The following is a 102,166-nucleotide window of genomic DNA, read 5'->3' as shown; positions in this document are numbered from 1 at the left end:
ATGAGGAACACTTGTCTTCAAGAAAACACAAGATCATCTTTCTGACCACCAACCTGACCCTCCAAACTACAGCCCAGGGCACATGACCTTTCCATGACATTTGCTATGGTGTGGACAGTTGCTGCATACTTTGGTAACACAAGCAAATGTCAACCAAACAAAAAATGTCAATCAGATGGACACAGCTATTCACAAACTGTTAAGATCTGAGGTACAGAAATAGATAAAATGGATTTAACTTCTATTACATTTGTGCTATGCAATTAATGGAGGACAAGAACAATATACTCAAACTAGTCACATGGGTTGGGTATGAAGACAAAAAAAAAAAAAACATGCCCCACGGAAATGACTGTATTTATTTCAGGCCTATAAAGGGAGACACAGGTCCCGTAGAGGACTTTTAAGTAGTACAGACGTCTATTGCTATAAATAGTGACTGTAAGTCAAAGACCTGGTCTCAGAGAGGGAAAATTGGCAACAGATGAGGACAGCTCAAACTGGGACAGCGTTGGGCCAAAAAGTGACAGGCTTCATCTAGGTTAAAAAAGTTTGAACAAGAGTTTACTGAGGTATAGGACTAAAAGGACTGAGTCCTAAATTCAGTTCATGAATTTATATATTGATTGCCTGTGTGACAGTTCGGCTTTTTTTTTTATAGATATTTCACGCTTTTTTTTCTTTCAGTTTCAAGGTCTTGTTTTCTGTATTGAGGGCCCAGCCTCCGTCAAGCTGAGAGCTTTGCACAAGACAAAATAATTTATCAAGAACAAAATAACCCCAGAGTGAGTTTTCATTGAACAGAGTGAATAAAAGAGTAATTTGGTACAGAGTGGTTAAGTGCTTGAGATGGTTGTCCACAGGTGAAACAACAGTGATTTGCCATTATAGGAGGGTTAGTTTGATGTTAGATGTAATTTTATCTGCTGTTGGAAGTTATGCTGACACCTATTGGTGTAGATAGGAATTCTGTGTTTGTTTATTAAATTCAGCTTCTTCAAACCAAAGATGCATCTCAATGCTGCTTCGTCACACAATTTATCTAAAACAACAATTTCACTATTCTCTTTTTTAAAAACATTGTGATATATAGGAGATGGAGATTGTAAGATGTCAAAATGATTAACAAAAAATACACAGTTGGTATACTGACCAATAACGTGTGTTTTAAAAAGATGAAAGCATATTTGTCAAAGCAGGTTAGGCTACTACTTCAAAATACGTCAAAGGCATTTTATTGGCCTTTTTTGGGATTCTTTTTCAATTGTATACTGGAAAACACACATGGACAACATAATATTTCTAGAGCAAGAGATAAACAGCAGAATTGCAGACACAGGCAGACCTGGTAAACATTCGTGTGGAAAATAATAATACATATTGAGTCGGGTGCCCATAGTCTTGATTTGCATTGTATCTACGAATGTGCTCAGTGTTTATTGATGTTCCAGGCAATATAAAGCCATTTTATTTTAAAAATAAATCCAATTAAGCTTTTGAATCCTTTGTCTTGTGAGAAAGCGAAAACCAAAGAGCAGATTTCCACACAGAAAAAGCCTTCATCAATAAATCCGGGAAACCAAAAAAGTTCCTGTTTCATGTCCACGACCGCCATCTAGCTGAGAAAATTGGCATTTTAAAAACGCATTTTATTTCCGCCATTTTGGACCGCATCGCCTGCCTTACTGAGAGCGTCCATAGCAGCCAGTGGATGTTGACACCGGGAATCCTTTCATTTACATCTGAACTGCGATTTCAGAGCAGCGAGGGTGGTTTGGTGTGATTTAAATGTTTTCCAGGTTGTTAATGGTGTGGAAATGACCTCAAACAATCCAGCAGTTTTTCTACTCATGGTTAATGGGCAAATCGAAGCAGCCGATGTAAGTTAACATAGATTTTAGAGGATGTGTTTGATGCAGTAAACTGTGTGCAAAGCCTGCTCTTAATATGGATCAACTGAATTGCTAACATGTCTTATTATGTCTGTAGTTCCCAGAATATGATGATCTTTACTGCAAGTATTGCTTTGTTTATGGACACGACTGGGCGCCCACATCAGTGAGTCACAACCTGCTCTACTCCCTTTTGGTTTACAGTTTGGAAATCAGGACTACTTTACGTATGACAGAATAACGTGAATAATAATATTAATATTATCTTTAATTACTATTAGAGTTTATTTGCCCCATCTCGATGTAATATAGGCTGTACCTTTTTGTATTCTCATATATTCCACAGTAGTAAGTTTGTGTCTTTTTTCCCCACAATCTGAAGGGCTTGGAAGAGGGAATTTCTCAAATAACATCAAAAGGTGGAGGATCTCAGAGTCTGGTGTGGAATTTCCCATTGGACATCACATTCAAAAGCACGAACCCATTTGGCTGTAAGTGAACGAGTTTTGGTCGAGTCAGAATCAGTTGTAATGGAGCAGGCTTTTCATGGCTCTTAAAGGTGTAATAAACTAAAACTTCTCTAAAGGTCTCAATTCATCCATATATATACACAGGTCCTTCTCAAAAGAATTAGCATATTGTGATAAAGTTCATTATTTTCCATAATGTAATGATAAAAATTTAACTTTCATATATATTTTATATATATATATATATATATATATAAAAAGTATGATTATATCAAGATACATTTAGTTGAGATGCAAAATGAAAATATGAAGTCTTATTTTGTGAGAAACTGAACAAAATGAAGTGTGTTTATGATTTAATAAGAATAAATATCTGTCAGTGGAACGTGAAATCTTGTTCTCCCTTTTAATTAAGATGTTTCTGAGTCCACTGGCCGATAATTGTTCTTGTTTTAAATATTAAACTCCCTTCACTTTCTTTTCTTTAGAGACTGTGGCTATGCACTGGATAACAAGACGAAAATATTTCATGTGTAACATCAAAAACATTTAAGTAGTGTGATCAGTAGGTTCAGTTATTTCCATGTTGTAGTGGTTAGGCACAGAGTCATTTGAGCCTTTTTTGTCAAATGAATTAAAAAAGTAATGGAGATCTGCTGGAAGTTGTATTTACAAACTTTGAAGTGTTGATAATTATTCTAAGTAATAATGTCATGTATTGTAATACATCTTTATAATTGTGACCACAATATATATTTTTAAGGATCCATCCTTTTTTTCTTTCTTTCTTCAGGGCCCCAGATTGTGGTTAGTGTGTATGGCCCCGACACTTTTGGAAATGATGTTGTGAGAGGTTATGGAGCCGTACACATCCCGTTTACACCTGGAAAGTGAGTCACTTTAAGATTGTTGTCATAGCGTGATAAAAACAGCCAGCATGTTCAAAATCTGTCTGACATGCACACTTAAATATGAATGCTCTCTGTGCAGACACACCAAGACCATTCCTATGTTTGTTCCCGAATCTACATCAAGACTTCAGAGGTTCACAAGGTTAAAACTGATTTCTCCCAAATATTCCACATTCACCTCGGCTGGTGTTTTCATTCACATGGAAACATGAGAAGAATTAAAAAATTATCCAATCAATTATGTATGCAGTATTTTAGGGTTGTAATCTGAATTTAATTTTTCTGCTGCTGTTCCCTTTTGCACTCAAGACTTAACTTGAACTTAGTTTTAGTCAATGTGCAGCTTGTATGAACGTTTCAAATGTGAAGGTACATTGTAACTTAAACATTTTCATTTGACACTGTATTGAACATGTTATATCTTGTACGCAGCTGGCTGATGGGACGGCATCCAGAGTACACAGATCCCAAGGTTGTTGCCCAAGGAGAGGGAAGAGAAGGTAAGCTTTTATTTAACCCTTGCCTTCGGATGAAATATGATATTTGAGTGGATGTTTTCCATTTCAAGCCAAGGTGTAGGTCCTCAGAAACTGTTCTAGTGCAATAAAGTGCATTTACAAGACATAACTGATGTGATTTTTTCTTTTTGCAGTTACGAGGGTGCGCTCACAAGGTTTTGTTACACTACAGTTCAACATTGTGACTAAAGACATGAAGAAACTGGGTTATGAAACTACATCAGAGCATTCAGCTGCTACAGGACTGCCAAGAACATCACAACAGCTTTAATAACCACTTTCAGGATATAGTTTTTAAAATCCCAGCTTTCATAGTTGCTTTATAACTATACATGTGATATTATCAGCTTTGTATGTTTTTAAATAAACTGATCTTGTGCATTTTAGATAACAGTTTCTGACCGAAATAATTTGGCTTTTTGATTTGCTTAATCTAAAGTCTAATTCTGATCTACAGATTCCATCTTTGGAAATTTTTAACCCTAAACACCAAATATGATTAATCTTCGACCAGGGTTATTAGTTAACTAAAACTATAAAAAAAAAACATGGAAATATACATAACTGAGTGAAATATAAAAGCAAGCATATTTTATTTCAGGTAACTGCCAAAGCAACATCTCTCACTTTAATGTAAAACTAGATAAATTGTCAAGAGAAACTTGAGGTTGGCTTGAGAAAGCCTAGCCTAAAATTTTAAAGCAGTTGTAAAAGCCTGAATTTGAAAATGTATGATAGATATTAATAACATGTTTCTAGCATGATTAGCATGTTTTTTTTACATTATTGACCCGTGACTGGCATATTGCTGGCATGATTAGCATGTTTCTAGCATAACATGTCGCTAGGATAGATGGGGGAGTCTGAATGAGTTTAAATGGATCAGAAATGGTACATAGAAGAGAAGCTTAATGAAGTCTAATGGACTTCAGTGTTTACATTTGAATTTTGAAATTTGGAGTTTAAATAGTCTTTGGCTCACCTGAACACTCTGTTAATGCAAGTCTATAGGATTTTAAAGATTTTTAGTCTTCAGTTTTATAAAAACTATTACACTGTGTCTACACTGGATGCGACAAAGCAACCATTGAATATCATTATGAAATTTGTGTCAACACATCATAAATAGAACGCAGCAGCAGTTTTCTGTCGGGGATTTGTTGTGTCGTGCTGCATCCAGTGTAGACAGCATCACTGATTATAATCAGATCTATAGTGTTTTGTCATGCTTCGCTGCTCGCATCCGGTGTAGACCCGGTGCAAGTCGAATCAGTCTGAAAAGATAAAGCACACTAAGTCAGATCAGTGGTTTTAGCTTGAAAGCTGTAGGAGAAGTAGAATATAGAAATTTGTCTCATAAGAATAAGCAGCAGCTTAAACAGCAGATCTCAAGCCAACCTAATTAAATATTTTACACAAATAAAAACTAATGCAAATCATAAAACTACAACAAAATGACTGAAAGAAACTGTGGTGCCAGATGTGGCACCTGTGGTCCCTGACAGCATGAATAGACCGATCAAAAAGTCATTGATACAATTTATTTTTTTACCACTGCAGCTACAGGTCCTTTATCAATTGCTGCTGTTTAGATAGCAATGAAACATCTCACTCCTCCTCTGACTTTCCTACAAAACCATTACCCCGAAATAAGGTACACAATAATATGTTACAATAGAACAGATGATAAATTATATTATACAGTTATAATGCCAACAATTTGAGCACATATCCATAAAAGCAGCCTGCTCCCAGTAATATGATAGTTTTGTAAATACACAGACAATAACATGGGAAAATAAAATGTTACACATGTTCACAAGGTTAGTCCTCCACAATAAATGCATAATGAGCACATAACAGAAAAAACAGGTAACAGCAAAACAAGATGGTCGAGACTGAATGAGCTAGATATCATATGGATTCAAGAGTAAAACTAGTCTGCATAATCGAGTACTTTACAGTGATGTTCACTAGCAGGGAGTCTTCTTTTAGGATCAGTGCCAGCTTAAACCATCACGGCCATCAAAGGCATGACATACATCTTAAAGCTGTCTTTATAGCCATCCCCAACCCCCAAAATGCCTGAGTATGGCTGTAGATTGTTGACCTTAACACACCCAGGCTCTGCTACAAGACTGCACAAGGGCAGTATTACAATATTTCCAGCAGAGGTCACTAGATCACAAATGAGAGACACTTATGTAGCCATAATAATAATAAAACAAAGAAAGAGAGCAGGAATAATGATAATCATAATTATAACTGGGGAACAACTGAAGAGAGATAGATGTCAGTTAGAAAATAACTAGCTCTGCATTTAAAAAGGACAAGCAATGTCACTTTGGTAACTACTGTTGGCGACAGATGTTGCCTTCTTGTGCTTAACTGCTTGAAATAAAAGTGTAGACACAGCAAGCCATAGGAAACACCAAAGTCAAAGGTGTTCTCGCTTAAAATGGATAAAGTCTAGATTAAGTCTCATTTAATGGTAAAACTGTGGCCAAAATAAACTTGAATACACAACAATGCAAATCAACCACAGGTTTCTAACTGCAGAAAGATGCATATGAACCCGAACATACATTTATACCACAAATACAACAAAGAAAAATCAAATCAATCATACAATCTATTACAGGACCTCTCCCACATTATAACCGGTCTTAGCTTGTCCACTTATTCTTGTTAGACTATAATAAGCAAGTTAGCTTTGGATACAGAACTGAAGATTTTCTTAACAGCAAGCTCTGATATACGCTTGGCCTTTTTTTCCCCGACGTATATGAACAGATTGAATTAGGAAGCAGTGATTAGTGATTCAGCTGTCGGTTATAACAGTAAGATGCATTAGGACCTGATGAAGATATACGAACACAAATTTCCTCCCGTTTCCCTTTGCTCCTTCCATACGCACACATACATAAATTACAAAATAAAAGGTTACTGAAATGATCACATTTCAGACTGTTGGATACTCGCAGAGAAGCTAAGCGGATGAATTAGTATGGATTAGCTGTTGGTTATGGAGCTGTGCAAATAGTGAGCAGTACTGAATTGAAAGAACCCATTCACCCAATAAACAACGTCTCGGAATTGTAAAGCAGTAAAAAAAAAAAAAAAACAGGCTTCGGTATAAAAATTGAGCTGTATTATGATATGCAAACCAACTACCCGTCATGCATTAAAAAAAGAAACGGCAGAAAGAACTACTCTTCAGTAAGAAGTTCATCTTTCAATGCATCAGGTTTGAAACCATTCACACATGCAGTTCACAGACTCCCTCCTGGTCCTCGGCTTTGCTCGTATCTTAGTGAACGGTTTCCCATCTCTTCTCGTGCTAAGGACTAATGGTGGGTCAACAGTCAAAAGAAGATATATCAGAGCATGTGCAAAATCCCTGCTTAGAAAGTCAAAATCATTTCCATGTAAACTGATAGAGAGTCCTCTAAACCGTCCTCTCAAGCGTACTGTAAATACACATGGTGTATAAGCACTGGTGTAGAACTTACAGGCTGCTTTGATTAAAAGGGTTAGCTTTATCTAGCACACGGTTTCAAGGACTAGAAATTAGAAAAATTAAGACAAACCAGTACTCCTAGTTTCAAACCTCTGATAAGAAAAGCAAGCCATCAAAAAAAAGAAGTTAAAAACAGGATCCCCTTGAAACGAGAGGTTGCTCCCCAGGAAGAAAAAAATCCTAGACGCTGTATCGTTGAGGTTTTTTTTTTCTGAGAAAATTTAGAAAAAGAATACCAAATCGTTGTATGGTACCAATCTCTGACAGGAGAGGAGGGGAATTGCCTGCCAGTGTAAAATCTGTGAACACCACTGTTACTCCCAAAAGTCTCAAAAAAAGCACACAGGTTTGGGGGAACAAAACGGAGCACGTTGTCTATACCATAGGAAAGGAGATGGGAGAGAGATTTGTGTGGGTTTCGGGGAGGCAAATGTTGTTCCTCACAATAAGAAGGGGTTGGTTGTGCCGCCGGCTTGTGCCGCTGCACCTGTGTGCGGTAGCCCTCCGCTCATGAGCGGCTGGGGCATGGACATGGAGCCTGGGATCCCCATATTTGGCATCTGGCCCATGGGCCCGAGAGGAGCCATGCCGGCTATGGGTACCATAGAGACGGGGCCAGCTGGGGGCATTGAGGACAGAGGCAAGGGCTCGTTGCTCCTCTGGGCCACACTGAAGCCCTGTCCGCTCAGGCCCATCATGGGACTGACTCTCATCTGGTTGAGGGTGGGTGGCTGTGGCTGGTTCACCTGGAAGGGGTTAACCTGAGCTGCAGGAGCTGAAGCTGCTCCCGGGGCTGAAATGAGACCAATGTGAGGTACAGGTGAGCACATTGCTTAATAAGAAAAATCTGGGCATCCACAAAGTTTTTAAAATCAAATTCAAGGCTTTTTACATCTTCTGACTTTGAAATGTGCTGTGCTTACATTTAATTAATAACTTTAATTAAAATTAAAAATGTAATCATAACTTTCTCAAGTTTACAAATTACGCTGTTTTGAGATAACTGCTTTCTGTCCCCAAATGTAAGACTTTTTAAAAGGATAAATTAAGACTTTCTAACCTTGAATTTTATAAAATTTAATGAATTTAAAGACCCCTGTAAATGTGCACGAGATCTCCTAGACGTATGTAATAGGTGAAGAGTACCTCCAGCTAGGAAAGGGTTGGAGACTGGAGCCTGCTGGGGAAGCTTGCCGACCAGAGAGTCTAGGTTGACAAGAGCGGCGTTGGGACCCAGAAAGGACTCGGGAGTTTTTCTGGTTGAGCTGCTTGGCATGTCAAACAGATCAGAGCCTACAGACAAGCTGGTATGCGATGGCAAGGCAGAGCTTCCTCTACCATCACCTGTCAAAAACATCACATGCTCATTTTATTCCCATCAACAGACGACATTTCTTTTAACTAGTAAACTGCTGTGACAGCAGCCAGCATTTACCGGTCAATGCTGAGGAGCGAAGACTGTCAAACTCGGAGAGGTCCTCCCTGGAAGTACCATTTGGTGTGGAGAAAAGATCAAAGCTGCCGACTGAGGGAAATAAGAAAGATATTTGGGATTAAAAATTAAGATGAAAATACATTTTAAAAGTGAAACACATTTTTTAACATGCTCACCTGTGGCAGGGGCTTTGGGGCGGGTGGCAGGCATTGGGCTCCAGGGATCAGCAGCTGCAGGAGCCGGGGTAGACCCCCAGGGGTCACTGCTTTTCAGAGGAGCAACTGAGGAAGAGGCACTGGGGAGACCCCAGGGATCCACAGGGGCAGCTGGTTTAGGGGCTGCACCTGGAAGAGACACACAGATGTGTTAAACCACCACCAATTCCTAACTCTGACTCTTGTTTATCAATAACTGAAGAAAGGCCTTTTTTTTTTAGAGCTCATGTTTTTTAAATAAAATCAAACCCTAATGAGTTGCAATATAACAGAAGTAGCAGCAGATATTTTCTTCCATATTGTGATGAGTGAGTGAAATGGATTATTGAAAAAAAGAAGAAAAAAAAACCTAATGCCGGACCTTGGTTCTATCCATTAGCTGTTGATTGAATGGAGGCAGATCTAAATTAAAGCCTGCAGGTTATTATAAGAAATAGCCAGGATTTCAGGGGCCTAGATGATTGGAGAAGTCTACTATGTTTCACCAGTACGAAGTTTGCCATTTCACCAGAAGATTATGACATTTTGAATAAAAAATGTCACAGAAATTAAACGAGACAGAAAAAGAAATAGCACAGATTAACCATCCACAAGATGCATTTATGAAGTCATTTGAAAGCACAACACAATAATGAGCATATTGATGTAAATAAGACCACAGAATTATCACCACGTCAAAAATAAATAATATTTTGCATTTAACTTTCTTAGAACAGGAACCTAATGAGTTAAACCTGAACAAACTAAAATATATCAGGAAAGAAGGAAAAAATAATAATTTGGAGACGAGGCTCAAATTCCAAGTTTAAGATTAATCACATATACTTCAAAAAGATGACATTAATCAATTATTTAAAATCTGATGGCTATACTTAAATTAATTTCAAAACAGCAGGAGCAACAAAAGAAATTATATTTTACAAATGAGTGTGACAGGCAATGCAAGTAAAATGGGAGTAGAAGTTGTAATTTTAGAGGTTATTCAGTTTCATGCAGTTAAAATTGGTGGTTCTTGGTGCGGTTTCCACTTCAAGAGGACATGCACATTTTCCTCAGTGGTTCTCTCCATGCACTTCATGACTGTAGTCTGGCTTGAACTTAAAAGAACTAGGCTGCTGGAAGAGGAACCCTCTACAGACTCAGCACTCTCTCAACCGGTGCAGATCTGAATACTGAGTCTCTTTGTTTTGTTCACACTGGAATGCACTACTACCAGCCTAGCTACATTACTGAGCTGCCACGAACAGCTACAGGACCAAACTACAGTATGAAATAGAGCCTTGGGTGGGGTGGGTGCTTTTGATAAACAGGTGGTCCTCACGTTGTGACCACTAACTTTTTTTTGTTTGTAAAATTAGATTCAAATATGCCTTAAATTTAAACAAAAAGCTAGTATCTATTATGCAAAAGGTGATGGGATAAATGCACTTTTGTTAGTATAAAGCCTAAAGTGATCAGCATAGCAGGAAGCGGATGCAAACTTGTCAATGTGCTATTATTAACTAGTCAAATGCGATCTTGTGTGTGAAGGGTGTTTACTAGTGGTTGAGCATGTCTGCTAATAAAATTAAAAATAGTGTCTGTTTTCAGATACATTTTCCTCATGCATTTGACAATTTATCACAATATATATGCATTTTCTCCAAAATGGTTTAAAAGGGTGATTTAATCCCTCCAGAGGAAAGATTCAATCCATTTTACCGCTGCTAAACAGATGTTTAAATGTTAAGATTTAAATGGTCACCAGACTTGGAAGAACACACACTTTAGGATACATAATGGCCAACCAAAAGTGTTTAAATCATCATGATATGTAGAGTCTAATTTCTATTGTCCAGCACTAGTCTGTGCGTCTGTGTTTACCGTAGGACTGCCAGGGGTCTGAGGCAGGGCCTGCTGCTGCTGCAGCTGCAGCTCCTGCTCCTGCTCCCCAAGGGTCCGATGCTTGATTGGCAGGGCCCTCGGGAACCGCGTCCATCAGATCCATCAGAGATGACTGTGGAGGCTGCACACACAACATACGAGATCAGTGCCCACAGACAGATCTCACTAATCACATCTGCTTTAGTCAATAAGAATTCGGCAGCTGATCTGAATATAAATACTCACATTACGAGTAAACAGGTCCGCAAACAAAGAAAGGGAAAAAAAGTTAATTGAAGAGATTAATGAAATTGTTTTCTGGTGACATGATTTAGCTTATAGTAGTAAAAACAGAAGTCTAGCATTATAGTTTAGGATTACACAGTAATCAGTAATTAGGTAACTGAACATTTTCAGTTCATATACATTGAGCTTGACATCTTGTGGAACTGCCAATTCTTTGATAATTATGCAGCAGCTTTTATGAGCTCATTTGAGACATAAAATATTTGAACTAAATGTAATTGTCACACCACACAACCATTTAAAAAGAACTAAAAAAAAAAAAAAAAAAAAACTAAAAACTAAAGAAGGCAAAAAAGCTGACAATTTGACAGCCTCCAAGTATACACTTATAAAAGTATACAGTCTAAAAAATATGGGGTCGTAGTTATACTCTTTAAAGAACTGAATAGTTTTATTCAACAAGGAAACACTGAATTGATCAAATGTGACAGTAAAGATATTGATCTTAGAAAAAAAATTTTAATGCAAAAAATAATTAAAAAAATTAAATAAATGCTGTTTTAAACTTTATATTCAAGTATCCACAATAATCTTGAGCAGCACTGCAACTGTTTTCAACATTGATATTAATAAATGTGTCTAAATCATCAAATTATATTAGAATGATTTTTGACGGAATGATCATGTGACACTGAAGACTAGAGTAATAATGCTGAAAGTGCATCACTGGAATAAATTACACTTTACAGTATATTTAAATTAATTATATATATTTTTTCATAATATGATTGTTCTTGCTGTTTTACTGATCAAATAAATGCTGAGCAAAAGAGAAAAATCTTACTGACCCCAAATGTTTGAGCAGTGGCGCATGCATACATTTTAAAATAAAAGATACATTTTTGACTGAATAAAAAAAAAAAGCAGAATTCTGCTCTACTGTTATGTTAGCTAGCATCATGAAATTAGCCACTTGGATTTCGAGGACTTTGAATATGATGCATAAGTACAGTTGTTATACAGTACTTTATTAAAGTTTTAAAACTTGACAGCCCCTGATCAATATATGCTTTAATATATATGGAATAGAGCAGAATGAACATTCAGGTAAAATGTCTTTGTTCTACTGAAGAAAGAATGCCAATCCATATTTGGAACGACAAGGCTGAGCAATTGACTGAAAATTTGAATTGCTGGGTGAACGGTTCCTTTAATAAATGAACATGCAGGAGGTCAGGGACGTGTAAACCTTCTGCAGAGTTTTGTGTGGCCACAGATTCAGTTCAGGCCTACTGATGAGCTGAAGCGGTCAGAGGCTTCACCTACCTCTTTCTTCTTCTTGGACACTTTCCCTGTGCTGGAGTCTTTGCGGCTTTCTTCCAGAGCCATCTGGAGCCGCAGGTCATCCCCACGACGCATCCTCTCCTCCTGAACAACCACACAGACACATACAAAATAAATCATGTTATATCACACACACACACATTATGGAGTGCAAGCAGTCTGCTGAATCACAGTGTGAACCTGCCACCCTTTGTCCTATGACGATGAAGCCCTGTTGTTGTGATTCACGGTGATTCAGTTACTGAGACAAGTAAAAATCTGCAGATTGCACAATTACACATTGAAGCCAAGACTCAATTGTGTTAGCATTACTTCGCAAACCAAGAAACACACCCAGCCCTTTTGTTTCCTCATCAGGTCAGTTTCAAAAGGCAGAGGAGACAGGAAGGAAACATGTAAAAGGAATGTAGCAAGGAATGCAAAACATGTCAGTGGGAAGCAACCGAGAAAAATCTGGTCCCTATGTCAATTTTGTGGCTATATACAGTATTGTTCAAAATAATAGCAGTACAATGTGACTAACCAGAATGATCAAGGTTTTTAGTATATTTTTTATTGCTACGTGGCAAACAAGTTACCAGTAGGTTCAGTAGATTCTCAGAAAACAAATGAGACCCAGCATTCATGATATGCACGCTCTTAAGGCTGTGCAATTGGGTAATTAGTTGAAAGGGGTGTGTTCAAAAAAATAGCAGTGTCTACCTTTGTACAAACTCAAAACTATTTTGTACAAACATTTTTTTTCTGGGATTTAGCAATCCTGTGAATCACTAAACTAATATTTAGTTGTATGACCACAGTTTATTAAAACTGCTTGACATCTGTGTGGCATGGAGTCAACCAACTTGTGGCACCTCTCAGCTGTTATTCCACTCCATAATTCTTTAACAACATTCCACAATTCATTCACATTTCTTGGTTTTGCTTCAGAAACAGCATTTTTGATATCACCCCACAAGTTCTCAATTGGATTAAGGTCTGGAGATTGGGCTGGCCACTCCATAACATTAATTTTGTTGGTTTGGAACCAAGACTTTGCCCGTTTACTAGTGTGTTTTGGGTCATTGTCTTGTTGAAACAACCATTTCAAGGGCATGTCCTCTTCAGCATAGGGCAACATGACCTCTTCAAGTATTTTAACATATGCAAACTGATCCATGATCCCTGGTATGCGATAAATAGGCCCAACACCATAGTAGGAGAAACATGCCCATATCATGATGCTTGCACCTCCATGCTTCACTGTCTTCACTGTGTACTGTGGCTTGAATTCAGAGTTTGGGGGTCGTCTCACAAACTGCCTGTGGCCCTTGGACCCAAAAAGAACAATTTTACTCTCATCAGTCCACAAAATGTTCCTCCATTTCTCTTTAGGCCAGTTGATGTGTTCTTTGGCAAATTGTAACCTCTTCTGCACATGCCTTTTTTTTAACAGAGGGACTTTGCGGGGGATTCTTGAAAATAGATTAGCTTCACACAGACGTCTTCTAACTGTCACAGTACTTACAGGTAACTCCAGACTGTCTTTGATCATCCTGGAGGTGATCATTGGCTGAGCCTTTGCCATTCTGGTTATTCTTCTATCCATTTTGATGGTTGTCTTCCGTTTTCTTCCACGTCTCTCTGGTTTTGCTCTCCATTTTAAGGCATTGGAGATCATTTTAGCTGAACAGCCTATCATTTTTTGCACCTCTTTATAGGTTTTCCCCTCTCTAATCAACTTTTTAATCAAAGTACGCTGTTCTTCTGAACAATGTCTTGAACGACCCATTTTCCTCAGCTTTCAAATGCATGTTCAACAAGTGTTGGCTTCATCCTTAAATAGGGGCCACCTGATTCACACCTGTTTCTTCACAAAATTGATGACCTCAGTGATTGAATGCCACACTGCTATTTTTTTGAACACACCCCTTTCAACTAATTGCCCAATTGCACAGCCTTAAGAGCGTGCATATCATGAATGCTGGGTCTCATTTGTTTTCTGAGAATCTACTGAACCTACTGGTAACTTGTTTGCCACGTAGCAATAAAAAAATATACGAAAAACCTTGATTATTCTGGTTAGTCACATTGTACTGCTATTATTTTGAACAATACTGTATATATATATAACCTTGTATTTGGTAAATAATATTCATGACAATTAAAGCTTCAAAGCTGAAGGGTAGTGAGAACAGATCTTCTGTAGGGTTTGACCTACAGTACAAATCAACACATCTAAACAATTATTTTAATAAGATGTTTCAAAACTGGAAAATATCAGCAATCAAACATGGTTAAATGAGGCTGTAGTGCAAGCAAAGCTCCTTTAAAAGAAAGATATTTCACATAGCCAAAAAAGATTTCTAATGTTTCTACATACAATACATTTTAGTGCAAAGCTAAAACATGAATGATTTACACTGGAGACAAAGATAAAAGATAAGTGATGCTCTATTTCACTGTTTCACCATAAGCCTCAATATTTCAGCGTAACCTCGGACTCTCTCATATAATTATGACCCCTAGTTTACATCAGGATCTGACAGGGAAGAATGAATCACTATCCCCATTATTGACACCCAACAGCTAACACTGAGAGGCAGGTTTAAGATGGCCAACAGTGACACACAAACGTAGGAAGTACTGTACACCTCTCTTTCAGACAAGCCCCTCTCTTTTTTCATTTATAAATTCATCCCAGATGTCCAAGAGCACACACAATTCCTTTGAATTATTCATTGAGCAGTGAGCCCCAAGCATAATCAGAGGTTTCAGGAACATTATACTTCCCATTGTATCAGCTGCCTCACTTCATCACTTTTAGAAGATGTGGTTTTAAATCCCAGCGAGACAGTTGTGTGGTTGTATGGCTTCCACACTTATTTGTAAGCTTCCTAAATAATATCCTCTTGCTGGTCTGGCCCCACTTTGCAAGAAAAGGACAACTAGGTTTATTTGTGTAACGTAATTGGGAAGAAAATGAGCCGGCATGAGGTCATACTTCTATTTCAAATTGACACATCATCAAGAAATTAAAGTACAGTGAAAGTGGCTTATATGTGACGCAAATACCCCTGAGCTTGCAATTGGAAATTAAACATTTCCCCAGAAATAGAGTAACTGTGTCTCTATCTCCTAGGGGTGAGCGATATCATGATTTTTGCTTGTGGATGATTAAAATGTCCCCATGATCTGTTTTTGAGGAAATATAGTATCGTGCTACAGTGCACATTCTTTCAGTTGCAGTTCCAGCGCCACATACATTTACATCAAATGTTAACTCAACGGTAGAGCTACACTCATGGGACCCTGCGCTTCACAAACACAAAAGTACATTATCTGCATGTGCTTCAAAACCTTGCCAGTTAAACATTATTCAAACATTTAGTTCTGACATGTGCTTTTTCTGAGCACGTACACCTGAAGCCCGCACACACACTAAAAAACCTGTTTGCTGGACTAAGATATTTCACATCTGATTATGCTAACACTGTCAAAAACACACAAGGTTTACATATAAACACAGTTGGTGAAAGTAAACAGCTCTTAAAGCGACAGTACTAAACATGATACAGCTCTTCATTAAAGGGATAGTTCACCCAAAAATGTAAATTCGGTCATAGTTTACTCACTTGTCCCAAACCTGCATTAATTTCTTTCTTCTGCTCAAAGAAGATATTTTGAAGAATGTGGGTAACCAAACAGTTGCCGGTCCCCACTGACTTTGATAGTAGAAAAAAAAAAAACATAGAAGTCCCTGGGGACTGAAACCTGTTTGGTTCAAAATAACTTCAATGTTAAAAGAAACTAGAATCAGGTTTAAAACATCTTGAGAGTGGGTAAATTCATATTTAATATTTAATAAATTAATATTTATTTCAATTAAAATTTCCACTTCTGTGTCAAATATTTTTATATATATTTGATGCAGTAAATTACTATTTGATTATTCACTGTGGCTACATATTTGCTAATGGGGAACCATTAGAGCAAGACATTCTCTGAAATTGCTTGCTGATTTGTCTGGGTGGTGGAACAACACGGTTTTAACTATGGAATGTTATTCAAGCCTATTAGGGCAAATGAAAAGCAAGGAGAGAAAATAACCAGAATTAATATCTGAAATAAGTCTGCAGTCAATCTGACACCGCAAGGGGAATCTACGGCTATTCGGCAAAAAATAAAGTCACAAGCGAAGTTAAGACTTAGAAACTAATGGAAACTAATTACGTCATCAAAAAGTCAATGTGTTACTTGAATTGGGTTTTGGTTTAATGCCAGATATAAGTTCTGTGGTTAACACAAGCTCAAGATATTTTCGAGTTTTATTTTACATATATTATTTAATATATGCAAGTACTACCTCTTGTGATTCTTTTGGTTCTTTCATATGCCTTGAAAAAGGCTGTTGCAATTAGGGGCTAAATTGGACTAAATTGTCAGAGACTTTAAACATCATGTCATCAAACAGGTAAAGTAGTCCGCTTTTGCAGCCTCATTGTGTTTATAACCATGCGTAAACTTTCAGGGAATTTTTTCTTTCTTTTTTTAAATAAAGCCTGAAATAGCACTCTATAAAAGCTCTTTTAAATGTACACCTGTGCTTCTGGGTAGCCCCGCCAATCATGAAAACTCATTGATCCAAAATCCTTCTCATAATTGTACATTTTAAATCGTAAATTGTAAGCATCACAAATCATATAAGCTGTCGGTGTGTCACATCAGGCAGCAGTTTTAGGGTGGTATTGAGTGACATGATGTACCTGCTCAGCGGCCTCTCGGCTCATGGCAAGAGCCAGTTGCAACTGTAGCTCCTCTTCCCCACTCGTCTGAGGTCTAGCTTGCTCCAACTCTGAAGATGCATTGGGAGATGTGGCTAAAACCAAACAAAACACATACAATGACATTATCATTCAAGCACTGCACTGCTACCACACCCGACTGGGTTATCTTAAAGTGCCCCATTATGCCATTTTTAAGGTTCCTAATATTGTTTTGGGAGTCTCCTACAATAGGATTGCATGCATGCAATGTCAAGAAACGCTTTTGTTTTTTCAAAATTAATGCATTTAATATCACCTCATTTTTTTTGTGATTCTCAAACGATTCGTTTGAAGCAGTTCAAAGATTCAGTCTCTCTAAACCCCTTGAGCATGCACTGATTGGTCAGATGGCCCAGTCTGTTGTGATTGGTCTACAGGGTACAGCGGTGCCGGAAAGGAATACGCCCATTTCAATAGTACTGTAGTTTGAATGCACTATAGAAAATATAAACCTCTATTATTTATCATACAGGTTGTGATTCAGTGGAGCAGCTGTACCAAATAAACAGCGTATTAATTCATCTTTCAACAGCAAGAGTTTTGTGAATCCTGTGTTGAACTCCCCAAGATTAGAGGAGCAGTTATCAGTAGAATGACGTGTTTGTGGGTGGGGTGAAACTGTTCACGGTCAGCCAAAGTAGAACATAGGCGCGCATCATGCAAATGTGGGATTCACATGACTAACGACTCGTTTTAGTTGTTCAGAGTCGATTCTTTATTTTGGGAGACAACTTTATTTATAGTGCCCTTTCAGCATTACGACTTTGTAGATTGTTTACATTCACATACATTACACACTGCATGAAAGGCAATTTTTGACATGGCATAATAGGGGCACGTTAAGGCTGGGCTTGCGTGAGCCAACAAGCACACATTACAATTACTGTTGAGCGGGTTTTATCAGTTACTCAAATGCCACAACACAAGAGCAACTTAAAATGTTCTTGCAAATGCTCTTTTCAGTCATTTTATGTCTGTCACTCAATGAATAAGGGGATATTTAAAGAGGCAATGGTGAATATCAAATAAACAAATGAGTGTTGCACATGCCAGGCAATAATGAAGTCAAGCTTCAGAGTACAAGGATCAGTCACGGGCCATTGAGAGCCCAACACCTAACAATGCACAAGGTCACAAGGCCAGCATTAACGATACACTCAAAGCAACCACAACTGCTCAAACCATAAGCACATGACACGCCGGACAAAAAGAGCTGGACATTTGTGTTAAGGCTCTGATGTTTTAAGTTGCCACCATTAGTCTTGGTGGTTTTTTGTAAGCAGCATCAATCAATAGACTGCTTGTCTGTTATCTATAAGATCTCCGACAGCCATTAAGCCTAGTGTTGATGTATCGCTTCAGTAACGGTCAGAAACATTGGATCTGGAGAATCTCAGTGCCTTTTGAAACAAGCTTCCCGGTCTCTATACCCCAAGGGACTAGAAATTACGACCAAAGGGCTTGAGTCTGTGGGAAAAGCAGTAGAGGCGAACGGAGAAATGAGGTAGTGTGGGCGTGGAGCTTTGGTGAGATCACAGATGACATCACAAGTGCTTCCAGTCCACACCAGTCTTGCTGGGCTAAAATGGAAATATGACTCATATGCCTGCTGCATGTTTCAAAGTCAATTTCTCAGAATCATAATTTAAAAGGCAAGGTAGTTTTTTTCCATTCATAGACCATTTCATTCCATTCATTATTAATAGCATGATGATTTGATTTTTAAGCTTATTTTGGCCAATAACCACAATTATAGACCGTTGCCTGGACGACATGTTAACCGTCTTATATGTAAAGCAACCAATGTGATTACAGCCAGCCAGACAATCAGGACTGTCTCAGTAAATAGCCTCAGCTGGCACAAGAAATGGCCTTTTTGTCCAATACCATTTTATTTTTACTTGCCACACCAGCATCTATGGTTATTTTCGTTATCAGTTGAAACCAGTTAAGTGTTTAACTTCGTAGTCCAATGGTTATATTCTGAACTAGGTTTCATAATGTGGCCAAAATTCTGTAAAAAAAAAAAAAAAAAAAATTTGAATGATGTTTAATTAAAATAAAAGTTAAAAATAAGCACCAGTGTTTTTGAAGTGTGGAGGCATGAGCAGAGTTTGGTTGCATTATGTTGGCCGATATAAAGGCATCCAGAATCTATTTTAAACAAGGTCAAAATTTCCTTGGCCATTGGTTTAATTTGCTGTGTCCTTTAGCCAAGAGGGTGTCATGCACTGCTCCAGGCAAAACTTAGTCTTTAACAAAAATAGTAAGTAGCTTGACATCTCACTGTTACACAGCTTTAAATACTTTCTCCTGGTTATGTGCACCTATGTGATTTCTTACACACAGTTCACCAAGTGAAGAGTGTGTTTTTATGTGCATGAAACTTATAATGAGGGTGTTTTCAGTGTAAGCAAAAGCAAGAAAACATGTCCCGGACACCTTCAAATGACAATTCCGATACAATAACAAAAACCATACAGAAAGGGGAAAAAATGCTTGTTTTGACATCTGATAATGACTTAAAGAGCTTTCTAATTCAGAAACTAAAAAGGTTTTAGTGGTTTTCCATCAGCTGTTTCATAAGCAGTACAGTCACATTTCAATTCACTCGGCTAGAAGAGGAATACACTTGCTGACAGCAACGTGTTATTACCAACAACCCTCTACATTGAGAGTAAATCACTAGCATATGCAACTAAATCTACATTCTGGTGACTAAATGATGTCTTATATTAGCCAACGGCTAATAAATTATCAGATTTTAATCGCTAGTGTGTGAGTTAGAGGCGAAGAGTAAGTTTAGCTCAGATATACACACTCCGAAAACTCTGAGTGCTTCAGAGTTTCACCCTCCGTCAAACAATCTGTGCTTTTTTTTTTCCGTTCAACTAAATGGATGCACAACGCACCTGTACTTGATGTACCATAAACTCTAGTGTGAAGGCGCATATCTGGCTGTTGCTTTCTCTCACATGCAGAGCAATGAGAGAGCATTGACGCGTTACATGTAATTCATATTCTTTGTTTTAGCCTCCTGTCAAAATGAGAGTTTCTTTAGAATTCTTCAGCTTTTAAGAACTGCCGGGTTTTCCGGAAGTGGGTGGAACTAATGTACAAATGGCAATCTCATTGGCTGGCGCTCACCAATTATCATCCTTATTTTGATTTGAATTCTAAATACTAAAGTTCTATCATTAAATAATATTTAATTATCATATAATAATGCTTGACGGACTGATGTTAAGAGTGTACTTCCAGATATGGGGGGGGGGGGCATTTTAAAAACATATAGGCCTATATATTGGTTGACTAAATAGAATGGTCGCTGATTTTTTCATCAAGTTTTTAAGACTAAACTGATATATATAAAAAAAAAAAATTAAAGGTGCAATAACATATTCCAGTTAACCTATTATTCCTCTAATAAACAAAGCTTTTATACCACACTTGTCATAATCAGAGTTGATAATTTGTAAATAAATAATTGCTGGATTAATTTCAATTCAATTGCTCAATTAATAGGCGCTCTCTCTCTCTCTGTCTGTCTGTCTCTCTCGGTCTCTCTCGCGCACGCTCTCTCTCTGCCCTATTAAACTTGCATGTTTTTTTCAGTCCTGTCAATGATAAACTTTCACTCTATGATGGTTAAGATGTGCAATTAATCCGCGAATCACATTCGTCAAGGGCCGAGGAGCAGCTGGCATGTACAGCTAATGAATAACAGATCAACTACGACAGCCCACATCGCACATCCTGCGATGTGACTATCGTGGAATCGTACATAGCGATATCGATGCTTAAACAACACATCGTGCAGCCCTAATTCATAGTGCTCTCTCACTGCAGTCAGTGTAGTGATCTTTAGACGCCAGATACTGTGTATGTGAGTTGATGGTTATATACAAATAAAAGCGTACATGAAATCTACTCATATAAACCGACAGTGTCTCTTCATTGCACTAGGCAATATTTGAAAAACACTTCCGACCACAGAGTCCCAAAACACACTTGCTGCCAATCAGCAGCAAGGGGCAAGTCTAGTAATAAAAGGGAGAAGATTGCACAGAGCGCACAGGACGGATATTAGCGAGGCAAGGTCCTGTTGGGGTATGGGAATGTTTGTTTTGGTGATTTGAAATATCAACATTGTTTGGCAAAATTTGCTTAATGCACCTTTAAGACTTGAAAATAGTGATTAATAGACTTTCAAATGGATGAAAGAAAATTAATTAATATCACAAATATCAATCTTTATGACTATTCCTTCAGCACGATCCCTGAATACCAAACCATAGGTTTGTATATCAGGAAAACTGAATGACAGAAAATTTTTATAAATCAAAAGCTTGTCGTCATACAACTAAATTTCACAAACCAACAAAATAACATCTTAAGGTTTAGAACTATATCCTACTTTTCTTCCATCTGATGAAGTGTGAATTACATCTTCTGACAGAGAGCCCATTTACATTTTCTGGTGAAACCAGGAAAGTAGCAGAGGAATGAAAAACACTCCTGCTAACAATACAGCTTTTCTTTTTTGTTAGTTTTTCATGCTATCAAGCTTCCCATACACTTTTCATATTTGACATCTAATCCTAAATCCAACATATTAATGCAATTGATGACAAAAGAACACTAGGAGAAGGTCACAAAAAAGAAAAATGAAATTACTCCAATGGTTAGAATTTGAATTGTGATTAAATGAAACTGGCTGACTTGCTCAGAGCAGATTATCAAATTCTGTATAAAGAGAGGCAGGAGGTAGTAGGGAAAAGAAAATGATGAGAGACATATGCAGCTTCCTCCGTGAAGCACAGGGCAGAGAAAAAGACCCCTGGGATATCAGGAATTCTGTCTTCCTGTATCGATCTAAGGGAAAGGGGTGGGGCGTGAATGGCACGCAGCTGTCCGGGACAGGCGTACAGCCACTCAGTGCTGCAGGGATGTGTCTCCTGCAGGGTAACAGCAGACAAGCAGTTTCCTGGTCAGCAGAGTAAAGAATTTGCACCATGCAGTCTGAGCTCCAGGTGTGCAGAGATTCTTAAAAAGAATTCAAGTTTATTTTTTACAAAAAAACCAGCACAGATTCAGTTGTTGCCATTAACAGCAACATTTCAGACATAAAAGGGAAATATCAGCAGGCTACCAACCTTTTATTGTTGGTAAAGTTCATAATATGGTCTTCAAGAATAATGTAGCCTGTAGCATTTAAAAAAGCTTCAGTTTCAGAGTAGCAGCGGTTGTACCAGTTAGCAACTGATCCTGATACCAGTCTTAATACAATGGTTAACTTAATGATAATGCATCTCTTTTGTTTAAATCTTGCTTTACAAAAACATACAAAATACTTTTAAAAGAGTAGTTTTCACTCGATCACCGATATTTGAAAAATCGGCTGATAAGTTTTTCGGCTTGGCCAATTTGTTCTAGGTGGGACTTTTATTTTGACAGCGCTGAGAAAGGCAGCGCCTGAGCGCACACAGTGATCACACTCTCTCGTTTACGGTTAACAATTCTGTCTAATACGAATAGAAGTCTGTCTAATAATCAGATAGAACAGTTAAACAAAAGGAATTAATGTATACAAAGTATTATAACAATTGCTTTTATATTATTAGTAATAAAAAGGAAAACATTATAATACTTTCTTGTTTGCCATCAGCATTAAGCTAATCAAATCTTTGAATGACTAACAAATATTTACATTTCACAAACTTATCCGAATCCAGCTGTGAGATCTAGTGAAGTGTGCATTTTTATCCAGCATGATCACGTTCTGTGACGGTCAGTATGTGTGAATTGAATGCTTTAAACTTTAAACTCATGATTTCAAATTATGCTGCGCTTTATGCATTTTCCCACTGTCATATTTGTCATTTTCTCTGTGTGCTGTTTGTAAAATGAGTGTTACCTTGGATTTATTTTAAAAACATGATTCCCAATGCACACAAACTTCCCAGAATAATGAGTGCCCTGTTGATTACAGTTGTTACTTCCTTTTTAATTATATTTTAAAAACATATTTATTTATTTGTGATGGTAAAATGATTTCAAATTTTTTTAATGGGAATAAATTTTAAGGGGTGGGAGAAAAAATTGTTTCTACGATGCATTGCAATTCTCTCTTCAACGATTTGGAATATTTCAGAATCGATTCGGAGCTTGTTTATTTTTCGCACATATGGCACGTGTGTGCGCTAGAGATGTGGTGGGCTTCTTTGTACAGAATTTGCGCTGTGAGACAAGAACACATTGCTTGACAGTCTGTGCTTCCACCCGCCGTGTTTTACTTTAGATATACTTTTGTTGATGCCGATTGGAATGCAGTACATATTAGATGCATGAAACTCATGCACTGACAGACGTTCATGTGCGCTTTGTGTTTGTTGTCCTGAAGTTCAGTTGGGGCTGATTATAGTTTCGTAAAAATGAGAACCGATTATAATCGAGATAAATATTTTTTACCCAGCCCTAATGGTCAGAGTCCAAAAATTCAGCAAAAGATTTTCAACATACTTCTATAAAATTATGAATACTTTGTGCGCATTAGTTGTGTTTTTGCTTTTTTTAAATATTTGCATTTAATTTATGAACTGCACTGTAAATGGAATAGTTACATAGTTGGAATAGTTCCGTCATATTTGAACACACCCAACTCGGAAACCGGGGGTTTAAGGTTGAGATTTCCACCCATAATTATTACCGTGGTGGCATTCATGTTAAAAAGTAAATACGATATTTTCAAAATGATTCACAAAACTAAGAGTACCTATCTAAAAGTTATATCGGGGGGACTTGATACTAAGATACCTAGATAAGACGATACTGACATGTGTTTATTAAATATTTAAGCTAATATAATTTGTCTTGAGCTGAAAATGTTCACAGCAGTTTTCCATATTTAATACTATTTTATCCCACAGTCAGCAACAAAAAATGTGTGTAGAACTCATGCCTGGCAAGTTAACAAGCTAAAGAAACTTACATCCATGATATGATGCAGGTGAGCCCTCAGACTTGCCATACTCCTCTGAGTAGCTGGTGGAGAGGTTGGGTTGGCTGGAGCCACGTCCAAAGCTGATCTGATTGTTGCTGCCCACACTGGTGGCCACCTGTGCCATGCGCTCCTTAGTCTTCAGGGCCTGAGAGCGTTCGCCCTTCAGACGGTCATCATCCTTCAGCATCACGACCAGCTGCTTAGACTTCTCTCTGACGTTGATGCCCTGGTCTTTGCCGTCCCGATCGATATACTGGAAATCTTTGAGTGTCTGTATGGCAAAGATGTTTTCTTTGCACTGGAGGGCCACTCGCTCGGAACCCGTTTTGATCAGGTAGTCCAGCAGCGTCAGAGCCTTGTACACATGCCGCCAGTTCTTGCCGTGGTCGTTCAGCCTCTTCCAAATCATAGTCATTATCTCCGAAAAGGCCACCACATTGTAAGTGAGGTCTGCGATCTCTGACATCAGAGAACTGGAGGGGCCCCACGGGTCATTGGAAGTCGCTTCCCTGACCTTCTTCTCTGGCTCTGAATAGTTATTAACCACATTTTTCATTTGTCTCCGAATAGTTGGCATGGTGGCGTGTAGTGTTAAAATCCTTGAGAATTGAAAGTAAACTCAGTGTTGCTTAACTAAAAAAGAAGTCGGTTGTGCAATAGTTCAAAACACGTTCTTGGTTCGAACAGTTTCTCTGTGCTACTCTGCGCCTGCTAAAAACATTTCCACAGAGTGAAGGAAGCCAGCTCGATGAATTCCTCCATTACCTGAAACACAAAACCAAAATGTCAGAGAGAAACGGAAAAGGTTCAAACCAGAAGCTAGTAATAGTTGCTAAGCAAATTAGACTACATGTAATATAGATTATAGAGCACATTAAAAGCATTTATAATAATCATTTTTCTTTCCTAAACCAATTTAACAAAAATAGTGATTATGTTGATAAACATGGTAAATTGCAAAATGTACATACAGAAGTTTAATGGTCCATTATCAAACTGCAGTTGCAGCTCCTTCAGATAACACCACAATTCAGATAGAGACATGGATCACAGCTGATACCTTTTCAAAGCATTAAACCACCCAGGTACACATGGTGTAAAACATAACCATGTTCACACAGAAGGGCGGCTTAGTGAGTGAAGTGCTTCCTATTACTCATCTTTTACAGTAACATAACACTCATGTGGGAAGACATCTTATTTCCCAAAAGTAATTGCACCATACTCAGTCTATGCTTGAACTCAAACACGTCCGTTGTGTCTGCAAGCACAAATGAAGAATCAAAGTCATACTAAATCTAAGCTTCCTGTCCTGAGCACAACGTGACGCTTCGATCGCTAAGAAAACATCTCAACCCTTCCTATAAATTCATTAAAAGCTACTGAAATCTGACTCCTGTTCTGCTGCAGAGGAGCCAATAGAGCACTGGCTTACGAGCAACCCCCCACTGCCGCTCCCCCAAGCCCGCATACACATGAATGCAGCCGTGGCCTAATGAAACATCTGCTGCTTTAATGACCAGTTCAGGTCCAGCATATCAGAGGAAGAGAAGGGCAACTACCGGAACAAAGCTCACTGTGACGGGGGCCCAGGAAGCCAGCACACAGGCCCTGGTCTGTGTAAGGATGGCCCCCTTCATACTAAAAGAACAGGTCTGGCAATGTCCTGCCAATATCAAGGAGTCTCAGTGATCGGTCTTGAAGCAGCGCCAGAGAATGGGCATAACAAGTCCTGTGAGCAGCACTGGCTCTCTCTTTTCTACCATTTTCTACTATGAAACCAGTCCAGGAAATCGGCTCAAGTAACACTATTGGACTTTAAAAGATGTAAATGCTTCAACAAAGAAAAGTACTATAGTACCCGATCTGCATTGGGTACTACTGTTGCTAGGGGTGGGCGACATAGCATCAAAACTATATCCCGATATTTTATGATTATATGCGATGACAATATTTATGAGGATATAGAAAAAAAAAAAAAACATGGAAAAACGTTTTATTGCTGATTGCAGATGGCAGACAGAAGCATTTATTAGTGCAAACAAAATTAAGGGCATTTTCAATCCTGTTCCAATGAGCTACTGTCATCGATGACAGACAACCTCATTTGAAGAGTAAATCTATTGTCATAAGTCACAGCAGCAGCTGTGTGTTCGACTTGAAGCAGACCAATGGGTGTCCAGGGCCGTAGCTGGGGTTTTGTGGGGCAGGTTTTACTGCTGGGCTCTTTTCTAAAATTGTGTAAATAGCACAAATATACAAATTGAATAATGTTTCATTTTTTTCAAGTTGGTAGGTGTCCAGGTACAGAAACTGAATAAAAATGTAAATAGCATTGCATAATCTTTACTGTATAAATTAAATATAGATTAATTCTTGTTAAAACAAAGTAATTCAGTAAAGAGCAGTGAGTGGTTTTATCCCACATAATTTCTTGGAATAACATTAAGGACACTGAAAGCAGCTAGTAAATTAGGCGCGATCACTTTAAGAGATAATACATACAATATCATACACATTCCATTTCTTTCGCAAGTGTTTACTTTCACTTAAGACATAACTGACCATGTTTTCGAGAACACTTTCAAAGTGACAAATTTGTATGTAATTGTCATTTCAAGAGCAAGAAGAGACAAAACTTAATTCAGTGTTAAAGGGCTCCAGACGCAGGTCTCTGCATGCACACTGTACGCACTGAACAGTGCGTGGTTGCTGAATTAAGTTTTTTTTTGCTTGAATGTTTAAACTGGCGAGCTGTATAAGTTCATTCAGGCATGGGAGGAAGCACTAGTTTTGGTGTTTGCACGGTGCACACACAGCGTGCAAACTCTCGGCTGAGTTTTTCTGCATCTTCTGTTTGAATGCTTTAAACAGTTTTGAATGTTTAAATTGTCAAGTCTTAAAACCTGTTCAATTGATACGATTTCATGGTGATGCGCAGGCCTTCTTTTTACACTGGCCTCAGGCAGATGGTTGAATGTGAATGTAGATTCACCATACATGATTGCATCCCTATATCATTGATACGACACTTTTTTTTATCATGTAAAATTTGTATTATTAAAGTAAAAATGGTATTATTGTGGACTGTATGATATGGCACACTCCTACCTCTTGCACTACATGGAAATGCTGTTATAAACATTTTGGGGAATCAGCAGTGTTTTATCAACATCAGATCTCTACTGAACTTACTTAATCTGAGAACTGTTGAATACCTCCATGAAATCACCTTCAATATTTTGCAAACAATATTTTTCTCTTTAATAGCAGAGAGAATGGAGCAGTTTTTATATGACAGCTAATTTTACCTTTAAAACAAAGATGAAAAAAAAAACCCTTGTAAATTTTAGTTAAGCACAATTAGAAGCAATACACAAATGCAAATAGTGGAATGGAAAAAGGTCTAGCAAATGTTTTTAAACACTAAACTTTTAGAACAGTTTCATGTGCAAGGTTCTGCGTGTTTGAAATGTATACATAGGGGAAAAAATTAGAAAGTTGAAGAAAGGTGTTCTATTTGAATGGCCCTTTAGACTGCAGGAACTTAGTGCACTCAAAAATCAATTACTTATTCAGAAAACTGCTGAATACCACCAACAAAGGAAACACAAATTCTCTTATTTAGAAAAAAAAACAAAATAATAATTACATGTGTGTGTGTGTGTATATATATATATATATATATATATATATATATATATATATATATATATATATATATACATACAAACATAGGCAGGAAAACTGTCATTCACGCCATTTAATGGGATCTTTGCTTGAATGACAGTTTTCCTGCCTGTTTTCTTTCCTGTGTTGATGCCGCAGCAATATCACCCTGTAGGCCAAGACTGGATGACCACTGAAGCTAAGCAAGGCTGAGCCTGGTCAGTACCTAGATGGGAGACCTCCTAGGAAAACTAGGTTGCTGCTGGAAGAGGTGTTAGTGGAGCCAGCAGGGGCTGCTCAACCTGTGGTCTGTGTGGGTCCTAATATTTATCTTTTATTTATTTTTTTAATTATTTTGCAGTGTAAGATTACAAAGATCATTCCAAATTCTAAGAATCGGCCAATATCGATCCAACACCATTGCTATTTTTTTTCCTCTACACTACTTCAGAATATCAATACGGTGTTTGTGGAACGTATGGCCACTTTTTTTACCCTTAGTAAAACACTTCTACATTACAAAGAAAAAAACTAACTTCTAAAAGTCTTTCTGCGTGCAAAACTTTGATAATGTGAAATGCTTCAAACAGAGTGGCACAAAGATCTTATGCACATCTATGGTGCAGAATGATGTGCTTGAAGCAACATAAGTCACAGCACGCTGCACTCCACACAGTCCAATCAAAGAGAAGAAAAAGGAGAGCAACAAACTCCAGCAAGATGTCATTTTATACGAATCCCCAGACCTTTATCTAGTATTATAATGGGAATATTTCATCTTGGAGAGAGAGTTTTACCATGCTGACTGTCATAACAGAACGGATTGGAGAATAACTACAGCTGCAGCAGGAGGAAGATCACTTTTCTGTAAACTTAAATGTAAATATAATTCTGTCCCTCCCTCACATTAAGATACGAAATGGCTTTAGATGATATAGGCTACATGTTGCATGAAAAGCAAACTGGTGCTCTTCTGTTTCTTTTGGTGTATAACTCCCATTTGAGCAATATAAAAAGCACAATAATCGCGGTTGTTAGATCCAATAATTGCGATTAGATGGTTAATTATCGTGACAGGCCTAACAGCAATACAATATAAAGCATCTCATTCATTAATTTCCTATTGAAAAATGTGCTTTGGGTACAACATTACGTCACATCAATGAGTCATGATTTGCTACTTGGTTACTCAACTACAGGGGGAGGGGAATTCTCATTCTAGAGAGTAGGGGAGTGCCGATCCGATATTCAGTATCGGTACTGGCATTTTCTGCTGGATCAGGGTATCAGTCAGACTAGACTGAATAAAAATCCAATATTGTGATTATACTATTCTGTGTTATAACTCTGCTGGTTGCTGCCCCATCTACCGAATTCTCACTTACTGTACTTGCATTCTCATTTGCCTATTGTTGTTCTGTCTGCTGTCTTTGTCAATTGCCTTTATTGTTGTTTGTTTATTGTAACGTGTCCTTGAGCTCTGGAAAGGCGCTATATAAATAAAACTTATTATTATTATTTTTATTATTAAGTTCATGTAATTTCTTCACTCCGCTGCGGCTGTCATCCATTCAGCAATCAAACTGCATGTCGCGTTTAGTTACCTGATCAAGACAAATGAAAATTTATCCAAGATGATTCACTATTCCTATTATTATACTTGATCTGTAGAGAATGATCAGTAATTTTGCATAAAAAAAAATCTTGCTGGATTTTAGTGCTGTTTCTAAAGCATGTTACTTTCTATGGGGTGTGTGTTCGATCACAAAACTGGAGTAAGAGAGCACTATGAATTGTTCTTCATGCTCACAGTAACCAAAATGTAAAACGAAAAAGCTCAAACTATCACACAGATATAATACTCTATGCATTAAAATACTCTTCTCTGTGCTTGGAACTTTTTTATGTGGAGCGCAGCGTGCTGTAACTCCTTGTCACTGAATTATCCGGCCGCATGATGCCCTTGCAATGAATTCAAACAGAGAAAATTTATAAGAGACATGCCACTTCCTCAATCCTCAATATAACTATACAAGGAAAACCCGTAACAGAAAAAAAGATGGCGGTTGTATGCACATGTCCCGCCCCTCCCGCTGGAAAGCCAATCATCTGCTTTTAACAGTCAAGCCAGCAAACATTTAAGCCTATCGTCTGGTTCCACTGACGTAGCGCACAGTTGAGGAACTCTTGTGCATGCGTAGTAAAAGTATAACCTGTGGGGAAAAGGGCATTTTAAACCTTATTTTGGGGCAAAGTCATCAAAATTTTTCAGCGATTTTTATCATATTTTACTGCTGTTTCTATACATGCAGTTTTTATGTCCCAGTGACCAGTGAAAGTGCAGTTATGTCTCTATGCCCATTTATTTAGATAGGAGCCTGGTCTTGTTAGTCTGAAATAGCTGACCGGAGGCATTGCCAAGATGGTGGCTGAGTGGTACGACTTGCCTAAAAGGACTTTGATACGATTCCTGCAAATGAAACACCAAGACCAAGTTCCTTACAGCTGTGGAGGACAGGTTACCCCGATATGACGCAATCCAAACAAAAGATAGCGAGCATGGCAAGTGCCAGCATGTCTCATGTCTTTAAGGATCCATTGTTGAATCGCTAAGGAAGGATGTTTGGTGGCAGAACGAATCTAGCAGGGAAAAAAAAACAGTAAAGACTTTGCATGCTAAAAAAACTACAAGAATTAGAAGGGGAAATGGGGGGAAATGCCCACATCTTGAATTTCTCCATAGAATTCAGGTGAACTGAAAAAGGTGGATGTTATATAAGCCAGCGCTTGTGAGAACGGCATTCTGCTCACAGGTAAACCAACCAGTTCTGCCACTTCAAGTCAACGGCTTCCTATAAATAATACTACAGAAATTACTCAACATGTAATGTTTCCAATACCATGGTACGTTCAGGCACTAAATCTGTAAGAAAAGACATGATAAATGGTAAACTCCACTTCAGTGGCTAAATAAAGGCAGATGATCGCCACTTGCATGGTTCTCCTCTAGAGACTCTGTTTGTCTAATTGCAGGAAGCAAAACACTGAAAAATGAAGATGCATATGCTACAGAAATTGATCACAGAAACAACAGAAAAGGGTTCCCCTCAATCACGGGTGTGTCCAGCAAGAAATCAGGAGGAACTGCGAAATCTCTGTTATTATGGTGATAAAACGGTTCTGACCGGGCACGCTGTCCACAATCTTTGTAGTGTCGACAAAACAAACTGGTTAAACCACAAACCCATCTTTACCAAAACTTAAGAAAGGCATTTGTGCACACAGTAACCTCGCAAACAAAACCCACGATAAACTAATCTAGCAATACCATAAATGTAAACAGAAAGAAAGTGTTTGGTGAATATCTTAAGAAAGGACTGACTTAACCAAAGTTAAGTCGTGCTCAAATATTTATGTAAGATACTATAGCTATACGAATTAGGGATGTAACGATATTGACGATATCGCGCTATCGCGGTGGTAAACGTGTCTAGATATCGTCGTGGTTGGGTTACAATATTAAAAGGACAGGTCTCCGCCAAAAAGCAAGAGGAATAAACACAGTCCCGCGGAACAAATCATTGTTAACTACATATACCATGATCCTTTGCGCTGCGTCGTCACAGCAACCGTTGTTAAGCCAATAGGATTGCACGCTGTCCACACAAGCTCACAGCATGGCCGACAGCGATACTGGATGAAAACAACAAAACCGAAGTTGAGATCGTGCCAGCCCCTGCAGCTTTTAAATCAGATATCTGGAAACATTTTGGTTTCGCCGTGTCAAAAAACGCAAAAGGAGAGAAGGTGGTGGACAGACAATGGACTATGTGCAAGCACTGCCACAGTAAACTGCGATACAACACAGGAAACACAAGCAACATGAGTCAGTTTGGGGATCCCGAATCATTTGAATCAGTTCGGGAGTTCGTAGCGGGTTCGCGAATCATTTGAGTCAGTTCGGGAGTTCAAAGCGGGTTCGCGAATCATTTGAGTCAGTTTGGGGATCGAAAATCATTTGAATCAGTTCGGGAGTTCGGAGCGGGATCGCGAATCATTTGAGTCAGTTTGGGAGTTCGTAGCGGAAAAGAAAGTTTCTAAAGAAAAACTTGAACATTAGCTAAAGGATAGTTCAGTGTTTTTCTGAAGGCTTTTTGCCAGACTGTTAAGGATTATTTTTACTGTTTTTTTTTTTCTTCTCCCTTGCAATGTAGATATTTTGATCTTTCTGATGAAAAACGTGAACATAAGCTAAATGATAGGTCAGTGTTTTTTTTAAAGGCTTTTTGACTGACTATTTTATTTAAGTTTAAGTTATGTTCCTAAATACCAGTTTTAAAAGACTGCTTTTATTTGCCTTGCACATTTAAACCTGACTTAACTTGTTCTTTGTTTGCACTTTAAGTGAATTCCCTATTGTTTACAATTGTTCTAGTTGCTTCTTAACTTGAACATTGCACAGAAGAATCAGTTATGCAACCAAATATTATAATACAGAATATTGATGTTCCTGACTACAACTTGCACTTTAAAAGCACTATGTGATCAGGGGTTTATGTTGTCATGGATCCATAAATACAACAATAAATTACCTGTTGACTGGCAAAAGCAGAATAAATGTCAGTATTTTTTCGCTATTATCATCATAAACACTATCGTGAGCTATTTAACAATACCGTGAGCTTTTACACAATATCGCAATAAATATCGTACCGTGAGGTCAATATCGAAATTGTATCGTACCGTGAGATTTTGATATCGTTACATCCCTAATACGAATACACTTACAGCTTATATACCGAATAGAACGAGATTACAGAGATGAATAGGAAACAAGAATTTACAGCTCCATTTAAATATATCTCCGTTAACGTTACACAAACACAAATAATCCCAACGAGGCTTGATAACAACAGTTTAACCAAACAAGGCCGGTTACAAATGTATTAAAATATCGAGCTAACTTCAGCACAACCAAACCAATAAAATGTAGGTTACCATTAGAGACTAAAATGCTAAATGTATAAAGCAATACGAACGACTTTAGACCGTTTCCACCTTAAGGTTTATTTGCTAACTAGCAAGCTACAGAAACCACGACGAAAGTTTTCGTTAAGTAGGAGAACTTTTTAAAAACTAAACTATTTTATTTTACTAATACAATGTTGTTAAAAATGTTTTTAGAGTTAACGCATCGAACTGTGTTGGTTTGGGGCTTTATTTTTAAGGACATCGACTCTTTTGAAAGCTATAAAGTGAGTTTAAGTATTAGCCGTTTAGGCTAGCTAACTGTGGCTATGCTCCGACTAACTTGCTAGTTTAATCAAATATAGCTCAAATTCTTCTCCGACCGCAAAGTAAATCGAGATATACAAAAAACTTCATTTTTATTCAAGTGTTTATATGTACAAACAACCTGAATTAGTGAAACCTCAAGCCGAAATGAGTGTAGTGCTCGGTGGAGATATCGCCACACTGAGAGAAGCGACTAGAAAACAAAAACAGTAACTTACCAGACCTCCTGTGCCGATGATGACCGGGGGTAACACCCGGCATAAGTACACACTACTCGTATGAGAGATATAGAAACTTTATTTTCTAAGACACGGTCGCGATGGTTGTGATGGGCTTGTGTATGTGACACCCACAGCGTTCAACATGGCGCTCTGAATGCACATTCATCCTCCTCAGGAGGGGCGAGACGAGACAAAGGGTGTGACCAAACTCACTGGGCTTCATTCTTAAAACTCTTTATTTCCCGAATATCCCTGTTGCGAGCCTGTTTACGGCTATGAAAGTCAACCGAGACACCCATTAAGCGCTGCTTTACTAAAATCAGCCCACATTTTCCGCCATCGTGAGATATGTGCTCTTGAGTTACCCAAAACCCATCAAATCGGCGGAATGTGGCCCCCAAGTGGGTTTAAATTAGACACATCTGACTGTGGCCAAGAAGTGGAATGTGTTTACGACAGTGCTTCCCAAACGTGCACTTTTTGTATGTCTCTCTTATCTAACAATGATACCACTTATCCACTCGTTAGTAGAGACTGCAAGAACTAAACCGGGTGTGTCTGATTAGGGAGACATACAGGGGTCCTCAGGAACATGTTTGGGATGCACTGCTCTAGGAAATAAATTTCATGTTCTCATCATGTTTAAAATAGCTCTGTAGAAGAAAAAGATGTTCAGATTGGACAATTGCAATAACAGTCAAATATACAATAACATTACCCTTTGTTGCAAAAAAATGCTACATAATTTCCACCAAAACACCACGGTTACAGTTAATAATTTATTATAAGTAAATAAATAAAGGTAAAGCCAGGAAACCAGAATGTTTGTTTTGTTTTATTTTATGACATGTTACATATCACAGGCCTACGCTAATGGATACTAAGTTACCACTTATCAGTAGTAAACTGTAGTAACTGGTATTTTTGAAAAATAGAGTTTCTTTGATTTTAAGGTAAAAAAACAAACAAACACAAAACAGGCAGATGATGTGGAGGTTTTATGCATAGGTAAAATATTTTATACTGTTCTTTTGGTGAAAGAAATAACATAAAATGATTACAGTTTTAAAATAAAATGGTTCTGCTTTGAACAGACAGACTTGAACACATAGATTTAGTTTCCCTGTCAAACCAGAGGTTTACCAAATACAGACAAAAGACAACTGAGGTTTATGAACTTAGTCGGACAAGGATGGAACAGTAAAACACTACAGAATGAACATAATCGTGCGTTTTAGTAACTATGATGCCATTTTACTGCTTATAAACATCAAGTACAATGTGAATCTTATATCTGACTGTAAGAAATAAAACTCTTGGGCACAGTTCAATGCATAAAATTAGTTTTTTTTTAGTGAAATGTCACGCATACACTTACGGTCAGGTCAGCTACATTAGACTAGAGATTTCATAGTATTGACATGAGTTGACCAGTAAGGGGCAGCGTGGTAACGATTAACCTTCTCTTAGAGGTGTGAAATGAGAAACCCTCTTTGGGGAAAGTGAATTGACACAAGTTTTAAAATCATTTAATCATTCTCAGTTTTACACCCAGATATCATCTCTTCATTGTCATTTCATTAATTATAATATGTGGTAAACAATACTATTGTTCCCTCTAAAAGTGATCAAACCCTGTCTTTCACCCTAAAAGAGCCGTGTGGTTAAGCTGTGTGGTCCCTTTCGTGATGCTTGCAATCATTTCTGCATACAAAAACTGCATGTGACATCCCACAGTGAAACAAAACTGTAGTTTCCATTTACCCAAATGTCTCCCAGTCAGCATAGTTTCCTTCACGTCTTCTAGACATAAAATGGTGTTCCTCTCATTTCTTTTATCAGTCAACCCCAGTGAGATTGTCATGATCTAATGGTACTATCCACAAAGAAAAGTAAGAAGGTTCAAGTAATAATGAGGTGCAATGAAACTCAGATTTACAGACCAACTTAGCCTTTAAATGGGCATCATAATAATGTTGTAATGTTTAGATGTAAGACATAACTTATTCTGTAACAGATGCAATGACTACAAATTATTTAGTCATCCTTAAATGATGATTCACCCAAAAATCAAAATTATGTCATCGTTTACTCCCCCTTATGTTGTTCCAGACATATATGAATATTGTGAGAAAAGTTTGTAACCAAACAGTTTTGGTTACCCTTGACTACTAATGTATGGACAAAAAACAAAGATAACTTTCTCAAAATATCTAGTTTTATTTCTCTCTCTCTCTTTTCACAGAAGAAATCATGTCACACAGGGTTGAAACAGCATGAGGCAGAGTAAATGATGGCAGAATTGTCGTGTTGGTTTATACTTTTAAAAACGATTTGTCTAGAAAGTTTCACTCTTATCTTTTTTGACACAGAATAGCATGACTTCTTTTGAAATCAGAGTGTAAATGTTGTGGTTATTAATCATAGGCCACTCAGTCAAATGAGCAATCCTTTGAGTATAAAATGGCGTCAGTGCATCTCTGTCACCATCAGTTTGTGGTTTCCTTGTTTCGTGCTCAGGAAGTCTTTCTTTCTATCCCCCACATAAATGTTTATATTGTCGAGTGTGTTTTCCGGAACTTATTTAATATATATATATATATATATAGAGAGAGAGAGAGAGAGAGAGAGAGAGAGAGAGAGAGAGAGAGAGAGAGAGAGAGAGAGAGAAAGAGAGAGAAAGAGAGAGAGAGATGAATATATTAAATGTAATTATATTAAATAAGTTCCATAGAAACACACACACAAACAGTTTCCTCTAAGACAAAAAAAAGTGAAAATAAGAAATGAAATTTATGCTATAGGCTAATGGATGAGAAGACATGTTTCTTTGTATAAGCATCTTAACTTTCTATCAAAAGCATCACACCAACAGCGGTTATTCATATGCTATCTTAGATCTGAGTGCAAGTGACATTCACAGATTGTCTTTTGTGGTGCAAAATGTTTCCAAGTTGAAGTAACAGTTTAAGTCAAGGAAAATGTTTTGTCAGGTGCTTTTGACTGTTCACATAGAGTGGGTTTATCACATTTAAGTGATTTATAAAGCAACTGTGTTTTTTAAAGGCTAAACATTAAATGTTCTGAAAGGGAATTTGTAAACAGCTCTTCTTCACCCTGGAGAGTGTTCCTTCAAACAGCAATAATGACTGTCTGCGCAGTGAGTCCCATCACAGTCCTCGTGCATATAGCCAATGCCAAGATAGACTCTTTGAATTCGATTTCTACCCGACAGTAAAAGCGGCATTACGTCACAAAAGTGCCATTTGAGACAGGGCCATAAATTCCACATAGAACATGTTAAATACAGTCAGATGCATATACCTGTATAAAACGTACTAGGACCTATTTAATCAATAAAAATGTTAATAATAATTTTAAAGAAAATATGTGTATAGATAACCTCAGGTTTGCTAAAAGCATCTGCTAAATGACAGCTTGCTATCTACTGTCTTACCAAACATAAACATCATCATCAATACAATGGTGAAGTTATATAGATGGAAAATAAAAAATGTGAAAGCTAGAGGTATTAATCAAAACTATTTTACTATAAAAAAGCAAACGTGCAAAAATAATTTGTTTTAATAAGGTGTATCAAAAGAAAATACCAATTCATGTGAATATCTAGCCATGTGCTAAACAGCACTCCCAATAGAGAAACAGTTGAGATGTTCAGTAAAAGCCTTGGTGTTTGCTCATCTTGAAACACATATATGTTCTTTAAAACATGAATTCTTTCAGATGAACTCCACAGCCGATTTGATTCACCTCCAGCTATTTTCAAACACATGAGCGCTAGCAATATGAAAAGTCTAAACTTACTCAGATTTACCAGGTATACTCAGTGACAGATCGCTCATAAAACAGCGGTCAGGCGAAAACATGTGTGTTATTCTTCACTTGTAATACGCAGGTCCGGCTCTCTGATAACGGGAAGTTTTCAAGAGGCCATTCTTTTCGTCTTCCTCCCATCATTTTTTCAACTTTCCTGTTTCTCACAGAGCTGTATTTCCTTCTATTAGAGCGCTCTGAGACAGGAACTGCCACCCCTGCCTCCCTCCCACATGCTTTTTCTGCCTCACTCTCTCTTTTAGACCCACACACATTCTCATGTATCACGAAGCGCTGTTTGACAGTGAGCCTGTCTCTGGACGATCTGTTTCAGCGTGGATGCTCTCTGGTCTCATCCTTTCCTCTCTTCAGTATTTTGTTGCTGTGGTGGGACGTCTAGCTACATTGATCTTCTGGGGTCAGGCCTCACCTCCAGCTCAGGATGGAAGCAGTAGCTCTTTACAACTTTTGTGCCACGGAAAGTGACGAGCTTAGCTTTCAGAAGGGAGACGTACTCAAGGTAAGAGCATACAGTAGCATACAGACTGATTGTTTGCCAAATGCTAGAATTGGCTTATTGTTTTTTCTTCCACTAGATCACTAATATGGAAGATGATCCTAACTGGTACACTGCAGAGTTGGTGAACAGGAAGGGCTATGTACCTAAAAACTATATCAGCTTAAAGCCACACAAGTAAGTACAATGTCTGTAAACCTTGGAAAACATTGATTTGACTTCTGTTGGTATAGTTGGTTAACACTAGATCAGACGTTAGTTGATTTTAATCTCAATGGCCTCAATGAGATTAAACAGAGTCGCCTGCTTCTCTGATGGTTTTCGGAGTAAAAAAACACCACATACATTTTTTTTACATTTGGCTTATGCCAATATACTAAAGTTTATTATCACATTAATGTATGAGAAATTTCAGCATGAGCTCGAATATTTTTCAGCAAATTTTTCCAGGACCAAATTATTTGAGCTGTTTTTTTTATGATTATGTTATAGCTCTATGATGTCAGATATATGCCATATACACAGTAAACATACACACAGCATAAAAAAAAATCCTATTATTATTGATGTTGAAAACAGTTTTTGCTAATTTATATTTTGTATTTATATTTTAATACCATGATACACAACCATTCAGAACTTTGGAGTAAGATTATTTATTTAGTGATTTATTTATTTAGATGTTAATCATTTTATTAAGCAAGGAGGCATTGCATTGATCAAAAGTGTCATTAATGTTTAGAACGTCACAAAAGCTTTATATTTCAAATACATGTTCTCTTTCTGTGAACTTTCTATCCTTTAGTGAGTCAGATTTCCTCAAAAATATTAAGCACCAAAAACAACTGAACATCAGGAATAATTAATAACAGCAGAGCATCAAAGCAGTATATTAGACTGATTTTTGAAGGATCATGTGACACTGAAGACTGGAATAATGACTGCTGAAAATTCAGCTTTAACATCGGAGGAATATTTTGAATTTCTAATATTCAAATAGAATTTTTAAAATATTATGACAAATTATGACAATTTTAAATTGTCATAATATTTCAGTTGTTACTGTGTTTTGTAACCAATGAATGCAGCCTAAAAAGAGACTTCTTTGAAAATCATTCAAATATCTTAATTATTTAAAACGTTATTTAAGAATTTTATCAGAAACAGCTTATGAGCAAACTTTGCTAAAGACAAATTTCCTCTAGTTTGCCATTAGTTTCCCACATACTGATGCATTGTATAAAACACATACACAATGCTATTTAAGTAACGGCACCTTTCTAGCTGTTTATTTAATGTCTAATAGCGCTGCTGTGCCCCTCTATCTCGCCCACAGATGGTTTGTGGGCCGTATCTCCAGACACGTGGCCGAAAATCGACTGCACCAGCAGACGTGTGGAAGCTTCTTAGTAAGAGAGAGTGAGAGTGCACCTGGAGAATTCTCCATGTCGGTCAGGTAAGACACATCCCAGAATTCCTAGCCTAGTCTACCAACTGCACGGTTGTTGGGGTCACTGTCATTTGTCGTTTGCTGCATTGCCTCATAAAAGCATAACTAGAAATTGAATAATGAGGAAAAATTGTACAGGGTCCATCGAAATCCAGCTGACGTACTTTGCAAGGATGCCAATATCCCCTGCTGCTTAAGAAAATGTACGAAGAAGTTGTCTGAAAAATGAGGCCATCAGAAAGCTATTATGTCAGAGCAGAGATTTCATTTAAAATTCATCAAGTGCGCTGTTGCTGGGAGCACATTATTATTCTGTCCGGCTCATTACCGTCCGATTCTTGATGGTTGGGTTGGGTTTGGATGGCAGAGCGCAAGCCTGTCTGGGAACGAGTTTGCTGGGATAATCAGCTGAGGGCTGGCCTCAGGTGTGGAAAAACAGGCTTGGGATATTGTGAGATTGAATGACTGCACAACACACTATGAAGAGTGGAATTGGCAGCTGGTCTTCAGGTCCAGGGCTAATGTGGGACACAGCTCTGCATGCATTCCTTGAGAAATTGTGGTCTGCGGACACAGATTAATAATAAGACTGACAAAGGTGTGATCTCCATGTGATTGATGAAATCTAAATCTAGCATTTTAGTTGAATGTCCATAAAAGATAAAATCAAGGTCATGGTGCAAAATGAGCAATGCAAATGCCTGGAATGCCTTTGATTTTAAAACTGTAAATCTTTGATGACTTTGAGCATTAATTTCCAATGCCATCCAGGTTTGAACTGGGTTAACAGGAAGAGAACATAGGAAACCTCAAGTGCTCTGATTATTTTATTTTCTCAAGTACTTATGTTCCTGTTTTTCTCTGATACAATATATGCCACCATTTTATGATGATGTCCTGGTCTTTTCAGATATGACAAATGTCTGGCCATGTCAGCTTCCTCTTTTTAGGTTTCATCATATTCATTAAAAACCTTGTTAGTATCTCTTAAGTGTATTTCTTGTGCAAGACATGTTTAAAAAAAAAAAAAAAAAAAAAAAAAAATATATATATATATATATATATATATATATATATATATATATATATATATATATATATATATATAAGTTTTTAATAACATAACTGTTGAGTATTTCATTGCTTGGTTTTGATGTCTGGTTGGCAACTCAAGCTTGGAGCCTGGATTGTTTTTTAATCTAAATATTTTTTTACATTTGTAACTCACTAAAATTCTGGCAAAAATTTACAATAAGTAAAAAAAAATGATATAAACAAATCATTCTGTAATATCTTTCATGACATAACTGAGAAAGTATACACAAAGTCTGGGTTATGTACACTGAGGTCAATACCCCTTTTTAAAATAAATTATTATACTCGATCAGGATGCATTAAATTGCTCTAAAGTGACAGTTAATACACTTATAATGCTACAAAAATGCTAAAAACAAAAACAAAAGCTTAATAATTTCTTAAGTATAATGTTACACTGATGACTAGAGTAATATATACTAAAAATTAAGCTTTGCCATCACAGGAATAAATTACATTTAAATAAATATTAAAATAGGAAAGTCATTTAAAAATGTAATATTTCACAATATTAAGCTTTTACTGTATTTTTTATCAAATAAATCTGGATAGTATAAGATAATTTTTTAATCATTAAATGTTACAGTAATGGCTGAAGAAAATTCTGCTTTGCATCAAAGAAATATATTATATTTTAAAGGAGGCTGTGGTAAAATAGAAAACCATTATTTTAAATTGTAATAATATTTCACAATATTTTCTGTATTTTTCATCAAATAAATCCAGGCTTGATGAGCATAAGAGACTTTCAAAAACATTAAAAAAAGTAATGTTTCCAAACTTTTGACCAGTATTGTAAAAGTAAAAATATATATTAAAAAAAAAAGTTCTATAAATGAAAAGGTTAGGAATCATGTTTGTTTATTGGGGGCCTTCAAGATGAATTTGGTCTAGAGCCTCCAAACGTCTAGAACTTTATATCAAAGCAGAATTTTTTTTGCCTGCCAGTCATCTTCAGTGATGAAGCAAGCAGGTAATCCTGCATTGGGGAGCTCAAGATTCCACTGGGCTGTTCACTCGATAAAATGATTAAACTATCGTTCATAGTGATTCAAAAGAAACACAGCAGTACAGCAGTACAGCACTTTGTTACAGCAGTAATGCAATGTTCCACAGCCATTTGCTATTACCTTAACACATGCAAGATGTATCTGCCTTGCTACAAACCACAACAGCTTTGAAGGTCTAAGCAATGAATGTAGGTCATTGTCAGTGACACTGACAGCAGAGAGAAAAAATGACAGGTTTTTCAGCGAACCACCAAATCATGCACATCTATATGGTACCACTTTAGAATAAGGTTCCATTAGTTAATGTTAGTTAATGTATTAATTAACATGAACAAACAATGAATAATAAATTTATTACTGTATTTATTCATCTTCGTTAATGTTAGTTAATGAAAATACAGTTATTCATTGTTAGTTCATGGTAATTCACAGTGCATTAACTAATGTTAACAAGCACAACTTTTGATTTAAATAATGCATTAGTAAATGTTGAAATTAACATGAACTAAGACTTATAAATGCTGTAGAAGGATTGTTCTTGCTTAGTTCATGTTAACGAAAGTAGTTAACTAACATTAACTAATGGAACCTTATTCTAAAGTGTTACCTATTTAATTATAGCTTCTGTTCTCACCGATGACCTAAACCCCATCACCAGCATATAATGCACAGAAACCATTAAGCCGTCAAAGTGGATTGACTGTGCTAGACTTATTTCTGTTACAACAACCTCATTTATGACTCAATTCAAGACTGTGTTTGTGTTTAGTTTAATAAATAGCACTGCATAATGAAGCATCTAGAATCTGACTTTAAAGGGATACTCCACCCCAAAATTTAAATTTCGTCATTAAACACTTACCACCATGTTGTTCCAAACCCGTAAAAGCTTTGTTTATCTTCGGAGCAAAATGTAAGATATTTTGGATGAAAACCGGGAGGCTTGTGACACTCCCATAGACTCTCAAGTAAGTCAGACTGTCAAGGTCCAGAAAAGAATGAAAGACATCATCAGAATGGTCCATCTGCCATCAGTGGTTAAACAAAAATAGCGACTTTATTCAACTATTCCTTTGTCAACAGTCTTTCCAGTCTTTCCGCATCCTTGTGGCGCAGCTGATACCGAATATCATACAGTGATATGGAGAGACACAGAGGAGACTGTTGACAAAATAATGGTTGAATAAAATTGTTGTTTTTGTTTTCTTCATGTTCAGAAAGTATTCTCATCGCTTCATAACATAATGGTTGAACCACTGATGGCAGATGGAGATGGATTCTGATGAAGTCTTTCATTTTTTTCTGGATCTTGACAGTGTTATTTACTTGGCAGCCTATGGTACGGTCTCAACCATACAATTTTCATACAAAATATCTTACATTGTTCTCCGAAGGAGGAATCTTTTGAGGAAGCACAGTATTTCACATTTACGGTCACAAGCTGTAAGGTTTACTGAAATTTGGAAGACATGCTGACTATTTGTTGTGAAATGTTTGACCTGCATTAAGTATAGTTGCTTACGGATCCTCAAATGTAAAAAGAGGATGTACTGAACCTGCCGTGATTGTTCAAAACCCAGCAAATTCTTTCTTTGAAATGTTTCCATCAAAAAGTGTGTGTGCGTGCACTTTTTTTTTTTTTAAGAATTACCTATTTTTTTAATATTTCCATTGTAATGAATTGTATACATTTTTAAATTAATTTTGTTTCACAACAGAACTGCAGTCAATAAACGGGATGTTGCAGAACCTTAGTTAATGCTTATTTTGTAAGTACTCTGATATTCTGTAGTGCTGTGTGCTTATTCTGCATTTCCGTCTCCTCTGACCAGCTATGGGGATCATGTACAGCATTTCAAGGTGTTAAAAGACAGAGATGGCTATTACTATGTTTGGGAGGAGATCTTTCCTTCCTTAAACCAGCTGGTGGACTTCTACAAGACCAACAGCATAGCAAGGGAAAGGACTGTTTATCTGAAGGAAACAGAACATACATTAAAGGTAAGACAACACATAAATATACAGCCGTTTCTTTTTGACAACAACAACCACAGGCTTTCAAGCATACTTTCCATGTAAATTAAACAATTACTTGATTGCCATTTATCCAAATTACATGCAGTTCACATCAGGAGAAACAAACTTATCAGTTATGAAACAACAACAACTATCTCAGGTGTAATAGTAATGGTGAGGCCCAAAATGTATGATATCCAAATGGACCTAAATGTACAAAATGTAAAGGCAAGCAAAACAATAATGACCTTTGTCTGTTATTGTTTCCCTTCAGAGGCCCCATGAAGCACAAGCCCTGTTTGACTTCAGTCCAGAGCACGACTCCCAGCTGCACTTCCTGCGGGGTGATGTCATAGAACTGCTGGACTGCTCTGATTCTCAGCGCTGGAAAGGTTGTTGTCGCGGCCGTGTGGGCTTTTTCCCACCCGAGTACGTCAAGCCCACCTATCGCTGACTCTGAAGGACAATAACAGCACTGTTTGTAAATATTAGTAGTCGACTGTTAGCATCATTTAATGGTGCTAATGCGACACAAATGATCAATCTAGCCACAGTTACTAAAACATAATCATGCTGTTGACACTAAGATGACAACTGTCAGCTTTTTAGGCCAAATGCCCTAAACTATCAAGCACCATTATACAAAAAAAAACAAACAAAAAAAAAAACACCTGCATTCTTTGGACCTTTGGTCCATAAAAAATGCAAATGGAGATTTTGAATTTTATATATATCTTCACTGCACTTTGCTTACAAATTTTGATCCTTTTTTATTATTTGCTATATTTATTATACTTTTGATCTGTGTATATATTGTTCATAACTGTTTTTGTCTTGTTTTCTTTTGATTATATAAATGTTGCATTATGATGACTGAAAATAGATGAATATTAACACAATAGTCTTCAGTTAGAGCCTAATATGGCTATTTGGTCAAGCCAGGACATGACTAAACTTGATATGAAATTATGAGGCTCATCCCATCTTCCATTATTTGACATTCTGATGTGCTGTAAAGTACTGTAAAAGGAATTATTTTTTATTTTTTTTTATTTGTATTTTTTTTCAAATTAGATTTTAGAATATTGCTTTAAAGGTGTAGTTCACTTCCAGAATAAAAATGTCCTGATAATTTACTCACCCCCATCTCATCCAAGATGTTTATGCCTTTCTGTTTTCAGTCGCAAAGAAATTAAGGTTTTTAGAGGAAAACATTCCAGGATTTTTCTCCAAATAGTGAAGGTTTTAGAGCAGCGAGCTCTGAAATGTTGAAACATCGCCTTTTTGGGTCATTTTTCACCATTACAAAAAGAAACCATTCAAAAATTAAGTATTATGCATTAACTTATACATAATTTAAACGCTAAGCAAGACATATCTGCTCATTTTACCTTTAAACTGCCTCTCGAAAAACGTCCCCAAAACTAAACGGCGATTAGACACTCTTCTTGTTCTTCTTTCAATTTTTTGGCGGTTGGCAACTAACTTTAATAGTGCATTACCGCCACCTGCTGGACTGGGGTGTGCTACTGGATTCTAACCTTTCTAAAAATATTTTTTTTTTTAAGTAAACAATAAAAAAAACACCTAAATTCTTTTAATTAGTCCTGTATTCCTTAGGAAACTAAATACATATTTAAAACATATTTCACCTGAGCTTCTTTGTAGGATTTCTTCTAAGTTTAATCTTAACTGTTTTCTTTTTAATTGTGATCTTAATCTTTGTCTTTCTTCCTGATATTTAGGACAATGAATTATAACATGCTCTACAGACTCTGGACATTCACATAATTCACAATTGCCATTTTCATGTTTCTTTATTATTTAATCTTGTGTGTCCATATCTCATTCTTGACAACACATCCTCCTCCTCCTTGCTTCTGTTCATATTTCTGCCCTTTCCCACTTTATTTTGGATATTATAGAACTGTCTTCCAGTCTGCCCATTGTCCCATAATGTTTGCCATTTGCTCTTAACAATGTTTTTAACTATACTCTTAATTTCTGCTTTGCTGTAATTAACCTCAATATCTACATTGGAATTTCCAGCTGCTTTCTTAGCACATTTGTCTGCCAACTCATTTCCTGCGACTCCTATATGGGCTGGTACCCATATAAGAGTTATCTCAGTTCCTGCTTGTATCAGATTATTTGCAATTTGTATTATTTCTATTACAATATCCTGTCTTGATTTTGACTGACATGTTTTAATGCTGATCAAAGCTGAGCTTGAATCTGAAGCAATTACTGCCTTCCCTGGCCTATTAACTTCCACCCACAGCAGAGCTAGCCACACAGCGACCAACTCCGCTGTATAAACTGCCAAATCATCACTGATTCTTTTACCAACTTCTACTTTTAATTTTGGGATGACATATGCTACCCCCATTCTTTTATCACTCTGTTTAGATGCATCAGTATATATACTTACATCCTCTCTATACCTTTCCATTAAATATCTCTGCACCCCATACCTGTCCATACCATTTCCTTGCTGCGATTAGACACTCAGATTGAATCACACCATAAAGTCTGTTGAGTTTCTCTTACCATTGGTTGATAGAGAGTCACGTGATTGAGAGGTGTGCATGTTTACCTGCTCTTCTCTTGCATCTGTGCGTGAACACACACAGACACACACACACACTGGTAGGCTATACTCTTGACAGGATGAACTGATGAACAGTAGCAAGTCAACCGGACACTGTACGCGTGTGCCTTTTATGTAGCTATAATATCTTGTAGGTTAAAATAGTTGAACTAAAATTGTCAGTTATACCCAAATCCATTTTGAATGCTGTTAAAAATACCGCCGAGCTCAAGTAATGGCACTGTCACAGGTTCAGTGCCTTGATAACAATCACATCAATTTGCGCACAAACGAGTCCAAGCCGGGGTTCTTCTACAGCGAGCAGCAGAGACTCGCGCTGGAAACACTCATAGAAGACGGACAGGACGCTTATGAGGACTACATCCAAACAAACAACATCCGCTGCTTTCTATCAGACCTTGAACTTCAGAGCATTCTCAGCACTGTGGAGGTGTATTGCCCGGGTTCCCCTGATTTTGACGCTGAGCTGCTCGGCGACAGTGATGGGGAAGAGGTTTCGCTTCAGTACTGGCCTGACCGCTCGGACCGCTCGATCCCGCTGCTGGATATCGGGTGGCCGGACCGAGCGTCCTACCGCGGACTGACTCGCGTTCAAGTGTACACTCAGCCTCCTTATGAGGGTCAGTCACATATTAAAGAGGTCGTTAGAAAAATGATCTCTCAAGCTCAAAGGTAGGGGATGAATCTTATAGCTATATTATTATTATTATGAATTTGTGATTGTTGTTGTGACTCACCTCTGGTGAATAAAGAGAGAACAAAGTCCTGCATAGAGAACTACGTGTTCTCAAGCTCATAAAACAGCCTACACACTGTAAGAAAAAAAGTACAAATGTTGTCAATGGGGCAGTACCCTTTCAAAAGTTACCTTACCCAAGAGGACACAGGCTACCTTACCAATATGTAATTCTAATATGTACCTTACATATTAGTAATTTTTGAAAAGGTACTACCACCCCAGTGACAGCTTTTGTACCTTTTTTTTCTGATAGTATAGGGCTGGGCACTGTTGAACCTTTGGAGTTCTAGAATTAGTAAAATGTTAAAACACATAATATAGGCTTCATATAAATAAATGAAGCCAACATATACACACATGTGTGTGTAGTGTATGTAGCCTATATATATATATATATATATATATATATATATATATATATATGTGTGTGTGTGTGTGTGTGTGTGTGTGTGTGTGTGTGTGTGTGTGTGTGTACATTATTTTTCAGATCTTGACAATTTTAAATTAAATACTGTGGACTTTACAAATTATCAGATATTCCTTCCATTAAAGCTGAAAATCCTCTTTTGAAAATGTTTTAATCATGCTGGAGGAAATGATCTTCAGGTTTTACACAAAACTCATACAGCTTGAATACTTATGAATAAAAGGAAAATACACTTTCAAATTCTGTGAATTATTTCATGCACACAAATTATGCTGATAATATAATTTGTAAAAAACAACAACAACAACAGTTGAATCCCCCACATATTTTTTTGAATAGTCCTCAGTGTACCATGCACTTCAGATCTGCTGTTCTAATTACTTGGAATTATTTTTTTGTAATTATTATTTATCTCTCTGCACAGTTTTATTAAGATGCATTATCATTATCAGTATGTTTTTGACAGATATCACAGTTTTGTTTACCCCCAAGTTCTTGTGTTTTTAATAACACCTGTCCCTTTGCAGGTTATTGCAATTGTCATGGACTTGTTCACAGATATTGACATTTTCAAAGATCTCCTGGATGCAAGCTACAAGCGGAAGGTTTCTGTGTACATTATGTTGGAGGCCACCGGAGTGAAGCACTTCCTGAGAATGTGTGAGAAAGCAGGCATGCACACTGGACACCTAAAGGCATGTCACAGTTAACAGTTGCAATTTAGGATGATTTATTAATGATTTATTAGCAGAATATAAACATCAGATTATTAAAAGCCTACAGTTTAATGAGCAGAAGCAACTGAGAGAGAACTTTTGGAACATGCAAATCATAAAGTCTAATTTTCCTATTGATAGATAGTTTTGCAACACTGTTTTGAAATGACATGGAGTCTTAAACTCTGTCAGTCATAAAAAGGGGTTTAAAAAAAATAAATTAAATGTATGGCTTTTTTTATTTTACAAATCTATAAAATATTAGAAGTGTATTTACTACAATACATTTCGATGTTCTGTTATATACTGTACATTTTCTATCACTTGACCTGAATAGAGATATTGGCTTCTGTCTGTGTTTCACCTAAAGGCACCACAGAAACTTGGTGGATGGTAAACAGCTCTGCCCCCCCCCCCCCCCCCCCAAAAAAAAACTTTGATTAATAATTAAGATATTAAGATTGGATGACCACAACAGGCTTAGTGCAGTGTAGTTCCAGATGACCATCAATGCACAAATGTGTGCAAGCATTACATATGTGACAAATAATGTGCTTACTTTCTAATGTGATCATAAACTAATAGACTTTTGTTGATGAACTCAAGTCACCCGCTTTGCTTGGCCAGGCTCACTGGCATAAACATAGTGTGTCAGAATTGATGTCTTAAAAATAAAAGGCATTTGCAGACTCTAATAGGTCATCTTTGGTTATTGATCCAGTCAATTAACTCTCTTGGTACACATAAAACACTGATGATAGATGAATTTAATTGGTTTCTCATTCCTTCAGGGCGGGGAAGTATCATCCCTTTTTTTTAATCCACCCAGTAGTTAACGATACCAAACTTTGCTTTTCCATCAGAACATGAGAGTGCGCAGCATCAGAGGGACAGGATTTTTTAGTCGATCCTCAAAGAGAGTGTGTGGAAGCCAAAGCCAGAAGTTCATGTTTATTGATGGAGACAAAGCAGTCTCAGGGTCATATAGGTAAGTCTAGTCAACCCAGTTTAACAAGATTAGACCTAACCTATTTAATGATTCTAGTACATTCTAAATGCATCAATAAATACATTAATAAACATAATTATGACGATTAAAAATTTGGTGTTTACTTTCAGTTTCACGTGGTCTGCCTCAAGACTGGACAGAAATCTCATCACGGTCCTCACTGGCCAAGCAGTCGACACGTTTGACTCATTGTTTCAGGACATGTATGTGATGTCTAATGGAGTGTGTCTGAGCAAGATTAATCTAAGCAGTGAGCCTGAACCTGATTTCCTCCCTCAAGTAGTACCCACTCTACTTCCCTCAGCCACAAGAGCACTCAAGCTTATTAACCCGAAATACACTCTTGTCTCCAACTGCGCTTTCACTTCCAACGGACCTGCATCTGACCAGACAAGTGCCAAGAACAGCACTTCCAGGAATCAGCCAGAAGTCATCAAACGAATTAAAGACACACCAGCGGTGCCACCGGTTCACCCGGGACTGCTCAACCTGGAAAAGGCAAACATGATCAATTATGTGCCAACCTGGCCTGATCCTGACCCACCGAGTGATGTCATTGGTTTTATAAACATAAGAGACTCCAACAAGCCACTGCAAGCTCACCTAATGCGTTCAGAACTCTTCGAAGTGTCTCAAGCCATCCGATTCAAGGATCCTCTTCATGAGCCAAAGGAGTCTTTGAGGGATTGTCCTGGACCTATATCCCAAACTACCTATGATCCTGAAACTCCAGCTCAGAAACAAACATCAGGTGAAGCGCAGGAGTATTTTGATCAAAATCAACATCAAAGAAGCAGCCAGAGAGAGAAGCTTATCTCACCTTTGGAGAAGCCAAAAACAGTGCATGTGCTTGCCTGTAGTAAAGTAAATAAAGAGCAACTATGTGTGATGGAAAAAGAGCTGGCCTCTATATCTTTACAGAGAAAAAACATAAATAGGGAAAAAGAAAACTTTCCCAATACAATTTTATCTTTTGCTCAAGATGATACAGGTAGAAAGCAAGCTCTGGATACTCCAAAACCTCTAAAATGTCCTGCCCAGACCTCAGAGGATCTTGAATTGAAATCATCATCATCAGCGTTGTCCATCAAAAATCATTATGAATCATTTGCAATCTCAGAAACCCCTTCTGTTATGCAAAGCCAAGATGAACAAGTCATAAATGATGTTGCCACTCATGACTACAGAGATACAAAACCAGACACAAACCAAAATGGCTGGAATGGTACGCAGGGATCTAACTGTGACTCCAGCATCTCTTCGTTGTCTGATGAATTCTACCAGTGTTTTAGCCCTGTGGCTGACTTTAGGTCTGTAGGAGATGTCTTTTTGCCTGAAAATACACCAGAATCTTTGCATAATTCAGTCGAAAACAGTCAACAAGAGCAGGGAGTTCCTTGTTCAAATTCATCCCCAGCTCAAGAGAATGCAGATTTGGATAGTAAAAATACCTTGTTTATTCAGAAACTTTTAAAAACATCTTGCAGTATTATTTTCAATTTCTTATTTGCAGACTTCAAAACAACAGCTGCAACTTCAAAAAACACCTCTGCTCAAAAAAGAGACAAAGGTACCATAATAAATGATAGTGAACTACCAGTCAAAGATAGCGAACCCTGTTATTTCTCACATACTCCTAACGGTTGCTTCAACTTCTCTTCAACTTCGGAGGAATACTTTGAGTGCAGTGATACAGTGGGTTTGACGTCAGAAATTGATGGTATAGATCATGAAGTGAAACCAAGCTCAATGGAGACATTAAGTTCGGATGAACGACTACAAGTACTGAAGCCTGTACTGGAAAATGAGAAACTATCAGAACTAAACGGTCAGAACACAAAAGAAAACAATGACCCCAAAATGCATTTTGGACAGGATCACCTCAAATTTCAACACATATTAGAGATGACAGCTGACAGTCACCAGGCAGTTTTAAAGTCTGAAGATAATGCCCAAACTCAACAGGATGAGAACGTTCACAGACAACTACAAGAGTCTGAAGTTACATCAGAGACAGTAGTAGAGAGCATTCTGATTAGTAACTTATTGCAAGAGCATGAGATAAGTGCATCTCTGAAGGTTTTAAAGATACAGTCCAAGGATGCTTCTGTAGAATTAGTTGAGAAAGTTGAAAAAGCACCAGTGCAAGACTTACAACTTAAGATAAGTCTGGATTTAGCATCTGAGCAACCTGAAAAAGAACCACGACAGGACATGCAACTTGATGAAAGTCTGGATTTATTATGTGAGGAAAAGTCGTTAGCGGATTTAGAGTCTCAAATAAGTCAAGATGTAAAGTGTGAGGTACAATCTGTAAAGTTAGTTGAGAAAACTGCAAAACCACCACTGCAGGACTTACAACCTGAGATAAGTCTAGATTCAGTATGTAAGGGACAGTGTATCCAGTTAGCTGAGACTACAACAAAGAGACTTCAACCACCAATACAGGACTCACAGCCTTGGGAAAGTCCAGATTTAATGGTCAGAGCTTCAGAAGTAAATGCTATCCCACAGTCAGCAATAGACAGTGAATTTAGGAGCTCAGTACTGCAAGATAAAACTGATGTAACTCCTGTAATTCCTGAGAAGACCAAGGCAACAGAGGAACTGCAAAACCCATTGACTGATTTAGATTCTGGAACAGATCATCCACTCAGCCGGAAATCTGAAGAGCATGTGAATGAGCATTTAAAGCTTCAGAGCGATGAGATCAGTCCAGCAGCGCTAAAGAGAAAATCCAAGGAGCACAATCCTCAAGAGAAACTGCCTAAACAGTCTGAAACCATTGAGCTGCTGATATTAGAGGATTCTGACTTCCAAAAGACAGAGTTGAACAATTCTGATCCCATAAGACCTAGAGCTGCACTGAGCAAAGTAACAAAGATGAGCAAAACTAAGCCTTTAGAACCAAAGACTATAAACAATAAAAAATCTAAAGAGAATAAACTGGGTCATGATGTTTGCGGTAGGCATAGAAAGGAAACATGTCACCCTACAGCTCTGACTGATGAGAAACAAGAAGAGGAACATATTTGTACAAATCAGATAAGCATGAACCCGCCAGAGGCAAAACCCAAGCTGGAGTGTTTGGTTAGGAAGGTAAGAATTTCTTACTGTACCATTAAGAATGCAAAAGTAGTTTGAAAACAATTTGGAGAACTGGATTAAGAAAAATATCATTAATTAATGTTCTGTTCTTCATCCTAGCAACCACATCAAGCATCATCCAGAATTCCCATTCAAATTAGAGGAGGGTTAACTAAGTTACCCATCAGCAAAGTAGACACTAGCAATCGCTCGTTTGGGCTTCGAGCCCCTAAAGCTGACATGCACAGACACCCACTTGGAAAACCACTGGGGCAGAATAAGCCTAGCATTACATCACCTACATCTCCTGAAAAATCGTCCCCAGGAAGAGTTGCTCCAGTTAGGTCAAAACAAATTCTCCAGAAACCCCCTTGCACAACGCCTGCACCAAAAGGTCCCACCTTTCCCTTAAAACTGCCACAGGTCCAGCCAAACTGTTCCAGGAAACATTCTGCGTCTCAAACAAAGTATAGTTGCTCTTCTTCTGGGATTTCCTGTCTGGAACAAGTAAAGAAGCATGCGATTAAAGGGTCTCCGCCAAACAAAAAGAACAAAGCATGAATTTGATGAAGTATAAGCAAATACAAAATGCCAAAAGGCCACTGGGTTATTTTAGTATTTAATATTTTTATTGGACTCTTATTGAACTATGTGGGTTGATCTCACATAAAACGATGCTTGCGATAAAGAACGATGTCTTTGCGATAAAGCTTTATGATTGCCCTTAAAGCTATTAATATGTAAATAATAATTTTCCATTCAGCTTGATGTAAATGATCAGTTATGGGACTCATTAAATCATCACAGTTCACCATTTGCATAACACATTATTTCCTGATTCTTTTATGGGTTGACTTAGGCTAAACGGCATACTAAAGAAAACACTGAACATGGGTGCTGTTCACTCATTTAGATGAAGGTCAGACACTCAAATACTTTTTAGTTGAAGACTAGACTTACGTAAATTACGTTGATTGAATTATTAAAATAGACATCCCAAGGACATATTTCACTTGATTACAGCTGGCCTTTATTCTCCTTTTTTATTATATAAAGATGTTTAACCATTGTTGCTACTTATCGGAACAACTTCAGAGAGAATTTACCCTAATCACACACCAAACCCTCACTCAGTCTGGCTACTTTTTAAATTATTTTTAAGTGGCTTGGGACATTGAGAGATCTTGTGGTGCCTTCAGTTCATCATCTTTGTCAGGATGTGATTTCAGAACGAACCACATATCATTTACAAGTCAAGTGAAACGCAGTTGTGTCCAGTACCGATTGACTGTCTGCAAAGATGGCAGAATTCCAATCACACAGGCTACCTATTTCTAATGGTGATCTGGGGCCAGCTGCATGAACTTAGCCTCTGTGTTAAGAACTAGTGTGGGGTAATGAGTTTTATTTTTCGGGTTCATATTAGGCCGATTTAAGTTTGATGTACCCAACTTATAAAGTAAAATGACCAGTCTTAAAGGGGGAGGGGGGGGGGGGGGTGAAATGCTCGTTTTCACTCAGTATCCTGTTAATCTTGAGTACCTATAGAGTAGTACTGCATCCTTCATAACTCCAAAAAGTCTTTAGTTTTATTATATTCATAAGAGAAAGATAGTCTGTACCGATTTTTCCCGGAAAAACACGACCGGCTGGAGGCGTGACGTGTGGGCGGAGCTAAAGAATCACGAGCGCCAGTAGGCTTTTGCGTTGAGAGCGCTAGAAACTGTGACATTACCGTGAGGGAAAAACCAGTTGTCAGTGGGGGAGTGAATAATTGGCACACTCTTCCACCCTCAATACCTCAACTGAGGTGAGACCCTTCAACAAGGCACTGAACCCCCAACTGCTCCCCGGGGGGCACACCAATATGGCTGCCCACCGCTCCAGGCGTGTGTTCATAGTGTGTGTGTGTTCACTACTGTGTGTGTGCACTTGGATGTTAAATGCAGAGCACAAATTCCAAGTATGGGTCCTCATACTTGGTCACACGTCACTTCACTCATTCAAAGGGCATAGATATAGGGAGTGCTGGATGATTTACATGGAAGTTAGATTAATGATCAAAATGTCCTTCCAGTAATGTCTGTGTAAGTTTTATGCTTACAGAGAAGGCAAATAAAGGTCATATCAGCAGCAAGCAAGCAAATTCAGATAGTTAATGTGTCAATGGGCCCATTTGAAATGTCATTTCATAAAGAAGAGCATCACCTCACACCCAAAGAGACAGTTTAATATGTGCTTCACTATGCACAGTGACGCGCAGTTACATTTTGTTTCCCTAACTATACAGTTTTGATTCCCTTAAAGTGATAATTCACCCACAATCATGTTCAAATAAACACTGGAATCACAGCTAGTTTCAATATTTAATCTTTTATGTCCCACAGAATGTATAAAGTCATACAGGTTTGTAATAACAAGAGGGTAAGTAAATAATAGCAGAATTTTAATTTTTGGATGAACTATCCCCTTAAAGTTCAGTCCGAACAAGCATTTGTGGGCAACAACACAAGACTGGCCATCTACTAATTACAGTCAAGACAATCGTTTGACCTGCTTTAACACTTTAGTTAAAAATATCTTTAGAAGAAGTATTTGCAGGAAAAGAAGAAATATTTGAGGATTTTTACTTCCTTGTGAAACTAGCTGCAAGATTACGTAGGTCATACTAAATCTTTGTAGAGAGGCACTTTCCGTCACAGAAGCTTTTACTGAAATGGAGTCCATGTCAGAAGTATTTTCTGCCCTCAGGGCATTATGCAAACAGAAACAAGTCTTGATCTTCAAACTCACTGCAGCTTATCTGTGCCATTTAACGAAATCAACAAAACTGTAGGGAATATCTTGTAATAAACTTTAAAAACCTCACTTTTAAATTTTCCTTTAATCTGACGAAACCGTTTGAGAACGATATGCAAATCTAAGTTAACACTGAGGGAACTGCCAATCAAATTCACCAATATAATTTATGCATTTGGGAGAGGATTTTCTCTAAGGCTAATACATTCAAGTTTTACACTTTGTGTGCTCCCGATCCTGTGGACTGAAGAGGTGGACGGGGTAAGTGAAGGGTTGACTGCCCTCTTCTGGCGAATTATTTTGGTGAACTTTTTTAGTAAACTTAGCTCAACCAACATTACATGTTGCTTAGAAGTCTAAATCGCATGTGCTTGAAGTCTAAAACGGCATGGTTAGCATGGGACAGCAACTGGCAAATCTAGTTCTGATAACCTGGTTGTCAATCTAATCTTAGCCGGCCCAAGAGAAGGGTGGATCATGAATTAAACAATACACACATATGACATCGGATAGTTTCTAAGTTGTTTATTCATTATCATCAAGTGCGGTCAATAAATACAAAAGCCTGAAATATTAGTTACATAACAAAAACCCTGCATTTCGTTTGGTAAATGACAAGTCAAGTTCTCAAGAGGCAAGATATTTAGAAACCTCTGGCCACTTTGACCACATTCATGACGCAAAGATACTTCCATAGTCCTGTTATTGGCAAAAACAAATATAAAATCTCATGTTGAAGTGTTAGTAGAAGAATCTAATAGGAAAAAAAACATTCAATCAAGTACATTAAGCTTTCTAGATTTAGAGTGCTACGTTGAAGTCTAAAAATGTACCTTTCATCTAATTTGCTTCGAACAAAATAATGCTTGTGTTTAACATCAGTACTGCCCAGTATTGCTACACAAATACACAAACAACTAGTAGCACAATATTTACACAGAACGAGCAGGCACTGACACTGATATGTCACAGCATAGATTTCTTTCATGGTAACATTTTGTCATTGTTGGCCACACAGTGGAGTTGTTCATTCTTTAATTACTAAAATGTTTTATAAAATAACTAAAGACATAATTTTAACATCCAGTGGATCTTTCTTTTCTTTTAAATCTGGTATTTCAAATCTTAAACAAAATTGCCAGTATTTCTGATCAAGAGGTGGAGTATCCTCTGAATGTTTTTTTTTTCACTGAACTGGGATACCATTAAAAAACATCCTGTTTAAAGGAAAAAGGAGTTAAAGGAAAAACTGTTAATGATACAGGCAACAGGAACAGAATATGTCTTGATCTCTGTGCATGTTATGACTGACTGTACAGGAGCCTGTTAGTCATCCATGCCAATATTACGGAACAGGTAAGACATGGATTCTCCGTTGTGGATGCGGCGGATGGCTTCGGACAGGATCATGCTGATATCCACCGTCTTGATCTTGGGACACTGGAGTTTTTGGATCTCGTGTGGAATGGTGTTGGTGACAACCACCTGTATAGAAAGACATCAAAAATCAGTACTCATGGAAAAAAACTCATAATTCTGAACCTCGAATTAAAAAGAAGGGTTGATGACCTCATCTATGGCGGACTCCTCTATTAGATGAGGGGCATCTGACGAGAGGATTCCGTGTGTGGCCATGACAAAGATCTTGTAAGCGCCTCTTTCCTTCAGTGTTTCGGCTGCTGCTAGGAAACTGTCAACATCGTCAATGATGTCATCCTTAAAAAAAAAAAAAAATATTATTAGAAGAGGGGTGATTTTAAAATAGCAAAAAGTTTTTTTTTTTTTGTGGAAAAAAAAAAAAAAAAATGTATAGTTGGCAACATCTCTTTTTCATTTAGTTTAAGATGAAGCACTAAAATGAACTGAAATGTAACAACCTACAAAAAAACTAATAAAAATGGATAAAACAACATCACAAAGAACGAAAACAGAACGCAAAAATTAAATATATTTCAAAAGTATTAACAAATAATATTCTAGTACATCAGTGGTACTAAAATAACACAGGCCTGAAGACATTCAAATCATCCTGAACTCACCACTATGATGGCAATTCGTCCACCTACATCTCCGACCACAGTAATTGGGGGTTTTTCTTTGGGAATAAGCACTGTACAAGAAAAATAAATAGGATAACAGGGAATAGGATGGAAAACAATCAATCAGACTCAATCAGCTCTCTAAAATGAGATTCTCACATGGTATCTCTAGGCTTGGATGGATGGCGCCAATGTTTTTGACAGTGGGAGGGGAATGGCGTCCATCCACCAGGTCAGATTCAGCGTCCTGGGCTTCACCGTGGATCACAGCGATACCCAGCCGCAACCTTTCAGCAAACGACTGGGCCCTGTGAAAGTAACGATAAAAAGTGGACTTTCAGTGTTTTTGCCACGTGGCTGTTTTGACACCCACAACCCCACATAAATCTGGTTGCACAATCAAAATTAGAGAACTAACACCACTAGACCATTAGCGAGAGCATCTGACAAAAAGGTTATGCTGTTGCATTCTGCTGAAAACATTACTCTAAATCCTGTTAGTCAGAGGAAAAAGCAGTTCCAAGTAATCAGTGGTTCTCAACTGTTGCAAAGCCCACCTCTGTCCAAGACAATATTCAAAAGCCTTCATATTTATTATTTGGGAACACTTAACACTAAGGTTTCATTTGTTAACAGTAGTTAACTAAATTAATTAGCATAAACTAAGAATGAAAAATACTTTGAAAGCATTAATTAGTCTTAGTTAGATGTTGATTCCAAAATTTACTAATATGTGATTCAAATCAAATATTATATCTATTAATGTTACTGAATGGTTGAAAAATAAGTATTCACCTGAAATTGATCATTTATAAATCTGAATACATGTTTGCAAACGCTACATTAAAAAATGGATTGATAAACTGCATCAACCTACACTAATGAAAACAACACATTTACACTGTTAACACAGACAAGTACAATCAGTTTATATCAGGATAGTACGCTGTCACCATCAGGGCAACACTCGGTGTCTACATTAAGGCCACTGCAGTTTTAGTGTCATACTCTTGTTCAAACCCACAGAAGAAAAATCATGCTCTGCCGGAACAAGAATACCGATAACTATCTGATTACCGCAATTCTCATGAAGCTTTTAAGAGAATTTTATCCTGCAGGATGCATGACCAAGAACCAAATACAGTGGGTGTAGAAAGAATCGCCCCCCCTTTTTAAAATAATCAGATTTTGTTGCTTTGTTAACTGAAATGAAGACGGACACAGATCTTACTTTCTCCAGCTGTATTTACTCTTTTCTTCTTTTCTATACCCACTGTATACCAGTAAGAACTGAAATATTGACATTTAGAAGCATCTGAAAGCACACATCTGGAACTCTAGCCAACTAACCAATGCATATAGAGATTTCTGTGTGGGATTTGGATAACAGGTAAAATTGTGAAGGTAATTTAACATTTTACTCTAAATACAGAATGGACACTTGACTAGGCGATCATTCTAGTTCTTGTTAGCTTAGCACCTATTCTTTTTTGTTTTAGTCAACACAGCTAAACTACTGACATGACATGGCGAAGTAAGATCTGAGTTCACCTTTTGGCTGATGCTGGAGATTTGGCCACAATTACAGCATTTCTGTAGTCAGGAATCTGTATGCAAGAAAAACAATTATTAATGAATTAAAAAATATATATGGACACGTTATTTAAAAATCTTAAAAGAGCACATACACTTAAATAACACACACTCACAGTTCATCACTAACTAATGCAGATGCCCTTCCATCAGAGCGAGAGAAAGTGATCATGAATACAAAATTAATGCATAATCTTGAGTGGAGGAATTTATGCAGAGAAATATCAGTCAAATCTAAATCTCTCCTGCTTTCTATTTTTATTAACAAACCTAACTGGTGACATTCACAGAGTGAATCACTGACTGTCTCATAGTTCAACCTGACAGCTTTGAGAAGACGAACAGGAAGAAAACGGTCTACAGGAAATCCTGATCTTATGCAAATGAGATCCACACATGCAATAGACCTACTTCTTCCTGGATGTACTGCAGCAGGAATGGTGAGGCCCGCAGGTTGTCCACCGGAATGTTGAAGAAACCCTGGATTTCCTTTTGATGCAAATCCATAGTAATGAGATGAGTCAGACCTGCTCAAAGCCACAATGAACAGAACCAACAGACAAAACAAACCAGTTGGAGGACTATAACTGGACAATAGCCTTATAAACCTAAAATGCAGGGACGATTAAGTATCGGATGGACTCGAATTTACCTGCTTTACACATCATTGAGGCAAGTAGTTTAGAGACGATGGAGCCTCTCTTCCTCATTTTGCACTGTTTGCTGTAGGGGAAATAGGGAATGACGCCAATGATGTTTCGGGCACAGGACGTCCTGCAGGCATACACCATAATGAGCAGCTCCATGATGGTGGTATTAACATCCCTGCAGATGAAGGAGGAAGAACAGTGTTAAAGACTTAAACCCTAATTTGCATACATGGAGATTTGCGCATTTAACATCAGTATCAATGTCAAACTGAGGGTTAATTTGCCCTATTTGCATAATTCTGCATAATGGCTGCTAGGGATTTGAGCTATCAAGCAAAGCAGGTCTCTAGAAGCAAAAAAGATGACTTTGGAAGTAAAATTAACCCCCCCCCCAAAAAAAAAATTACAATTATGGCTCCAATGTCACTCAAACACAGTTTCCCATTTAGTCAATTTTACTTTACAACTAGACTTTTTTGTTTGCTTATAAAAATATTTTTAGAATTCCACTATTCCTTTATTTATAGAACACTGTTATTAATATTAACGGAATTCTGCTGTGAACAAAAAAATATAAATTACATTGTTACTGTTTTTTTTTTTTGGCTTATTCACGAATTGAAGAGCTTTTACATCACAAGAAGAATTTATTACTTGTGACGTTCCAAATGTATTCTAGTACAACACTTACTTTCTTCAGATGAACATAAAGAAAGATTAAAAAAAACAAATCCATCTCTATGAGCCCACATAATGCAAATCTAAGGGATGGCCAAAGTTAATGCTTTTAAAGACCTCACAAAATGAACAAATCAGTAATCCATGTGACCCAGTTGATGAATCAAATACTTTTGAAGTGAAATGAAAGGTGTAAGAAAAATACTAATATTTTCAACTTTTAACTAAGTGGTTGCTTTCGGCTGTCATATAAGTTCATGATTGAACGTATGGGCTAGCCTTCTGTTCTCTTTGTGTGCTTTTAAAGCGTTAACTTTGAGGGACCATTAAACTTTCAGTATATGGACTTATTTTTCTAAAAATATTTATTTGTGTTTATTTGTAGAAAGAGAGTCATATATATATATATATATATATTAGGGGTGTAACGATACGCGTATTCGTATTGAACCGTTCGGTACGACGCTTTCGGTTCGGTACGCGGTACGCATTATGCATACCGAACGGTTCGTTGGACTAATTAATTATATTTGGAAAAAAAAAAGAGAAATATAATGATATGCATTCAACAAGGTAGCCCAATAACCCAAACGACGTAACAGGCAACGCCCCTGACACTCCCGAAGAAGAAAAAAACACCAACTTATGTTTATGTTATGTTATGACTCAGTCAGGCGCTCGCTCACTCAGTACGCGCTGAAGGCTCGTTGCAAAATGGCCAATGCGTTTAACAGACTAGAAAAAGAAGATGACTCTCAAACATATTGTTTGAGATGCATGATTCCATCTATGAGCTGCTCGATCAGAGTGACATGAGAGCCCCTCCTTAGAACATTATTTGTAAATCCATGTTATGGTAAGTGTGCACGTGAAGTCTTTGCACACTTTCTGAAATCCACACTGTGGTAAGTTTGCACACTACACTAGTGCTCTGCATTCTTTCTAAAATCCTATATAGTGAGGGCTTCGCGCGGTTGCTTCATTGCTTTAAAAAAAAAAAAAAACACCAGCGTGAATACTTGAAACATGTCAACTCATTTACGCCGACATCACCTTATTGTGTCAGTATCTGGGAAAAGACGAAAAAAAGGAGAAACATGCACGCAACAAACTATGCCTGCAGCATTTAGACACCAGTATTATAGCTTACAGGGAATCCAAAGTGCACCCAAACACCAGACCTGTTGGTTATTTTAGGATCTTATATTTCTGGTCTGTTAAATGCATTAGACATTTTGCAATGAGCCTTCAGCGCGTGCTGAGTGAGCGAGCGCCTTAGGGTCCGTTCACATATCGCTCCTAAAAACGCGTGGAAAACGCTAAGCACGTCTTTCTCCTCCTTTCCAAAGCGCTCGGGCAGAAGCGCTCATGAGGCGTCTGTCTTTGCTAAGCAACAATGACGTGCTCTCTCCATGAGACGCGGAAATTTCAGCAAAGGATAAATGGATTTGCAGCTCTAAAAATCGCTTGCAGTAGCTCTGCTACTAAATTTATTTCAAAATTGCAATCCATATACAACTATGATCAGCTGTTCCTTCATCTTGGCTGAGTTTTCAACGTTGTTACGGGAAAGGATGAAGCTGATTGGTTAGTTCTTGTCACATGACCCGCGGTGCGCTTGCGGCATTCTGAAAAGTTGAGATGTTTTTGCATTTTGCTGTATCTAAAACGTACCGAACCGAACCGAACCGAACCGTGACATCAGTGTATCGTATCGAACCGAACCGTGAATTTTGTGAACCGTTACACCCCTAATATATATATATATATATATATATATATATATATATATATATATATATATATATATATATATATATATATATATATATATATATATATATATATATATCTGGAAAGGTTTGAGGGTGAGCAAACAATGAGAGAATTTTCTTTTTGGAAAAGAGGATCCCGTTAAGGTTTCTTACTTGGAAACAGTTTGGATGATGAAAACATCCTTGCTGCGCACAGATTCTTCGATTTGGACCCGTGTTTCTGTGGGAAAAGAAATGTTACTTTCATTGTTTCTTTGGTCCGCTGTAAACATTTCACTTTACAAAACAGACTGGCTATTTAAAAGCTAGCACAAGGACGTAACATTGCATGGAAAGCTGGGAGAATCGTCTGCATGTGGGAGTGCAAGCGTATCTCCATTTCAGTATACACGAGCATGACCCAAAACAAAGACTGTCAGTTTAATTAGTCAACAGTAGCTCAGATCGCCGATCTGTTTTGTCTGCTCTCTCCAGCGTGGCATGTCAAGAATGAACAACCACTACAGCAGAGGTCACAGACATTGCTGTTGAAGATAAAAAAGAAAAAAAAGAAATACACAGATATTTAATGGAAAGTAGAAAAGAAAACAGGTCTTCACCTCTGTTGGCTTCTTGATAGACCTGCACCTTTCCAAGCTCCACACCCAACCGCCTAAACAAGAACAGAAGTTCAAGGCAATATGATGCAGTATATAACAGGTTAAAAACAACAGAAATCTTTCGTATTTGACACACAAGTTACAAGACGTAAATCGGTTGTCCCAAATTATATTTCACCACACAATATAAAGACAAAAATAAGAAATGTAATTTACATTAAATATTTTTTTTTATTAAAAATAACCTTGCTTTCATTTAATTTAGTTCCTTTAAGTCATATCAGCTTTAAAAACAAGGCGATTTGCATGACAAGAAAGTCAAGTCTGTTAAAAACTTCATAATTTAAAATGGTAGTAGTGTACTTGCACTTACTTGATTTGTTGTTAACTAGCACTCAAAAGAATACAGTTGTTCTAGCTCAGATTTTGCTCAGTTGGACAATGAATGTCTTTCCACTCTGTCCTAACTACCCAATATAACTGGCCTGTTATACTGGAGCTCCAGGGGACACTTACTCGGCTATCCTCTTCCCCAGCTCTCTGCTGGAGGGGTGGGAGTTGGCCGTGAAGATGACCAGGCCTCCTTTGGCGGCACTCATGTCCTGTGGTTTGGTGTCTACCTCTAGGGACTCGGGCAGTGGCTCCCTGGGCGCCCAGGCACTGCTGAGCCCTTCCTATCAACAGGACCACAGGCACAATTAGTTTCACACCAGACACTTCCTACAAGAACAAAGGGAAGATGGCATGTTTACACGCATGAATTAACCCAGACTCGATGAGAAACAGACTGGCACGGATGACTAACTGCTGACACACATCTGTCTGCAACAGCAGTTAAGCAGCTTCCGAGTCTGCGCGCGCGCGTGAGTCACGATTCGTGACTGGTGCGCGTAACCGGTCTGTCACGACAGAACACGATGAATCAATAACTCGCGATCCACCGCACACTGAGGACTCACAGAAAACACGACTGAGGTTACACTGTCCCGTGAATGGCTAAATGTATGGACAAACACAATTATTACGCTAAAATGTTTACCCATTGCATTTGTATCGCTGCTAAGCTAACAAGACATTTGTTGCCATTAAAAATGAAAGATTAATACACCTACATTCATGTCAACGCAAGATCATTTATGTTGTGGGTTTGATTTCGTAAACTAAGAATTTTGTCGATTCTCACCAGTTTGATCTTTTATTCGATCTCTTCGCGTGGTTTACTGTATCAGAAGCTAAAATGTGAACTGTGCTACCCTATAATACCCAACATGGCCGCCAGACGCACCACTTTTCAAAATAAAAGTCACGTTTTTATTAATTGTAAAACATTACAAACTGACATGAGCGTTGTTGGTGTGGTATGGATATGTAGCTACATAATATCTCTGCCTGTTGGCCTGTATTTTCTTTTACTGTCTATGGTATTTTCTGGTATGAAAGTGAAAGTGAAAGTGAAGTGACATTCAGCCAAGTATGGTGACCCATACTCAGAATTTGTGCTCTGCATTTAACCCATCCGAAATGCACACACACAGAGCAGTGAACACACACACTTTGAGCACACACCCGGAGCAGTGGGCAGCCATTTATGCTGCGGCTCCCGGGGAGCAGTTGGGGGTTCGATGCCTTGCTCAAGGGCACCTAAGTCGTGGTATTGAAGGTGGAGAGAGAACTGTACATGCACTCCCCCCACCCACAATTCCGTCCAGCCCGAGACAATGAACAATGAACTGCTCATGCATTGAAAGAATGAGTCACATTTTCTGAAAAAGAAGTACACTTTAGCATACTTTTGAAAGGGGTACTATTTACAGACATAATATATTTAAAAAATAATTTAGTTAAGTTCGAAATGAATGCATTGTTTTTGTACACTGAACTGCACGTTAATTGCAATTTGATGAAAGTGTTGAGTTTAAATCTATATTAAATGCAATTGACTCAAGTATATCTTTGTGTAATATTTAACCTCATAATTAGCTACTTCAATTGTCTTTGTAATCTGGTTAAATTTTTTTATTTTATTCTATTACGATATATTTTTTGGACAAATTAAATTTTCATGTATTTGTAATAAAATATTTTTTTAATGAAGTGTTCTCTCTCTCTCTCTCTCTCTCTCTATATATATATATATATATAATGTAGTTTACAGTACCACTTTTGAAACTTCAAACATTATTATAAAGCCAACGTTTTAGAAGCATACGTGTGTGTTAGGAAACATAGTCACTTAAGTGGATTTATTTATTTACTTACTGTAGCGAATTACTTTTCCTTTATATTATTCCCTGTGAGAAAATGCAGTCATTCTACCGATGCAGCGAATCAAAGCTGAGGATATGCCACATGTTTTGAATGAGTGAGCCAGACACCAACACCTTGATCACAGACATCCATCAGCAGTCATCTTAAGGCTAGTCTCACGCCCCGGAGTCCCTGACCGCTGATGAGGTCTGGCTACACAAGACTAGATTGCATTTTCCTCTCACTCACTCCTGCTTTTTAATGACCTATCTGCAACTCTGTACTACCATCTAGTGCCAGATTACAATACATGTCCATTGTTCAACTGATTTATGATGCTGAACTGAAAGAGTATGCAACTTCTGCTTCTTTACCCATATTGAGAAGTTTCCTCTATATGTTGAGAATTTAAATAACTGTGAATTAAGGTATACTCATGGGAAACCTGCAAGGAATGGGAAATGAAACCAATGATTGTTAAAGGGGGGGTGGAATGCTATTTCATGCATACTGAGTTTTTTACACTGTTAAAGAGTTGGATTCCCATGCTAAACATGGACAAAGTTTCAAAAATTAAGTTGTACATTTGAAGGAGTATTTTTGTTCCCAAAATACTCCTTCCGGTTTGTCACAAGTTTCGGAAAGTTTTTTTTCGAGTATGGCTCTGAGTGGCGTTTGATGGAGCGGAATTTCCTTATATGGGTCCTGACGCACTTCTGCCGGAAGAGCGCGCGCTCCCGTATAGCGAGGCTGAGCAGCACAAACATTTCACTGATCGGAGCGAGAGCGTCGCGAAAAGTCACAAAAGAAGTGTGTTTTTGGTTGCCAGGGCAAGACAACCCTGCACAGATTACCAAAAAAAAAAAAAAAAAAACAGCATTAAGGGACCAGTGGATGGAGTTTATTTTTACAGAGCATCAACGGAGTTGTGCAAGTGTTTTTGTTTGTTCCCTGCATTTCGAAGATGCTTGTTCACAAGGCCCAGTTTGACGACGGATTTGCGTATCGTTTATTTCTTAAGGATGATGCAATCCCAAAGAAAAAGGGTCACGATGGTGTGTTGGAACCGCAGGCGGTGAGTAAAACTGCTTAAAATATCTCTGCCTCCTTGTTAGTGCGTCCCCTCCCACGCCGGAGACCCGGGTTCGAGCCCCGCTCGGAGCGAGTCGTTGCTGCTGCTGCTTTCGTTCAGTTTCAGCCTCTGGATCTGATTCTGGATCATAAATAAACAGCTGAATCTGACTGTAAGCCATGGTTTGTTTTGGATGATGGGTTTTCCCTCACGGTAATGTCACAGCTTCCAAACGCTCTCCACGCAAAAGCCTACTGGCGCTCGTGATTCTTTAGCTCCGCCCACACGTCACGCCTCCAGTCGGTCGTGTTTTTCCGGCAAAAATCGGTACAGACTATCTTTCTCTTATGAATATAATAAAACTAAAGACTTTTTGGATTTATGAAGGATGCAGTACTACTCTATATGTACTCAAGATTAACAGGATATTGAGTGAAAACGAGCATTTCACCCCCCTTTAAGAAAGCAACACACTATTACAGAGTCTTGCTAAATAAGTTCAATTGCAAAACCAAGGGTGAGGGAGGGCATGCAACTTTAAGCCACAAAAAGAGAAACAAAACTGCTTTATAAATGGAAGCAACAACATTTCAGGGACGAGTTAGTGGGAATCATGAAAAGTCATGAAAGTCACATACACAAGAACATCAAGAAAAATATTTAAATACTAAAAGAGAATCATTTCAGAAAAGATTACACATAATTCCAGGATTTTTAGTTACAATGAGGATATAAAATGTACAAATTAAAGCATAATCTATACATAATTTGTTCTTGTTTTGGGTAAATCATGGGTTAATAAAGATTTTATTAGAGCAGGGTGTCTGTAGGTCAAAAATCAGTCAGATCATTCATTTTAATAAGAACATATTATTCCGAATGGAATGTGTTCAAGATAATTTAAAAACACAAATTAAGGGTTTTAGAGGATGTATGAATTCATAACCATATAAATGTCTTTATGCACAAACCCACATACTCATTTGCTCATAAAGAGCAGAAATAATGGTGAACGGGGAAGGCGGCAGCTGCAGAAAGAGCGATTCCCAGACTGTCCCCTACACTTGCTGCAGCCATGGCAAACTCTCTTTTGTGCTTAGCGGTCTGTCCAGAAACACAGCATAAGAAAATGCATCAGAGACCACTCTGACTGATACATGCTGATCTAAATCAAAGAACAAATGGCTTGACTGAGTTTCGTGTACCTCCTCTCGGATGAAATAGAAGGTATTTAAGTGGCTGCTTCTCCCAACAGACCCTCATAGAGGACAATAACAAAAACCAGCCATGGGTTTGGCAAGAACTGGTAGTACACAGCAAATCCCAACAGAACAGCATTCAAACACTAGAGAGAAAGAGTAATCCATGTCATGAAGAGTTCTTTACTTTTGTGTTATATTTATTGTTTGGTATGCATGCATTAGCTATGTACTGTCTTGTGCTTTAACTCCAGATCTCAGTAATGAATAAAGAGCCATTTCTTGTAAGTTTTTAATCTTCCTTCAATCTTCAGACTGTTGTTTGAATAAGAACCACAAAAAATATTAACTGCTTTTCAAAAGTTTGGGGTCTGATATTTTTTTCAGCTTTGGTTAGCATAAAAGACTTAAAGATCTTACTGAAAGAAACATTTTTAAAGGTAGTGTCATTCAAAGTCATGAAATAAAGTGGGATGTGCTGAGTCTTACCAGCGATACTGTTCGTTTGAGAGACGGGAGTGAGTGAAGTAGAGCAACTCCAACTAATATTAGAGAGATGCATGGATAGATATTAATATTTAGTGATAACAGATTGTTCTGCTGCTGTCTCACTCTTTATGACTTTGAACTAAGATTGTAGAAAACACTCACCAGTCCCTGGTGAAGTAAACCAAACCAAGAGGGAAAATAAACTTCAGCAGACCCTGAAAGAGATCACATGAGTAGGAACTAAATACTCAGATTCAGAGGAAGTGTATTTGTTTGACTACAGCACAACAAGACACACACACACACACACACAATCCTAACCTACATAGCAAACACAAACTATGATCCACTTTAAAAAAAAAAAAGTGAAGTGAAGTGACATTCAGCCAAGTATGGTGACCCATACTCAGAATTTGTGCTCTGCATTTAACCCATCCGAAATGCACACACACAGAGCAGTGAACACACACACACACACACACACACACACACACACACACACACACACACACACACACACTGTGAGCACACACCCGGAGCAGTGGGCAGCCATTTATGCTGCGGCGCCCGGGGAGCAGTTGGGGGTTCGATGCCTTGCTCAAGGGCACCTAAGTCGTGGTATTGAAGGTGGAGAGAGAACTGTACATGCACTCCCCCCACCTACAATTCCGTCCGGCCCGAGACTAGAACCCACAACCCTTCGATTGGGAGTCCAACCCTCTAACCATTAGGCCACGACTTCCCCTTCTTTAAATGCGCACCAAAGATATTATATAAAAATTAATATATAAATGTAACATCGAAAGATGTGGACAGCATTTCTAATGTTCAGTGGACTACAAAAAAGATATTTTATAAATCGGGAAACTGAGATCACATGACTAAAATAGCATTGGTAATGAAAATAATTCACTGCATTCATCCCGATGTGAATAAATAATATCTAAAACAATAATGAAAAAAAATTACTTTGTGCACCTTTCACTTTCATTAAACATTTATTGACCAAAGCAGATGCAATGTCATTTAAGCAGACAAGAAGCACCAAACTAAGGACCATATTAATATAATATGAGCCAAAGGAACAAGCTAAGGCACAAAGTAGGTCTAACCTTCATGATATATATTTTGTTGGTGAAGGTCAGGGGTCTGATGTGCTGGTCCTCTGTCAGAAAGAAGAAAGTAAGGCCAGTACATCTCTATGAATGGTTTATCATTATGAGCATGAAAAGCTGTACAGGTCCTAACTGAACACACCTTGTTCTTCTTGAGTTGTCTCAGCATCCTCATTTGTATAGGTCTCTTCTTCAATTAAAGGACCCCCAGCCACTTAACACACTCCTTAAAGAGACAGAAACACAGATGCAAAGTATAGATACATATCACGTAAAAAGCGAGATCTGCAACTGGGGCTTTTTACATGTTTTTGAAAGAGGTCTCTTATTATCAAAACATAGTAAAAAGGGTAAATTTCATTATCACTAAAATTTGACAATTGCTTATTTGATCCTTCAGAAATAATTTTAATATTCAGATTTTGTGTCAGGATCTTTATTTGGTGAACTGAAAGATCAAAAGAACAGCATTTATTTAAAAGAGAAAGGTTTTGCATTTTAATATGTTTTTACTTTAACGCATCCTTGCAGAATAAAAACATTAATTCAAGAATTGAATTACAAGCCCAGACTTTGGAATGGTAGTGCGTAAATATTCTGCATGCACAAATACACATAGATTTCACAAAATGTTAGTATTAAATAAAGCACTCTAGATAAATATTGCATCCCACAATATGCAAGGCACTCATTCAAACCTTCTATTTCCAGCATAATGACTGAAACTTTATTATATTTCATCATTCAGTTAGACTGAAGTTTGTTTGTGTTTGGTGTTTGACCAATCTGGATCATAAATGCAAAATAACTGATGGAATTAACACAGATAACACCTGAACATGTCCATATAATGACGTCTTTCATTTTCACACAATTGTTTTCAAAATCACTGCATACCCCAAACACAACTTGAATAAATGGGTTTCTAGTAGGCTTTACCTGTGGAAAAACACAGAGAGGGAGAGAAAGGAAAGCTCCCCCAATCCTGAACTAAAACTGGCAAAGACGACACCTGAGGAAAAGTTCAAAGATTGATTACAACACTCATCAAATCTCATTAATCCAGCTCAGAAGAGGAATGCAAACACATGATCATTACCAAATATACTCATCAATATAGTTGAAGAGAATGACACCATCAGGAAACTGACCAATGCTGTAACGAAACACATCAAAACACAGGATCCGTTCATTATAAAAAGACAAAGATAACAATTATTATCAAATAACACATTCATTAATAATAAAGGAACAGAGTTTCTGTTGTGTTCCACAGAACAGAAAAAAATGTTTTGTGTAAATACAGGTATTGTACTTATAAATACAGGTATTTGAATTTATTCTGCTTATTTTGCATTGTTTTAAATCGTAATTGTCACAGCACGGTAGAGACGGCGCTGTGGAAAGAACAAGGTCAGGGTCCAAGATGCAGGGAAGATTAACTTTATTAAGAAAGAAACAAAAAGGCCAAAACAAAACACCGAAATGCAAGAACTAGAGCCACGTAATGACAACAAACATTAGCAAATAACATACAATAATCCAGGCAGGCAGAGTGGTGTGTGAGACAAAACTATATACTAGTGAACAAATGAGGAACAGCTGTGTGTGTGAGTAATTGAACAGGTGTGCAGAGTGAACCAGGTAATGAGTCCGGGAGCAAGGGAGAAACACAGGTGGAGCAACTAAACAGCAATGAGGTGACAAGGTGGGCGGGGTCAGAAAAGGAAAGGAGAGAGCACATGTCACCAAATAAACACAAAACAAGCCATGTGCTCACAGAAAGACAAAGACAGAAAGACAGAAGACTGTGACAGTAATATGCAATGTAAATATACTAGGATAGTATTGTTACAAAAAACAGCTCTGCTGCCATCAAAGCATGTTTTTTTCCTTTCTTTCTTTTTTCTTTTTATTGCAGTGGCTAAATTTAAACAGAGACTTGAAACCTTTAAATTCCTGAAGTAATTACATGCATTAAAATTATAACTGTATTTTAATATATGTATACCAAGAAGGTCTATAAATAACTGAGAGAGCTATTATTAGCGTTCTTCTCTGAGGTAAATGATAGCAGCCAGATTTTTTTTTTTTTTGTCTGATCTGTAAAGGTTGTGGAAAATGATGAATGATGTCATGACCTGCTGACCTGCTCTTGACAGGCAGCAACAAAAATGTCCCACAGTCTGGAGGTCTGAGCTGTGACATCAAAACACCAAAAGTCACCATAAACTTAAAGTGAACACAGACATAGATACATTAAATAAAAATCTGACTGCAAGATGTTAAATATTCTGCCAGAACACTATTTTGAATGTGAACTGAGAAATGTGAAGTGGCTGATGGAGTAGTTAACCATAGACTATCAGTTACAACACACAGCAGGGCCTAGCCGTGCCACTCTAAACCCTGACTTCATTATTCAGGAAATATGTCAGATATCACTGAAACAGAGAAAAAAAAAAAAAAAAAAGCACAGTTATGACTGTTTTAATTGGTCACAAAAAAAAAAACTACTACAACACGATGAGTTACACACAGCTGGTACAATAGATTTATTTTTCGCACATTTTACATCATTTTAAAGTCTTTTATGTTTTCATTATTTAAAAAATGTGAATTTATAACATTATACTTTGTGTTTCATAGCTTTTAGGCATTAATAATAATAATAATAATAATAATAATAATAGCAAGGGTGTTTTACAAAAATTCTAAAACTAAAATATCCTTTGGAAACGGTATCATGAATGATTTTTTCTTTTGCTGTGGAAAGGGAATGGGAATGACAAAAACAAATATTTTCGGCAATCTACTATTTATCACCAGAAACGTTTACCCAACTATTCATAGTACTAGAAGCAGATTTGCACCATTTGAACATTTAATTGTGTCGCCCGTGAGTGAACACAAGACACCTGAGGCAACACATTTGCCAATTTCTATTTTCAGAACATCAGTACCTCCCTCTGCTGGACAGTCTTCAGAAATGCATCAGGTTCATTTAAAGAATTTTTTAAACTGCTCACAGGTCACTCCAGTTCTGACTCGAGTCTAAGATCAGATAAATGTTTTCTCATGTAATTATCATAATCTTTTTTTTCCCAAGTCAGATTTGCTAATACAAGATCATTCGTAAAAAGGTTTGGATTTTTTTTTTTTTTTCACAAATTTACTTGATTCATAAGAAACTTGATAAATGATTACAAATTTGTAATAAAACATATTCTTATTCGTGTTTCCTTTTGGAGTTTTCATGCATTATACTGATATAACGGCTCCCGCAGGTAACGTATCACTTCTGAAATCTTAATCATGAACTCAAGGCATACATCTACTGCCAGTAAAATGAGCCAAAAAAAAATTTAAAACTAAAATTATAAATATATAAATATTTCAATGAGTAATAAAGCAGAGTTCATAAAGCATCCCTTACAATTACAAAAAATCTTACTGATAATATTTTTGTAACTGTAAAAGAGCAGAGCTTCTTCTTTTGATGACAGTCATCCTATACAGGTTGTTCACAAGATTCAGAAGATGAATAGACATATTTAAAGAGAAATGTCACAAAACCTCACAACGATGTGTTGTCTGAATAACAGCACAATAGAAACTTATTAGGTTAGCCATGAAAGATACTTTAATGTTTTTTTACTCCAGTGTGTATCATATTAAACAACAAAAACAACAATAATAATAATATACCCCTGAAAGGCATATGTGCTTTGTGCAGGTCAAATACAGTTAGCATAAGTATTACAAGTACAAGAGCAACATGCTTCAAAAAAGTTAAACATTACAATACCTGGGAGTGTTATTAAAAGTGGAAGGAGGAGGAGAAGGGCAAAAATACATTATTAAATTACTATAACTCTTTGAAGTAAAATCTCATTGTTTCATAGTTTTGTTTCAGTGATTCTTTCAGAATAAGCTGAGGATTGAAATGTAAAAGGCTGATTAGTAGGCATGATTGGCCACAAAGAGAGACTCTCCAGCAGCAGCGCCCTTATCTCCTGAAGACACATACTTCCCAACACAGGCCTGGCTGTTGTTCTGGAGACACAGACACAAAACAGCAAGAAAAACTGGTTGCATGAATGGGTTTTTGTATAACCAGATCAGAAACCAGTAGATGATCTCAAGTCAATAAAACTTACGAGAGCTCTCTTTATGAACTCCTCCTGGCAGGCTTTGCTGTTCTCCTTCTTGCCACCCCAGGCTTTGAGGGCAGAGGCCTGCAGGGCACGACCGTAGGAGAAGGTCAGGGCCCAGGGCTTCTGCAGGGGACACTGGTTAATGGCATTCAGGTTGAGTGAGGCCTCCTCCTCACTCTGGCCTCCAGACAGGAAGGTGATACCTAAATCGAGAAAGAGGTGTGGTATGAGGTAATGATAATTACATGCTTAAGGAGTTATAAAAAGCAGGCCTGTGATAAGATAAAGACTCTGTCATGACTGAGTGTGTAATTGCAGTTGCTTTACTAACCAGGCACAGCGGGAGGAACAGTGCGGCGAAGAGCTGTGACAGTCGCCATGGCCACCTCCTGAGGGGTGTACTTCTGGGAACACGAGTGCCCGGCGGTCACCATGTTGGGTTTGAGCAGAGTGCCCTCCAAGTAGACATGGTGGTCTGACAGGGCCTTGTACACAGCAGCCAGAACCTTCTCGGTCACATACTGGCACCTCTTCAGGTCATGGTCTCCATCGGGAAGAATCTCAGGCTCCACGATGGGCACAATGCCATGCTGAGGAGAACGACGAGATCACTGTCAGTGATACAAATCTATTGAAATGAGGTGAAATTATTTCAATTATTACAAATTAATATAAATCATGATTTTATAATTTTTATTTTCATATTCACTACCATTAAAAGGTTTGGGGTGGGCAAGATGTTTTTCTTCAAGGCTGCATTTATTTAAATCAAAAATACAGTTAAAACAGCAATACTGTGAAATATTATTAGCATTTAAAATAAATGATTTCTATTTGAACGCATTTTAAAATATAACTTATTGCGGTTATGCAAAGCTGAATTTTCAGCATCATTTCTCTAGTCTTCAGTGTCACGTGATCCTTCAGAAATCACTCTGATATGCTGGTCTGTTGCTTAATGAGCATTTATTTATTATCATAATTAAGTGTCAACCAATTTATCACAAAGGGTTTCTGTTTACTAAAAAAATATAAACATTTCCCAATGCACACAAACTTAACAGATTATTAATCAAGTATATCTGGATATATATCTGTACGTGTCTCACCATTTGGCAAATGCTAGCGTAACGTGCGAGCACATTGGCGTTCTCAATGATGGCCAGTGTTGAAGGGGTTGTAGGGGTGATCTTCAGCACACACCTCCATTTAGCAAAGTCTGCGCCATCTTTCTTATACTGAGCGCAGCGCTCGTACAGTCCATCCAGACCTGAGAGCGCAGAGACAAATCAGGAATTACATTGAATGACATTCAATTCTGGACAAAGTCCATCTAATTCCAGCATTTAAGTGGATACAAAAGGTTATAAGATACCATGAGAAATTTTACTAACTGATAATCTAATTTATAGATAGTGATGGGATTTTCACCTTGTGTGGTGGTCTCTCCATTAGTGCCAGCCAGGGGAACCACACCCTTGTCAACTTTGATGCCAACCACCATGCCCCTCTCCTTCAGGAGCTGGGAGAAGAGTTTGCCATCATCGGTCTTCTGGTAGAGGGTCTCGTGGAAGAGGATGACGCCGCCGATGCAGGGCTTGACGCGGTCGTCAGCGGTGAACAGAAGCTGGCGGTACAGTCTCCTGTTCTCCTCGGTGTTCTCAGCATTGATGCTTTGGAACCGTTTGGCCACGCTACCTGCACAAGAACAAAGATTCGAGATTAAAGATTGCAGGAGCAAATGAATGGGTTGCTAACAAACACAAACGGAATGGCTTAAAGTACCTGTAGACTCATCTGCAGCCAGAATGCCTTTGCCAGGGGCAACAATCCTCTGAGCAATATCACTCAGCTCCTTCTTCTGCTCAGGAGAGAGGAATGGGTAAGCGTGAGGCATCTTGACTCTGTGGAGGAAGGTGTGGGAGACAGACAGACATTTATATGATCTCTGAGATTAAATTATTCAGAGTATCGGTGCAAACACACGAATCACATTACAGAAACAGTCACCTTAGAACAAGTAACGAATCGTGTGATTGTTAATCTAAGCCAAAGACTCTGAGCCAGGCTTCAGATATATTACGGGTGTGTGCTTAATCGTAAACCTTACAGAAAGCAGTTATTTTTCTCGCTGCTAACCACTTCTAGTGAACAACTTAACAATGAGTTTTGATCATAGACAGTAGGTTTTGATACAACATGTCCTTGAGATACAAACGCGTATGACCTCGTGTGGCTCACATAACGTCAACTCCTAACTTTAACGTTACATGATAACGGAAGCTAGAGTAACATTAGCTAAAAAAGTAAAGCAACTAAACTAGCTTTCGTTCATGTGTCAGACTACGTTTGTTTTTACTTGGATGTTGACGACTCGGCGTCTTATACAAAGAAAATAAAAAAAACTCACCTATTAAATGGAAGTCGAGGAGCGATTGTTTCCGAATCACACTTTCAGAGCAGCAACGCTATTTTGCGGTTGCAAGAGGACGCAATAAAGGATGGAAATTATTAATCAATTTTACAAGACGATAGCTGGACCAATCAGGACGCGAGTCTTATTTTGATTGACAGGCCTTAGAGACGATGATTGGCTGCTATGCTTTGGAAGGCGGGTTTAACAGTGACGCAACAATGAGGGAGTGTTTTATTACAATTGCAGGCGGGGTAGACGTTCCTGTGACACGTGACAGAGTTCACAGGAAACAGAGCTGGTAGGGACAATTTAAAGCGTTTCAATGGATGTAAGCGAATGCATACAGCCTTGTCATTCGTTTGCAGAGCATTTAGGTGTATTTAATGTGTAAGTAACAGGCTATAGACTAACACGAACGTGTATGTTTTTATTTTATTAAATTAAGTCTGATGTTAGTTACATTATATTGCTTCTCTGTCTACTGGACATTGAAGAACATCTTAACAAGAGGCTCTTATCATTCCAGTAACAAACGTCTAACACCCCCACTCAAGTTGCATTCAACCAAAGGCCAAATTAAATTTAGACAATAATTTAATGGCTGAAAGCCAGTCGTCCAGCTGAACATTATACAGGAGGTTATGATTTGTGAAAGGGGGTCTGAAAAGGCTCTTTGGGATGCTGAATACCAAGCAATACAAGTCAAAAAAGCTGGTTAGCATAATTAAATCATGATAAAATAAAACACAGATGATCAGTGTTTTGTTTTGTCTATCTGAGAAAGACAATTATTTAGAGAGTTAAGAATTATGTATGATTTACTGATGGAATAATACAGCCATTTGCTGAATTTTTTTAAGTATTTTTTAACAAAAATTATTATTAGTAGTAGTATTAATAATATTAATATTTGATAAAAACAACTGAATTAAATAATGCAACAGTAGAAAATAACCAAATAAATCAAATAAAAGCATATTAAAAAAGTAAAACTTACAGAATATAATCTTATTATACATTTCACAAGTACCGTATTTCTGCAATTTACACTTTGTACTACAGATTAACATTACCGTGTATTTGGATGAAGTGAGCAAGAGATACTCCCCAAATGGAGGCAGAGGAGGTCTGGATAGTCTGTGACACCCGTCCAGTGCCAGATGACCTGTATTTATTCAGATGGAGTGACCTTTGACACTCCTTGGGTTTGGCTAATCTTAGTAGCAGGCAAACCCACAATGCAAGCGGAGAAGGGCGATGTGACATTCATGCAGCAAAGAAAGGTTAAAAAGAAAAGCAGTGACTGCCATAGACAAAGTACATGATTATTATTGTTGTTGCTACATGCATGAATTATAGTATACATAAATACATCGCTGTTAAATAATGATGCAAAGGGAGTCTGGTGTATAGATGACTGCAATAATCTGAATTAAAATTCTGCATGATGTTCTCTGGTGTTACTCCATGCAATCCTATATAAATCTCCTCTACCCACCAGATTTCTGTCCTCAGAAAAGGGATCTACTGTCATTAGATCTTCTGTCAGGACCTTTCATCTCTCAAATATCTTATCTACATAATCGCTATAATCAGCAAGAGCTACATGAAAATAGAAAATAGAAAGCCTTTATAGAAAAGTGTAGAAAAAGTCCAACAAATAAACTGAACATTTTTGCAAGTGCATACAGTAAAATAAACAAAGCAGAAAATCCAAGACAATCCTACAAACAATGTAAAAGTGAATGTTTTATCTCACCATCAATGCTTGAAAGATAATAACTATTTTGTAAACAAAGCTTCATGAAAATCTTTGATTCATTTTAAAACCACCCATTTACAAAAATAGCACATATTTATATAGAAATTCTAAATAATTTTATATAAATAAATACCCCCCCCCCCAAAAAAACAAAAATTGTATACAAATTCCCATGATACAATAATGCCAAAGAGAAACTCACAAACAGCTCTATATTAGTTCTATTCATATTTATAGGCATGCCATATGGAGTTTGTGGACTGTTTAGTATAAAAATAATTAAAAAATGTTAATATCATGAAAATAAAAATGCACAATTCCTGAAATTAGTTCTTAGAGGAAAAATCATGTCAAAAATCATACAGTGGGTATCCAGCTTTAAGCAGGAAGAGACATTCGTCCTGTGACTTACATTAGAGGAGGGGCAGGAACAGTCCAGGCAGGATCGCAAAGATGGTGGACGGCAGTCACATGACTGGGCACACACTAAACGGCACTCGCAAGGAGAGAAACTCACGCAGCAGTCTGAACACTGACGATCACACTTGGCCTGCAAAGACAGAGAGCTGTTACACAATGCTAAAATTACTCAAAAGAGAGAACTGAATATAGCGGGAAGTGAGATTTAAATTGCGTTAGAGAACAAGGAACCTGTGATAAATCAAGCTACATCCGAGAAAACAAGAACTTACTATGATGGGTCTTACTGGGCTTGATGTTTAGCAACAGCCACAAATACTGACTCAGATTGTTCAGCAATTGGCTCACAGAAATATTTTGTAAAGTTTCCTCTGAAAGAGGAAGTGATGCTGAAGTACCTTGAGACAGTGATGACACCACAGCACAGTCGCAAGGAAAATCATATAGAGCCCCACAGAGATGATGATGACTGCAGGCAGCGGGAGCGACAGAGCCCACACAGGAACAGCCTGACCCCAGATGGATCCCACTAGATTTCATTACACAGAAGTAGATATTATGGAAAAATAAGCTTGATTTTGTATCTTGAATTAGTCTTTTATTGTTATTACTTTTTTTTCCAGAAAATAAACATTTTACTAATTGATTTTACTGTATGTTTAGAGAAAGCTTAGATTTAAGTGTAAAAAATTCTGACAAAACTCTTTGTGTGTGTGTGTGTGTGTGTGTGTGTGTGTAACGTTATGTTAGTGTGGATTTAATATATGTGGCCTTTCATTACAAGCAGTAGTAGTAGTAACTTTAGTAGTTGTATCAGTATTGCACAGAATGAAATAGAAAACATATAAAATCAATTAGTAAGGAAAAACGCTAACATTAGTAGTTTGGTTTAGGAACACACAGCTATGAGGCGCCGTGTAGGATTTAAATCAAACTTCGCTTATCAATACATACATAAAACACGTGCATATACACCTATAAATTACTCGCATATACATGCATACTACTGAATGTTCAAAAATACATATATAAAATACACGTGAACACTAATATGAAATCGATACCAATACATATAATGTTAGCAATGTATGCATACACACTTGTGAATAACTTGCGTATACATATAAACTTGACACGTGCATACACCTACAGACACTCACATATACATATTAACTTGATCCATGCATATACACCTATTAAACACTCGCACATACATATAAACTCGCTGCATACAAACACAACTGCACATACTCGCACATACATATAAACTTGATCAGTGCATATACACCTATTAAACACTCGCACATACATATAAACTCGATGAGCGCATACACATCCATAAAACACTCGTGCATACATAAACAATAACATTTACTAACGTATACAGTTCAGATGAGAAAAACATGTGTACATGTATATATGCGAGTGATTTCATATGTGGATGTGCGTGAATTTTCAGTATAAACGGAAGGCATTTCAGTGTAAACGGAAGGCGTTTAAGTGTGAACGGAAGTAACCAAATTTGCAATTGTGGACAGGGATCTGTGTCATTCCTAATCGTTTGCTCAGTCATTCAAAAAAAAAAAAGTTTTTAATAACAAAACGAAATCGGAATGTTATATATATATATATATATATATATATATATATATATATATATATATATATATATATATATATATATATATATATATATATACACACACACACATGAACTGGAAGATTCTTGATCAATTTTTTTTCCCCCCAAAACTGATACATTTAGTAGATAAAATGTACTCTATAGTTAAAAAAAGGTTGTAAAATGTCTTTATACACTTTGTTTTTGTCTTTAATCATATACTGCATTGTGGTGCACTTTGAGATGAATTGTCCACAGACCATGCTCTTTTTTTTTCTTTTTTTTACAATGCCCTTTATTCACGAAACATGTTTTATTAGGTTGTGCTTGATTTGATTACCTTTGATTATCTTGATTTCAAAATTGTGGATTTCAGGAACAGAATGTAGTAAAACTTTAAAACTGGTTAATAAAACAAAATTTGTATCAAACAAGGTTTTTTTTTTTTTTTTGCAAATGATGTTTAACTATTACACTGATAAAGTACACATCCACCATCCCCTGCATCAGATAATAAAAAACTTAATTCTGAGAAGGTTGGGTTTACCCATGTCTTCATGTATGTGTGCAGTAGTGGCTCATATATAACTTAAGAATGAGTCTCCCCCATTAGAAGAGCTTCTGCAAACTAGGAACAAAATAACAGGCAGAAGTGCAAGTATCAAACTCTGCTGATTTGTAACATATACATTAATTACAAACAAACATTCTCCACATGAACTGTAGGCTCTCATGCACTTCCATGTGAAACCTTTTTTAATAAGGAGAAAAAAAAAAGTTAAATAGTTGTTACTGCATACGAGTCTTTATATATAGTTCTTTATTCTCAATGACACCAAATATCTCAGACACTGAACATTTCATAACACCGGCGAGTTCAAGGACCATAATATCACACTCGTCAGCAGTAAGTTAATTGGCAGTGTCCATCTAGAAAAAGGTGAGAATTTCACAATTTCACTTCTATGCAATCTTCACGAAATAGTCCCAGTCCCACTTGAGCTTAGCCATTTTCAGAAATAAAACCCTTTCGCACAGGAGTTTAAAATATTCTAGCTGAGCCCCAGCTTGAGTTTCTTTAGGCGACCGTTATTTTAGAATGTACCGCCTTAATGTTTCCATGGCGACGCGTCATGCTTGTCATGTGAAACAACACAGCCACGATAGATCTGTATGACACATGGATCGCTTTTATTTTGTTTTGTTCAAAATATTTGCAAGCATACTCACTATATTATGAAGTTATGATATTCCGATTCTGTGCAAATAGCTTAAACACTTAATTCTGAAAATGGCTAAGTTCACTAGTGGGACTTAGTTGGGAACACATTTTATATTTTTTAACTAGAGGCAAAACTGTCTCTCTCTCTCTCCCTGTGTGTATGTGTGTGTGTAACGTTAACTTGCATAGCGTTTGGAAGTTATTTCGTGAAGATTGCATAGAAGTGAAATTCTCAACTTTTTCTAGATCGAGACTGCCAGTTACTTTACCACTGACAAGTGTGATATCACGGTCCGTGAACTTCGCCGGCGGATGATCGCATCGTTTGCGGTGTTATTGATGCTTTGTATGCCCAGGGCTCGAAGGCCGAAACAAAGTGCGCGATTTAGATTGTGTTTCTGACTGCAGGCAGAGACTGCAGGTGAGCAGGCAACACAAACTGATGGTAATTGATCTTATAATAGTGGGCGAAAAAAGAACATTCCGCAAAATGCTTCAGGTGTAGCACAATCCCGGTCCATGATTGCAAATGCGGTATTTAGACAGGTTACTTCCGTACACGCTTAAACGACTTCCTTTTAAACTGAAACGCCTTCCGTTTACACTGAAATGCCTTCCGTTTATACTGAAAATTCACGCACATCCACATATGAAATCACTCGCATATATACATGTACACATGTTTTTCTCATCTGAACTGTATACGTTAGTAAATGTTATTGTTTATGTATGCACGAGTGTTTTATGGATGTGTATGCGCTCATCGAGTTTATATGTATGTGCGAGTGTTTAATAGGTGTATATGCACTGATCAAGTTTATATGTATGTGCGAGTATGTGCAGTTGTGTTTGTATGCAGCGAGTTTATATGTATGTGCGAGTGTTTAATAGGTGTATATGCATGGATCAAGTTAATATGTATATGTGAGTGTCTGTAGGTGTATGCACGTGTCAAGTTTATATGTATACGCAAGTTATTCACAAGTGTGTATGCATACATTGCTAACATTATATGTATTGGTATCGATTTCATATTAGTGTTCACGTGTATTTTATATATGTATTTTTGAACATTCAGTAGTATGCATGTATATGCGAGTAATTTATAGGTGTATATGCACGTGTTTTATGTATGTATTGATAAGCGAAGTTTGATTTAAATCCTACACGGCGCCTCATATATTTCAGATGGTCTGCTGTTATTCTATCCCACCGACAGGCTTTGTTCATTTTAAGTTTGTCAATAGCATAACATACTTCCTCCAGCCTGCACTACACCATCACTGTAAGGTATCTCACTTATGTTAGACGTCACTCCTCACACAGTTAAAAATGTTCTCATAGTGTCTCCTCCATCGCTCTGCAATGTTTTCATGTTCAGTAATACCATCAATACAAGAAGGCAGTGGCATCTTGCTGTTGTTAACCACTTTCACCTCCTTCCAGAACTCATAAACATTATTAGTTTGTAGCTTTCTTGCCATGGAGTTTGGCCTCCGTCTGCTCATTTCTTTCATAAAACGCACAGCATATTTGAACCTTGCATTAGACCCTACCTTGTGCTCACAGACTGGGCCATGCCTAGGTTTGCCTGCTAAGGACCATCTTCTAAATGCATCTGTTGCCTCCATATGAACATCATGGACATATTCATTCCACCCTGGTCTTACAATATTTTGTTTACCCACTTTACTTCTTAGTGGTTCACCTCCATCAACTAAACAGTTCACAATTCTATCATACATTGCACATAGGTCATTATCGTGACTTACATTCTTACATCTGCTATCCACACACATAACTGCATCAACAGGTAACTCAAAATTTCTCAAGTTCCCATCAGTCGGTAACTTTGCAGGTCATCTTCTGTGAGCCTTGCCTAGTCCAGTATCTCACCTGGTTTATGGCTGTCACTACAAACAAGCTCAGCTAGACCCTTTACATTTTGAATATGGTCCCCTTCTCCATGGAAATCATTATGCACAGAATTAAGTTTATCCAGATCTTGAATAGCTAAAAAAGTGTCTTGCAAACACACCACATCAGCATTCTCAAAAGGTTTGCCAATAACAGTGCATCCAGCATCCTGTCCAAGCTGCAGACCGCGGGAGTTATAAGACACAACTCTCATAGCAGTTTATCATTGTTTAACATGCATGGGATGCCCTTGACTCAGGCACACTCATCTCTACATCAAGTGGTGCTTTAATACCTGCCCCTACCGCAGCCCTCTACCGGAGCCCTAGGCTTGCGATTCTCATAGAAGCAACCTTACAGAGGTCCCTTCTGGCCACATCTGCGGTGCATACATCTCTGCTACTTCCTTGCATTCAGCTGTAACTTTGAAGGAGCTGTAGCGAGTATACTCCGAGCCAATCTTCTGACAAGTCACATCTCTGGAAAGTTGTCCTTTTAAATATCTAACCAGAGTCTCTGAGTCTAGGTCGGGAGAAAGCTTTGTCACGAACACACTCATCTGCTTAGTTGTCACTGAATGTATGTTCTACACTGAACCAGTTCCAACTATTCCATAGGTCTTCTTCTCTCTGGGAGGATTCATACTATTTTTGATCTGTACTGCAGCAGTAGATAGTTTTCCATAGCATTGCTTGTGCTTGCAATGCTTTAATATACGGCTCCATGCAGGTGACATCGCTACCTCATTCCCCAGCTGTCTCCTCAATGACGGGCAAGGTAGAGAGTCTGGGTGCAGGCTCCCTGTGACTTAGTCCATGGAGCTGTGCCTCTTCACTGGCCATGGTTGTGGCTGCATTCCCCTTGCTGGCACTGGGATGATCAATCACACTTGGTCGTTTAAGAATGTCTGTAGTTATTCCACAAAGGTTCTCACATTCAGTCGACTGCTTACTCATAGTATTTTTCATGGATGCCAACTCTTATTAACCAGGCAAGAGACATCGAGACTATTAAAAGTGATAGGACACAAAGTGAGGAACATTCTCACCCTCCTCATTCAGTAGTTTAAGACAACTCTTAACATTGTTCACATCTTTCAGTTGCCGTTTGTGAGCTACACAATGCTGCCCTGTGCCAGGACACAGTTCAAACAGGACCTTCTTGGAGTGTTCAATCCACTCTGATCCAAAGTGATTTACAGCCATCAGGATAATGTCATCCTGAGGCACAGTCTTCAGTTAGACAGAAAGGAAGCTTAACAGTTCATAGTCTTGCCATCCATAGTGGTGTTAATCTCAGGTTTAATCCTTTGTTTGATAACATGCCGTGCCTCTCTGTCATCGGCGGCCATCTTGAAAAAGGAATTAATTTATTAAACTCTAAATTTCTAATACAAGAGCAAATTGCTTCTATAATGTACACTTAAAAATTCTGCAGTCCATTCTCTGCCCCTATGCATGTCAGGTTATTGAGAGACAAATGTCAGAAGACAGTCATGCAAGAATGAGGCATAAGGAATGACACCGGCCCAACCAGAAACTTTGTAGGAAGTGTTAGTCTCGAAAGATTTCACTTAGATTATTCTGTCATGTAACCTCTTAACCCATATGAAAAATGAACATGTGACTGTTGTTGTCTTGATGCTTGATTGGGATCAGGGGCCTGTGCTATGAAGCTGGATTAACTGGCTAGCCAGGTAAGTTTCTGTTTAGTTTGCACCAATACTGGGTTTAAGGTAGGCCTGGGCGAAAAATCGATTAAATGAATTAATTCGAATTTTTTGTTACAGGCGATTTAAAAAATAAGTAAATCGAGTTTTTGTGTAATGGCGCATTTTTGGCTCCCCGGAGCTTCCGTAGCGTTAGTTTCACATGGCAGTATGTTAAGCGACAACAACAACATCATAGCACACACGAAACAGCAAGCGACAACATGGTTACTGGTGAGAGTTGGAAGTTTGTTCCCAAGAAAGGAATAAAATCATCTGTTGTTTGGAACTAGAATGGGTTTGCTGCGACAGACGTGGAGCAAGAGACCCCACGCGGCCTAAAGCCCATCGCAGTCAAAAGCAGCAGCACCAGCACCAGCCGAATGTGAAAATGGGGGTTACATTTGTCTTGCTTTTGATTAGGGCTGCTCTGATCACGATCGGCCGATCGTTAATGCGCATCTCGTCAGTAAAGCCGGTTTTCTAATCGGCGGTAAATTCCCTCAGGTGCGTGATTTCACATCGAGCAGCTGTTACTACAAGGAGCCATAACTGAGAAGATGCGCTAATCCACTTCATTTTCAGCGTTTATTTGCGCATCTCTCAGTTAACAAACGGCTCTGTGTAGTAACAGCTGCTCGATGTGAAATCAGGCACCTGAGGGAATTTACCGCTGATTAGAAAACCGGCTTTACTGACAAGATGCGCATTAACGATCAGCCTATCGTGATCGGAGCAGCCCTACTTTTGATTAAATAAAAGCAAAATTTGTAGGGGGGGAAATCGGAAAAAAATCGGAAATCGAATTAAAACCGCCCAGCCCTAGTTTAAGGTACCATGTAAGTGGCTTGGCTTTTAGCTGCGCTCATTGCCATAGTAACTTACACTCCACGCTAACCTGTTCCGGGGCATCAAAACCATCAGATGTGAGAAAAGTGACATATAAAGTCACTCCCCCATTTTCATTGGGTCCAAATGAATGGTCATTAATAAAAAAAAATAAAAAAAATAAAACAATAATAATAATAATAATAATTCTGGCTTTAATGAAAATGACTTAAGTTATTTGGTTGCACTTTATTTTACAGTACGTGTACTAACATGTACTTATAGTGTACTTACAGTGTATTTATCTAAGAAAGTTCTGGTAACACAACATGGGGTAGGGTTAGGTTTAGGGGTAGGTTCAGGGTTAGTACCTAGTTATCACATAGTTATTGTAATTACTATAATAAGTACATAGTATGTACATGAGGAACAGGACTGTAAAATAAAGTGCTACCAGTTATTTTCTTTGATTTATATAGTTATTATATGATTCGTATTATTATTAATCCATTACACACAAGCAATTTTAGTTAAACAGTCATTATAAATCATTTATTTTAAATGGATATCAATGTATACCGATCATGTAATATAAATAAGCTGCAGTATCAATAGATAACTCTATTTTAATGCATGTGAACTTACATGCTCGAGTCGCTATCGCTAAATATTTTCAAATGTATAAACTTAACAAGTTTCACTTGTGACTGCACTGATACAACAAGATAATTTATTTTATTTTTCCTCTTTCATGTTTCATATTACATTTAAATTGGTCATATTCTTTAATCTCTAAACATTTGGCAAAACCTTTTATCTTTAGTTTTGAATCTCGCTAGGTCTCTTGTGAGAAGTAAATCAAACATGCTTTGTGTTGCAAGGCCCGTGATTGGCTGTTCGCCAGTGATGTCACACATTCATGTGCACGCGCTTCACAAACTCAGGATCAAAGCTCAAAAAGAGTTTGATACCGCAGCACCACCTCACGACACTACTGCGCAGACTCTTGCTCCAAACCGTCTCTCTTTCACACACACAGCATGCACACACACTCACACACACACAACAAGCAAAACTCTTTAATTGAACGGTCAATAGCAAATACTTAAACTAAAAACAAATACGTACAGTAGCTAATTCAGAAGCGCCAGATTGTCGTAGCAAAGTCAGAATGACCTCCTCTCCTAGGTTCACAAAACAGTCATCCATAAAATGCGTTGCTGTTCTGTTGTAGGTAATCTTAAAAATTCCTAATGCCTCTACTTTCGGAAGGCCAAATAAAGTGCTTTAGCTTTCACCTAGATACACACAGCATCTCCGTGACATGACTACTTCAACACTAACTGTGGTTACTGAAACCACGTCTTCTTTCTTAGCATGAACATTTGAGGGGCATTACGCAAATATTTCCACATAATGATGTAGACATGTGGGGCGTGTTTGAATGAGACGTTTTAGGAGGGCATGGATTGGATTAAGAAAAAAAAACAAAAAACAAACAAAAAATAAAAATATTCAGTTAGACAGTCTGTCATACACTCAGAATGTTTTTTTTTTTTTTTTTTTATCTTTAAGGGTAGTGTAAGAATCCACCCGACAGCCCAAAAAGCGGAATCCAGCGGCCTGGTCGAAGGTTTAATGCGCATTTAGTCTTTTTACTTGCGCTTCTGAATTTATCAGGAATTAGTTTGAGTTTTAGTCTAGCTCCGTGTTCAATCTGACTCCAGTTTCACGTGATCATTAAATTTGGGTAATATTTATATCAAAAGATATTGATATTGATAGTGTAATAGATATTGGTTGTGTAATAACTGAAATATTTGAAAAGAAGAGAATATTCAGAAGAGATCAGAATAAATCAAATATAACAATTTATTATCAGTCAGATAAATATGTATTATGCCAATTAGTCAATTCAACGATATCAAATTAAAACAACACATCAATTCTCAAAGATAATTCTAGGAGTAAAAGACCCGACTTCAGGAAAATACATAGTATAGCTACAGAATCACCCAGCAATATTTTTATCACTCCCCTTATATACCCAAATAAGAAAAACAAAGAAATCTTCAAATCAGTTGTAAAAAACATAAAGACCCTTTGGCTTGTTAGGTTCTCATGTCCCCAGTGTCACACCTGGCTTAGAGATAAACACACCCCTTCCTCAGAACACAATTCTACAAAGGCTTTCAATATTTCTCACAATACAAGTGACTGTGTGATTGGTAAAATGGTCTCAGTTTCACAGTAGAGACAATAAAACAATATATTCACAAGATATAACATGGCATTTGGATATTATTGTTTTTGGGGGAGAAGAGTGAGAGTCAGAGGCAGGGAGGGGAGAGGAGAGGGAGGAAGGGGTCGCTGTTGTTTGCTCTCTTTGAAGATTTCTTCTCCAGATCTGTTTTATTGTTTTATGGTTTTGTGTGCGGCATGGCATCTGTTACATGTGAGTTCCCTGAGTTTAATGGCTTCACATGGAATTAATTTCATAAGGAAATATGTTCACTCCTTTCACTATGTCTAATACTAGAGCAAATAATCAGAATCAGAATCAGAATGAGCTTTATTGCCAGGTATGTTTACACATACGAGGAATTTGTTTTCGTGACAGAATAGCCTATAATGTACTGCATATGTTTATTCATTGATCAAGTGACCGATGGCCTCTTCAGTAAAAGGCCTGGAGGAGGGCTGGGAGAGAGAGCAGGAGGATGTAAGTGAGAGAGAGGGGCGAGAATGACTCAGCCCCACCCAGAATAGATGGGACGTTGTAGAGAGTGTTAGTCAGGAAGAAGGAGAAGGGAGAGATCTGGATGAAGACTGTGCTGTTGATCTGTGCTGTGGAGTTTGGGCTTGTCTGACTGTCTGGGGAAATGGACAGAATACCAGTCTGAACCCACATGCCATCCCTTCTACACAGCAGAGGACTGCCGTCATCATCCTAAATGAGAGTGTGCCAGAAAGACTGTTACAAACGTCATGCTAAACATACAGTGGTACATTTCTAGGAAGCAGCAAAATTGTACAGTGTAACTCGAATCTGTTTCAGTTTGAGAAACCAAATGATAAGCCTGAAGGACTGAAAAAGACTCTGCAAATACCTGCTGAACGTTCAAACGCTCTGTGCAGATGTTGATGCCTGTGTTGCCTGAAAGATCGCAGTTTACAATGGTGATCTGGAATTCCCGAAAAGGTAGAAATGCTTATGATGGAAGAAAAACAGATTAGAAACAAACAAACTTTAGATGTCATTAAATGTATTGACAAAGAAAGTCTGAACAAATTGTTATATAAACTCACACATAACTTCTGCTGGGCTCCAACCAATTACTGAACATTGAGTACCAGGGCCAAAGCTTGGACCAAACATGTCAACCACTAAATTTCCAACTTGATTAAATGGATAAGACAGTTGCAGGAGTGCTACACCATTGCCTAAAACATCGTCAAAAAAGACATTTGTCACATCAGCTTGCACTGTGATGCTGGAGCAGTCCCACTGGACAACGTTGAGGATGACTGCCAATCCATTCATATCAGTTAATCTGAAAAATGAGATGCTGAATGTCAGGGCACAAGTTGTCAGTATTTCAGTAACTGATTTCATATAAAATTATGTTTTCCTTAAATTATTACCTGGCAACGCAGCTAGCAGAGGTCATGACGAATTGGTCAGAGACCAAAGTTCCTACACACATCCGTTTATTGTTATAAGTTACACTGGCCATCCATGGCCATGAACCTGCAGAACCTCCACACAATGTCGCTGGAGAGAAAAGCGAGACGGGAGGAGAGGTCAATGTAAATGGCAGCTAAAGGGAAGTGTAAGGAAGCTGTAAGACCATTTCAATGATGGACAATTTCATTTTGCTTTGTCATAGTGATATTAAGATACATACGCTGAGTAGGACAAGTCTCATTGTTAACAGGAGTAGTGGAGTTAAAACGGATGAAACCCGTATTATTCAAGCCAACATGCTGACTGATCCAGTTCTGGTACTTAGACACTCTGGCGTACACGCCGGGAAAATTAGGCAGAGCACAACCCTGACCGAAACTCACAACGCCAGCCTGGATCCAATTAGAGCCCTGTTTAATGACCAGTGGTCCTCCCGAGTCACCCTGTACAGTTAAAGAGAATATATATATATATATATATATATATGTATATATATATATCTATATATATATATATATATATATATATATATATATATACACACACACACACACACACACACACACACACACACATGCACACACACACACACACACACACACATATATATATATATATATATATATATATATATATATATATATATATATATATATATACAATATATATACAATAAAACAATATATATTAGTATGTATAAAATGTTATTATTGTATTAAAAAGTACCTGACAAGAATCTTTTCCACCTTCCAATGGTCCAGCGCACATCATGTTGTCTGTTATTGATCCTTTATAAAGGCAGTTACATTTACTGTTTCCAACTACGGGAACATCCATCCTCCTGTAGGATTTGAGGTGAAGGAAGGGATTCTGCGAAAGGCAGAGATTTGATTACTATACTGATCTTTATAATTTAAAAAAAGAATCCAAAACATTTATTTTTTTAAAACTGTGTAGCTTTTACTTCCATTTTCAATTTGAACTAAATAAAAATGAAATAAATGTTATATTATTTCGGGTAAATAAAACCCCCACTTTAACAAAACCCAAATCTTTTAAATTCTGGATGTAAAAAAAAATATATATATATTTTTGTCTTGAATAAAATCAGTGGATAAACATGCATTTAAACTATGTTAACATATTTCAAAAACAAAAAACTTACTACAAATTACTAAAACTTCTAAAAAATAACAACTAATTTAATAGAATAATAAAAACTACAAAAATTATTCAATTATACAAAAATAACACTGATTTAAACAATTAATGTGGTTTCATTAAATGCATCTGATGTTTACAAATATTTCAGGTGTGCAATAGGGCTTGGCAATCTCCAGTGTTTTAATTTGCAGTACGTGTCCACTGGTGTGGTGCTGAGTAGACATTACCAATACATTCTTGTCAATACAAATCTATATGGCACAAATGGAAACAGTATGATAGTAATACTATGATATTCCAATTCCCAAAGTCAACTATTGTTTAAATTTGCAAAAGAGGAATTAATTAAATTGGCGAATTGGTAAGTATTTATTAGTATTTGGAAATTTTTGCCAGGAAGTTGACACGGAGATGGGAATAGGAGTGCTGCCCACTAGGTCAAATATATATGATGTTTTTACCTGGCCATAAAAGCAACCTTAAAAAATGTATGATGTATATTTTATGCCCCGATTTAGATTTCAAGTGTCTGGCACCAGGTGGCAAGCATAAAAATAGCTTCTTACCGCCTGAATTAACATGTCCCCAACCTGTGACCCACATTGTGTCACTGTTGAATGTGCTTCCCTCTGCCGCCAGACAGACTGGTTGGATGTAATTACTGAAGGACACAGGTGAGGAGAGACGCAGCAGAGCCATGTCATTGTCATTAAGAAGGTGGTTGTATTCTGGATGAAGTATGATTTGAGAGACGTTTCTGGACAACTCGTGTTGATTGAATAGTTCTTGACTCTGCCGACCCAGATACACGGTATAGGCTGAAAGACTGGAACTGCTTTAAAAGAGAACAATGACCAAGTTCACAGTCATATCCATCAAGGTGAAGGGAACATGTTGTTAAAGGTGTTTATGTGAGTACCTTTGAAAGCAGTGAGCTGCTGACAGAACCCAATCACTGTTGATGAGTGATCCACCACAGAAATGTCTCCCATACTGGTGAAGGCTGGCTTGCCATGGCCAAGCGCCGGCAGACGCATTCATTCCCCCCACAATTTTTGTATTGAGAAGTGCACTGCCACATGCTTTTAACAAGGGACGGAAAGGATCATTACACTGGCAATCTCAGAAAAAGGTTAAGATGTTACTCAGTAAAGTTTATGATCTAGTAATGAAAGGATATTTACCTAAAGATTGGCAGTCACACCCTGGAGGAGATGTCACAAGATCAAATTAAAAAAAAGAGACTACTCATATTTACCAAATCCATCAAGTAGCTGGGGTACATTTGAGAGTCATTATCTTATTATTATCTACCTACTTATCTTTGTAATCTCATATGCAATAAAAATACTGTAATGTCCAATAAAATAAAAAAATACCTATTTGAGAAAACCTTTCTCCAGAATAATTTAGAAATTGGCACAATTAATGTATTTTAAGCACCACATGAAATTAATTTTAGCATCTGGTCTACAATTATAGCATCTGCAGATACACAGATCATAAAAGTAATAATAAATATAAATAATAGAATTGGTAAAAAAAAAATTAGTACTACATTGTGTTTTTGTATTGTTTTTTTAATTATTTAATTAATTTTGTCAGAAGCAAGTAACAGATTTTATAAAGAACAAGATATAAAGATGAAGGCATTTACCTTTGGTCAGGACATTGATCACAAAAACGAAACTTAGTGTCCAGAACATCATCTTTCTGATTGAACTGCTGACTCTGAACTTATATATATCCCCTAGATCCTGATTCCTGCCATAAACACACCTCTGCAGATTTTTCCACTGAAGCCTGAGTTGCCCTGGTCACACCTACAATGGAGATGACAAAAAAATGTAAAATATTCAGACAAAGATTCTTTTTTACATATTAAATGGACAAACTTGATTGCCAGCATGAAGTAACTATTTGAACTTTACATACTGTAAAGGGCATTTTGACTCTAGGCTACATTTATGTTTTATGTATTTGCTTCAGAACTTAATAACTAAACAAAATTAACTCTGACTTTATATAATTTCGAAGTTTTAACTTTAGATCAATATTTTAAATAATGTAGTTTGTTTCTCTCAGTTTCGTATAGCTTTCTAATCACAATATTGATATTAATGTACACTACTATAGTACATTAAAGTGCCCCATTATGGACTTTTGAAAATTAACTTTCATGCAGTGTGTTACACAGCTCTAACTGAATGAAAACATCCTGCAAAAGTCTAAATCTAACAGTTCACCGTGTATAAAGTTATTGTCTTTCAAAAACCAGAGTTGACTCTGTTTCAATCTGTTTCAAGTTGATGTCAACATGAAATATAAGCATATTTATGTCTGCTCATTCGTTGTGCACACAGACTCAGCAAAACTTGAAAAACACCCCACTATGGAAGCCTTAGGAACTTTTCATCGAACAATTACGATTTTTTTTTTCTCAGAATTGTGTGATATAAATTCAATTGTGAAATTTGCGTGATATAAAGTCAAAATTTGTGTTATATAGTTGCAAGTTCTAGTCAGAATTGCAAGATATAAACTTGCAATTGTGAGAAAAAAGCAAGTTTATATCTCACAGTTCTGAATTTGTTTCTCAAAATTGTGTGTTATAATGTCAGAATAGCAAAATATGAACTCGTCAGAATTGTGAGATAAAATGTCGCAATTATCTTGTTTTATTTTTCATTCAGTGGTGTAAATGGGCTACTGCATACCCCTCCCTCAAACATCAGATTCCTGTGGAGAAGACACTGTGCATGGAGATGGAACACTTCATGTGCATTTTGGTCTTGCGGACTTACAATGGCTTTGTTTCTCACTGAACAAAATGTTTGGGAGTCGTTGAGCAAAAAAGGGAAAACAATAAATGCATATTATAAGACCTTGCACGCATGTCAACCTGTTGTGAGGGACTCCCAAAACCAAAATATGATCCTTTCATAACTTCATTAAAGAGGAGCACTTTAATATATCAAGTGCAAAAATACACTATGAAAATGACATGGCTTTGAATTAGTTCCTATTGATATTAACAAATCTTTATGTTCACATATTTGTTTGACAATTAAACTGGTTTTGCAAGTTTTCAAGCAGCATAAAACTATGCAGCATCACAATAGGAGTTTCCAGTGTTGTTTCAATCTGTTTTTAAAAGATTGTAACATCTGACCTTTGAATGTACAAGTGTACAAAAGTGCAATGCTGAAAAAGACAAGTGAAGTGAATCTTTCATGCCATCAAAAATGTTTCTTAGGTAACAATGATTCAATGTCAGCTATACATAATAACCTTTAAGAGTATATTTCATATATTATTGTTATATTATGCATATTTGTCTTCTTTTAAACCCACATATGACATAATATTTTATTTATTACTCTAGGGAAGGCTTCCTTAGTGCTTTAAGTTTTGGTTTATATTTTCAGTCACTTATGAAGTTTCAAGTGTTAAGCATTTAGTTTTTTTTTTCATTCAAACTTTTATTTTATTTATTAGGATCATAGGATCATGGTCACCTGCAGGTCAGAGTGAATCAGGCCTGTATAACAGCACTGGCCCCCTGGAAGAGCTCTCACTGGATGGAACAGGGTGTAACCATGGGAATGGTTTGCATAAGGATGGTTGTCACAACAGATGCCTCCAACAAATGTTGGGGAGCACTGTTCGAAGGCATAACGACTTTTGGCCACTGGTCAAAATGGAGAAAGGCTTCCACATCAACTGTATGTCCAAATTATCAAGGAGAAATGTTCCCTCAAAGGAGTGGATGCTCCATCCGCAGATGATTCAGAGGGTCTGGGAGATCTTTGGCAAGGCCAATGTAGACCTATTCACCTTACAAGACAACTTTCCCTCCCCAATTTATTACTCAAAGACCAAGGACTTGTTTGCCCACGATTGGCCCAACTTCATTCTTTATGCATTTCATCCAATCACCCTGACCCCCAAAGTTATTCAAGGCAATCAGGGAACAAAAACGCAAGGTTTTACTGGTGGCCCCTATCGGGATGAACCAGCTGTGGCTATCAGAGCTGTCTCAGCTGTTGATAGTGGCCCCTGGACCATTCCACTGAGGCGGGATCTCCCCTCTCAAGCGAACAGGACTGATCTAGGCCTGATCTATGGGGCCTACACCACTGGCCACTTGATAGTAGCCTTCGAGACTCCTAGGATGAGCCTTAAACATAATTTTGGATGCTAGAGCCCCATCTACTTCCACTACACCCTCAAATGGTCACATTTTTCTGCTTGGTGTCTAAACCATGGCTTAGACCTTCCTACTTACAATATGTCAGAGGTGTTATAATTCTGGATAAGGGATTATCCCCATTCACTTTCAAAGTCTATGTGGCGACTATAGAGGCCTCTCATGACCCTATTGAAGGCCAATCGGTGGGCAGAAACAACACGGTTATCCCCTTCTTAAGGGGTGCCAGTAGGTTGAATCCACCTCATTCCTTAACCGTCCCTTCATGGGATCTGCCTGCTGTGCTCCTTTTGAGCCGCTACAGTCTACCAACATTCAGTTACTGTTGCTGAAGACTGCTCTACTTCTGGCAATAGCATCAGTAAAGTGAACAGGGGACCTGCAGGTGCTCTCCATTAGTCCTGCCTCACTGGAATTCAGTCAAACGACTCTAAGGTCATCTTGAAATGAAGGCATGGTTACATACCAAAGGTAATCTTCATTCAATTCAGAGCACATGTCATTACACTCTTTGCGCCTCCTCTCTCTGAATAGGACAGAGAGTTATCCCTGCTTTGCCCTGTCAGAGCTCTAAGAATTTATACTGTGCATTCTACCCCTTATAGGCAGTTGGAACAACTCTTTGTCAACTTTGGTAACCACACCAAATGTCATCCGTTCACGAAGCAAAGACTCTCTAGATGGACAGTTGACACCATTTACTAGCATACTTTTCCTTGGACCTTCAATGTCCAATCAGTGTATGGGCCCATTCTACCAGAGGCATCGCCTTGTTTTGGGCATTGTCCAGTGGTGTGTCCATCGGGGATATCTTGCAGGCCAGGATCCAATCCGCTTGATGAGACATTACACAAACAGATCTGACAGTGAGCCCTTAACCATATTGCTCAAGCTCTCTGGCATTGGTTTACCTGTCAGCTCTCAACCCCCTGAGTGCCGAAGTTGCTGGAGTACTCTGGAACGATTGACCAGGCTGGGTGTGACCTCAAGAAGCTCAGCCCATCTTAGCCTTGGTTTGTTGTTAGCTTCTCTATGGGCATTGTTGCTTATGGAAGTTACGATACTTATAGTACTCCAGCCTTAGAGTATTTTCATCCCCCACGTGCTCCAGGTTATGTTTATGTATTTATTTGTTTATCTTCCTGTTCCTGTAATTTTAGTTCATTAGTTTCTCCCTGTGTCTCATTATTAGCATTCAGGACCGCTGCTGGCCAAATAGGTGCCCTAAGCAGGCTTCTCCAGCCAGGTTCTCCCTTGTCCGTTCCACTCTGCTACGTGCTTTGCCTTAATTTGGACTAATAAAGACTGTCGATATGAATCCCTTATGTCTCCTTGCTTCTTTCTACATAACAGCAGCTGCAACTAATCGTGACATTATATAGCTGTATTTGAAAAGGGGTCATGTGATGTTCCTAGAAAGAACATTATTTGGTGTATTTGGTGTAATGAAATGTGTTTATGCGGTTTAAGGTAAAAAAATAATAATACATTATTTTCAACATACTGCATATTGTTGTTTCTCCTCTGTGCACAACCTTTCTGAAACGAGTAATTTTTTACAGAGCTCATCAGTCTGAAAAGCGTGGTGTGCTCTGATGGCCAGCTATCCAGTGCATTGTGATTAGCCAAATTCCTCAAGCTAGTGACGGAAACTTTACACTCCTTGCCATACTGTGATGCGTGTTCTGGTCAGAACACTATGTGACAAGACAAAAACAATAAAACCCATTACAAACTAGCCATTTGTTGCACACAGTAGGGACATATTTACAGATTAAAATGACTTATACTGTCTTTTTACACATTGCATTACATCCCGCCACATAAACATAAAACCATGTCTGCATTTGTGATCAGAGAAACGGCAAGCTCTACTCTACACTGCTCAAAACTTTGCATCCTTTAAATATGTAAACATACTTACAGACTGTGAGTCAGAACAATCGGCATTGTAGTCTTCTCTCCTAGAATCAAGAAACAGTCCTCTATAAAATGTGCTGAACACATCTATTTGTGTTAAACTGTTCTGGAATAGTGTTGTAAATACAGCTTAACCACTGATTTGTAGATTTGTGTCCTCTTTTGGAAGGCCAAACAAAATATTTTCACTTTCAAAATTAAACATATATCTCCACAACATGGTGGAAAACTTGAAATTGCTTCATATAACCCCTTTAAAATAAAACATTTACTCTTGTCTCCATGACAAAATGCATTTTTTTGCTGTTTTGCTTTATGCGTGTTAAAGTGCAAGTAATTTAAAAAAGATACATATCAGAGCAATCATCTCTGTCTCTGTGAAACTGCACCTTACACAAAAATCTTGATTTGTTTCATGTTTTTGTTTTGGAATCATGATAAGATTTTCAAATATCATGGTTCTGTAAAACAAAAGAAAAAAACCTTCAGGCATGCTAGACAAACAAGTTACAAATTTTACAGAAATGAATTTGTCAAAACACAAGCAAATCTCCTCACATTATCTTTAGCAAATATTTAATATGTCTTTGATTTGAAAATGTATTAATAATGCATGTTTTTGATTTTTAAATCCTGGCGAACTGGTAATTATTTATTTAAAATGTTATTATATTATATAATTAATTGAATAAATAAAACAATTATTTATTTAATATAATTGTTTATATATCACTTAAGAATATTAAGGAAAATCAATCAACTTTTTTTCTAGGTCATGCAGTTTATACTGAGCTTATTTTCCATCCCTTAATTCTAAATCTAACCATCAGACAAAAGTTTAGCATTTTGAGGTATTCACTGAGATCCTGAAAAAGCACCTAAAGCTTTATTCTGTACCATTGCCTGTTTAAATACAGAACATGCACATCGACTAATAGAAGATGCATATATGTGAAATATTTTAGTACAGTGGATGGTATACTGTACATGTCACATGTTGGCTTGTTAGATGAAGCTGATAATGGAACTGGGTGAGGAGGAAAAATAGATAGTTATGCCTTTTATGTTTGATTCACTCACACTAAACATGCAGTGTCTAACCTGGCATGATACTGGGTTAAAGCTCTATTGCAGGCATGGGCAGCAGTAGTGTTTTACCCTAAAAGTACCAAAGCACCCGAACAAGCAGATCTGGGTTTACAAATGGTTGTCCATTACTGATTCCAAATTAAATGACAAAAATTGTTGTTAGTAACTTAATCCAATCCATGACAGATTTGAGATATTATAATCAGACTACTGTTTGATTACTTTTGACCGAACTCATTTATCAGATTGATTTAAATAGGAAAACCTTTACCATATTGACATAAAAATGCAAAGAAAAAGACAGTATATTCCATTTGCAGTTATTGAACGCATGAAGTGCATTAAACATGGTGAATCCCTCTATATCATAGGTCTTCAATGCTGCTCCGGGGGACCCACTGACTGTCCTGCAAAGTTTATTTCCAACCTGCTTCAGCACACCTGTCCTGTGACTTTGCAAGTGATCCTGAAGACCTTGATTATCTGGTTCAGGTGTGTTTGATTAGGAATGGGGCTGATCTCTGCAGGACAGTTGGTCCCCAGGAGAAGGGTTGAAGACCTACACTATGCTCTATATCTTTAAGCCCAACCTAATTAAATGATCAATCTTTTTAAATTGTTTGAGGATCAAATTATGTCAACAGTATGTGGTATAATTTAAGAAACTCATTAACCATTGCTTCCAAAACATTTTCTGTTTTAATGTTGTTGCTTGTTCATTTTTACATTTTGTGTATGTGCTACAAATTCTTTTGACTTTGTCTCTTGCTCAAATACTTATATGTTTATAACTGAATGTGACCATTTCAGTCGAGAACACTTAGGCGGGGACGTTCACTCAAAAACAAAACTTCTTTCTTTATATATTTACCATGCCATTCCAATCACAGTCTATTGAGCATCAATGCAATTCCACCCTCTTCTTTTTATTGATACTGAAACCACTGTAGCTCACATTAGGCTGATAGCTTGACACCATTTCCCTGCTGGTAGATGTTGTAACTACACCATCTGGTGTACACTGCTTGCATTGCTGGGCATTCATGTGTATTTTGACTTTTAATTTATTTATTTGGAGGGTTTATATTGTAAAAGTGTGATTACTGCCATGGTTCCCTGGAGAAAATACTGCAGATTTTAGTATACTTGGGGATCTAGCAGAGCAACTGCATTTCTGTTGAACAGGAATGCTAACAGGCAGCTTTATCCAGATATTTCATAACTTGTTAATTATAACATCTGAAATTGCAGCTACTTTGCTGCACAACCAGAGGTCACCATTGGATTGTTTATTATTTATTTTATTTTATTTATTGATTTTTAAATATACACACTCCACTCAGTGAATAAAGCTAAACTTATATTTCTACTCTTCTTTTTCAATGCATTTCCAAATTGCAGTTATGACAAATTAGTTATATGGTCAATCATCTCTGTTTTCATGATGCTAAAATAATGAAGCATAATCATATTGCATTTTAGACATTTTAATACTGCCAGATACTCTTTTGCTAATTGCTGCTAATTAATGTACAATCAGATGATCATTAAAATCAAATTAGACAATCAAAAATAAATTCAAGCATATATTTAGCTACAGTATATTTAGCTTTTGTTCTGGCATATTTTGCAGACCCATTTAAGCTTTAGGTTTTATTAAATGTCTGTTTGTTAAAGGGGTGGTTCATTGTAATTTCACTTTTCTTAATGTTAGTTAAAGGAGACATATTATGACCCTTTTTACAATATGTAATATAAGTATGTGGTGTCCCCACAGTGTTTCTGTTAAGTTTCAGCTCAAAATACTCCACAGATTTATTATGTTATATAGAAAATGATTATTTTAATTAATGAGTGGAAGCAGAAACATGCTGTGTTTAGGGACTGTGTCTTTAAATGCAAATGAGCTGCTGCTCACAGCCCCCTTTTCCAGAATAGATCTGTGTCATTATAGCTTGGACCTCCTAAAAAATATGTTTTGGTTCTGATATTAATCACTCTGATATCATGCGTTTAAATCATATGGGTTAAAACCTCTGATATGTTTTTTCTGAGTGCACATAAAAACACAGATGAGTTACAAAAGCAGTCGGTTATGCCTGTGAAGGTAAACTGCTGGGAAATAAATAGCTTGTTTATTTTAGATCTGTGTAGCAGCAGCAAGATACAGTAAATAAATCAATTAATCCACTCTGAGGAGTCTCCTCTGATGTTTGGACTCTAAATAGTGTTCTGTTATCATCTGTGCACCCATAGAGAGAACAGTTTAGCCTGGTAATACCAGACTCTGCTACTTCACTTTGCTTCGTAGACAAAGTACAGAAGCAAAATTAAATTGAAGTAGGAAGTCTGACGTAGTCAGGCTAAGAACAGTTAGCATGTTTTGCTCAAACTTCCTGATAAACTCCGCCCTCGAAGAGGCAGCAAAGAGGGCGAGGCCATGCACTATTCATATATGAATTGCGACTCTGTCTTCTAGCAATTCTAATGGATTCACAAGTTGCAAAATCAGTGTTAAAGCAGTGGTTCTTACAGTAATACTGTTAAGAACCCTGCGTCACCTTGCTCTGCACATGCTTTGCATCTCTCTCTCTCTCTCTCTCTCTCTCTCTCTACATTTATTTTAACATAGCTATGAGAAGCGTTAAATATGGTGCAGCATGCAACTGCCATACTGTATTAAAGCTTTAATCAGGATAAAACTGTATATTAAAGGGGTCATATGATGCTTTTTTTAAGATCATTTTTTAATTTTCATTTGCAAAACTTTATTTTCTTTTGCAAAACTTTATTTTTTGCGTATATATATATATATATATTAGTGCTGTCAATCGATTAAAAAAAATTAACTAATTAATCGCACAATTTTTAAAAATTAATCGCGATTAATCGCGATTAATCGCAATTAAAAGACTGAAACTTTTTGGATATTTAAATGTAAAATGTAAATAATTGATGTAAACTCAAGACAAAGAAACTATTTAAATTCAAAATATGATTGTTTATTGGAATTTTTGTTTAACTTGTAACACAGATTTTCTCATGTAAACAACATAACTGCAATAAACCATCAATATCCTCCAAATTAATTGTTGGCTTGAAAGCCATATTTATTACAGAAATAAAAACACAGGCATGTAAGTACCATTTGAATTTCAAAACAATCAATGCCAATAAAAAACAAAAATGATTTCCATGTTGAATTCTAAGTGGACTGCAAAAAAATTCCAAAGTATAGTCATTGCCAGTGCTTTAAGTGGGCCAGTACACACAGGTACTCAGTACAGCCACTTCCAAATATAGCTCTTGAGCGTACCGCCACCTCTCCGTGCGCCCAGAACGTGCTTGTAGCGTACCGGTACGCTCATTTGGACATCTGTTTTAATAGAGGTTTTAATCTTTTACCTGCACTGCCAATTTTCAGAGCGCCCTTCACAATGCAAGCTTCCTAATTCATCCCACCCAGAGCAGAAACTACATTACCCATTCACCCTTAAGTTATACAAGTGAATAGCGCATGTGTCGCTTTCCCACTGTTAAGTGTCAACAACTCAACGTGGCCGGAGAAGGTGTGTGAAACTCGTTGTGAGTTATACTAAAGCAAAATCTTGAGTATTTATTGTCTGATAAACATTAAAAACTGTCTGCGGAGGTTGAGTCGTCCTGCAGCCCCTGCTGGCTGTTCATTGGCTGCAGCATCTTTTTTCTAAGTTCTAAAAAAATACCATAGACGGCAAGGCACAAATTTAGATATTCATTTATCTAATTAATCTATAGCCTATGCACAAAGACAATATGATCTTTTTGTCCCCTTTTTGTTTTAAAGCTTGATGAAGAGAGAGAGCGCAAGTTGCTGCAGCTGCGAGGAGGACAGTGATGCACGCGCACAGGAGTGATTGACAGTTCGCGGCAATGTGTTCAAAAAATACTCCGCTACACAATTATTTCGTTATTTTTGTTTAAGCTTTTTAACGTTAGCGTTACAGAAAGGTCTGATTTACACACTGTTACAGTCATTGTTTTTTTTATTTTTTTTATTTAAACAATTACATTTGAGTTCATGATTTTAATGTTGCTGTTTCTTGTGGCAGACTAAATGAAGAGTAATGTTTCTTGTGGCAGACTGAAGAGTAATCCGGCAGAGTTTTATACTGAAACTTTCCGTCTAAAAGTCCTTCCTTGGTCTTATCCATATTTCTTTGCACGTTGAACACACATAGGCCACAACTGGAAATAAAAAAAAACTTCAACCGCGTTAATTGCGTTATTTTTTTTTAACGCGTTAAATATTTCAAATTAATCGAATGCGTTAACGCGCTAATTTTGACAGCACTAATATATATATATATATATATATATATATATATATATATATATATATATATATATATATATTTATATATATATATATATATATATGGCATTATATTGACTCCATAGCCTATAACTTGATAATGACAGGTGTCGGTAATCATTCTCAAATGTCATGATCAGCGGAGCAGTCATTAAGTGGGACAAGGGAGGTCATATACGAGACAAATAAATAAGGCCCTATAAACGGGACGTCCCAGCTAATACGGGACAGTTGACAGCCCTACTTTAGACGGCATGTCTCTGTCTCAGGACTGAAGAGAGATGAGACGAGGACTCAGATGCAGGTACGAATGGGCTTTTATTAACAAGTAAATAAACAACAAAATATACAAATTATCCCCCGAGGGGAAAAACAGGCAGGCCAGAACAGGTCACGGCACAGCAAGGCAATGGGAACAAAATAAATATACGACAAATACTCTCAGACATAAGTGAAACAGCACAGGACTGCAGACACCAGGAGAATAAATAGGGAGACAAATGAGGAGTGTAACAAGGGAGACACAGGTGGAGCAACTGAAACAATAAATATGTAACAAGACAGGCTGGGTCAGACAATAGACAGGAGAGCACATGGCACCAAGAAACACACAGTGAGTGACTTTTGAAACATGACAGTCACTTCACAATAACAGCCTCTCAGATGATCAATCACTTCTTTTTTTTTTTTTTTTTTTTTGGAGCATTGATGGGACACCTTCATTATCAAGTCATGTCAACGTAAAGACAAAGTATTGCATAGAAATGTCTGTATTATACTGCGTATACAAATTTATACAGACTCAATCCATCAGATAAGAGGTACTTTTGTTTTCCATATTTTATAAACACTGCAGTGTTATTATATCATACCACATAATGATGAAAATATACATTATTATATTATTTTTTTTCAGAACTCCTCTCTCACTATGGCACCCGTCTGGTGACCAAGGTCATCGTGTCATTGTTCAATATGCTTCCTGCTGCCAGACAGACCAGTTTATATTTACCGAAACTGCTTAACAAAATTAGTTGTAGTGTGATTGACATACAAAAAAAAAAATTCTAAACATTCAGTTGGCACACCCTGGACAAAATGAGACCAGATCATTTAATAGTCATAACATTGAAGGGAAAGTAGGTATCATTCTATGGATACTAAAAGATGAAAGCTTTTACATTAGGTTGAGTGACCGCGTGCAGTATGTGTATATATATTTTATATTAAAGTCATGAGAGAGAGAGACAGACAGAGACAGAGACAGAGACATTCAGATTTTAGTAAATGAACAGTGGTGCTCTACCATCAACAAAATCATCATAAACATGATAAAACATAATAAAATTAAAGGACATTATATATTATATATTTATTACACCCATCTCCACCTGGGGACCTTCTTCACAATCATTGAAGACAAGGACAGGCCCTTGCCAATGAGTTCTGGCTCAGATGGAAAAGGGAGTACACCAACCCTCCACAGTCGCAGAAAGTGGAATGAGGTACTTCTATAA

The 102,166-nt window shown here is 37.4% G+C and overlaps 6 protein-coding genes, 2 long non-coding RNA genes and 1 pseudogene across 16 annotated transcripts; 3 read left to right on the top strand and 6 right to left on the bottom strand.

Annotated features, from left to right (window-relative positions):
• The first annotated feature begins 1,680 nt into the window (after nt 1-1,680).
• Nucleotides 1,681-4,182, top strand: LOC113050424 (B9 domain-containing protein 1). The gene is made up of 7 exons (XM_026213365.1): nt 1,681-1,880; nt 1,990-2,058; nt 2,275-2,383; nt 3,156-3,252; nt 3,353-3,415; nt 3,706-3,773; nt 3,926-4,182. The coding sequence occupies exons 1-7, from the start codon at nt 1,818-1,820 to the stop codon at nt 4,060-4,062; spliced, it is 606 nt and encodes a 201-aa protein (XP_026069150.1). The 5' UTR covers nt 1,681-1,817; the 3' UTR covers nt 4,063-4,182.
• A 1,130-nt stretch (nt 4,183-5,312) lies between these two features.
• On the bottom strand, nt 5,313-33,744 carry LOC113050199 (epsin-2-like). Of its 2 annotated transcripts, none has more exons than XM_026212971.1 (9): nt 33,405-33,744; nt 24,211-24,987; nt 17,160-17,272; nt 12,397-12,498; nt 10,825-10,957; nt 8,923-9,090; nt 8,747-8,836; nt 8,458-8,655; nt 5,313-8,104 (listed from the first exon to the last, which is right to left on the bottom strand). In XM_026212971.1, exons 2-9 carry the CDS (start codon nt 24,797-24,799, stop codon nt 7,752-7,754), a joined length of 1,746 nt encoding a protein of 581 aa, XP_026068756.1. In that variant the 5' UTR covers nt 24,800-24,987; nt 33,405-33,744; the 3' UTR covers nt 5,313-7,751. The 2 variants fall into 2 exon arrangements, with proteins under 2 accessions (XP_026068756.1, XP_026068748.1); XM_026212963.1 differs by having other exon boundaries at nt 10,825-10,966; nt 33,405-33,740.
• A 3,694-nt stretch (nt 33,745-37,438) lies between these two features.
• On the top strand, nt 37,439-44,385 carry LOC113050407 (GRB2-related adapter protein-like). Its single transcript, XM_026213344.1, has 5 exons — nt 37,439-37,761; nt 37,838-37,935; nt 39,095-39,214; nt 43,146-43,314; nt 43,604-44,385. Exons 1-5 carry the CDS (start codon nt 37,684-37,686, stop codon nt 43,781-43,783), a joined length of 645 nt encoding a protein of 214 aa, XP_026069129.1. The 5' UTR covers nt 37,439-37,683; the 3' UTR covers nt 43,784-44,385.
• Nucleotides 39,221-45,120, bottom strand: LOC113050465 (uncharacterized). Of its 3 annotated transcripts, none has more exons than XR_003276770.1 (4): nt 44,721-45,120; nt 44,471-44,589; nt 43,578-43,785; nt 39,221-39,772 (listed from the first exon to the last, which is right to left on the bottom strand). It is a non-coding gene; the product is annotated as an uncharacterized LOC113050465 (long non-coding RNA). The 3 variants fall into 3 exon arrangements; XR_003276769.1 differs by lacking the exon at nt 39,221-39,772 and adding an exon at nt 43,149-43,287 and having other exon boundaries at nt 44,471-44,609; nt 44,721-45,117; XR_003276767.1 differs by lacking the exon at nt 39,221-39,772 and adding an exon at nt 43,149-43,287 and having other exon boundaries at nt 44,721-45,116.
• A 9-nt stretch (nt 45,121-45,129) lies between these two features.
• Nucleotides 45,130-52,090, top strand: LOC113054398 (protein FAM83G-like). Its single transcript, XM_026219929.1, has 6 exons — nt 45,130-46,611; nt 47,632-47,801; nt 48,686-48,810; nt 48,942-51,061; nt 51,476-51,659; nt 52,039-52,090. The coding sequence occupies exons 1-6, from the start codon at nt 46,155-46,157 to the stop codon at nt 52,088-52,090; spliced, it is 3,108 nt and encodes a 1,035-aa protein (XP_026075714.1). The 5' UTR covers nt 45,130-46,154.
• A 3,137-nt stretch (nt 52,091-55,227) lies between these two features.
• prpsap2 (phosphoribosyl pyrophosphate synthetase-associated protein 2) lies at nt 55,228-64,434 on the bottom strand. 5 transcript variants are annotated; one of them, XM_026213092.1, is made up of 11 exons: nt 64,311-64,434; nt 62,568-62,725; nt 62,052-62,104; nt 61,606-61,672; nt 59,002-59,174; nt 58,761-58,876; nt 58,308-58,363; nt 56,916-57,064; nt 56,757-56,827; nt 56,287-56,433; nt 55,228-56,202 (listed from the first exon to the last, which is right to left on the bottom strand). In XM_026213092.1, the coding sequence occupies exons 2-11, from the start codon at nt 62,648-62,650 to the stop codon at nt 56,044-56,046; spliced, it is 1,074 nt and encodes a 357-aa protein (XP_026068877.1). In that variant the 5' UTR covers nt 62,651-62,725; nt 64,311-64,434; the 3' UTR covers nt 55,228-56,043. The 5 variants fall into 5 exon arrangements, with proteins under 5 accessions (XP_026068877.1, XP_026068861.1, XP_026068869.1 ...); XM_026213076.1 differs by lacking the exon at nt 64,311-64,434 and adding an exon at nt 63,235-63,357; XM_026213084.1 differs by lacking the exon at nt 64,311-64,434 and adding an exon at nt 63,235-63,319 and having other exon boundaries at nt 62,568-62,771.
• Nucleotides 64,435-65,788: 1,354 nt separating this feature from the next.
• LOC113050479 (uncharacterized) lies at nt 65,789-67,284 on the bottom strand. The gene is made up of 4 exons (XR_003276772.1): nt 67,221-67,284; nt 67,059-67,111; nt 66,576-66,715; nt 65,789-66,474 (listed from the first exon to the last, which is right to left on the bottom strand). It is a non-coding gene; the product is annotated as an uncharacterized LOC113050479 (long non-coding RNA).
• A 4,509-nt stretch (nt 67,285-71,793) lies between these two features.
• On the bottom strand, nt 71,794-75,909 carry LOC113050314 (fructose-bisphosphate aldolase A-like). Of its 2 annotated transcripts, none has more exons than XM_026213171.1 (7): nt 75,820-75,909; nt 74,116-74,234; nt 73,762-74,028; nt 73,440-73,600; nt 72,662-72,920; nt 72,334-72,533; nt 71,794-72,229 (listed from the first exon to the last, which is right to left on the bottom strand). In XM_026213171.1, the coding sequence occupies exons 2-7, from the start codon at nt 74,225-74,227 to the stop codon at nt 72,134-72,136; spliced, it is 1,095 nt and encodes a 364-aa protein (XP_026068956.1). In that variant the 5' UTR covers nt 74,228-74,234; nt 75,820-75,909; the 3' UTR covers nt 71,794-72,133. The 2 variants fall into 2 exon arrangements, with proteins under 2 accessions (XP_026068956.1, XP_026068946.1); XM_026213161.1 differs by lacking the exon at nt 75,820-75,909 and adding an exon at nt 74,741-74,839.
• A 10,290-nt stretch (nt 75,910-86,199) lies between these two features.
• Nucleotides 86,200-90,104, bottom strand: LOC113050439 (polyserase-2-like; annotated as a pseudogene).
• Between the last annotated feature and the right edge of the window lie 12,062 nt (nt 90,105-102,166).

Source organism: Carassius auratus, chromosome 3, assembly GCF_003368295.1.
Source record: "Carassius auratus strain Wakin chromosome 3, ASM336829v1, whole genome shotgun sequence".
Taxonomy (NCBI): Eukaryota; Metazoa; Chordata; class Actinopteri; order Cypriniformes; family Cyprinidae; genus Carassius; species Carassius auratus.
The sequence above is the reverse complement of the archived record's forward strand: the minus strand, read 5'-3'. Positions and strand labels throughout refer to the sequence as shown.

What these genes read in the sequence shown, in the direction of transcription:
- LOC113050424 (XM_026213365.1), top strand. Translation starts at nt 1,818, where the DNA reads ATGACCTCAAACAATCCAGCAGTTTTTCTACTCATGGTTAATGGGCAA. An exon ending in GGCAAATCGAAGCAGCCGAT is followed by an intron (nt 1,881 to 1,989) that starts GTAAGTTAACAT and finishes TTATGTCTGTAG; the next exon opens with TTCCCAGAATATGATGATCT. An exon ending in CCAAGGAGAGGGAAGAGAAG is followed by an intron (nt 3,774 to 3,925) that starts GTAAGCTTTTAT and finishes TTCTTTTTGCAG; the next exon opens with TTACGAGGGTGCGCTCACAA.
- LOC113050199 (XM_026212963.1), bottom strand. Translation starts at nt 24,799, where the DNA reads ATGCCAACTATTCGGAGACAAATGAAAAATGTGGTTAATAACTATTCA. An exon ending in ACCTGCATCATATCATGGAT is followed by an intron (nt 17,273 to 24,210) that starts GTAAGTTTCTTT and finishes GTTTGGTTTTAG; the next exon opens with CCACATCTCCCAATGCATCT. An exon ending in AGACCCCTGGCAGTCCTACG is followed by an intron (nt 9,091 to 10,824) that starts GTAAACACAGAC and finishes TGTCTCTTCCAG; the next exon opens with GTGCAGCCCCTAAACCAGCT.
- LOC113050407 (XM_026213344.1), top strand. Translation starts at nt 37,684, where the DNA reads ATGGAAGCAGTAGCTCTTTACAACTTTTGTGCCACGGAAAGTGACGAG. An exon ending in AGAAGGGAGACGTACTCAAG is followed by an intron (nt 37,762 to 37,837) that starts GTAAGAGCATAC and finishes TTCTTCCACTAG; the next exon opens with ATCACTAATATGGAAGATGA. An exon ending in AAACAGAACATACATTAAAG is followed by an intron (nt 43,315 to 43,603) that starts GTAAGACAACAC and finishes GTTTCCCTTCAG; the next exon opens with AGGCCCCATGAAGCACAAGC.
- LOC113054398 (XM_026219929.1), top strand. Translation starts at nt 46,155, where the DNA reads ATGGCACTGTCACAGGTTCAGTGCCTTGATAACAATCACATCAATTTG. An exon ending in AATGATCTCTCAAGCTCAAA is followed by an intron (nt 46,612 to 47,631) that starts GGTAGGGGATGA and finishes CTGTCCCTTTGC; the next exon opens with AGGTTATTGCAATTGTCATG. An exon ending in TCTGACTTCCAAAAGACAGA is followed by an intron (nt 51,660 to 52,038) that starts GTTGAACAATTC and finishes TCTTCATCCTAG; the next exon opens with CAACCACATCAAGCATCATC.
- prpsap2 (XM_026213066.1), bottom strand. An exon ending in TCCAAGCCTAGAGATACCAT is followed by an intron (nt 56,828 to 56,915) that starts GTGAGAATCTCA and finishes TTTCTTGTACAG; the next exon opens with TGCTTATTCCCAAAGAAAAA. An exon ending in AGGAGTCCGCCATAGATGAG is followed by an intron (nt 56,203 to 56,286) that starts GTCATCAACCCT and finishes CTTTCTATACAG; the next exon opens with GTGGTTGTCACCAACACCAT.
- LOC113050314 (XM_026213171.1), bottom strand. Translation starts at nt 74,227, where the DNA reads ATGCCTCACGCTTACCCATTCCTCTCTCCTGAGCAGAAGAAGGAGCTG. An exon ending in GGCTGCAGATGAGTCTACAG is followed by an intron (nt 74,029 to 74,115) that starts GTACTTTAAGCC and finishes GTTCTTGTGCAG; the next exon opens with GTAGCGTGGCCAAACGGTTC. An exon ending in TGGAGAGACCACCACACAAG is followed by an intron (nt 73,601 to 73,761) that starts GTGAAAATCCCA and finishes CTGCGCTCTCAG; the next exon opens with GTCTGGATGGACTGTACGAG.